Source organism: Hyperoodon ampullatus (genome assembly GCF_949752795.1).
Source record: "Hyperoodon ampullatus genome assembly, chromosome: 14".
NCBI classification, from domain to species: domain Eukaryota; kingdom Metazoa; phylum Chordata; class Mammalia; order Artiodactyla; family Ziphiidae; genus Hyperoodon; species Hyperoodon ampullatus.
In genome coordinates, this window is record NC_136927.1 from 39,445,963 (window position 1) to 39,562,733 (window position 116,771).

The following is a 116,771-nucleotide window of genomic DNA, read 5'->3' on the forward strand; positions in this document are numbered from 1 at the left end:
ACCTTCTGATCCTGAGCAAAACCCCAGAGCAGAGGATACACGCTGCTTCTCAGACAACTCACTCCAACCGAGGAAGTGGCCACAGCTTTATCGACTCAGCAATTTGATCACTCATTTTGTTAAAACAGTCAGATTCCCTAACCAAGAGCTAGAGTTTCTTGTAAGCATACTTAATGTCTTAGAATCGGAGGCTCTGATGTCACTCAGAGTGACAAGAGTTGAGGTTGGACTCTGGGTTGTCGTAAGCCTCATACTAAAACCTCAGAAGAGCTGATCAACTTTTCTGAGCCTCAGTCTCCCTATCTAAAACACAGAAACAACCACCATAATAATAATGCCTGTCTCATGGGGTTATGAAGATTTAAAGAGATGATGAACTAAAGTGTTTACCAGCATAATTTTTTTAAAAAATATTTATTTATTTTGGTTGCGCCGGGTCTTAGTTGCAGCATACAGACTCTCAGTTGCGGCATGAACACAGGATCTAGTTCCCCGACCAGGGGTCAAACCCAGGGCCCCTGCATTGGGAGTGTGGAGGCTTAGCCACTGCACCACCAGGGAAGTCCCCTACAAGCATAATTTGAAACCCAGAAGTGGTTGAGGCTCATGTGAACGCACAATAAATTGCAAGCATTATTATTCTGTGTCCCTTTTGGCACAACACCTGTTGTTTCTGCCATTGCCCCTTCTTCTGGAAAAAGCACCCTACTTCTCCTTGGGAACTTTTCCTCCATTGGATATATTCCTGGCTGAGGAATGGTAACATGACCTCAGTTAGCCCAACCAGACACTCTCTTCTTACAATCTGAATCTTTAGCTGAATCATCCAAAACTGAAGGGGAAATAATACAGAGAAACCACAACAAAAAATAGTTAAGAGTTCATGTGTTCCCACTGAAGAACACAGACAAGACTGGCCATGAGCTCCTGCTGCCTGCATGCTCAGAGCTTCCCTGGCTCCTGTCTTTTCCAAGACCTGGTTCTTTGGCTTTCCCATAGATTCTATGACTTTCTCACAAATTTGAACTCCCATAAACTTAAAGTCTCCAATAAACCTAAGTTAGGCAGAACTGGTTTCCACTGCTTGCCATCAAAGAACTTTATCTGACGTACTTTTCAAGCAAGGATTAGGTCTCTGTGAAACTCAGCAAGTTCTTTAATCCCCTTTCCCTATTCCCCTGGACAAGGACAGTGTATTAGCAATCTCTTGCTGGGTAACAAATTATCCCAGAGCTAAGTGGCTTTAAACAATAAATATTTATTATCTCATAACTGTGTGTCTGAAATTCAGGAGCAACCTTGCTTAGTGGTTCTGGCTCAGGATCTTTCAAGAAGGCTGCAGTCAGCACTATTTACAGTAGCCAGGACATGGAAGCAACCTAAATGTCCATCAACAGAGGAATGGCTAAAGAAGATGTGGTACATATATACAATGGAATATTACTCAGCCATAAAACGGAACGAAATTGTGCCATTTGCAGAGACGTGGATGTTCCTAGAGACTTTCATACAGAGTGAAGTAAGTCAGAAAGAGAAAAACAAATATTGTATATTAACACATATGTGGAATCTAGAAAAATGCTATAGATGAACTTATTTGCAAAGCAGAGACAGAGATATAGAGAACAAACGTATAGATACTAAGGGGGAAGAGGGGGTGAGATGGATTGGGAGATTGGGATTGACACATATACGCTACATATGTATAAAACAGATAACTAACGAGAACCTACTGTATAGTACAGGGAACTCTACTCAATGCTCTGTGGTGACCTAAATGGGAAGGAAATCCAAGGAAGAGGGGAATATATGTATATGTGTGGCTGATTCACTTTGCTGTACAGCAGAAACAAACACAACATTGTAAAGCAACTATACTCCAATTAAAAAAAAAAAAAAAGAATGCTGCAGTCAAATATCAGCCAGCATTGCAGTCATCTGAAGGCTTGACTGGGGCTGGAAGACTGACTTCCAAGATGGCCCATTCATACTGATGTTGTCAAAAGGCCTCCCATCCTTGTCTCTCTGACTGTCTTCACAGTGTGGAAGCTGGCTTCCCACAGAGTAAGGGATCCAAGAGAACAACATGGAAGCCATGACACACCACACAGAAGTCAGCCCTATTCAGTGTGAATGCCAGGAGGTAGCGATGACTGGGGACTACAAAGGGGAAGCCCAGAAGCCATGTAGGCGTCTTCGTAGCCAGCCACCATCCTCCTTTCACTTCAGCTATTCCTATTCACCCCAAGAAGAACATCTCATTTCAGAAACCCACAGACGGTGATTTACAAATGATGGGTGGAAGAAGGAGGCGAATATGAAGAAAAAGATGCAAAACAGGCAGCGTGGAGGTCTCCAGTCCAAGGACCAGGTCTGGAGAACTGGAAAAGAGGAAGTGACAACCGTTAGGGAAGGGAGGTACAGGCTGCCCCAAGTCCAAGGACAAAGAGCAGTATAAAACGTTAAGTGTTCCCCCTGGGTATATGTGTGGGTTCTTTCCTATATATAAGCCCCAAAGAAAGTCTAACAAGCCAGTTCAGCCCAGCTTGTCAGTCATTGCTCCAAACTCAAACTGGGGGCTTCCCTGGTGGCGCAGTCATTGAGAATTCACCTGCCAATGCAGGGGACATGGGTTTGAGCCCTGGTCCAGGAAGATCCCACATGCCATGGAGCAACTAAGCCTGCATGCCACAACTACTGAGCCCACGAGCCACAACTACTGAGCCCACGTGCCACAACTACTGAAGCCCATGTGCCTAGAGCCCGTGCTCCACAACAAGAGAAGCCACTGCGATGAGAAGCCCGTACACCACAACGAAGAGTAGCCCCCGCTCGCCGCAACTAGAGAAAGCCTGTGCGCAGCAACCAAGACCCAACACGGCCCAAAATAAATAAATTTATTAAAAAACACAACAAAACGAAAAACCAAAGTCAAACTGGGCCCGAGAACTGGGACCCAGGAGTCCAGGCTGCTGCCAAGCTGTTAAGCATGGGCTGAGTTGTGTTCCCCTCAAAACTCACATGTGAAGCCCTAACCTCTCCGTACCTCAGAATGTGACCAAATTTGCAGACAGGGCCTTTAAAGAAGTGAGTAAGTTCAAACTGGGCCGTGAGGGTGGGCCTTAACCCAATCTGACTGGTGTCCTCTTAAGAGGGCCTTTGGACAGAGATACCGAGGGCACACACAGAGGGAAGGCCATGTGAGGAGACAGCAAAAAGGCAGCCGTCTGCAAACCAAGGAGCGAGGCCTCAGGAGAAACGAAACCTGCCAACACCTTGATCTTGGACTGCTGGCCTCCACAACTGTGAGAAAATCATTTTCTGTTATTTAAGCCACCATTCTGTGATATTTTTTCATGGCAGCCCGAGCAGACTAAAACATGAGCTGTGACTGTTCAGTGAGCCAGCTCCTAACCTCTGCTGTGTACTGTGGTGTCAGAACCATACGTGAGGCCTTCCTTTCCAGCGTCAGGGAGGTGAGCGGGGCTGGGTGACCCTGGCCAACTGATGAGGATGGGCCTGGCGTGGAGCCATAAATGCACCTGTGCACCCAGAGGCTCTGTGTCCATTCTTGGTTCCTTCCACAAGCTTCCGATGGGCCCCAGGCCTCCTGCTCCTCCCCTCTGAGGGCAGGTCCCACGAGTACAGTTCCTGTGGCCACCTCTGCTGTCCTGCACACCTTCTCTCTAGCTGGAAAGCACCTTCTGTATTCGTTCCCGCACTTCCTTTGGTCCCAAGGACAACATCATCTCAGCTACAGGAGGTCCTTGCTAAGAACAAAAAGAGAAAACATTGCATTAAGATGCCTGAGGAATGAACACCCAGCCTTGGTCTGCAGAAGTTACACCCTAGGCCAACCCCAGCACTGCTGCCTGCATCCCAAGGAGCAGAGTTTGCATTTTATGGGCTTTAATTTCTAAGGATGGGTCCCAGAAGCCTGCTCTTGCTGGGTTGGTATGTCCAACAGCCCCAGTCAACCGCCAGCTCCATGAAGGCAGGGAGCACACGTGTTTCACTCACTACCGTATCCACTGTACCTAGCGTGGTGCTTACACATGGTAGGTACTCAGGAAGTACTGTCTGTTGAATGACTGAATGAGGGGGGTGGTCACGTTTCATTCCTCTTTGCAGCCCCCAGACTGAGCTTAGTGCTGCCGGTGAATGTTAGCTGAGTGGATAAATGAGGGCTCCAGGGCACAGTCCCACCACCCGCCTCACCAGCTGTCCACTGAGGGCCACTCGGAGGAGCTTCATCACGTTACTGTGTTTGGTGCCTTCCAGACCTTCTGACAGCTTCTTCAGTTCTCCGTTCAGCATGTCCTGAGTTAAACTCATACCGGGTCCTTCTAAAAGCCTAGAAGAGGGCCAGTCTGTAAGGAGCCAGCATGGGCCAGTAGCAAGTGGGTGGAAGGGAGGACTTCAGAAGATCATCCATCAGCTACAATATACATTAACAGCACAACCAATGTTCAAGCCTGCCTTGGGGGTGGGGGGATATCTACTACCCCCATCCCCATCCTAGCTGGGGAAGAAACCACAACCAAGAGACTACAAACACAGAGAATCCAAGCAAGTGGGCATAAGATAGGGAAACTAAGAGGACACCATAAGAGGATTTACTGATTACTACCTGTGTCATGTAATCTTCATGCCTCAGTTTTCTCACCTGTAAAGTGGGAATAATAATAGTGTCTGCACCTCACAGGGCTATGGTGGGGCTAAGTTAAAACTTGTAAAGCACTAAGTACATTGCCTGAACAGATGGTAAGTACTTGAAAGTATGAGCTCTTATATTTCACTAAAAAGTTAAATATTAGCTAATATTTATTACATCCAAGAGCTCAGAGACATTGCAAGAGGATCTAAAAAGAAACTTAGGATTGGGTTACACATAGGATGGAAGAATGAAGCCCTCTAGGAAATGATCTGAAACACAGCTTCAAGACTTCTGGGGGATGTAGCAGAGAAGAGCAGAAAGAAGGAAATCAGGAGACCCCAGCTCCAGTAATGTCCCTGCCGCCAACTTGCTACAACCATTCTTTGCCCACAAATGAAACACTTAAGGAACTACAACAGGCCAGCAACCATTCCCCACTTTCCTGGCAGTCCAGCTGAGACCCTCTCCCCAAAGCATGTCTGAGCTCAAGAGAAAGTCCCCAATTAGTCAGAGCAGGACTTGCAAAAACTTCATCCCAGCCCTGATTCTGAGTTAGAGCAAGACACGGGAGCAGGGAAGGGGGAGTCATTCCACACGGAAGAGGGACCGAGGCTGGAGATCTTCACTAGTGCAGACGATCCTCGACGCCACCTCTGACACCACCTGCTCCCGAAAGGGCCCAGACACTCCACTCCCCACATCGGCTCAGTGTGGAAGGCTACCGGCTCAGGGACTGGGTTCATGAGGAATTGGAACAAAGAGCCTTTTAATGCAGATTTCCTTACTCACTCCAGCACTTGAGCAATTCAGTTTCAATTTGAGAAACATAATCATTTGTATTGCATCTTAAAACCGGACCACATGATTGCTGCTATTTATGAAATGGAGAAGAGGAAATACTGAAAATATAAAATGTAATGTGGTTAGCAGCAACATGGATGGACCTAGAGATTATCATACGAAGTGAAGTAAGTCAGAAAGAGACAAATACCATATGATATCACTTACATGTGGAATCTAAAATATGACACAAAGGAACATATCTACGAACCAGAAACAGACTCACAGACATAGAGAACAGACCTGTGCTTGCCAAGGGTGGGTGGGGTGGGGGGAGGGAAGGATTGGGAGTTTAGGACTAGCAGATGCAAACCATTATATATAAAATGGATAAACAACAAGGTCCTACCACAGAGCACAGGAAACTATAGTCAATATCCTGTGATAAACCATAAGGGAAAAGACTATGGAAAAGAATATGTATAACTGAATCCCTTTGCTATATAGCAGAAATTAGCACATTGTAAATCAACTATACTTCAAAAAAAGCCAAAAATGTAATGTGGGGAAAAAACAAACACACTCCTCAATGTCACTGTGGGGAAGCAGGCTGCCAAGGAGCTGGTGAAAGAGTGACAGGCCCCAGGCAGCCAACACTGGCAGTCAGGACATGTAGGAGCTGGTCCAGGCCTTGGCGTGGGCACAGAGGGACTTCCAGAGATCCGGCAGCTTCTAAATATTTGGGCGTCAGCTTTCCTGCCTTCAGTGGGAGCCCCAGAGCGTTTCTAAAATCTAATCCCATGGCAGGGGTGGGGAGGTAAGACATTAGCCCAGTGAACTAGAACTAACAGCCTCATGGGGAATGTCCTAAATTAAGGGAGCATTATTATTAATAATACCTCTTGGGAATTTATCCTGGAGATTTACTTGTAAGGGTGCTTAATGATGTCTATTCAAGGTTACTCACTGTGATTGTTTGTAACCACAAAATTTGGAAGCATTCCAAATGTCCATCAATAGGAGATGAATTATATAAATCATGGTAAAGTGGTATAAAAAGGGAATAGCTGTAGCTGAGAAAAGAATGAGGATGCTCTTCTAAGCCCTGGACAGATCTAAAGATAAACTGTTAAGGGAAAAACAAACAGACAAACAAGCAAAAAAAACACATAAAGACACTTAGGGAAATACAGCCATTATTTTGTAAACTTTAAATGAAGTATAATCTATAAAAATACTGAATCACTATGTTGTACATTTGAAACTAACATAATATTATAAATCAACTATACTTCACTAAAAAAATAAAAATAAAACAAAAATCCCACCCAAAGACAACAGTGTTATTGTATCGTACTTTTTTTTTTTTTTTTTTTTTTGGCCACACTGCTCGGCTTGCAGGATCTTAGTTGCCCATCAGGGACTGAACCCAGGCCCTTGGCAGTGAAAGCACTGAGTCCTAACCACTGGACCACTAGAGAATTCCCTGTATTGTACCTTTTGTGTAAAAAAGCTGAAAAATAAGGATTATTCAGATATAATTATGAATAGTAGTAACATCCAGAGAGGGTTCTGGAATGGGGCAGACAGGGGACAAGGATTAAAAATGGGACTCCTGATATATACCTCTTAAAATAATTTCTAGGTTTTAAACCTAGAGGTTCAAGAGGTTTGAATGTATTAATAACAATTAAGTTTTAAATTGGAAGAATGGAGTTGTATACACATTTCCTTGAATACACAGACATTTCACAAAGGAAACTGCTATTTGGGACTGCCTTTCTGTTGGAGGCTGAGTAGGAGGGAAGACTGGTGATGACTGCTTGTTATCAGGGGCTGTCCAAGTACTTTACACCAAGGATAAGCAATAGAGAATATGATTGGACATATGGTCTCTCGCCCCAGCCAGCTTGAGTCTCAATTCCTGCTCCTTCGATTTACTAGCTGTATTATTTTAGACAAGTTACTTAACCTCTTTGTGCCTTGATTTCCTCACCTGTTAAAATGGGGCTCACAGTAGTTCCTTTATTAGGTCGCTCTGAATTCAAGTGTATACACACACACATAGTATGCACACATATCCGTGTACACATCTAACGTATATGATATATAACACAGCACTTTGTAGGCACATGTGTAAGCAAACCCACACGAGTGTTTGCTATTATTATCTAATTTAATCTTTATAACTCTCTCCACAGGCCCTAACTCTCCCTGTGGAACTACCCGGCTCCATCCTCAGCCCATGTGCTTTGGCTGGGGGGGGGTGCCACTCAGGGTCCCACGTATGACCTAACCTAAGCCGGTCAGCACATCACATTCTCCAGGCCTCAGTGACTAGTTCGGAGACAGAAAAACCAGGCCAATCAGGCCCCATCAGAGTGAATCTCAGGACACAGCTGGAGCCGGAGGCTAAGGTTTTGCTGTCTTACCACCACAGTGGAGACTGTGAGAGAGGCTGCTTTTGACCCCCGGTATCCTTTCTCCCTCTCATGTGTACTGACACAATTTTCAGATGGGCACCTGGCCCCCAAGGTAAAAACTACATTTTCCAGACTCCCTTGTAGCTTGGAGTGGCCGTAAGACAGGCGTTCGGGCAGCGGGATGCGGGTGGAAACAAGTGTGTCACTTTTAAGTCAAGTCCCTAAGCGGGAGGAGTATCCCGTCCTCCTCTCCCTTTCCTCCTTCCTCCTCTGGCTGAACTGTGAGCCACCACGGACCATGGGGACAAGAGCAAAACCCAGGGATGACAGGACCCTGGAGATGTGGAGAAAGCTCTTCAGCCCAAACTGCCTGTTCTGGATTGCAGGTAAGGGAGAAAGGCGCTTGTCTTGTCTGGTAGGGCATCCCATGCTCCATCTACCCGATACAGAACCCCTGCAGAAGGAGTAGCGGGCGTGGAGGAGTGTGGGGGAGAAAGTCAAAGGGACAGAGGGAGAAATTAGGTCTTGGTGCCATATTTTTGGCCCCTGCTTTAAGCTGGACCTCAAGTTGGCCCTTCTCCTAGCCTCTGCAATTACATACACCAATCATTCCCCCCCTTGCTTAAGTCCGTTTTGGTTGCACTTTGTGCCCTCGTAATTTGGAGAGTTCTGCTACTGTTAAAATAAGATCTAGTATCATCTCCACCCTATAGGTGAGGAAATGGAAGCTCAAGGACGTGCAGTCACTTGGACAGATCGAAGTCCCCTGGGCAGGTGAACTAACTGGGCCAGCGAGGGGTGGGGCAGGAACGGAACCCAGGTGGGTCCGATCCCAGTGCCAGACCACCGCCTCTTCCCGGGAGAGCCCGGGCTCCTCAGGGTCAGCCCTTCCGCCAAGAGAGCCGTGAGGATCGTCTCACCGAGAACCTCTCGCTAGCTCAGGGGTTGTACTGCACGCCTGACAGCCGAGCCCTGGAGTGAAGGGGGCCCTGGTGGGGAGAGAGGGAAGGGAGGTGCAGAACCCTGAACTCAGCCTGCGGACACTCACCCCAGCAAACGCTTGGCAATGATGTCCACCTTCTCCGAGACGGCGCCCAGCTGCGCTCGACCCACAGCAGGGCGAGTCCACAGGTAGGAGTACGCTGGGGAGATCAAATCCTGCAGGCGGCAAATGTGACCCTGGGGGAAGAGGCGGTCACTGAATGCACTGGGATGGGGCTCTGACGCAGCGGGAGGGGGAGGAGTGGGGCGCCACCCGCTCCCTGGGCCCCCCCGAGCTCCCGACACCACACCTGTCTCAGCAGGATGATCCTCTCCACGTAGGCTGCGTCCAGCACATGCCTGTCTTGCAGCTGGCTCCCGAATGCCTCCTCCACGAGAGCCTGCAGCTTCCCCACCAGCTGGCGTCTCTGGGTCTCATCGCTCACCAGCCGGCGGAGGTGCAGCCTGCCGGGGAAGCCAAGGGACCGTCCTGCCACGGGCATCTCCAGCCCAGACAACCCTCTTCCCCAGGGGAGTGGGTGGGGTTTGGAGAATGACACCTTCCAGCTGGAGCAGAGAGGAGGGTGCCGAAGGTCTGCCCGTCCCTCTGCTCCCCAGGGCCTCCCACCTGGCCCGCCGCCCTCCTCTGAGCTACCTGCCTGGCCTCGAAAGGCACCTGAGTTTACAAAGCAGAACCCGGGGGTGCCTGCCTCCTAGCAGAGTTCGAAGCATGGGGCTCTGGAGCAAAAGGGCAGACGTCGAGAATACGGATTTCTAGGATTCAAAGCCACGTCCAGACGGCAGAGTTCTCTGAATTCACGGCTCACAGTTAAAAAGCTCAAGTTTTCCTGTCAGGTCAAATTTTCCCCTTTTCAGAATTCTTCTAACTGCCTTGTTCCCTCCTTCAGAAGCAGCAAAGCCTCTAAGACTCCAAGCCTCAAACCAGGCCCTGCCAGTCCTGTCTCTGGGCTGCCCTCACCCTGTCCCCAGCAGGACTAGAGGGACCCAAGAAAGCGAGCAGTGAGGGGCCGAGGGCCATTCCGTAGGCGCTTGGCCCCCTGTCCCTGACATAGAAGAAAGGCAGGCAGCAAGAGACTGGTGATCATCTCATGGGCTCTGAGATTGCACAGGCCTGTGGGTGAAGCCAGCTTTGCCAGAGGTCTGCAGCAACTTACACAACCATTCGGAGCTCAGGGTGCTCGTCTGTTACTGTGGGAACAACGGGGCCTCCCTCACAGGGCGCTGGGCAAACGAGGAGCTGTCTGTAAAGCACTGAGCACAAGGCCTGCGTTACTGCCACACCCGGCAGTTGGAGACGGGCAGGGAGTCTGAACAGAGGGTGGAAGGATGAGACCGTCTAGGAAGCAATCTGGAGCACTCACTGGCCCAAAAACATCACTTTCTAAAACAAATGAAGAGAAATCACATGCAATTGGTACTGAAACTGTTTCTAGGATCTCCTTAGTAGTTAGATGAGACAGTGGGAAGAAAGAAATCAGGCTTGAGATAGTCCCTGGCCTGGGATATAGCGAGTGCTAGATAAATGTTAGTTACTATCACTATCTCCACCACACCACTAGTACGCTATGACAACTACTATCTTTACGACTGTTACTGAAATAATCATAGAAGTGGCTTGATTACAGAAACAACTAAAGAGAACAGCTTCGGCTGCACAAAAACTGAGGGCATCTATCCCAAGCAAAAGCCCACCGCTGTCTCCCTCTGGCTCCCCCTCATGCTTTGAGGACTGAATGGGTCACAAAGTATCTCCCCTGTTCTGACTCCATTTCTCCCAGGGATATCGCTTTCTCCATGATAAGAAAGGTAGAGAACAGGCTGCATTCAATGTGCACGCTGTTTGCTCCTGAATGCCCCACTCAAGAGATGCCCACTCACAGTGGTTAAGAATCCGCCTGCCAACGCAGGGGACAGGAGTTCGATCCCTGTCGATCCCGGGAAGATCCCACATGCCGTGGAGCAACTAAGCCTGTGCGCCACAACTACTGAGCCTGTGCTCTAGAGCCCATGAGCCGCAACTACTGAGCCTGTGTGCCAAAACTACTGAAGCCCATGCACCTAGAGCCCGTGCCCCACAACGAGAAGCCACCGCAACGAGAAGCCCACGCACCGCAACGAAGACCCAACGCAGCCAAAAATAAATAAGTAAAAATAAAATTAAAAAAAAAAAAAAAGATGCCCACCATTACTGTGTGAACTTGAACTTGGGCTGGTTATTCAACTTCCTGACATCTTGCTCTCCTCATATGCACAATAGGGCAAAATCATACAACTGACCTTAGGTCTGATGCGGGAAGTACATGAAGTAACATCCTTGACACACCCGCAGTCGATGTGAATCCCCTGGGCTCATGCCATAAGGCACCGAGAAGAGCCTGCCCCCAAACCAAGGCTCAAGAGAAGGCATCAAAGAGTCCCTGGCCCCTAAGTACGGACCTGTCTTCTGGCTTTCCGTCTAATGCCCTTAGCCTGAGACATGGCAACAGTGATCCGAACTGTAACTGTGGCTGGAGGTTTCGCAGGGAAGAACTACTTGAAATGTAAAACAGACGCCATGAGACAGCACTCAGTTACTGTGTTGGCTGGGTGGGGGAGGGGCTGAACAGGAATAATGGTGACTACAAAAACCGTACCTGCCATTTTACTGAGCACTTTCTACGCGCAAAATAGTTTGAGGCTTAATTTAACTGAACAATCGCCTAAGGTGAGTTCTGTTATTAGCCCCATTTTAGAGAAGAGAAAACAGAGGCTTGACGAGGTTAGGTGACTTACCTGTGGTCACATGGCACTAGACACCTGAGCCCATAGTCAAAATCAAGTGTGTGTGACTCCAGAGCCCACTAGACCTTCCACCGTGGGGACCCAGCATCAGTCGGTGAGCCCTTTTCTCCTGGGGGTGCTCCAGATTCCCCGCTCACCTGTTGAATTTTGGGAGCTTCTCCAGGTCCAGCAGGGCCGAGTGGCAGGTGACCTGGGTCAGGTCAAACTGTGTGATCAGCTCTGGCAAGGTCCTGCCCATCAGGTTCTCTGCAAGTGAGGCAGGCCCAGCTGCTCAGCACCCACCCCCCACCCGGCCATTCCACTTTCAATCACAAGGGAGGCTGCCCAAACAGATTCGACTTCTAGTTATTTTATGTATCAAGGGCCCGAGTGAGCTTTCATTTGCAGAAAGGGTTCTGTCACTAAAGAAAAAAAAGCTTGAAAACAATCCGGCTACATCAACCCTCACTGCCCTCAAAGACACGAGCTGCAAGAAGAGCCTGCTCACTGCCTGGCTGCACCCCAGGGATCCTGACTCGACTGGTTTTGGATGGGGTCTGAGCAGGACTGTATTTTACAAGCTTCCTGGTGGATTCCAAGGTGCAGCCAGAGTGAGAAGAGCTGAGCCACGAGCTGCTTCTCACGAGCAGTGGCCCCATCCCATGCAGTCAGTGGGCATCCTGGTTAGGCTTGAGCCTCTGCCACGGCCCTCACTAGCTATGTGACTTCGGCAAGTTACTCAATCTCTCTGAGCCTTGCAAGCTTCTAACAAACAGTGGGGATAATAAATACCCCTCAAGGATATTTTAAGGCTTAAATGAGATACGGGCAGAAAAAGCAGGAAGCAGACTCTGGCCACATGTTCAGAAATCGTTCCCCCTCGAAAAGGTCATCCTATTTTGTGCACCATCAAGATGTGGGCCCTAAGTCTTTGGTCAGGTTGGAATAAACTAGGGTCACAGTAACACCAGTAATACTGTCAGAGTACCTACTTGTACTGCTATTAATAATGTAATTACAATAATCACAGGATCTGTAATTTCTGTGCTATTCTGTGGCAGATACTGTGCTGGTGCCTCACAGTCAGGAGCTCAGTGAACCCTAACTTAACCCTGTGAGGTAGACACCTAGCCCATTCTACAGATGAGGCAACCGAGGCTCACAGATCATAAGATCCTTGAGGGCAGGGATTACATCTACCTTGTTCACCATTGTAGCCCCAAGCATGTAACACGGTGTCTGGTTCAATAAACACTTGTCAAATAAGAGAAGGAACTTGTGTAAGATCACACGGCCAGTGGGCGGCACAGCTGGGACTGAAGGCCAGGCGGCCTGACCCAAGGCCCCGGCTCTTCACTGCTATGGTCCCACCAGGACCTCTTGGGGAGTGGGTACCTGCAAACCCTGAGCCGCAGTTGGTGATGATATCGAGCAAGGCATCCGGCAGGAAGCCGGCGGCAGCAAAATGCTCCAGGAAGATGTCCCCTTGCCTCTTGGACAGCTTGCTGCCATCCCTGTTGAGGAGCAGGGGCAGGTGGGCAAAGCATGGGGGCTGCCAGCCCAGGGCCTGGTAGAGGAGCAGATGCTTGGAGGTGGAGACCAGCCACTCGGAGCCCCGCAGCACGTGGCTGATGCCCATGTGGTGGTCGTCCACCACGCAGGCCAGGTGGTAGGTGGGGAAGCCGTCGCTCTTCAGGATGACTGGGTCCCCCTCCACACTGGCCACCTCATGCCGATTCCAGCCATACACCAAGTCCTGGAAGGCTGGCGCCTCCCCCTCCAGGTGGAAGCGGATGGCAGGCTTGGGGTCTTTGGCCAGCTTCTGGGCCACCTGCGCCTCGCTCAGGCTCCGGCACCGATTGTCATACCTGTTGGGAAGCAGAGCAGCACAGTAACTAAGAGTTACTAAGAGTACTGGTGGCGGGCGTGAGCCCTACCTTTGCCTCTGATAACTGTATGACCCTGGGCAAGTCATTTACCTCTTACAGCTGTCTCCTCAGTCTTGAATGGGGATAATAAGGTTATTGCGTGGGAGAACTAAGTGAGATAACATAGCACAGCAGTCACAAGCCTGTTTCCCTTCCTCCTTACTAATGAGGAAACGTCAAATGTCACCCAAGGGGGTGAATCATGACTGGTTTTGACAAGCATGCAATCTCATTCCCCTAAAGCATTGACCCATCACTGAGATTCAAAAAAAAGTATGCTTGTGGGGTAGCGGAGGATGAAGGTTCTGGGAAAGATGTCCTCTCTAAGTGAGAGGAGGGCGAGCCACACGGTGGCTGCAGCCACTTGTAACTGACGGGGGAGGGGGGCGGCAAGGGAGGCAGCAACAGGCCAAAGTACAGTCCCGCCTTCTCAAAGCTGCTGGCTTCATCCTGGAGTCACCCACCTGCAGACTTCTGCAGAAGGAGAAGATGAATGTCTAGGTGGTTTATGCTTTGGCTATTCAAAGTGTGGTCTGTGGACCTCCAGCGTCAGCCTCACCTGGGAGCTTGTCAGAAATGCAGCATCTCAGGACCTGCTGGACCCACCCTGGACCTGCTAAATCAGAAGCTGCCCGTTAACTAGACCCTCAGGTGATTCTTCCGCACATTAAAGTTGAGAAGCTCTGGTCTGTCCCTTTTAAACAGAGTATTTGTTACTTGCTCCCAAAAGCGTCCTAAATGATACACAAATGTAACACTTGTAAGTACTATCCTTGACACTGAGCTAAATGTTCAATCGTAAATGGCTGTATGGGACTTCCCTGGTGGCGCAGTGGTTAAGAATCCGCCCGCCAATGCAGGGGACACAGGTTTGAGCCCCGGTCTGGGAAGATCCCACATGCTGTGGAGCAACTAAGCCCGTGCGCCACAACTACTGAGCCTGCGCTCTAAAGCCTGCGAGGCACAACTACTGAGCCCATGTGCTGCAACTACTGGAGCCCACGCGCCTAGAGCCTGTGCTCCTCAACAAGAGAAGCCACTGCAATGAGAAGCCCGTGCACTGAAATGAAGAGTAGCCCCCGCTCGCCACAACTAGAGAAAGCCCGCACGCAGCAAAGAAGACCCAATGAAGCCAAAAATAAATAAATAAATTTATAAAATAAATAAATAAATGGCTGTATGGATCCAGGATAGGGTATGATCGTAATTTTAAAACATTATCTTCTGTCAATGGGCAAGTAGACCGTTTATGATTAAAAAAGCAATGCTGCAGCAGATGGCGCGACCTTGTATGAACGTCCAAGCCCTTGTCCAAATAGTTCACTGAAACTGGAACTTGAATGTTATGATGCTGATGGGAGTACAAGCTAGTAGAGGGCCACTAGACAGTATCTATCAAAGCTATAAATTGACCTGCAAGTCCAACTCTAGGGAGGTGATCCAACAAACACATTGCACATGTGCCAAATGATGTACGTCAACATTATTCATCACCACTCCCTTTTTTTAGTAACAAAAGATTAGGGACAACATAAATGTTCATTAGGAAGGAACTGATCAGGTGAGTGATGACACAGCCCTGTGATGGAATACTATGCAAGCAGAGGAAAATTTACGGACTCATACAGACCAATCCTCAAGACAGTAAGTGGGATCTGTAAACTGCATGACACATATCTCGTGGGCTACCATTAGAGTGGGGAAGAAGAGAACCAATATGCGTTCCTCAGTGTATGCACTGCGTGTCTCTGGAGGAGAGATAAGAAAGTTCTAAAACCAATTGTCTCTGGAGAGGGAATTGGGGAGCGAGAGCTAGGGTTGGGAGAGATCTTTGCACATACATCTTTCTGGACGTGAGACAAATTTTACTGATTCAAAATAAGAAATAATTTAAATGACTTTACATGCCTGAGGCCCAATGTGGCGGGCAGAGCTGACACGGCCCCAGTGATCCCCGCCTCATGGTGTTTTTCCCCTGTGTCCTCCCCGCCCTTGAGCGTGGGCTGGACCTAGTGACTTCCTTCTGATGCACAGAGCACGACACAGCCGTGAGATGTCACTTCCCCGATTAGGTTATGCAGAAGCTGCAGCTTCCACCTTCCTCGCTCTCCCCTGCCTTCTCCCTGGCTCGCCCTGAGGAAAGCCAGCTGCCAAGCTGTGATTTGCCCTGTGGAGAGGCCCATATGGCCAGGAACAGATGCCTCCAGGCAACAGCCTCGGAGAGGGATGGAGGCAGATCCTTTGAGAGTCCAGCCTCGAGGTAACTGCAAGCCTGGCCAAGACCTTGATGCAGCTTTGAGAGCAACCCTGAGACAAAGGAGCCAGCTAAGCTGTGCCCAAACCTGACTCACAGAAACCCTGAGATAAGCCAGTTGGGGATAATCTGTTACACAGCAAGAGCTAACGAACACATCCACCCCTGGGGAGGCACCCGTGACAGGCTGGGGCTCTCACCGGGGTGTCTGGCGGTTCCTTAGGGCCTCCCTCTTCAGGAGTTCCAGCCGCTGGGGTGAGCAGAAACACGGGTACGCAGCGCCGCTCTTCAGCAGAGCTTCGGTGGCCTGGGCGTAGAGCGCAAGTCGCTGAGACTGGAGGTAGGGCCCTGCAGGACCTCCCCGGCGGGGGCTCTCGTCAGGGGGGATGCCTACAACACAGGAAGAGAATAATCACCAAACGGTAGTAACTACGATGCACAAGACACTGGTTCCCAGGCACTGTTGTAAGCGCTTTACACATATAGCAAAGCTTCTAACCCTCCTGACAATCCATGAGGCTGTTACTCTTATGATTTCCCTTTTCCAGATGAAGAGTTAAAGCACAGAGAGGTTAACGCTCAAGGTCATGTGGCTGGTGGATAAGGAGTCGGATGGAGGTGCACTGGTTCCACGGTCCATGCCCTTACAGGCACGTCCTCTCCCTCCATCCTTGCCCCGGGGAGGGAGAAGCCAGCAGGCCTGGAACAGCGGACTTGGGAGAAGAAGCGTGGTTCAGGGACAGCCCATTCAGCCTGGCTGGGCTCCTGGCCCTGCCCCTGACTGGCTGTCACGAGGGATAGTGCCATGCACCTTCCAGGCTGCTTTTATGTTTTGCGATCGCTGTTAAAGCTCAAAACCACCCCACCCAGTAGGGGCCGTTATTACCCCCATTCAGTAAGGAGGACATGGGGGCATAGAGGGGCTGTGTTACGTCACCTGGCCAAGGACCAAAGCCAGGCTAGCTGGCCCCAAGTCCGCACTCTTAACCACTTGGTGGACTGCCTCTTGCATTCCTTAGCCTTTCTAAGCCTCGGTTTCCTTCTCTGAAAAGTGGAGCTGAGAGTCTACTGTGCAGAGTGACCGAGACGTAAACGCACCAGTGCTTACGCAGTGCTTAGTGCAATGGCTTCATGTAGAACAGCTGCAACATATGCTGTTAGATTAAATGTGACCTATTATAAGCCAAACCGCCAACCCCAGGTCTGATTTCCTCAGGTCAGAAAGGATAGATTTAACTTATAAACGCTTCCGGGAGAGGCAGGGTGGACACAGAAGAGCTGGATGATGGCGTTTCTGCCCTGAAATGGCTTTCAAACGAATTAGGAAGATGAGGATAGGGCTAACCCTGCACACCCGACGTCACACAAACTGGAGGCTGAGGGGCCTGGGTTCAAATGCACTGGCCAGCTCTGAGGCCAGGCAAGACACCTGTCAGAGCCTCCATTTCCTCCTTTACGAAAAAAGGAAACAAACATTTACTTTCTCCTGAGGGTCATCGCGAGGCTGGAACAGGACGGCCTACGGGAAGGGTTCGGCGCCTTGCCTGGCACGTCTCAGTACTCAGTAGGTCCTGACTGTGACCACTGTTGGTACTGTTGGTATTGGTATTTCTTCATTTGTCAGAGAAGGGGGGGGTGGGTTAGGTGCATCTGGGGTTCCTTCCTGATCTACCCTTAATGTGTCCAGCATTTGGAATGCTCCAGGGTTTAAGAGAGACTCCACTAGGAAAACTGAAAACAGATTCACATAAAAAATAGTATGTAAACATTCATGGCAGTTTTACTCATCATAAACAAAAAGTAGAAACAATCCAAATGCCCAATCACTGACGAATGGATAAGTAAAAAGTGGTATTTCCATACAATGAATATTGTTTGGTCATAAACGGGAAAGAAGAACTGATTCATGCTACAACATACACGAACCTTATACTAAGTGTAAGCCAGACATAAAAAGAAATGTCCCAAATAGGCAAACCACAGAGACAGGAAGTAGGTTAGTGATTGCCAGGGGCAGGAGGGAAGGAGGAACAGGCAGTGCCTGGTGCAGGGTTTCGTCTTGGGGTGATGGAAATGTTCTGGAATTAGAGAGTGGTGGTGGATATACAACTCAGTGAATATACTAAAGACCACTTTGAAATGGTAAATGTCACCCTATGTAAATTACATACCGATGCCCAAAGCGAGAAGCTCCAGAACTCAGCCACCTGGGGTGTGGATCCCTGCCCTCTGCCTCACCAGAAGGCTCACACCGTTGTGCCGAGCTGGGGGCTCCATGGGGCAGGACGCACCAGGCAGTCTTGCTCATCACGGTACCCTTGTGCCTAGCACAGTGTAGCAGGTGCTCCACACCACGTGGCCAGTCATGGGCTCCTGCCAACCTCCCTGTCCTCACGTCTCCAGGTCCTCTTGCTTACCTCACCGTGCTTGGGCCACACTGGCTTCCTTGCTGCTCCTCAAATACACCCAGCACTAAGCTTCTACAGGGCCTTTGCATCTGCCATTCCCACTGCTTTGAGCATTCTCCCCCTAGGTAACCAGAGGGCCGGCCCCTCACTTTCTGCAGCTCTCTGCTCTACCGTCCCCTCCCTGGGGAAGTCTCCCCCATCTCCTGCTGGTTTCCTCGCCTGCTACCCTTCCCTGCACATCACTTATCATCACTTAATATTGTAGTAAGAATGAATTCGCCTGTTATTTACCTGTCTTCCCCTACTTACTAAGGGCAGGGTCTTGGTTCCATGCTTGAACATTACCACTACCTGGACCACAGTAAGTGACACTGGTGCATGAATTCTTTTATTCAACTCATCTCAACTGAGTTTCTGCTACAACCTTCTACAGTAGAGGACAGAAATGAAATCAGTTTTTGTCCTTCAGGAACCCAGAATTTAGTTAATGATTTACCTGAGACTAGAATACACATGTCAAGACAGACTTGGTGTTTTTGGCATTTTCCCTTGGCGAGCTTAAATAGTCAAACCTGTTCCGACAGGAAGGCAGCTACTGACCTGGGGAACACACATACACTCCTCCTCATCCTCCCTGAGCTGAGCTGGCCTCAGGGCTAAACTTCCCTTAAAGAGACTGACTTAAGAAGCTGCACGTGTTTTGTTTGGCTCATACAATGTGGTTTAAAAAAAAAAAAAAAACCTGAGCTCAGATTTAACAATGGGAAGTAGTTATCAAAAACAAAAAACCCCGCGGGGCTTCCCTGGTGGCGCAGTGGTTGAGATTCTGCCTGCCGATGCAGGGGACACGGGTTCGTGCCCCGGTCCAGGAGGATCCCACATGCCGCGGAGCAGCTGGGCCCATGAGCCATGGCCACTGAGCCTGCGCTCCGCAACGAGAGGCCACAACAGTGAGAGGCCCGCGTACCGCAAAAAAACAAAAAAACAAAAAAACCCGGAGTTCCGGCTCCTCCTGGAAATCAGAAGATTTGACAAGCTGGGCCAGGATTCCCACATCAACAGGGCTGGCACTTTCTCGGGCTTACCACACCCCTGGAGACTCCCGCTCCATCTTCCACTTGGCCTGTGTTTCCTGCCTGCTCCCAGTAGGAAGTGAGATTCTGAGATAAAAACAAGAATCTCAAAACAACCTTGGAGCTTTTTATTCCACCACCCCGCCACCCCCCCACCCCCCACCCCCCCGCCGGGAACTTCAGCATCTTTCCAGGTGGAACCCGCCACCCCAGGCAGCACAAATGTACTCATTCCCCCAGGGACTCCCTCCAGGAACTCCGCTTCTCCACCCTGGGCCATGTGAGAAAGCCTTCAGGCTCCTTTTCCTGCTCCCTGCTCCCTCCTTGAAGAGGGAGCTGCCAGCCTCACCTGCCCACTCCAGCATGTCCTCTATATTCTCCGCCGCCCCAGGCACAAGGCGGGTCTGATCCGTGTCCTCCAGCCTCAGGATGAAGCTCCCTCCGTGCTTCTTGGCAAAGATGTAGTTGTACAAGGCAGTGCGGAGGCCGCCCAGGTGCAAGAAGCCTGGCAGAAGAAGAGAACAGCTCAGACAAGATGGAGAAGACAAGGGGTAAGTAAGTTCTGTTTGTGACACAAGGTCTCAGGGAACATCAAAGTCTAAGAAATGGCGCTACCCTGTCCCATCTCCCCGTCAGGCACCCAGGCAGGCAGGTTGCCACAGAAGAGGACTGGACTGGTTGACTCATTTACCTTCATCCTGGAAGTGGAAGAACACTGAAGTTTTGGAGCATGTCACTGGGTAAAATGGCTCCAAATCTCCCCAACTGCACCCATCATTCTACTCTGACATTTGCCTTAAGGCCAAATTTCACCCAAAGGAGAAGCAGACAGTTATTCAGTGAAGCTACATCACACGCGCATCTAACTTATGCAAGTTCAATGAAGTCCTTGGGCAAAAAAAAAATTAATTACTAATTAAAAGTACTGTAAAATTACATTTTGCCCATACCCTCTATGCACGGTACGTGACTATCCACATCATACATTTTAAATTTTGTCTACCTGACACTTTAAGTGCTGGCTTTAGATACTAACCGAAAGTAATATTCGATGGCACTGTATTTCTCTTCACCCAAGTTTAAACTCTTAATATTTTACTTTTTCATCATTCCTGACTGAAAAGTTAAAGTGAACAGTTTTCCCAGGGCTGTCATTTCCCCCCTCACCCTTCCTTCTTTGGGCCAGGCTACGGCCCTGTCTCCACAATGAGCTTGTCTGCATCTCCAAGTACAGGAGGCAGCACGGGATAGGAAATGCTTCTCTGGAGTCAGGTAGACTCCAGCTCAACACTGATTATGTATGTGACCTTCAGCTAGTTACAAGGCCACCACAAAACCAGAGGTCCCCAAGATAGAGGACAGGGGTCCAATAGTTGAAAGCAAGACCTTTTAGATCAAATAGACCTTGATTCAAATTCTGCTACCCCTTGGGCACTCTACTTGACTTTTGTGTGCATCAACTTCTTAATTTGTTAGAGAGATTAACAACAAAAAATAGAAACCTTCCTTGCAAGGTTGCTGTGAGGCATAAATGCTGACCAGAGTACCCTATTTATTTTAGTTATTATAATGATCTACATTCTTCTATCTGTAGTCAACAGCCTTTCCAACATGGGCTTTTCCCACAGATCAGCAAGGAAAGGAGAATTAAAATCATCATAATGGAGCCTTCTGCTTATTAAGTGCTTTCCATGAGTACCAGTCCTTACCCAGTGCCTCAGCTGCATTAGCTCAAACCATGAGGCAGGTACTATTACCAGCCCTGTTTGACAGATGGTAAAACTCAGAGGTTCAGAGAGGTTAAATAATTTTCTCAAGCCACACAGATAGGAAGTGGCAAAGCCAGAAATTTGGGCCCAGACAATTCCAGGCCTTGGCACCCAAACCAGAGCTTGTCTGCAAACTGTTGGCAGTTCCCAACCAAGTTGACAGCTATTTGACAGAATAACTTTATATCTGTTGAATTCAATAAAAAGAAATAGTCTCATATTTTGTATGCATTTACTAGTTTCCTTTTTCTACCAATTTCTTTATATTGGTTTTATAAAAGTATTGGTCCATAATTGACTGGAAATCAGAAACCAGTCCTTTCACCAGGGGTGGTTTGAGAAGCATGCTCTACACGATACTGCCTGCCGAGAAAGACCCCTGTCACTCTGTGTAGCTGAGATCTTGCCACAAAGGTAGCTTTGTGACCCTGGAGTTCAGAATGAGAGGCATGCTTGGTGTGAAGAGGGCAAGCAGGTTGCCTTGGTAAGAAAAGAATTTGGGGAACTGGTGCGGAGGCCCTGACAAGATCGCCGCTAGGGTATACAATGGGCCCCTGGATCACTCCCTGGTTTGCTAGGCTCCAACACTAATCACAGGGCCTTTGTATCTCCAATTTCCTCTGCCCAGAAGATTCCTTCTATAGGTTTCACATACCTAGCTCCTTCTTGTTATCTGGTTCTCAGCTCTTATGTCACCTCCTCAGCAAGGCATCCTTGAGCATCCCACCCAACCCCCAGTCCCCTACCCTGCTTCATTTTCCGCATGACACACGTGACTGTTTAAAACTAGTTATTTTTATATGTGTTTGTTGCAGCCACTACCGTGTAGGCTTCTTGGGAGCGGGGGCCCTACTTTCTCCATGTCCACTGTACCCCAGCGCCTAAAACATTTTGTACTCAATACACATTTACTATATACACAAAAGAAAAAAGGGGCCCAAAGAAATGGTACAGTACAATAAACACGAAATTCCTGGCAATGCGAAAAATTTCCGCTCGTAAACCTATTTCTGCCTCTCTATAATGAGGCCGCACTGCCCGCCCAGTCTGACTCCACCGGAAGGGATTCGCTCGGAACGTTCGGGGGGCGGGCAAGAGACGGTGGGCCTCGGCCTGCAGCGTCACGTCCGCCAAGGTTACCTGTGGGGCTGGGGGCGAACCGCACTCGCACCGCAGCCCCGGCATGAGTGCCCAGGCTGGCCTCGCGCCGTCCCAGGGGGCGACCCAAGGCCGCCGGGGGCCTCCGGGGATGCACCAACGTCCTCAGGAGCACAGCCATGTGGAGTGGAACCCTACACGTGGGCTTCTCCGTGCATCACTTCCGGGGACTCCTCTCAGCAAATCCGTTTCCGCCACAGCAGACGCAACCCCGCCCCTTAAAGGCGCAGGCCTCCTAGCCTACAAGCCCACGCCCCCTTGCACGACTGCGGTCCCACTCGGCCTCTAGGCGGCAGAGTCCAGCGAGCGGGCGATTTCCCGGGCCCGCCCCCCGGGTTCTTGAAAGCTAAAGCGTGGCAGGGGCCGGGCCGGGGAAGCGGAGGAGGCGGGTCTCCATAGAAACCTCCACCTGTTTCCGGCCAGGCTGTGCGCGATTAGGGGCTGTTACCGGGGCCAATCTCAGTCAGCTCGCCTTTTCCCGGCGGCCTCTGCGGGAGCGGTGGGTGTTGTACACAATCATCATGGCGGCGGCCGGAGCCCCGGATGGTGAGTGTGGAGGGGGTGGCGGGCGCCCGGGTCGGGCCGAGGTGAAGCGGGCGCCCCTGGGGGATGCGGCCTGGCGCGGCGGGGGGAGCAGCCTGGCTCGGGAGCGGCGGTCCGGCGGCGCCCGGGCAGAATCCGGTCCCAGGCCCAGCCCGCGGCGAGCGCCCACCCCCTAACCCCCTTGCAGGCATGGAGGAACCTGGCATGGACACGGAGGCCGAGACCGTGGCGACCGAGGGGCCCGCGCGGCCCCTCAACTGCTTGGAGGCCGAAGCCGCGGCGGGGGCGGCGGCCGAGGACTCCTGCGCCGCGCGAGGCAGTCTGCAGCCTGCCCCGGCCCAGCCCCCTGGAGACCTCGCGGCCCAGGCCTCGGTCAGCAACGGCGAGGACGCGGGCGGCGGCGCGGACAGGGAGCTGGTGGACCTGAAGATCATCTGGAACAAGACTAAGCACGACGTGAAGTTTCCCCTGGATAGCACAGGCTCCGAGCTAAAACAGAAGATTCACTCGATTACAGGTAATCCCCGTGGCTCTGACAGCCTTTCCCACTTCACCTGCCTAGTGTTGACGCTGTGCTAGGCACCGCGCTGGCCACTTTCTTTGCATCAGCGTTTTCAGTGCTCACAACAGTCCTCCCAAGTAAGTCGTAATGTGCCCATTATTCAGGTGGGGAAAATAAGACCCGAAGTCAGAGCTAGTCAGTGGCTGAGCTGGGATTCAAGCCCATTTTTGACTCTTCGGCCCAAGTTTCTAACTCGTGCTTCTAACATCTCTAATAAAATCACCTAAGGCGCTTGTGAAATTTACAGCTCCTAGGCCCTTCCCCCTGGAGATTTTGATTCAGTGGGTCTGGAATGTGGCCAGGAATTATTTTTAGCAAATGTCTCAGGTACTTCTAATAAGGGAAGTTTAGGAAACACTGTTTTTGGCTCTCATGCTGGCCCCTTCACAGATGCTCGTATTACTTAGTTTTTTTTTATTTACAGCAGTTTGCCATCTGAAATGATTTTCTTTTTACATTTTCTGCACGTACCCTGTAAGCGCCATAAAAACAGAAACGGTATTGGTTTCTATCCCTGAGGTTTGTGGACTCTCACTTAATATTTGAGTCACAAGATGGTTGAGGAACAACTTGGAATGAATAATAGCTGATATTTATTGATCAGTTATTAAATACCAGGTGCTGCACTAAATGCTCCGTATTTATTATATCTTAGTACGTAAAACAAGTTCATACAGAAGGAACTATTGTCATTACTCTTATGAAGTTCTGGAGGCTCAGAGAGGTTGTGAATTGCCTGAGTGCACAAAAGTAATTGGTGATAGAGCAGTATTCACTTTCGGGTCTGTTGTGCAAGAATGTTTTTCGTTTCTTCCTTTCACTGTCCTCTACCTTTTCCCAAGGTCTCCCGCCTGCCATGCAGAAAGTCATGTATAAGGGACTTGTCCCTGAGGATAAGACGTTGAGAGAAATAAAAGTCACCAGTGGAGCCAAGATCATGGTGGTTGGCTCCACGATAAATGACGTTTTAGCAGTAAACACACCCAAAGATGCTGCCCAGCAGGACGCAAAGGCCGAAGAGAACAAGAAGGAGCCTCTCTGCAGGCAGAAAGTGAGTCTGTCGTGTGATTGTTGGTCCTGGGAAGTGTGAGGCTTTGTCCTCTCAAGCCTAGGCTGGTTGTATCCTTTCTAGAATAAGCTCCTTTTTGGACAGGGCCCATGATGGAAATTTATGGCAGCAGTTGGGTGCGGCTGGCTGTTGAGTGGAGGTGACAACTACCTGAGATTTGCATCTTTGTCTCATCTGGCGGGTCAGTGTGTCTCAAGTCTATCTACTTTAGGATAAGGCCTTTGTAAAGGCAGGCTTTAGACCAGGTATTGAAATGAAGCAGATGTGGGTTTCTCTCCTATTTAGCGCCAGAGAAAAATGCCACTGTTGGAATTAATCCTCCATTTTATACAAGTGCTTACATTTGTTTTTTGGCTTGTGGCTTCCCTCACGTCAACAAGCCCTTTTCTGGATAGGCATGGAAATCAATAGCTTTCAGAGGTTCCTCTAAAACTGACTGTTTCAGGAAGCCAAATGAAACTGACTAGGAAGATAACTATGCTGATTTTCTTTTTTCCCTCTTCCTGGTCTGTGAAATGGGGGCCTGAATTTTTACATGCTTTGTTGGTCATTTTGGATGGAAGAGATCCAGCCTGTTTTGTGCTCATTGTAGCCATTCAGATTCTTTTTTGTAATTGGGAAAAGTAAGAGTGTTTCACTGTGGAAGGAACTGATTGGAAGAACCATCACTTGTGATCTTATCACCCAGCAAACCCCACTTGTAGTTATGGAGTCTCCTGGCCACTCTTAATGTGTTCCAGGAAAATAGATATTCTCAACTTAACCTGTATCCTGAGGAGAGTAAACCAACCTTGACCAACATCAGTTTCAGTGACCTTAGGCACCAAGGCACATAGCCATCAGTGTGAGAAGGACACGATTTTGTGTTACAGGTCCGTAATGCCTTTATATGTGCTTCCAGAACCCCCAAAGAGTCTGAAAACCCAAGTGCTTCTATAAATTTGGCAGCAAAACCTGATCAGAATTAGTGTGAATAGTCATGTTTTGCTCTAGAAATGTTAACATATTTGGTAACAAGGTGCTATCCTAGACTGCACAAAGAATATTATGTAGTGTATTTTAAAACTGTATTACGAAAAAGAAAACTGTATTACGTTTATAAAATCCTTAAAAGTTTTAGACTTTATGAAGTACAAAACATTTGTCCTTAGGGTTTCAGATAAGGGGTTGTAAACCTATGTTAACATCTAAAATGTGTTTATTTGGGTACTTTTGCTTCTAAATATGGGATGATAATGTCTTGTAACTAAATGAGTGCATTTCCATTTTCATATCTTCCTCTGCCACAATGTATGAAATTGTCAAATAGGAACATGTCAGACATGAATGAGCCTTCCCACTGGTTACACCCTTGGAGCATAACATGCCTCTTAAATACAGGTTTTGAGTTACTAATGGTAGCTTAACAGGCTTTAGAAGTGTTCTCCACAGTGAAGGGAAAATTCTTCAAAAGGTACTTGTGAGCTATGAGTCCAGTTAGGCTTCTAATCCACGCAGCTTTGTTTCATTGATGCCTGTTATGAGGCATAACGTGACCTACTGAGAGGGACCCGTTCTCCTGGCTTTTCATCAGCTTGCTCAAGAATCTAGGGTTGATATGTAGAATGACCTTTTGGTAGTAGTCTGGCAGTGTTAAGTTTATTCCTGCCAGAGGGTTTCCACCATGCTGGTGTGGGTTTAAGCTGGCTCTTGGCCACCTGGTCCTTAAATTCGATTAAATGTTTACCCTCTACCCACTTGTTACCCTACAGTTCTAGCTTGACCAGACAGCGACTGTACCTGTAAAGCCACAGATGGAGAGGAAACAAGACTCAGGCATTTGGGCCAGACAAAAACAGTTTTAGGGGGCCATGAGCCTAATTAGAACCCTTAATGAGCTGCTTCAGACTCCTGAGGTGGGAGTGGGGTTAGAGACTTCTCAATGTCAGGCTATAGAGTAATCAGCATTTCTCTTTGGAAATGTGGCTCCTGAGCTTTCTGTTTAGCTGGGGTTGAGGGTGGGGTTATGGGGAAGATTTCTGCAATGGACTGAGTCTTCATTTGTTAAAGGAGTGCCCCTTCTAGGCAGCTAAGCTGATTATCAGCATCCTTATAGGTTTCTTTGGGAGTTTAAGTTGACAGAAACGGCTGTCCTGTTTTGTACATGCCAGGAGAGCAAGCACCCTTTGTGGCTGTCTTATGTTGATGTTTAATTCTTTCAGTGGTGATTTCGGGGGAGGGGGAGAAGAAAGTAGTTTATTTGAATTAGCAATCTGGAAATCCTGATTGCTCTAGAGCTTTGATGTCTAATGTGGTAGCCACATGTGGCTGATTAAAATTCAGTAATATTAAGAATTCAGTTCCTTACTCATGCTAGCCACATTTCAAGTGCTTAATAGCCACAAGTGACCCATGGCTACTGTTTTGGACAGCATAGATATAGAATATTTCCATCACGGAAATTTCTGCTGGACAGCACTGCTCTGTAGTGTCAAAGGACCCATATCTGTAGTCACAAAAAGCTTTTGAACCAAAACATTAAGGCTTTCTTCATTCTCTGTTTCAAAGAGGTAATAATAGACTAAAATGCAGTCAGCTGTTTCATTTAATTATCTCTTCTGACTTATAGCAACACAGGAAAGTGTTGGATAAAGGAAAACCTGAAGATGTGATGCCATCTGTTAAGGGTGCCCAGGTAAGCCAAACTCCTTTGTGAGCATTCTAAAAGGGAACCAGGCTCACCTTCTGACTTCCTGAGGTTCCTGCAATCAGGTCCTCAACTCTTGTCCCGTCTTCTTTTCCTGTCTCGCCTTGTTTCTGGTTCCTCCCTCTCTTACCATGCTCTTGTGTCTCCAGGAGCGCCTGCCAGCTGTACCCTTATCTGGCATGTACAATAAGTCCGGGGGAAAAGTGAGACTTACCTTTAAGCTAGAACAAGACCAGCTGTGGATCGGCACTAAAGGTACGGACTGCTCTCACCTCTTCCTGGCTCACTGCCTCTCGTACCCTGCAGGGCGTGGCCTTGGGTGCAATTCCGCTCCTCATTCTGAAATCCTTCTCCACTGTGCTTTGTGTGCTCCTGGCTTTCAGTTTTGCTTTTTGATGCTCGCCTTCTATTTGGACCCTCTTCCCTCATTCTTTTTAGTCTGATCTCAGGGCCAATCCATCAAACAGTGACTCTTCAGTTGCAGCCAAAACCAGAGGTTCCAAACATGTGGCCTGAGGGCAAGGTCTAGTCCACAGACAAGGGTTTTATGAGTTTACACACAATCTGTGAAAATCAGGAGGTTTCACTGGATCTGATTTTTTTTTTTTTTTTGTGCTTCTCTTGAAAAGAAGCAAAAGATCTAGCCATTCTGGACCTGCATTTTCACATGGCAACGATCAGCCGGAGTCGAGCAGTGGTTTCAGGTGGTCCATGCTGTAGTCCTCACTGTTTCATTTATCTTTTATCGTAGCCAGCTTTATTAATTTATGTCACCTGCCTGGCTCCTGTAGGTCAGAGTTTGCCCCTGTATTAGGGACCTGCCTGTCCTTCCCTGCCTGGTTGCCCTCTGCTTCCCCCCACCTACCCTGCCTGTGCCTGTGAATCAGGCTTGCTTTTTGCTGGGAAGTGTCTCTGACTGTACTCCCTCTCCCTTCCCCCAGATGGTTCAAAGTCTTGTCAGTTACATTCCAGAATTATCTGTGTCCCTTTCTTTGCCACTCTATTGTGCCAGTTAGCTCCTAGCATCTCAAAACTTGGTCTGTTAAAGCAAATTAACCTATATCCCTGCTCCATCCGGGATCTCTTTTGTCCTGCCCATCTTCTGTACTGGTTTTTCCTCACTGGTTCCTGTGCTCAAAAACCTTGCTCTCTTCAAGGCCAAGTTCAAATGCCTAAACATAGTGTCCCATATTCTCAACGATGGGGCCCAGTTTAAGTTTCTGACCTCACTTCCTGCCCCACTTGCACTGTTGTGCCCTACGTACTTCAACTGCATCACTCCCTGAGCTTCCCACCGTGCTTTGCACAGCTCACGTCTTTGCTTATGCTGTGCCCTTACCCAGAATGCCTATTTCCCATTCCTGTTGTTAACAAAGTCTTCCGAGGTCCTACCTAAATGTGCTCTCCTAATGAAGCCTTCCCTGATATCTCCCTCACCCTCCAAATGAATTGCTGCCCCTTCTGTTCATAGAGAGCCCCGTTACATCCTCAGAGCACTCATTACTCTCTGACTTGTCTGTCCCCCTGTTAGATTCCTGGAGGGAACCGAACATGCCTAATTCACCTGTTTCTGGCCAGCACTGTAGGTATTCAGTGTTCGAGGTAAATGGTAAAGAGAAGTATAGGGGATCTCATCATCTAAGGTTACTTGGTTTCAGGCACAGGCTATTTAGTATGATTCTGCTTAAAATGGGACCAAAGTTTTATGGAAAATAATTGGAGTAGGGGTGATGGGGAGTGAGATTTTAATCGTGAAATATGAAAATGTTTCTTGTTTTCAATCCTATCCTGATTCTTAAAATGAACAAAGACTGAAATGGCCAAAATGCTTGAGTTTTCTAACAAGTTTATGATTCCTTGCTATAGTCTTCATTTCACTTTCGACTCTAACTGCATGGGCAAAGCAAGTTGTGCATAATATTTAAGGGCTTTCCCAGCATTTCCAGGGGCCTTTGAACCCTTTAGCAGGCCATTCTCTTCTGCAGAGCCTGTCACATCATCAGCTTTTTTTTAATTGTGAGCTGCCCTGTCTCTGTCAGGTCGTCACTTATTCATGACCTTGCAGGTGATTTTGCTTAGTTCTCCACCATTGCATTGACTTGCTGAGAGCCTGCCTCTTCCTAGGCTTGCACTTTCACTCGGCAGCCTAATGGGAGGCAGGGGCTAAGGATGCTGGCCCAGAGGGTGGGTGCATACAGGGGAGCTGGATGAGGACTAAGTGTGTAAGTGTTCGTTGGTTCCTCAGGGAATGTTTTCAGGTTATGAAGTTGTATAGGAAACAACATCGTAACTGCAGGAGCTAAAGAGAATCTCCCACACGTGAGTTAGAGGTTTTATTTCAGCTTGTAGGAGCAGCTGCCTTTCTGCTTTGGCACAAAGGCAGAGCTCTAGAAGAATCTTGATGTATCAGGGCTTCAGAGCTATTGAGAGCCACATTACTCACTAGCCTTGTTAAAGAGCCTGGCCGTGAACATTCATGTCTTCAAGGGTTGACCAAGGCCGGGCTTTCCATTCCCACCCAGACAGCTGTGTCAGTGTACCTCAGGCTTTCTTCTCACTTGGGAGCCCAGGAGTCCTGTCACCTGGGTGTCCTCAGCACTGTCCGAGGAGGACAGCTTGTTCTGGGAGTTGGCTGCCAGCCACTGGCTTCATCTTTCTGCTGACGTGACCATCCCAGCTGCTAGTTGGCCTCTTTTTCGATGGGATGCTTTACCGAGTGGCACTCAAGGGCTCCTGCGGTAGCGTGTGTAGAAGGCAGTACTGACAGCCTCAGGCCCAGTGGAGGGAGAAGAATGAGCTCCAGGCAGGAACTGGGACCTCTGACCATGTGGAGCCGCCTCGGGGGAGCATGTGCCCTGCTTGTAGGGAACTCGAGTCTCTAATCTAGCTGATTGCTGTCACTCAGGAATGTGGGCCCAGGATTGTTGAATCTTCTGTGTTTTCAAGAGAAGCCAGAAGTCCATATTTTTGCGTGAAATCTCTGGACAATTCAAAATGGCTGGTGTTTTAAAAAGTTTCCATCTTAAAGATAAGTGCTGGTCAGGTCCTACCTGTGGGTCACTGTTTTAGAGCCACTGAAAGTCAAAATCTGAATGAACATCTTCAGGTCCCATCTCCTCATCCCCATTTTTCAGAGACCAAGGCCCACAGGATGGAAATAACATGTCTCGAGTCACCAACTAGACAACAAGTCAGGGCTCTAAGTTCCTGGTTTGTTTTGTCAACTTCTCCATTTTCCAGATTTTGCTTTCTGCAAAGCCTGTAATGAGTTTTCCAGCTTGGTTTCTCCATGTGCTGAGAACTCCTCCCTGAGGTGTCTGCTGCTTCTGGGCGGTGGCTTTGTTGTGCAGGTGCCCCCGCCTCTCCTGCCACCAGCCCTGTCCTGCTGCCCTCGGCTCCTCACCTCCAGTCTCATCTCACTCCAGGCATCCCTTGCTGCCTCCTCTTTCTTACCTGCCATCCTTAAACTTGCTGCAAAATGTCTTCTGACCCCGTGTGATAAGTGGCATTTAGAGTGTTAATCATAAGAGGTTATGAATGCTCTCAGAGAACTTCTTCAAGTGTGTGTATTTGGAGGGGTGGGGGACCAAGGGAGGGAACGGGGCGGGGGAGGGTGAGTGAGCAGGATCAAGGGATAGAAACTGGTCTTAAAGCCCCAAGCATCCCCCTTCTTGTACAAGTAACAGGGGCATGCATTTGCCTCTTTTGGGTCCCCTTGACTATCCCAGGTGCCGAAGACCTCAGCCAGGGCTGGGCTTGGCAGTAAGGGTGCAGAGGAATTTCTTGGGTGTTTATTAATCATCAGACGTTATGGAGTAACACCAGGCAAGCTCTACCTCTGCTCTCAGAAACCTTTAATATACCTCTGTCAAGTCCAGTTCCCCGTTTGCTCCTGAGAAGTCCCCAACTCCCAAGCAGGGCTGGAGGTGCACTGACCAGAAGATCTCTCCCGTCGTCCCTAGAGGGTGGGGAAAGATTCCCCCGGCCACCAGCCCTGAAGAGGGACTGCTGAGTCACAGGAGTAGAGCGGGGGGCCTTTAATAATCACTGTAATCCCTCTTAACTTAGAGCGGACTGAGAAATTGCCCATGGGTTCCATTAAAAATGTGGTCAGTGAACCTATCGAAGGACACGAAGACTACCACATGATGGTAAGTAGCCAGCGTGGCCCGGCCCTCACTAGACTCCTGCTTCTGCTCCTCCAACAGGGAATGGATTTTTCACTGAGGAGAACACTCAGTGTTGAGAAGACGCGCAGGTTTAAGACCCTCGTGTTGTCTTCCCATTCTTAGAACTTAATCCGTGACCTATTCCTCGCTCTGTTTATTTTGCAAACCGCACCCCGCCCCCAGCAGTTTAAAGGGGATACACTTTATCTCTGTTGCATCTCTCATATCTGTAATGTTTTGTTTTTAGACCAGGAAAATAAATATAAAGAGGAGGTTAATGGCTTGTGGGTCTTCATTTTAAGTTTTGTCTTGCGTATGAAACAAAACCTCCCACTCGCCTTGGCGTCTGTGAGGGCACCAGGCTGCCCCTTTCTGCAGTGATGTTGCTTATCCCAGGGGGCAGCCCTCGAGTGGCCGAGGACCCTGTGGGGAGGGTGGAGTCTGTGACCTGGTCAAGCATGGAGTTGTGCTCTAAAGAGAGCGGCTGCTCTTTCCCAGACAGCATGTCTGGAGGCCTTTCCCAGGTCTGCAGAACAGAGCAGGAGTTCCATGGCGAGACTCCCTGAGCAGCTTAGGCAGACACCTTCTGTCTTCCCAGCACTGTTGAAGGGACTGCTTTAAAAATGAAGTTCAGCCACCTTGCTCCGAAGTTGCTGTGCCAGGGACCTGAGCTGAGCGGTGATAGGGTGCGGGTGGGGCTGCCTCCCTTGCTCGCTGAGGAGGCGACAGTGATGTAGCCACGGCGGCGGCGGCCAGCCCAGGGAGGAGCAGGAGCTAGCGGTCTGAGCTGTGGGTTGGCCTCCAGGGTTCACAGCGCAGGGAGGTGTTGGGAGGTCCGGGAAAAGGGGATCTCGAGGCATGGCAGTTTCTTCTGGACAGATGACAGGTCCCCTGGCTCTAGGAGGTCAGCCAGTCGTGTCCCCTCTGCTGCCCTGTCGGGGTCTGTCAGCTCAGGGGCTGCGTCAGGCCATGGGTGCCATGCAGCCTTGGGTGCACAGCTCATGGGTGTCCTCCGGGCAGTGGCGACGACGGCACGGGCTCCTTTCAGGCCTTCGGGCGGCCCTTCCGCCACTAGTCTCTGTAGTCTTTAAAGGATTGCAGGTGATTTGTTTTGCCTGCTTAGTGATTTTTTCTGTTTTAAAAGTTGGATTTTAATATTTTCAACTGGGCCCCTTCACTCCCTTTCGAAACATCTGTCTCACCAGTTTGACCCGGTAGGGTTTGCAGTCCCAGTTTTCAGACAGCCTGGGAAGAAGGATTTCAAACAAGTAGAGTGGACCATTTTGGACATCTTTTAAGGAGGTAGTGTGGACGGCTAATGCCTTTGTATTTAGTTTAAATGCTGATTTCTCTCTGGTGTCATTGCTGGCAGAGGTGGGTTCTAATCGCCCCCTTTCTTTTCTAAACGCCATTAAGTAGCACATTGGCCTTTGTCTTAATGAAACTGTTTATTTCCCTCTTTGCAGATGCCATTTCACTAGCTAGATTCACAGGTCACCTTAGAAAAGGGGGGAATGTCACCTTAGAGAAATGTTAAAAAGCACAGAAAAGGACCGAGAGTACTATAACAAACCCATATATCCATCACCAAGAAATGACTATTGTAAATATTTTGTAACTTGTTTTCAATCTTGCTTTAAATAAAAGAAAATATATCAACAGTGAATATGTCCCCATTGTCTTCCCCTCCCCCTATTGCCATTATCATGATTTATCATGTGGATCCTTCCCATCTCTCTGTGCGTTTATTTTCACGTATATCCATGACCAAGATACAGTATTGTTTTGTGTTTTTTCAGTTTTCATAAATGGTATCATGGTATGTATCGTTCTGCAACTTGCTTTTTTTGGTTCGACATTACGATCTGTCTGTATTAACTAGATCCAGTTCATACCTTTTAAAAGTAAATCCAGTATTCATACGAGTAGGTCACTTTTAATTTTGCATTCCCTTACTGATGGATATGTAGGTTGTTTCCAGGTTTTTATCATTTCTGACAGTGCTGCTTTGAACACTCATGTCTGTTTCCTCCTGCATGTGTGACAGTTTTCCTAGGGCAGTGGTTCTCAAACTGGTCTCTGGATCAGCAGTATTATATCACCTGGGAACTTGTTAGAAATGCAGATCCTCAGGCCCCGCCCCACCTCTCCAGAACCAGGAACTTTAAGGGCTGGAGCCCACCAGTCTGTTCTAACAAGCCCCCAGCTGGCTCTGCTGCACGCGCGAGTTTGGGAACCACCGCTTTAGGATCGGCTATGCTTAACTCTCCCACCTTTTTATGTTTTATTTATCCATTTATTTTTGACAGGAGAATGCTCCCCATGTGCACAGTTTTTTTTTCCCCTTCCCTTTTTAATTAATTCACTTCTCAGCCCTCCCCATGTTTGTTGTGCTGCCTGCTCAGTCTCCCGACCTCTGAAGTACCGCTTGGTTTTCCTTTTTCCCTTCCAGGCGTTTCAGTTGGGCCCCACGGAAGCCTCTTACTACTGGGTGTACTGGGTTCCAACTCAATATGTGGATGCAATCAAAGACACTGTGCTGGGGAAATGGCAGTATTTTTGAAAGCACTTTCACCTCTGGCCCAGGAGACTGACCCAAAGTGAAGGACATTGCTGGGAGAGGCCTGCAGCATCCCTGGATTTCAGAGTTCTGGAACTTTGTTCAAAAAAAATCTATATCCAATCTAAGGTGATGTGGTGACTGAAGCCAGAGGTGATGTACTTTCACCATTAGCTTAATTTTAACTTAAAATCACCGGTTCCCTTTCTTGCAGTCAGCTTCATACCATTTTTAAAAGTCAATATGGTGGAAATCAATAAATCTGAATTCTGAACATGTTGTGTGGAATACTCTTAAGTGTGTTTGAGAGTAGATCTGCCATTTTGTTTAGAAAGCAATGATCGAAAGCTTTCTGGTTTCTTTTTTTTTAAGTGATTTCACCTGAAATATTTTCATGACTCTTTGGTTGCAAACATTTGGACTGCGTTGTGATGAGTTGGGGTGGGTTTTTCCCTCTCTTACATGAAATTGTATGCAGAATGTGGGGTTAGTAAGCCATATTTCTCTGTCCATTGATTCAGAATGAATTCTTTCCCTTTTTATTTTCCCACTTCCTAGATTGGAATTTATGTTTTAAAAACCCAAAGATGTCAGTTCCTCCTTTTGTACCTCATCAGCACTTCCTTCCCTGGCTTCCCTCCTGCCACGCTGCTGCTCGTGAGCACTAGGCGGGAGAGGAAGAGCTGTGGGTCTGGTCGGGGTCGCTCACACTGGCCATGGTGATTGTTGAGCAGCAGAGTGTGTCTCAGTGACTCCTGTCTGAACGTCTTGCCGTTTGGGCCCCGATCTCTGGGGAGATCCGCTGCTGCTTTGATGGTTGTCTGCAGCCCTCACTGATTCGGCTTTGAGGCCCAGCCTGGCACAGGTGTGCCTGGGTATGCCGACAAAGACCTCTTTGAGAGGAGCCAGGTGGAAGCCAGTTATACAGCCCTACAGCCACAGACCCAGATCCTTCTTTCCTTAGAAGTTTCGAGAAATTCTTCAGCAGTCCAATGATTCTTTCAATTACGCATCTCCATTGGGTCCTTCTGCTCATGTGTTATGTTCAAGTGTCCTTCATCCCAGGTTCAGAGATGCTGCCTTTCTCAAGAAGAAGACATCTGACCTAGTGGGTTGGCCGATGTATTTAAACATCGAAAATGGGATAAATGGCTTTCGTGATTAGCTCTCCCTCTTCTGGTTTTAGCCCTTATGTTCTTTGTCCACGTGAAGTTCTGTTGTCTCCCGATGGCTTGGTTGACTCTGGAACGAGGGACGGTCTCTTGGTGAATGATACCCTTTGTGCTGTTCGCTGTTGCTCTGCTGCTGTCTTTGCAATTCTCGTCTCACTGGTGCAGGCCCTCATAGTAAGGTTTGGCGAGAGATGTTCCAAACTTCACATTTTGGATTCTAGACTGTTACCCCTCATTCTGTGAAATGTATTAGCATGTGTTCGCCTAAGATGACTATTCCTTGTGAGCCAGTTCATGGTGATATTCTGCGCCCTTCCCTTCTAAGCTGTAGTTCAGGAATCCAGCCCATCCAGACAGACTCTTGCTTTTCGTGGTGTAGTCAATGCCAAGTTATGCATCTGGGCAGGAAAACCTACTGTCGCTTTTTTGGGGGGCATAAGTATGTATGGGAAGTGTGTAGTGTTCAGGAAACTGCCTGGTTTTCATCCTTGAGAAAGGAGCAGTGACTGTAGCTTTTCTGTCCTTGTTGGCCCGCAGCTCCTGGAGAAAAGAGTGCTTCTTTGCTAATTGTTGAAGCCTCCCTCTGCAGTTGACAGGCCTACAGAGGAAACGGTCACGTAGCAAGAAAAGCGTCACCTCAGTTTGAATACTGCCCTTTCTGTTGGCTGGCGTCCCTGTCCCGGAGGCTTGTCCTGACAGTGCCACATGCCTGCTTTTGGTCCCTTGAAGCACGCGTCTCCGTCCCCAGACTGGCCGCGTGGGGCTGCTCTCTGAGGCCCTTCCTGCCGGGTCTCCTCACTTGCCCCACTCGTGCGGCTGCCCGTGCCACCTGACGCCCCTCCCTCCCGGCGACAGCGTGTGTCCCGTCCGTCTCCCTGCTCCCCGAGGGCCAAACCGCCTCTCGCTCAGGCTGGTGTCATCTCAAGACAGGACCAAAGCCTGTGTGAGCCTTTTTATTTTAAGTAAAATGGTGCTTTTTTCCTTACTTGGAGATATATAAATAATGTAAATGACATCTTTTCGTATGGACCTGTCTGAGTGTTGCTTTACAGAGCTCACTAATTCTGCTGGAACCATCTTGGGCTCTGGCTCCCGACTCCGTGGAGACCTTGCTGGAAGCCCCGGAGAGCCGAGGGGGTGGCACCAGGAGCCGCTGGGAGGAGTGTTGGGTGTAGAGCCATGCCTGGGTCCCAGCAGTACTCACTAGCTTGTCACTCGGCCCCGTGAGTGGTCGCTTCATCATCATCTTACGGGCCAGAATGTACTGACTAAACCTGTGTTAGCAAACTGAGACTCTTTGCCCTTCAGTAGCCTCACGGTGTTCGTTTTTCCCTCAGGATGCTTTCTGGGCGGAGCCCTGGCTGTGATCCCCTCGCCGCGGCCCGGGGCGTGCGTGCAGGGCAGCGTGGCCGAGGCCGCTGCTTTCTCTCGGGGGGGTCATGCCGGCGGTCCCCCTGCAGGGCTCGCTCGCTCGCTCGCAGGCAGCCTGCCTTTCCTTCCCTCCCTGAGGCGACTTGGCAGGATAGTGACGAGCTGGTCCCTGCGCGGCCTGGCCCCTCAGCTCTGTTCCAGTCAGTCCGGTCAGAAAATGTAGAAAGACAGTCCCGACACGTGCTGGAACTCTTTGGTATTAAGTATTTTAATTGATGACGGGCCTTTAGCAAGTAGCATTAGTTCTTTTTAAATGAAGTCGAACTGAACTAAGGATGCACTTTCTCTGGAGTTGCTGCTTTAGATTACAAGGGCCAAGGAAACTCACTTTGCCACGTCTCTGAAAAGTTGCCGTATTTCAGCCGGAAGGGGCTGCCTTTCTTCTTACTCTCACTCTAACCACGTGCCTGGAGGAGCGGTCCTGGGCTCCGCACTTGGCCCGCCCTCTTTGCCGGGGGCAGGGAAGGGTGTGGGATGGACCCCGGGTGTCAAGGGCCACGCAAGGGCGGCTTGCTTTCCACCACATCCTCTGAGGGACGCCTCTTTCTCTCCTTGCCTCTGCTCATGCCTGTTGTCTTGGGAAAAGATGGTCCCTTTGTCTTACAGCTTTGTGAAAAAGTCATCTCCAGTTAGGACTGGCCCCTGTTTCCTTCTTAGAGGGGCCTGGTGGCCTTTCTGAAGTTACAGGCGGTCAGGAGCCCTCCAAAGCGCGCAACATCTGGCAAATTTACCTGCCAGGCTGGGTGGTTCTACTGCTTTCTGAATTTCTAAGAATCTCTTTCTTAACCAGTTCTGCAGAATTATTTGACAATATATATAAGTACCATGTTTTCCTTGTGGTGTACGCTCTGTTCTGGGTTTTGTTTTTAATCAAATGCCTGTTTGGGAGGAGATGAACATATTTAGTCTTACTAGATTTGCGCTGCTGGATTTTTTTTTTAAGTGTAACCTTGACTAGCTGTCTTATTGTTTATCCTGTAAGATTAGTCTATCAATTAAAGTTTGATAATTAATTGCGTCTCCTTTTCCTTCCAATTCTTCACGCGCCTAATCTGTACTGGGGATTGACCAACATTTGGAACTGAGCCCAGAGCCATTTTTGGCCAGCTGTGGTGTACCATGTAACCGTCTTACTTATTTGGCGTATAAGTATATCCAAGTTTGTTCCTGCTGAAAATAGTTGATAAAGGGGTTTGATTTGCTTTACGCTGTGTTAGTCAAACTACCACCTCGGCAGCCAGCCACGTCCCTGTTAGGGCTGTTCTCCTTGGCCCGGCCCCCAGGTGTTGGAGGGGAAGCTGCCTCCCAGCCCTTACACCTCCCGCCTAGCACCTCGTGTGACTTCACTCTTCGAGGACGTGTTTGGTGAAACACTGAGATGGAGCTGCAGCTCTAGTCTCAAGCTACAAAGACCCAGGAGGAGGGAGGGAGATCTGTTAGCAAAAATGGGACAAAAGCAGAATCCTTGGCACAAAGAGTGACTGTAGTTTGTCAGAACTGGTTTTGACCCAGCACCACTCCCGCTGGAACCCTCTCTTCTCTTCCCCCTGCATTGTAAATGTTCCTGAAGGCTCTGGTCTCACTGCCCCTTCCTGGCTCTTTTCCCCTTTTCCAATACCTCATAATCCTGACACAACACTGTTAGATTCTTAAGCCTCTGACTGTTATATGGGAGGGAGGGACGGGTGGGGCTGTGCTATATTCGGTTCGTTGCCTGCTGCCCACCTAGGGAATCTTCGGTCTGCACAGAGGGTACTTCTGGACTCTATCCCAGTTCTGAACTGTTACTGCAGGCACCTTAAAACGAATAGGATGATTGACCCTCCTAAGACGGAGAATGAGATAAACTCCAGTCTGAATTTCTTACCATATTTGGGGGGGGGCAGATCTCTTGGCATTTTCTCAACTGTGGGTAGCTTACAGAACACTTTCTACAACAGGACCCCACAGAACAGACTGTCACTAGGGCAGGAGGCAAGGACTTCTTCCTGCTTCTGCCCGAGCGGTCTGTCTAGCTCATGCCAGTTGTAGGAAGTTGACGTGCTTTCCACCCTGGAGGCCTGTGCCAACACCACCCGGCTGCTTCCAGCTGGGATTAACCTCTGGCTTTTCCAGTTCATCAAGGCTATTTTTGTTCTGAAGCCTTGTTAGCCTGTCTTATTCTACTGATAGAACCTTTCCTACTCTTCACCGCATTTTATAACTCCTAGCTTTCAAGTTTCTTCTATTTTTACCACTTTCCTCCATATCTAATTTCAATCCCTTGCTGTCTTCCCTTTTTTGTTTTGGAAATTTTCAGACCTACAGAAAGTTGAAAAATGCTAGTGACCACCTCATGCTTTCACCTGGGTTCATCAGTTGTTAAAATATTAACTCCATTTGCTTTCTCTCACATACTTTATTTTGCTGAAGCATTTGACAGGCATGCAGACATCATGACACTTCACCTGTGGATATTTAAGCAGCATCTCTGAAGAATAAGGCCATTGTCATACCTAAGTATGACACGGTTACCTCACCTAAGAAAACTAACATCAATTCAGCAATATCATCTAATATACAGATGATATGATATTAGTAATATCATCTAATATATCTTCTAGAACTGTCCTTTCCAATCAGTAATCCTTATGTTTTTGAGTCCTTCTCCCAAGTCTTGTATTTTTTTTTTAAATACCCTTTTAACTTTTCTGTTGTTGCTAGTCCTGGCTTTTCTCTCTCACTTTAAAGTAATCTCCTCCCATATGTCTTTAATCTTAATTTCACAGTGACCCCTACTCTCTTTCGCTTCCTGTCGTGAGTCTTGTACTGTTTGTTACTGCAGCTTCTGGAGCTGGGGTTCAGGAGGAGGTTGCCAGGGAACTCGCGCCCCCGCTGGGTAGAGTCCCCTCGTCCTCTGATCACTCTAGCTTCCCTCCCATGTAAGGACTCCAGGGGTCCGTGACTGAGGACTCTTGGTTATTGGTGACAAACCCAATTCACATGAATTACGCAAGAGGATTTGGCTCATGTAACCAGAAAATCCGGAGTGTCAGACCTAGGCCTATGCAGGCGCTTCAGTCTCCTCAGGCGCCAGACCCTCCACCTCCTGGCTCTGCTTTGTTCTCTCTTGACTTAGCTTCTACCAGACTTGCAACCCCAGGGGAAGGAGAATTCCAGAGTAGAAATACCACACAGGGCTCTTATTGGCTTGTTACTCTGCCCTCCACAAACACACAAGCATAATAACCTTAGTGTCCGAGACGTGTTAGTTGACTTCCATTCATTGTGAGTCTGGGGCTTTCAGGTGAATACTGCAGACTGTAGAAAGCAGCAGCTGTGGCAGACCACCCAGCAGAGATTGGACCTCTTGCTATGTGCCAGGTAAATCACTTGGAAAGGACCTTCTTTAGGGCTCCAGCCTTGGTGAAGAGTGGGTTCCTCTTCTGTACCCTCTCTCCACAGGGGACTTGCTCTTAAATACCCTGCCTGCAAGTCCCGTAACATCAGCTCCTTCACTGAGTCTGTCCGTTGGCAGGCACTGGGTCAGATTATGCACACGCGTTACATCGTCACCACTCCACCACGTCCCTCTTGTCAGCCCCACTTCACCCATCGGAGGAAACTTAGGCTTAGAGAAGTGACTTAGCCAAGGTCATATGCCTGTCAGTGACCAGGGCTGTGATTCAGAACCCAGATTTACCTGGTGCCGGAGTCTGTGCAGATGCTCGTGGTATTGTTGAGAACTTAGGAAAGATCTTGGCTACTTGTTTTGCTTTCATAGTTTTTCTTCTTTTCTCTCCCCAGTTTAACGTCTTAAGGTCACTAACTTGTGTTTGTGATTTGTTTTTTAAACTTTGACCCTTGACATTTATTGCTTGGCTACCATTTAAAAAACTAAGTAAGTAATACATGCACTTGATAGAGAAATTTCAAGGGGTAGGTCTCACACAGTTCTCCTAGCTTCTCCAGCCCAGCTCTTCTGAAGGAAGTAGAATTCACTTTAGGCTTAAGCACTAAGAGGCCGTCTCATGAGCAGAGGGTCAGTCATTCCCACGTAAATCCCTTATCAGAGGGAGGGGGGATCCGCAGCGGGAACTTCGCAGTAGGAGGGAGCAGGCCCAGGCGAAGCATCTCACAAACACTCTGACTCCAGCCCGGAGTTTTTCTTGAGATCTGGCTCATTGTCTGTCACCTGCTTGGGTATCCCACAAATAAATCCATCGTCCCAAACTGAAATTATATCCCTCTTTTTTTTTTTTTTTTTCAACTTTTTGGCTGTGCCACGTGGCATGCAGGATCTTAGTTCCCCGACCAGGGAATCAAACCCACTCCCCTGCAGTGAAAGCATGGAGTCTTAACCACTGGACCACCAGGGAAGTCCCTGTCTCCCTCTTCAATCTGACCCTCCTCTGTTCCCTGTTTCAGACAGCAACTCACCCAGCACCAGTAGTAGCCCAAGCCACAAGCTTGAGAGATACCCTAGACTTAACTTCCTCCATCATCTGACCAAGTACTGCTATTTTTATCCCCAGAATATTTTTGTAGTCCATCTCTCTTTATCCCATCCTCCAAATCTGCGTCTTTCTCTTCGGTTCTTCTAGTAACCAGTAAACTGATCCCCTTCAGTCCACCCTTTGCCGCCAACCGCTGAGCTCAAGTATAGCTAACTGTGTCTTCCCTGCGGAAAATCCTGCACCCGCTGCCAACAAGTTCCTTACCAGACAGTAGGGCCCTCCCTCGTGACCTGATCCCGGCCACAGCCTGAACCACAGATCACCCCACCCATGAGTTCACGCTCCAGCCATATCCCTGCCTGAACAAATGACATCTGTGCACACGGGGTGCTTCCATGTCTCCTGCCCTTGCTACGGGGCTGACCCTGGCAGAGCCTTAGAAACTCTGCTCGGGCTTCACTGCCCAGGAACGCCTTTCCCAAGCCTCACTCCTCAGCTTCTGCTGAACTACTCTCAGTTTTCACAGATTTTTAATACTTCTGTTTTTTGTTTATTACACAAAACATGGTATTTATAATTTAGAAAATACTGATTAGTGAAAATAAGCCAATGTTATTTCTACCACGTGGTGGTAATCTTTAACATTTTGGTATGTGTTTTATGGAAATGGAATCAGGCTGTTTATAGTCTCTTTTCACTTAAAACACCAATCTTTCATTGTGTAAAATTATTTCTATTTAACCAATCCCGTATCATTGGATATCCAGTTGTATGTCATCAGTATACTTTTTGATACATGTATCATGTTGAATTTTCTCTTTGACAAATTTCAAACAGGATAGTTGACAGTAGTACAGTGAACGCCCATATACATGCATATACCTGTCAGCTAGTCACCATTTGTTAACAGTTTTGCTACTGTTTTTTTTTTTTTCCTGAACCATTTGAAAGTCAGCTGCAGACATCATGATGCTTCAAGATGTATTCAGTATGCATCTCCTGAGAATAAGGTTAGTTTACTACATAATACTGATTATATCTAAGAAATTTAACACTTGTCTTATATCACCTATGTAGAGTCCAATTGTCCTCAAAATGTCTTGTAAGTTTTTTTTCCCCAAACCTTTCAAGCTTCACATTTCCCATGAAGTTGATGTGTCTCTGGTCTCCTTTAATTTAGTTACCCTGTCCTTTTTGTCCCATATCATTGTTTTTTTTTTTTTAAAGTCCCACCTTCTGGATTTGTTTCCTCATGATCAGTTTTATCAGCACCAGAGGTGACATGTCCTCAGTTCATCACGTCAGGTATTGGTGATGCTGAATGTGAAGCATCATGTGGATTTTAACTGTCTCCCTTATTAGATGGTGAGCTACCTGAGAGCAGAGACAGTCTTTATCCTTGTGTACCGAGGCCCTGCCTCGGGGAGTGCGCTGCACACGGTGAGCACATCATTGTTTCACTGGGTACGTGAGTGCACTGGCTGCTTGGGAGACACAGAAGAGCGACAGGGCCACACACAGGTCATGACAGGCCTCCCAGCCACCCTCTCACAAAGGGCCCTGCATACAGCAGACACACTGATCCTCGACAATTAAAAACTGCACACAATCCCATTTATTCTAATTCACGCACTTTGGAATGCTACATTTGGCCAGTTTGCTGCCTATGTATAGTGGCACACAGGTCTCTCAGAGAACTTTGCAGCAAGTTTTCAGACCAGAAAGGCCTCTGCTGTTGTTTGAACACCCAGATCTTTAATAGCATCATCAACGAGTAATGTGTGTGATTCAGTGAGCTTTTTTTCCTCATTCTGGCTCCTTCGGGACTTAGATCAGCTACAGAATGATGTGAATGGGCCGTTTCACTGCACGTGTATGGTTAAGAGGTTAGCAAGCAGTCACTTCAGTGGCAGTACTGCTAGACTTCATGATCTTAGGCAGCAGTAAACACAGATGCAATTTTTGGTAAAATGTGCAGCTGCCATGGAGGTTAAAAAAATAGCAAGAAGGAAATTTACCCCAGATGTTAAATTATGGTACATTCCCAGCAAAAGAGTCTCTTGCAGCCTGTTTGGTTGCCTGTTGGACCTCTAGTGCCTAATAAGCACTCAAACTATTTGCTGAATAAATGCAGTTGTGAAAAAGAATGAGGCAGTGCCTTACGCTTCAATTTGGCAGTTTTCCAAGAATACCTTGTTACGTATCAATATTTTTTTAAAATGCAGTGTAACAATGAATGCTCCCTATTACTGAAAAAGCCTGGAAATATGGCTGCCTGACCTTGTCTATAGTAATTCTAGAGTGACACAGAAAGAGCTGGCAACATTGGGTACCTCCAGGAAGGAGAAGGTGGAAGTGTGGCCTGAACCCCAGACCAGACTGCAGAATCTCGCCATGTCATCCCTCAGCCATGAAGCCTCTCTGCCGGCTGAGGGTCACTCAGCCAGTCCCTCCACCTCTGTAACGCTACTTCCCACTTAACTACAAGACCTCAGTCTCCTCCCTCCTACAAACTAGAAGTTTGGGGAAAAGTAGAGAAGTATTTTATGATAGGTCTCTCAAGTTAAATCTCATCAACAGGGGCCTCCCTGGTGGCACAGTGGTTAAGAATCTGCCTGCTAATGCAGGGGACATGGGTTCGAGCCCTGGTCTGGGAAGATCCCACATGCCGTGGAGCAACTAAGCCCATGAGCCACAGCTGAAGCCCGCGCACCTACAACCCATGCTTCGCCACCAGAGAAGCCACTGCAGTGAGAAGCCTGTGCACCTCAACAAAGAGTAGCCCCCACTCACCGCAACTAGAGAAAGCCCGTGCGCAGCAACAAAGACCCAATGCAGCCAAAAATAAATAAAATTAAAAATTAAAAAAAAAAAATCTCATCAACAGCTAGGCAATTGCCTACAATAAGCCAAAGACCTAACACAGTGCTAGGAATAAAAGGAGCACAAGTTAATAGTTACTGATATATGACAAACAGACACAATGTCAAAGTAATCTTCTAGGAGGAAAGAGAACCTTTTATCCTCCAAAATTACTAAATTCCATTAATTCAGAAATGGATCCTTAGGACAGGGATGAAAAATTAGTCCCACACGCTGGTGTCAGCTGATACATGCAATAATCAGTAAACTAATGGAGGCACAAATATATTTGAGGCATTTCTGAGGCAAAATGTTTTTTATCACTAATTCATTCCTCATGCTGAAGGTGATGGGAGAGCAACTTGTTTCAAGTACCCTGCTGGAAAAGTCATATTTTTGACATGCATGAATACCAATGACAAATCAGACAAATCTCTAAAAATGCTAAGCAATGTCAATATAAAGAAAGCACTTTAGAGACGTAATTAAAAAAATGAAGACAGAAAAATGTTGGTTTTATAGATTTATTTTCAACAGGCAAAAACACTTAAGACAATTTAAGTACAAGTCTAAACAGAATTACTCTGTCAAAGTCAGCAATGATGCAGAGATGCGTTCTCACTTCCAGACACTCACCAGCATCTTCTGAGTCTTCTCTCAGTGAAGAAATGGGGTCTGGCAAAAGACAAGTTCAGTGTTTCTCTCTGGTGCTACTGACTTTAAGTGATAATCTCTGAGGTGCTAATTCCAGGGTAACTAAAGTTATAGACTCTAATAAAATGTTTTATTTTAAAAGTGTGATCACTTGATTATTCTACAGCCTAAAGAACAATAGCCAATATTTATCACGAGGCTTCTTTACATCAAGCATTGTATTAAGTGATTTACACACACTATTCTATTTTACCTTCACAGAAGCCCCAGGTAGGTCCTATCATTATCCCCACTTTACATATGAGGAAACTGAGGGCTTACAGAGGCTACACAGCCTGCCCAAGACCACAGGCTTACAGAATGTTGCAGAGCTGAGAATAAACTCGGGTGTCTGACGCTAGAGTCCATCTTCTTACCCACGGGGCCTCTCCTGCCTAATTAAGAGCCAGGCCATCTCAGCTTCCTGGACAGTTACCCTTGGGTGGGTAACTGAGGGAGGCAGAGGTCTCTGCTTCTGGGTTGCCTTGCTCAGTTTTTTGTACAAGGCTGCTTTTACAAGGAGGGCTGACAATCAGAGAGTCCTGTCCAGGAGTGAACTGCTGTCAACACCTCTGGAGGAGAAACATGATAACTAGGGCTGGCCTCCTTGGAGTGGCAGATAACCAGAAGGTGCCTGCATTTTATAACCAGTGAAAATCTATCAAGCACTTCCATTTTTCCATTTCTTCCCAAGTCTTTCTTTATTGAAGAACCACAGAGAGATTAATTCTATGGGAGAACATAATTCCATAAATCAAATTATTTACCTGATATTTTATTCATATACATCCTTCTTATCTGCAATGTAATCTACAATTTCTTGTGGGCACATTAACTTCTCCGCATCTATATCAGGAATTTCAAACCCTGAAAGTAAAATGTGCAACAGTGCATGAGTGTAGGAAATGCCAGTCCTTTAGAACTGAAAGTATCTAACACTTCAGCAATACCCAGAAGTACATCAAAAATTTCCAGCAACCCTGAATCCCATTTAAGTTGTGAGCCTGTTATGTCTCCAGGCAACATATTTTTTAGATACAATTCACATATTAGAAAATTCCCCCATTTAAAGTGCAAAATTCAATGGTTTTTAGTATATGCACAAGGTTGTGCACCATCACCATCATCTAATCCTAGAACATTTTCATTACCCCCAAAAGAAACCCTGTAGCCCTAATCGATGCCATCCCTCTAGTTAGCATACTCTCTGAGGAACTGTAATTAAGTTCTGCTCTGTAGGAAGGCACAGAAGTCCCTTGGCTTCCACTCAGGCAATTCACCCCCAAAATGAGCCATGGAACCTTGTAAAGGTCTCATTTGCACAACTAACCGTCCCAGACAAGGGTAAGTTGGAGTGTGCGTGGGAGGCACTGCGGGAAACCAAAGCGTGCGTGCATGAGTCTGTGCACGCACACGCCCTATCCTTGGCACACCCAGCACTTCTCTAGACATTTAGGCCTAGCTCATCGGGGAGGTGGGGAGGAGGGAGACGGTGCACCGAGGTGTCAGCAGCTTCTCCGCAGGTGAGGCTATGCCCTCATCTTGGAGGCCCACCTCAAGAATCTCCGTGCCACACTCCCCCAGGCCTCTTCCGGTCGCTCAGCCCTTGGTATTACACCGGGCACTCTGCGGACCTGCAGTAAGTGCTCTCCAAGTAAGTGCACTGTCCCTAATAATCACTTCCCCCGACAGTAAGCAGGAGTGGGGGAGGGGTGGGCACGACTGTTGCAAACCCCAATCAATCAGGCTCCCAGCATTCCTCTGCATTTAATCCACCGAAATCAAGAGCCATGACAGGCAGGTCCAAGACAGCCCGTGTGTGTTACCAAATTCGTCTTCCATGGCCATGATAATCTCCACTTGGTCCAAACTGTCTAAGCCCAGGTCTTTCATAAAATGGGAATTTACTGAGAGCTGCAAGAAAAGAAACACCAAATGCAAAATTCAGTCTGTGAGAGCGTTTGTTTCTCAAGATAACTGAATGGTGAAATATCAGTCATTATACAGAAGATTTTTTAATATAAAGAGGCCATATTTTAAACATAAAGAGCCATAACTAACATTATACATTTAACGTGTGCCAACCCACACTTGGTGTGCTTTATATGTTAACTTACTCTACCTTATTTTGAAATGGTTAGCAATATATATAAAGCTAATGATGAATTCGCTTTATATATTTTATGATGATCTCTGATCACTGTTCTGAATGACATCTGAAGAGTCTGGTTTTTCTTGCCTTACTGACCACTAAGACCCCGCACCTTAGAAGTGACATTCTGCTCCCTCAGGAATAGCACACAGTGTCTATTAGCACCCTGTCTTTAATTTAGACCTCAAGATCACCAGGAAGAATTCTTCAAAAACCACATCAAAAACAAACTACCCTACCCACACCACAGATTCTGTTGTTAAAGAAGGAATGTTTTAAGGTAGCACTGTGAGAAAAACTCCAAGAAGAGTTAAGTTAAAAAAGCAAGGTGCACAACAGTATTTACAGTGTACTACCAGCTGCGTTTTTTTTAAAAGGTTGGGATATATAGATCACACAGTACATATAATATACATACATGTATTTGTGTGTTTGTGTGTGTGTGTGTGTATATATATATATATATATATATATATATATATATATATATATACCCTTCCATATGCACTGAGAATCTCTGGAAAAATACTCAAGAAGTCAGGTCAACTGGCACCTCCCAGGAGAACTGGGTGCCTGGGGTGACTTTTTACTGAATGTCCTTTAAACCCTTTGGATTTTGTACCATGTGACTAAATACTCATTTAAAGAAAAAACATTTAAACCACATCAATTACCTTTTCTGGGTCAATCTTGTCATAGAGTTTCAAGACGTAAAGAACACGGTCCTTGATGCCCTCTAATGTCAAAGGGGGTGCATCACTATACTGGCGGCACAGCGATGTAACTCCACCTGGAACCTAGACCAAGGGAGGAGGGAAGCACTGCTGTTGAGCCTGAAATGCCTCTAAGTAAAGGCACTGGCCTACAGATGTCTTTCACAAAGCTTTCATGGGGTTAGCAAACCCACCTCATCTGATTGTAACTGTGGCCATTAGGACACACGGGGGCCTCATGCTGGGTAGTGTCAGAAGCCCTAGCAGTTCAAGAGCATAAAAATGGATCTCCTTTCCCCTCAGAGCCAGGACTGGCCCCCTTTTTTCCTCTGTTCAGCCGTCAGGCTTTGGACATTGGTTCCGCTCAGTAACACTGCCACTAAAATCATCTAGGGCCTGCAGAAGAGGCTAAGGCTTCCCATGGCATCTCAAGCAGCGCACTGCCTCTGTAAGGCACTACCACCTTTAATACCCAAGTCAAAATAACTCACGCCAAGAGCTGTTAGGGTGAACTGAAAGGCAGCTCACACTGAGAACCATACACTGGAAGGGTCTAATTTGGCCCCAGCAGTAATTACACTGACTTTGGCCAAGACAAATGAAGCCAGTACCAACCCAAAGAAGAGGATGATGGAGCCTGACAGGCATACACTCCAATCTATTTTCCTTCCAAGTGGGCTTGCCTTGTTGCCACCAACTAAATAATGAGCCATTCTGATCTTTGCCATGATGGAGTAGTATCTCACATCTCTCTGATGTTAGCCTACTTGGTATTCAACTAGGTGTTAGGGTCCTGACTGGATCCCTTCACCAAATGTGGAAGGGCTCCAAGTCACAGATCAGTGGACTTAAGGCCGTGGGAGATACAGTGCACAAGAGGAGAAAATGAGACAGCCATCTGGCAGTTCTCACTGCAGAAGTCCCTAATCTGAACTGGTTTGTACTCCTTCTAAAGTTGATTTTAAGTCTGCAGTTTGGAGTTCTTAGGGCATAGAAACCCACAGAAAGTGGGTTTGCCTGTTGGGGTTAAGGTCCTCCAGAGTCACAAAGGTCTATGAAAAATCATAATAAAAAACACTGCCAGGGGCTTCCCTGGTGGCGCAGTGGTTGAGAGTCCGCCTGCCGATGCAGGAGACACGGGTTCGTGCCCCGGTCCGGGAAGATCCCACGTGCTGCGGAGCGGCTGGGCCCATGAGCCATGGCCGCTGAGCCTGCGCGTCCGGAGCCTGTGCTCCGCAACGGGAGAGGCCACAACAGTGAGAGGCCCGCGTACTGAAGAAAAAAAAGAAAAAACCAATGACTAGAAGAGGCTTTCAAGCCACAAATAAAAGAAGCAGAAAGGACTAAAGAGAAAGGGGGAGAAGACATGAGTTAATATTGGTAATGAGAGAAAAGAAATTTGAGGTGGAAAGATCTAACAGAGGCCTCGTCTGTGTGCATAGCAAGAAGTGGTATGAGGTGAAATTATTGCTGGGAGAGGGTGAGAGGCAGGGGAGGCTGATGTGCACAGCACCCAAGGGAAAGGAAGAAGCTGGTGAGGGCGTGCTTGTACGCAGCTACCCAAGCCGCCCACTAGGTGTCAGCAAGGACCCCAGAAGCACTGGCAAGTGCCTACAGGGGCCAGGTGGGTACCTTGTGATTAAATGAGATCAAAGGGGACTCCACCTGGAGACGTGCCAGTCTAAAAGGGTGGCTGCAGTGGGCTCAGCAGGAGGCAGGAAGGTGTAGCGGATGCGAACTCAGACTCCAGAATGACAAAAGTACCCTGGCACTAGCTCTTTGTTACTAGCTGTTTGGCCTTGGGCAAGTTATTTAACGTTTCTATGCCTGTTTCCTTATCTGTAAAATGGGCATAAACAACAGTACCCAAGTTCACAGGACTGTTGTGAGGCATCAATGAGATCATGAAACATAAAGGGCTTAGAACACTGCCTGGCACATACCTAGGAAGTGCTATTTAGGGCTATCTAGTAGGATCAGGATGACAACGACCTGCCAGTTTGAGAGTCTGGCAGTAGTGTAGCCCCGAAGTACTCGATCTGACTCCTTCCCTCTTGATGCCCACTGCCCCACTCTGGGCTCTTTATTGACTTCCTATCATTATGTCAGGCCATAGTACCACCCTAAGCACTTTACATATGTCATCTCCTTTAGAGCTAATAATAACCCCATTTTACAGATGAGGAAACTGAGAAAGAAAGGTTAGGTATCTTGCCCCAGGTTTCCCCGAATGGCCTCCTGGAGGGTCTTATTGCCTCCCTTCTACTGGATCTCAGCCATTAAAACAAAAACAAAAACAAAAAAAAGATACAGAATGGACAAGCACTTCTGAAAAATGTCCCCAACAGCCAACATTGCTTCTGGTGTTAATTATTCTTCCCCAAGATCTACACTTAACAATCACATGCGACAAAATCACCTCCCACAGACATCAGAGAAGGCACTGTCTGCAGGGAAGAATGACTACCCTGTGGACTAGTAGAAGTAAACCCGACGGTTAACGTCCATCTTACCTCCAACGGGGTCCATCTCTAAGGGAAACTCAGAGGAACCTAGATGGCTTTAAAGACCATCTCTGCAAACTACCCCCTGGACAGCTCTACCCAGATAGCACAGACACCTCAATCTCAGTTTGGAAATAAATTCCTTACCTGTTGCCAAAACACCTGCTCGCAGACCTCTATTCCTTCTCTACCACCTGGGGCTCTAGCCAGAAACCTCAGAGCCAACCTCCACTCTTCCCATTCCTTCACCATCATGTTTACTGGGTCACCCAGCCCAGCTGATTGGGAGGAAAGCTCTCAAACATTCCTTCAACAAATTGCATTTAATCTTTACCCCCTGTGACCTAGACAGGGAACATCCACATTCTTCGGTGTGGTATACAGCGCCCTTCAATATACCTGTCTTCCCGCCTCAACTCGGGTCTCTCCCTTCCACAGGCACCTGAGGGTCAACCCTAAGTAAGTGCCAGGCTCTTCCTGGCCTCTGTACATGCCATCACATCCTGCCCCAACTGCTTGAGAAACTGCTGCCTTCAAGACCATGCTGACTGGAGGTTTTAATTAAGCCCCTCTTCTTGCTTCTGCACTGTACACACACCTGTCCTCACATGTGGCAATGTCTTGCCTTTACCTACTACCTGCTTGTCTCAGCAGCCTTTGAGCTTTACCTTATGTGCCAAGCACTTTGTGGTGCGCTGGATCCACAAACATAAATAAGACATAACCTCTATGCTCAGAGAAGCCTATGGTCTAATGGAGAAGACCAATACAAACAGAACATATCAACTGTAATAAAAATGTGGCAAGGGTATTTGTAGGCTGCTTCAGTAACAAAAGTTGTCAGTCAGTCCTTGAGAGGCCAGGAAGGTAGAGACATCAGACTTGCATAGCAAGGAAAAGGATGGGGACAGATTTTTCAAGGAGGGAAGGACAGGCCAAGAAAAGGAAACGAGGCATGAAAGTGTAATGTGTAGGAAGAAATCAGTTCATGTTGCTGGAGATTAAGGGACAAGGTGGGACACCGATATGGGCTGAGGCTGAAGAGGCAGGGCCTGGGGCTGCAGAGCCTTGAGTAAGACAAAATAGGTTTGTCTTACTGGGGAATGCATGATGTGGGGAAAATGAATGCATGATCGCAGCCCCAAGTCCAACACCATCATGCATGTCAGTCTGGTTCCAGTACCAGCAACAGTTGAGCTTTCCCTGCACAAGTGCTTCGTCTTCATCTGGGTGCTGGGCCCCACAGAACTCTCTGGAAATTCTCTGTGCTCTGGCTGCCAGACATTTTAGATTTGGGGTTCTGGGTCAAGTATAAGACTTCAAGGCCCCATTTTAGGCCACTATCCTTTTTTTCGTACCTTCTATTTTATACTGTTATATTTCTAGACCCAGGAAAGCTGCCTTAGCTCCTTTTTGGGGGGAATCAGTTAGTATATAAATGAATAACTAGTTGCTCTGGGGTGAGCATAATGGATGGATTTGAGGAGGGAAAACCTGACAGAACGGAATAGGTAGAACAAGTGAAGGTTCCGATGAGATGAATAAGGGCTGGAGAGGGGGGGTCTGGGGTGACTGGCATACAGGCAGTAACAGAACATGAAGCGTCAGGCCAGGGAGAGTGTGTGGTAAGAGACCTCTGGACCTCACCAACATTTAAGGATTTGGTAGAAAATTCCCAACTAGGTACAAAAAGAGATGAACCAAGAGAAAATAGTATCAGAAAGGCCTAGGGAAGACAGCACAGCAGGGAATAAGCTGGCATGGTTAACATATAGCTGCCAAGTGTCCAATGAAGACATGAACTGATGTCTTTCTTTTGTATCCATCTCTGTATCCCTCAACAATGAACCAAATATTTACTCTCCACGTCAAGCCGCAAAGGATATAAGGTGGCTAAATGGGAGCACTCAGTCAAAACCACTTTGTAAATATAAAGAAAATGGTTTCTCTGCTGTAAATGTAAACCAAGCAGAGGCAGTGGAACATCTCCGCACCCTGCTATTCAAGGCATGGTCCAAGGACCAGCAGCAGCAGGATCTTCTGGTAGCCCTGTGGAAATGAAGACTCTCAGGCCCCTTTCCAGAATTTGTATTTTAACACGGGTGATCAGTATGCACAGTCAAGTTTGAATAGCAGTGCTCTAAGAATAAGGAACATCACTTTGCCTCTCAGCCTAACACCGAAGTCGGTCTCAGGAACAAAACAGCAACTATACACACTGCTCTTTTAACTTCAAGGTGACACTTTTAACCTTTTGATTCATCGATAAGACGATGGCCCCTGAATGAATCCACTACACTGTCAGTAAATCTTGACACTGGCTGCATAAAAGAATCACTGGCGGGCTTCCCTGGTGGCGCAGCGGTTGAGAGTCCGCCTGCTGATGCAGGGGATGCGGGTTCGTGCCCCGGTCTGGGAGGATCCCACATGCCGCGGAGCGGCTGGGCCCGTGAGCCATAGCCGCTGGGCCTGCGTGTCCGGAGCCTGTGCTCTGCAACGGGAGAGACCACAACGGTGAGAGGCCCGCGTACCGCAAAAAAGAAAGAAAGAACGAATCACTGGCAACTTTCAAAAACCGATGACCAAGCCCCACCTCTAGAGATGCTAACTGATTTGGCCAGGGCATCCTTAGTTTTTATTCTCTTATCTTAGTCAAGACTGAAACCACAATTACATGAAGTCTTGGAGTTTGAAAAGGGAATTCTCAACTTAACCATGAGAGTCTATCCTACTTTAATACAACAGTTCTTCATATTGAGGCGCTTCAGAATCACCTGGGGAACTTAAAAAACATGTCAGTGCCTCACCCCAGAGGAGTAAATCAGATGGGGAGGGGGGAAGCCCACGAGGGATTTATTTTTCTTTCTCTTTCAAGCTACCCAGGTGACCTGAATGTGCAGCCAGGGTTGAGAATCACTGACCTAAGGAGAGTTTCAGTCTCAAAAAGGTTTCACCAGATAAAAAAAATAAACTAGATACTACTTGTTTCCTATCCTTCCAAGAGACCCAGAAACAGGCAAAAGGTGCCACAGGGAGAAATCCAGGGAGAGAACTGCTGTGAAGAAGGCTGTAGGCCAGGGTGTCTTCCTCTCTGCACCCTGTCATTATTTTTTTCCTAGAAAGCTATCACGGTATTTATCATTATCACTACGATTAACGGCAACCAGTATTGTGAGAGCTTACCAAGCACCGCCCTCGGTACTTTACCTGTATGATCTCCTCTAAACCTCGCTGAAACACAAGGTAGAAACTAGTATCCCATTTTTACGGTTCAGACTGAGGCTTAGCGAGGTTACAAGGCTTTTCCAAAGTTCCGGGGTCAGCGTTCGAACCCAAGGGTGTTTGACTGGAAGGTCTGTGCTGTTGCCCGTAATCACTAGGTCACCCGGGTCCCGGCAGGGATCAACCAAGCACCGTTAGGCAGTGGGACGGAGAGCGAGCAGGGGTCCCCGGGTCACCCCCGCCAACAGCAGCCACAGTAGCTGCGGCCCCGCTGCCTGGCCCGTCCCCACCACCCCGAGCGGGCCCGATGCCTGACCCCAGCCAAGCCCCCCCAAAGTCACCGCGAATCACCTGCGTGAGCACCGAGGCCAGATGCGGAGCCCCAGGCCTCGCCCTGGCCCCCGCGGGGAACAGAGGAGTGCAGAGTGACCGGGCCGCCGCCAGCGTGGGGAGCCGGGGCAGCGGCGCGAAGGCGGCGGGCAGTCGGCGGACACAGGCGCAAAGGACACGAGCCGCCATGCCTACGCCGACCCAGGAGGCACTGCGCGGCGCCCTTCGGTCCGGTATCCTCTTGAGCTCCGCACAGGCGACGCATAGAGAGGCACTGTTGCGAGCCGCCCGCGGTAGCGGCCCCTGGCGGCTCCTGACTGCACTGCGCCCTCAGGGCGCGCGCTGTCCTGCCCTCCAGGTCCGGAGGCGAATGGCTGCTAGAGCCAGAGCTAAAAGGGCGAAGATGTTGTCTTTCCCTAAACACTAATCACTGACGCAAGAAAGGAACTTATTTTTGTTTATTCTCTGAAAGTTCTGAAATACATTTATTTAAAAGTTTTGATGCCGGGAATTCCCTGGCGGTCCAGTGGTTAGGGCTCCGCGCTCTCACTGCCGAGGGCCCGGGTTCGATCCCTGGTCGGTGAATTAAATCCCATAAGCCGCGGGACACGGCCAAAAGAAAGAAAAGCTTTGATGCCGCGATTCTTCCATAGAAGAATTAAAATTAATTTAAATTAAAATTATTAAAAAATAAATTTATTTAATATGTCAAAACTATTAAAATTATTTTTTAAATTATTTAATAGGTCAAAACTCAGTATAAAATAAGAATGTGAAAATGTGAGTTGATGTAAATATATAACTAAGACTAATAAATGTGGGAATTACAATAAAAGCAATATACATATTTTAAAACTTGACAATATAAATAATATAGCTCATAAAAATGGGTAAGTGGGAGAAAGTTTAAGCATGCTAATTCATTCATATTTCTCGGCAGTGAAATCCAAACATATAGAACAATAGCTCCAAACTCTGAATACTGCCTGGATGAACAATTCAACAATGCCTTCAGTTTCTTTTTACTTTTGTTAAATTCAAGTAAAATAAAAGGTAGTGCCTTTAATTTAAAATAGAATGCATACTATGATCCTACTGTTGTAATTTCTATTTATGTATTCATTAAAATACCCAGAATCTGTTATGTGCTAGTTGTTGAGGCTACAGCAGTGAGCAAGCCAGACTGGCAGTCTATTTTCAGATTTTACATTCTAGTGGGAAAATGTACAATAAACAAACAAACAAAAATACAACCCCTTACCCCCCCACTAAAAAAAACCCTCCAGGAAGTAGTGATAAGTACAATGATGGACAGTAAAACAGGGAAGGGGATAATGAGAGCTATGGGAGGCATGTCATTTCAGCTAGGGTGGCCTCTGAAGGCCTCTCTTTGGAGGTGATACTTGAGCCAAGACTTTCATCAATCAGGGGGATGGAAAAGAAACCCCCTGGAATCGCCGTGCTGTTGGTGATGCCAACCAGAGTCTCTATGGCCGTGCTAGCAGTCCACCCCAGGCTTCTGCTGCAGCCTGATTTAATCACCACCACTTCACTGCTTATTAAGCAATTGGGAGAGCAATTTTATCACCTCTTTGGAATGGTCAGTGAATAAATGGCCAAGCTCCACCTCAAGTAGCAGCCTTCCATTTCTGCAGAAAACTGGTGCCAAAAATCTGACTGGAGTCCAAGGATTAGGGCCGATAAGATCTGCTTAAGTCACCAGTGAGTGACAGAACAGCCTCTGATTACACCTTCTCGGCCATGCTCTGTGGCAGACCCATGGGCCAGATCTATGATGATCTCAGAAGGAGCACTCGGGAAGAGCTTGATAGCCTACCAAGTCCATGTTTGGAACCCTCTCTTCTCATAACGTCTCTGTATTTCTGGATAACATTGAATTCTTTTGGTCAAACATAATAAATCACCTCTTTTAAAATGACACATTTTGGGAGAGCTACTTTTCCCTTCAGCAAACACATAAAGAGAAAATGTCAGCCTAGATGGTCTGTAAGGGAAAAGGTTCATTATTAAGATTGAGATCAAGTCCTTAGCAGCTGGGGAAGATTTAAGAGAGAGCACTGGTGCTTTTCAGTAGCACTCCCATCAAAGGATGTGTAAGCATAAACTATGTCAGCTTCTTGCACACATCACCCCACCAGCCCACCAGTCATCCCTCCCTCCTCCCAGCACATTTGCACTCCTGTCACATCCCTTCCTGTTCCCCCTGGGACCTTGTACCACCAGTTCTCTCTTCTCCCCTACATCTTCAACCTCTTCTTTGTTTCTGGCTCTTTCCCTTGAGCCCATAAACATGCCAAAGTTTCTCCTAGCCTAAAAACAAGGCCAGAGACCTCCTCCAGCAGCTTTTGATGTATCTTTAATATCACCATTCCTCCTTCCTTTCACAGTCAACCTTCTTGAAGGAATAATCTACTCTTTCAGTCTTTAATTCCTCACTTCCTATTCACTTTTTTGAAATTAATTTTTATTGGAGTATAGTTGGTTATACATATACATATATCCACTTTTTTAGATTCTTTTCCCAAATAGGTCATTACAAGGTATTGCGTAGAGTTCCCTGTGCTATACAATAGGTCCCCATTAGTTATCTATTTTGTATATAGCAGTGTGTATAGGTCAATCCTAATCTCCCAATTTATCCCTCCCCACGTCCTTTCCCCCTTGGTAATCGTAAGTTTGTTTTCTACATCTATGACTCTATTTCTGTTTTGTAAGTAAGTTAATTTGTCCTATTCACCCTTTGATCCACTGAAATCTAGATTTATTTGACCTCCCACCCCCAGCACTAAAACTTTTCATAAACCTCACCACTGCATCTTAATTTAAGTCCAATAGACACAACTTCTCTGGCCATTCCTTTCCTGCCTTCTTCATGGCTCTATTTCCTCCATTCATCATTTAAACATTGATTCTGGGGGTCTGTCCTTGACCCATTCTTGACTTTAAACATACAAGTTTTCAGAATTGATTCACTCCAGAGGTTTTTTTTTTTTTGTTTTTGTTTTTGTGGTACCTGGGCCTCTCACTGCTGTGGCCTCTCCCACTGCAGAGCACAGGCTCCGGACGCGCAGGCTCAGCGGCCATGGCTCACGGGCCCAGCCGCTCCACGGCATGTGGGATCCTCCCGAACCGGGGCACGAACCCGTGTCCCCTGCATCGGCAGGCGGACTCTCAACCACTGCGCCACCAGGGAAGCCCACTCCAGAGGTTTTAATTGCCACCTGCATCCAGCCTGGTCTCTTCTCTGAGCTTCACAGTCCTAGATCCAATTGCCTATTGCCAGATGATCTATAAGCACTCAGATCAGTTCTTTCCCCCTTGTGTGTTCCTTATTTCAATTGCTGACACCATCACCCCAGTAAGACAGAAACTGAAGACTCCTTCACCTGCTGCCTAATCATGCATTCACTCAGTCCTCCTGCTTGTTTCTTTTCCCCCCTAAATCTCTCTCTGATTCAGCTATTTCATTCCCACTGCCCTTGCCACAGGTCAGGCCCTTCTGGGCATCTCCCTGCCTCTACTCTTGGCCTCCATAAATCCATTATTCACTGTGGCTACAGTGGGACCTCACTCCTCAAACCCTTCAACAACTCCTTCACTTGCAGCATAAAGTCCAGGTTTGTTAACACGCCTCACAAGCTCCCTGGCTACCTTTCTAGCTTCCTGAGTCCATTCCCCATGGCATAATCATCAGGTAACACTGAGTTGTTCGTAGTTCACACCATACTGTCCTTGCTGCCTGGAATATCCTTCGCTTCTGCTCTGACCTACTCACCTTGCAAGACTCAGCTAAGTTGTCATTCTTCATGAAGCTTTTCTTAAACCCCCTGTGTTGTGTTTGCCCATTTGAGCTTCTATAGCCGAACTCTGAACACACCCTTTCACTTTAAAACACAGTATTTAAATTAAATCACTAACCTGTGCACTTCTGAGGGGTGGGGGCCTCACGGCAATCATTTTCACATCTACTATGTCAAGTACGTACTCAGTGTTTGTTCTACTGTTACTAACTTAGATCTACTCAGTTTTCTTACCTCTTAAAATCAAGATAACATGTTACCCAGGGTTCCTGCGTAAATTAAATCTTTGTGAAAATCCATCTATTATCTATGATGTGCTTGCAAAGTATTAACTCATTTGAGGTTAGAGACAGTGAGAAAAGAATTAGTATAGGAGAGAAAATTAAATCTTTTATTCAAATGTATTAAAGGGTAGTAATGAAGTTAGCAAAACCCACTACAGTAATAGCATAAAAAGGTAGCTTTAAAAGAGAAGTAATGGTATAGTTACCTTATATAGATCATGAATACATACTCTTAATATATTCAAGAAAGTTAGGCAAATAAATACTTGTAGATTGGGATGAAGTTTCCAATGATACCACCAGATTAGGACTTTAAAAATTGCCGTCTCTCAAACCACTTAGGCAAAGGTGAAGATGATGTACTCAGTACAGCTGTGTTGTTGACTCTAAGTGACTCTTGTGAAAATGCAGGCACTGGTATCAAGGGTGCACGTGAGAATGAAAAAGCACAACAGCATTTCTAAATTAGCGTTTAAATAGGTAGATATGTGAAAATAAAGTATTGTACGTAGCATAAAAAGTATGCTAGAAAATATTTGCAAATGAAGCAACTGACAAAGGATTAATCTCCAAAATTTATAAGCAGCTCATGCAGCTCAATAACAAAAAAACAAACAGCCCAATCCAAAAATGGGCAGAAGACCTAAATAGACATTTCTCCACAGAAGATATACAGACTGCCAACAAACACATGAAAGGATGCTCAACATCTTTACTCATTAGAGAAATGCAAATCAAAACTACAATGAGATATCATCTCACACCAGTCAGAATGGCCATCATCAAAAAATCTAGAAACAATAAATGCTGGAGAGGGTGTGGAAAAAAGGGAACACTCTTGCACTGCTGGTGGGAATGTGAATTGGTACAGCCACTGTGGAGAACGGTATGGAGGTTCCTTAAAAAACTACAAATAGAACTACCATATGACCCAGCAATCCCACTACTGGGCATATACCCTGAGAAAACCATAATTCAAAAAGAGACATGTACCAAAATGTTCATAGCAGCCCTATTTACAATAGCCCAGAGATGGAAACAACGTAAGTGTCCATCATCGGATGAATGGGTAAAGAAGATGTGGCACATATATACAATGGAATATTACTCAGCCATAAAAAGAAATGAAATTGAGCTATTTGTAATGAGGTGGATGGACCTAGAGTCTGTCATACAGAGTGAAGTAAGTCAGAAAGAGAAAGACAAATACTGTATGCTGACACATATATATGGAACTTAAGAAAAAAAAAAATGTCATGAAGAACATAGGGGTAAGACAGGAATAAAGACACAGACCTACTAGAGAATGGACTTGAGGATATGGGGAGGGGGAAGGGTAAGCTGTGACAAAGTGAAAGAGTGGCATGGACATATATACACTACCAAACGTAAGGTAGATAGCTAGTGGGAAGCAGCCGCATAGCACAGGGAGATCAGCTCGGTGCTTTGTGACCCCCTGGAGGGGTGGGATAGGGAGGGTGGGAGGGAGACACAAAAGGGAGGGGATATGGGAACATACGTATATGTATAACTGATTAAATTTGTTATAAAGCAATAAATAAATAAATAAAACAAAAAACAAAAAAAGTAATTGCGTATTAGTATACTGAGTTAACTGAAATTTATTTTTACTATGCAAGCATCATTGACTACATATTCTAGTTGTAAAATAATTAGTTCTTGTTTCTGAAAATGACCTTTATAGGATAGGAAAAAATATGCTAAACAGGATGTATCAAAATAAATATTTATTAACATTTGAAGCTTTATGTAGATACACCTTTAAAAGCAAATGTGCAAATGTGAGGAATTACAAAAATCAACCTAAAATCCGTTTCTCCCAAATAAGTATAAATGAACATTCAAGATTAGTAGGGCCCCTACCAACGGAGTAAAAAGTCTGTCTGAATGAATACAGGTAATTATTTTAAATGACTTTCAAATAGTCTCCTTTATAGTAACAATTCCAAAAAGTACTAAGAGGCTAAAAATATCCAGAACACGGTGTTTCAACCTTACTCTAACTTAGTAGTAGCGGTATACAAATATATTTCCATCTTTTTGTCCAGCCAGCAAATGAGAATCTGCACCTGACCATTTAACAAAAGACCAGTTCTGGTCAGAGATAGGTGGAAGGAGAGCAGTGCAATGACCTAGGAGTAAGTCCCAAATGGCAATGGTTCCAGAAGTTAATACTGCTGCTGCAAAATGATCTTTCACGTCACCTTCCAGGAACCTAAAAGCAAGCAGAGAAAAGACAATTCAGATCACATATCAAAAAAACAGACAAACAGAAAAAACCATGAAAAAAAACAGGCCCAAACCATGCTCTCAGGAAGAACAAAATTACCTGGAAATAGGAATGCCTGTGTTTGCAATCCAGGACTGCTGGCTATAATCACTAGAGACCCTGCCTGTCTCTCTGATGCACCTCTGTATCCCCTGCACACCAGCTCACAGGGGCCTGCCGCCCACTCCTCAAACCAGCTGAGCTCCGTCTCACCTAATTGTCTCCGCTCTTGCTCTTCCCTCTCCTTGGCAGCTCTAACCTCAGAGCTTAGCCTGGCTGGGTTTTGGTCATCATTCAGGCCTGTCACCTCCGTAGAAAGGTCATACCTACTCAGAGATCTGAGAGCACACACACACATACACTCTGCTCCCTCTCTATCGCAGCACCTCTGTTTATCTTCACAGCACTCCTCACTATGGGAGATTTGCCTATTTCCGTGTTTGGTCCCACAAAAATGTAAACATCATAAAACAAATCTGGTTGTCTTTTTAAGACAGGGCTCTGCAGTCAGCTACTGGGGTTTGAATTCTAACAAAGTAAGAGATGTGCAACCCTGGCAAGTCATTTAACTTCATCAGTAAGACAGGGATATGATGATATGAGTACCTACTTCATAGGATTGTTGTGAAGTTTAATGAAACAGTTGATATAAAAAGCTTAGCAGAGTACCTAACACATAGGAAGTGCTTAATAAAAATTAATGATTATTCCTTACTGCCATATCACCAGCACCTTGCACAGAGCCTGGTACACAGTCAGCCCTCAGTGAATATTGTGAGTGAACTGAATGATGTATTTTATCTCTGGCTCGCACCCAACTTCGTATAGCTGATTCCTAGCCCTTCTTTTGAAAATCCATCAAGTTTTCCTTGACAGTCTCTCCCCAACCCTCCACTGCCCATTAAGGTGCCTTTCCATCCTTTGTGCTCCCCAAAAGTGCAAGCCTCATGGCATTGTGTGCCCTGAAGAGCAGTCACTAGTTGTTTCTTTTTTGAACGGAAAAAGGTTTATTGCAAAGGCCAAGCAAGGAGAACAGGTGGCTTGTGCTCAAAAACTCGAGCTCACTAGGTTTCTCTTCTAACTTCCATGAGATTAGAAATAGTAGTGCTTCCTACAGGATGGGCACCAAACAGGCTTTCAAGATTTACTAAACAAATGGGTTTGAAAAGTGAAAAGGAAATGCTTGACCAGGTAGTTATCTGTATCCTCAATTTCTAGGCCAATGACTGTGGTTCTCTCTTTATATCCAAGAAAACAAGTGTTACGCAAGCATATATTGCAGATGAGAGTTCTGAGGTTCTTGTTGAGCTAAGAGCATTTGCAGAAATGCCACAGCTGGCTAAGTACACAGGGAGAGAGACTTTTAGAACATGCCATCATCTTGCAAGCTTTGCACAAGATCCAAAGAAACATAGAAATATACATTGTAACTATCAAGGTTCCTTACCCTTGTGAGTTAGGAAAGCTAAACTTTGTGATCCTGATTTACCAGGTCTATTTTCAAACATTAATAAAGGCAGTCTTTATAAATGATACCTTCAGATGTTGCTCGGTTCGCCTAATATAAGCACTACTTCAGAGCTTCACATAGCTCAGAAAACTGTTGGGATGACAATAACTGTGGCATTGGTAAATAGATCTTCTCATCAGTCAACAGATAAATATTTATCAAAAGATAAATATCAACTGCCTCCATGATGGAGGTTCAGTCAAGATTTCAAAGTAAAGATATCTTTGTACATTTAAAACTTCCTTAATTTAGGTTTCATGAAAAGAACATAAATTATAGTAAGTTTTTTGTAGAGAATATTAATTACTTTGTATTTGAAATGTTTTTGGTATGGGAAAAAACAGGGCTTGAAAACACATAAAATACCTATCCAGTGCCGTACTAGAGGGGATCACAGGATGTAGGGAATCTGAGGTTTGACTCAGATCTACTAAACTTCATACTTCATCCCACTTCTTCTTTTTTTTTTTTTTTTTTTTTTTTGCGGTACGCGGGCCTCTCACTGCTGTGGCCTCTCCCATTGCGGAGCACAGGCTCCGGACACGCAGGCTCAGTGGCCATGGCTCACGGGCCCAGCCGCTCCGTGGCATGTGGGATCTTCCAGGACCGGGGCACGAACCCATGTCCCCTGCATCGGCAGGTGGACTCTCAACCACTGCGCCACCAGGGAAGCCCCCCATCCCACTTCTTAACATTCTTTACCATGATCTGTAGTATTTCATGTTTCCATTCATGTCAGTGACACAAAAATATCTGGTTTCTGTATTTGCACAAATGCTTCTTAAAATGTCATACTCATTAAATGGCAATAACACACTTGCCTTCCAGCCTGCCCTTGAGGAAGGCAGTAGAGCATCACACCCACACTCAGGGTCGTCTTTGGGTTAATCACAATCAGCTGAAACACAGGGCTTCCCAACAACTTGCTCTCTTTGGCACAAGGGTGACTCAGAACAACAAACAGGAGCCCCTGATTTAGGAGAAAAATTAATAACCAAGTAAATCATCAGGAGTATGTGGGGAAAAAAGTACTGGCAGAGACAAAACTAAAGAATTACAGGAACGGTCAACAGGCTCTTAAATTTCCAGGATTTAATCCCTGGCTCACTCTTTTCCAGGCAGAACTGTTGAGGGTATCACTGAGGTGGACTTCGGGCTTCTCCAGCAGAGGGCTCCCCATGACTTTACAGCCAGTCTTTGCAGGCATGACTAGCTGACTTATCAGCTTCCTCCACTTTACAGCCTACTAACATCTCATGCCATCTCTTTGGGAAAATGCTGGCATAAGAAAAAAGGGCATATAAACACATGGAGGGAGTCCTCAGACTAGAAATGTTCATCTGTAAGTTGGTTTTTGAAAATTCAGAACACATTTTCTCATAAAAACAATCTTTTAAGTGGCGACTGCATTTTCAGGCCAGTTTGCAATAGCCTATTTATTTATAGAATAAAAATGACCAAAAAAAGACACCATCACCTATAGTTGTTTCTGTGGGAAAATGTGTTACAGACCTCTCCTGGCTTTAAAATTACATGTTCTAATAATAACATTATCGTGTGTGAAAATGTATGTCACACATACATGTATATATACATATATATGTATGTTGTACGTTGAGAGTAGTTATTTTGGGGGGTAAAATAGGGAAAATTAATTATAGGGCCATCTTAAGATTAATAACATTCATTTCTAATTCATCCATTTCTATCAACAGAATGACTGAATTCTTATAATGAGAATGAATTACCTTTATAATTAAAAAACAACAAAGAGTCAAAAAATGTTACATGCTATACACTTAACTAGGGGTTGGCAAACCGTGGCCTACAGGTCAAATCTGGCTCAATGCCTATCTTTGCACGGCTCATGAGCTAAGAATGGTTTCTGCATTTTGAAATGGTTGGAAAAAAGAGGAAGAACATTTTGTGCCACATGAAAATTATATGAAATCCAAGTCTCAAAGTTTTATTGTCCAAAAAGTTTTATTGGAATATAGCCACACAATTTGTTTACGTATTTACCTCTGCTGACTTGGGGCTGCAGTGGCAGAGCACAGTAGCTGCAACAGAGACCATGTGGCCTGCAAAGCTGAAAATATTTACCATCTGGGCACTTTACAGAAAACGTTTGCTGATTCCTGTACTGAACTATTAACTATTATTTCTGGAGGTTGGCTTCATGGAGAAATTTTACTTCCTATCTTATACATTTCTGTGTTAAATGTTTTAATATCAAATAGGTATTAATGTTGTAATAACAAAAATGTAAAATTATTTAAATGCCTAGTAGGTATATTTAATCATTCCAGAAATAAATTCGACCCTCTTATTTTGAGATGAAAAAAGTTAGCCTCTGGGCTTCCCTGGTGGCACGGTGGTTGAGAGTCCACCTGCCGATGCAGGGGACATGGGTTCGTGCCCCGGTCTGGGAAGATCCCACATGCCGCGGAGTGGCTAGGCCCGTGAGCCATGGCCGCTGAGCCTGCGTGTCCAGAGCCTGTGCTCCGCAACGAGAGAGGACACAACAGTGAGAGGCCCATGTATGGCAAAAAAAAAAAAAAGTTAGCCCCAAGATAATGTGATAGATTATCTAAGATCACACAACATTTTCTTTGTGGCATACGGGATCTTAGTTCCCTGACCAGGGATTGAACTCATGCCCCCTGCAGTGGAAGTGTGGGTTGGTTGGTTGTAAGTTGGGGGCCTCTAGGGAAGTCCCTAAGATCACACAACTTTTGAGTTCATTTCCACAGATGCTGCTAGGCTAGGGAAAGATGCATCCTTTGTGTTCAGAGCTTCTGGGTGCTGATGCTCACAGAGCTGCCACTGCGGCTGGGCCGGTCAGTCTCCACACAGCGCTGAGCTGGCTGCTTCTGCCTCTGCTCATGGCTCAACAGTGGATACTCAGGCAGTTATCCCTGACTCCTGGACAAATACCTTCACCCTGTTCAGATGTTAACACTGGACTGTAAGCCAAGTCCACTAACGCACTGGCTAAGAAGCTGTGTTGGGTTCTATATGAGAATCCTAAAGCCTCAGAGAAAAACATGTCTAGGACCATTTAATCATCCTTCCTAAGGACATTCATTCACATCATAAATCATTTATGGCAATGTGGTTGGGAGCCGAGTCTGATAATAGGCATACTATTTCTAGGTACAAATTCACAGCTGGAAATCAAGGTTTGCCCTTAAGTCATACAGCCAGAAATTTTACCCAGTCATAGTGTGCCATCACTTATTTTCACTGATAAATTTTAAGAAAGAACAAACACTGCTATCCAATTTTGAAAAAAAATAGGCACCAGGAAGGGTCAGGTAATTACTACTTACTAAGTTATTGCTCTCACTCAGGGAGGCCAACAGTAACACACAAAGTGGTCCCAGCAGATCATTACTTACCATTTCAGAATAAGCTTTGTGACAGACTGAAGCTTGGTAGGAATCACCAATGTGCATCTTTTTCAGGAGTTGACCAGTTTTTAAATTCCTTGGACACCAAAAATAAATAAGTTGTAATATTCTTCCAGCAAATTGGTTTTCACATAATGTTCTCTTATTTATCACAGAATCCTTTAGGAGGTGACCAAGGGAAAAACTAAGGGACCTTAGTTTTGTTTAGCCACCAATTTAGCTAAAAATAAAACTATAGTTTAACTTTGCCAACAGTGTAATTTAATAGTTTAGCTTTAGATCGAATCTGCTATGCCACGAGGGATAAATCTTTTCACATTCCATGAGAAAAGTTTTCCATTATCTCATTTTACTTGTATTGAAATTAGGCACATGGCATAGCTCTATTATTATGATTTTATCACTCTTCTTGTTATGCCTATATTTTCCATGGAAGACAATGGTCAGGAAACCAAATTTGGTTAGGGGAGAGACTACACCTAAAATAGACTTATAATTATGTCTCTATAATATATGTTTATACTAGAGCTAGACCAACATAATGGAGAGAAAAGATAATGTGGCTAGTCCAAGATAATGGAGAGAAAATGGACTGAGATGGGATAAAAAATGGAAAAAGGAAGACAGGAGAGGGTGAATACAAAGAAGAAAAAAATAAAGTTTGTTGGAACCACTCCTTAGCTTTATTGAGGATTTGTGACACTGATTAACTGTTCTACCATGTGACTCTACTGGTGAGAAACTTCCAATTGGATCCCCATTAGCCACAAGATAAAGTTCGAATTCTTTTTCATGGTACTTATAACCCTCATGAATCCAGCATTGCAACACTATATTACTCAATGCTCCCTTACTTGAAAGCTTCTTATTGTCTGGACAAAATATTGTGCATATTCCTGGCTCTATATCCTTGTTCAAGCTATCCCTTCCAACGCGCTCCCCATTACTGACTAATTCTCATCCCTGTTATTGACAATGCCCATCTATTCCTTAAGGCCTAGATTATGTCCCATCCCCTCCCAGCTGTATGAGCTCAATTTAGACTCCATCACTCCTCCCGGTCTGCCCCAGTCCACAGAAATCTCCTCTCCTCCAATTCCCTATAGTACTATCCATAGGCCTCATTTTTTATTTAATATATACTGTAATAGGGTATAATATATTCATTCAACAAATACTTCTGAAGTTTCTATGCACCAGGTACTGTGTATAAAAACTGAAGAAAGAAAACTAAATTATCATGTACTTATGCAAGGTTTTCCTCATATAAAGAACACCAGAATGGTTTATCCCTTACTGAGGTTAGTACAAGTTCTGTATTTAGTAACTGCGCTTTCCCCAAATCCCAAAGCACTTTGTTTAAATCTCTATCACTTTGACCTTATGTAAATTGTAAAGGAATTATATACTTTGAATTGCAAAGCAATCTTATTTCCCTACTAGATTTTAGGGGCCTTGGGACCAAAATTCATATCTGATTCATATCTGCATCTCTCACAGAGAATGGTACATAAGTAGAGACTCAAATACCTAGTAAATAATTGAAAGATGGGTGCTCTGTTAATATAGCTTGATCAAGATTAAATATTTAGATCTTCAGCAATAGTTTCAAAAAGGACCACTGAGCCTTGATTGTAACATGAATCACTTTAGACATCTAACAAATCAGGAGGTCAATAGGGAAGGTGAACAAGTACTATTTGTAAATGTAAAGTTATACAGAGCCCAAAAGGTAAATGATAGCTTTTGATAGACATCTATGAGTAACTACTCTAAGCAAGAAGCTAAGACAGACACTGAGAATAGATATAAGATACAGTACCTATCTTCAAGGACTTTCATAATACAAGGTAGTACATGCTAAGTTAAAAATAAGGGCAATATGAACTCAGAGAGGAAAACATCAATGAGGGTTGAGGTGCTACAACAGAACTTAAGGCAACTTAAGGCAAACTTAAACTTAGAATTTAAACTGATACTTACAGGTTAAGTATAGAGGTCCCTTCCTAGCCTCAAATTCCATTGTGATCCCTTATCTATGAAATGCCAAAGGCTGTTATTATTAGAAGGGGGGAACTGAAGGATGGAATGAAAAAAGGGAGTGAAGGAATAGGGAACAAGTGGAGAGGAATTTTTGTGAAGCATAAGGGAAATGAAAGCTGCAAAAAGCAAAATGGGCCCCCACTGAAGGTTTTATTTTTGGCGGCGGGAGGTAGGAGGACTGGGAGGATGAGTATTTATAAAGTAATAGTATAAAAGATGATCTGGAGGCTTCCCTGGTGGCGCAGTGGTTGAGAGTCTGCCTGCCGATGCAGGGGACAAGGGTTTGTGCCCCGGTCCGGGAAGATCCCACATGCCGCGGAGCGGCTGGGCCCGTGAGCCATGGCCGCTGAGCCTGTGTGTCCGGAGCCTGTGCTCCGCAACCGGAGAGGCCACAGCAGTGAGAGGCCCACGTACCGCAAAAAAAAAAAAAAAGATGATCCGGAGGTTGAATGTTGATTGATGGCAAGGAGACCAATTACTAGATTATATTAATAGTATAGGAGCCCAACAATGAAAGTCCAGACTACAGAAATAGCAAAAAGAATAGAAAAGACAAGTTTTATTAAGAACATTGTTCTCAAACAAGACCTATGTGTGGAAACCCTGAGGAAAGTGCCTAAAGTGGAAACCTGCTCCTCGAAGCAGGACATCTGAAAACAAAGTCTTCTGGCAGATTAGGTCATGGTCAATTCCAGAGGCTCCCTGGTGGGGAGGGGACAAAGTTTCTCTCAGGGGTCACGCTTTCCTAGTTTATTCCTAGAGGGTTAGGACTGGAAAATGCAGAACAGGCAGGTAGCAGTGACACTAACATCTTAACTTTCTTTCACCAAGACCCATTCTGGCCCTAAGGGAATAGTTAATGGAGAAGCCTTCTGAGAAAAAAAAAAAATCAACCTATTCTCCTACTACAAATTAACCTTACAAGTGCCTGTGGCGGGGTGTGGTTCTCTCCCATGGTCAGGAAAGAGAGGTGGCTGGGGACTCTTCGACTTCAGTTTCCCTACCACAAATGTGTTAATTTGAATCCTGAAATCATGTTTTATACATCTAGTAATTTTGGATAGTATTCTAGACATTATGAATGACACATCACATAAACTGCATTCTGTTAGGTTCCTCTGAAGAATATCGACTTTTTTCCCCCTAGTAAACAGTGAAATTGGCTAAACTCAAATTCCAAATGCCGAAAACCCAGGTCAGTTCTTTTTGCTTTACCTGGGCTGCTTCAAGTCTGTCCTGCATACATGAAGTTTAAAGGTCAGCCAGATATTTAGGTAGAGAATATAGCCAGAGTTTAGGGCTCCTTCTCTGGCTCTCTACTTTTTGGGATTTTTCTTCCTTGCTTTCTAGCTGCTGTAGTTACCTTGATCTCTATCCTTCGGTCCTTTAAGCCAGCAGGACAGAACATTTTCTATCAGGCTCTTAATAACTGAGTGTGCAGACTGGGGTCTGCCCGCTGAACAGGAAACTCGCCCAGTGACATTTCCTTCTTCTAAGTATTGAACTTCCTCCAGCATATTTCTTATTTTCTTGCTCTCTAGTGCTTTCAGATAGTTGATTTTTATATTTTGTGCAGAGTTCATAGGTATTTTAAGTAGGAGAATTAGTCTGAGAAAGCTACTCAGCCATTAACTGGAAGCAATACTTTTTTTTTTTTTTTTTTTTTTTTTCCGGCCGTGCGGCGAGGCATGTGGGATAGCTCCCCGACCAGGGATCAAACCCGGGTCTCTGCAGTGAAAGCGCCAAATCCTAATCACTAGGCCGCCAGGGAACTCCCAGCAGTAGATTTTTGTCAACAACAAAAAATTTCATTTATTTTAAAATTGTCTGCTTGGACTGTCTGAATTAATCTTGTTAAGACAAGTATATAGCATTTGATAGTAAACAAACAAAAACACAATCATATTTACAGAGTCTCTTATTTAATCTTAATAACTCTGTGAAATTAGAGGTAAATCCTTATATTACAGATGAGGAAACTGAGGCCCTCGAGGGAAAGCTTACCAAATAACAATGTTGTTCATTATAGTGGTACCAAGCAGAGCTTCCTGCATCCCTTGAACCTCAGCAAAAGTTAGTATAGTCTCTTCAGGGTGCATCAAAAACTGTTTTTCTTTGCTTCTGCATTAAAAACAGTATTAAAAATCAGCACTTTCTACCAAAGCAGTTTCTAAGCAGCCCTTCTACATATTATCGAACTACGCATAATAAACACTAACCTAATGCCAGAAAAAAATTTCAGCCAGAAAACACATGTATTCTAAACTTTCTACAATGAACATTTATTACTTTCATATTACCTACCTGGATATATTGCAAGCACCTCAAATTCATCATATCCAAAATTAAACTCACCAGCTCTCTCTTTAAACCTTGTGTTTCCTTCTGCATTGCTATCTCAACTAACCATTCCACCACCCACCCAAGTGAGCAACCCAGAAACATGAACTTTATCTTTGTGTCCTTCCTCTCTATTTACTCAATCACCAAGTCCTAATGACTTTATCATCTCATCTCTCTCAAATCCATCTGTTTCTCCCCATCTCCACTAATGCTTTCCTAATTTAAGCAAACATTTATCTCTTGCTTATTTTACTGCAACAGGTCATGGATTAAATAAGACAAACAAGGTCCATGCCCTCCGTTATTAGGAAAGACAGATGAATAATCACAATAGGGCTTCCCTGGTGGCGCAGTGGTTAAGAATCCGCCTGCCAATGAAGGGGACACGGGTTCGAGCTCTGGTCCGGGAAGATTCCACATGCCTCGGAGCAACTAAACCCGTGTGCCACAACTACTGAGCCTGCGCTCTAGAGATTGAGAGCCACAACTACTGAGCCTGTGAGCCAATTACTGAAGCCCGTGCGCCTAGAGCCCATGCTCTGCAACAAGAGAAGCCACAGCAATGAGAAGCCCGCGCAACCGCAACGAAGGGTAGTCCCCGCTCACCGCCACTAGAGAAAGCCCACACACAGCAATGAAGACCCAACACAGCTAAAAATAAATAAATAAAATAAATAAATTTTTTAAAAATCATAATAAAGTGTAACGAGTGTATAACAGACATAGAGGATGATGCTATGAGTTCCATTTTTAGCATGTTGAATTTGAGGTATCCATGAGATGTCTAATAAATAGGCATGCAGGTCTAGAGGCTGAGAAAGAGCTCAGAGTTAGAAATATATGTTTGCAAGTAGCCAGCATCCAGATGGTACCTGAAGCAATGGAAACCGAGTTTGTGAAACCAGAAAAGGGTATAGGATCTTGAGGTATTTGTAATACTTAAAGGACACACAGGGATGTCAAGGGAGACTGAAGAACAAACTACACTTGCTGAGCCTCTCTGCTCCACTGCCTTCTTCCCTGCCATGTCTGGCTCCACCCCCCTGAACTGCTTCTATGTTATAGCCCAGTATTGAGGCAGAACCTGCTATACTACACATACAGCAGAGAAAACAAGATGCTACTGATTCAACTCTCTCTGAAACCCTGTGATAAAATCATTCTTGATCTAATAGTTAAAATCAACCAATGCTTTTCTTACCCTCCATCTTCTGCAAACGTCATGATTTCTACTTGTTGATCACAAAGGGTCCCACTGCTACTGACTAGCCTCCTCTTTGTCAGTCCAAGCACAGCTTTTATATTTCCAGAACTCAGGAGCACTTGCTTTTCACTTTTACCATCAGGAGAACAGAGTAGTGCCCTAAACCAAATATAAGGAAAAATGCGGAGATGTCAGGAGTAAGTCTTTAATATTAAAGAACTAGGTTCAAACTTTAAAAGGAAACTTCAGTTAGGCATGTCATTGATGGTTTTATTTGTTTGTTTTTTAACAAATCTCTCTTTAGACTAAATTTAGATTCTTTCAAGACTCAAGACTAGGTTATAACTTGTGCTCAAAACAGGCTGAGAAAGATCAAGGGAAAGAAAAAAATACTCTTTGAGAATTACATACCTGATTTCTCTGATTTCCAAATTTCCCAAAGCCACACACACAAGATTACAAACATCAGGCACTAGAACTATCTGTAATACTGGGACCTAAATAAAACAAAGCAGCCAAAAATTATATTTGGTTGTTTCATCTTTAATTAATCTAAATTTTCCAAAATTTGTCACATTCCTTTCTAGTGTCATTATATCAGGATAGTTTCCAACATTTGAACAAATGTGAAAACGTTCAGCAAACACCCTTTTTATAAGCTTAGATCCAAATAAGCTATGTGCATAATAGTGTTTACTGTGGCATTTATTTAACACAATCTATGCTCTAGCAATGGTAGAATAATTAAATAAATTCTGGCATGTGGATGAATGGAACAATATGTAGCCATTTAAGTAAGTTTATTCACTGAACAAATATTTATTGAGCAACACTCTGCAGAGTACAGTGCTAGAAGCTGGGGGTACACTGGAGAACAAGAATGAAATTTGCCAAGACAGTAGTAAATCTTAAGCATTCTCACCAAGAAAAAAAAAGGAAACTGTGAGGTGACAGGGTGTGTCGATTAACTTGATTATGGGAATGCTTTCACAGTGTGTATGTGTATCAAATCATCACATGTGTACATCACAAATCTACACTTTAAATATATTACAATTTTATTTGTCAACTATACCTCAATAAAGCTGGAGAAATAAAATTCAAAATAAACAAATAAGTAAGTATGAAGAATATGTAGAAACCAGGAAACATGTTTATACGGTAAGAAAAGGCAGGCTTAAAAATTTTAGGCACACTAAGATTGCAACCATGTAAGATATGTACAAAGGTAGACAAGGACAGAAGAAAGTATATACAGAAAAAAAGCAGAAATAACATTTTGGTGAGAGGTAAGGAACAGACGTATTAGCAAGTTTAGAAGTCAGAACAGATATGAAATTCCAAGCTCCTCCAGCAGGTCTAGTGTAAAAATCCATCTCTGGATAAACATATGATAAAGCAAATAAAGCACAGTGTTAATTGTAGAGACTAGATGCTGGGTATATGGGTGCCCCCTGCACCACTTTTCTGTATGCTTGAATATTTTCATAATAAAATGTTGGGTAACAACCACATCTCTCTGCTCTGTCTTGCATAGTCATAGATCCCATATTTTTGGTAAGCTGCACATCTATATTACCATGCAAATGATTGGAAAGATCTCTTTCAGCTATAATATTCTGACTTACCTCTGCGAAGTGCCAGGAATAAATTTTTTCCCACTGCCAAGTATCCAGAGGTTTCCAAAGAGAAACTACGTATTCACAAGCAGTTATGATACACCGCTCTTTGAAACCAGCTATTTCCCACCACATGGCACTCACGTCCACAGAACAGGAACCTGAAGGATTCTGACACAGAATGGCAACAACAGTTATGTTAAAGGGGTCCTTGGGGGCTGTTTAATAAAAAGAATAAATATGAAAAGTAATGGATTACAAGCATTAGATGAAATACCAACTAAATGTAATTAAAATTTTATGCAGGTCAAAAGAAAGAGCTTTGTGGGTCTTAAGTAACTACAACAGTTGTCCATACACACTTACAATGATAGATTTAAAAACATGTAGCTCCAGACTGGAAAAGATTCAGATTTAACCACAAAAAAATAGACCATAAGAACTAACTGGAACATTAGTTCCATAAGAACCTTTGGAAATTAAACATTCTGATGAAGCACCCATGGGTTGAAGAGGGAATAAAACTGAAAGAACATATTATTTCTAAATGAACATGCAGAATGCGGTGGCCAAAGCAGTATGCCCCAACCCCCTGAAACAAAAAAAACCCCCAAAACCTATAATTATAAAGGTATTTATATATATATATATTTTTTTAATAAAGTAAGCAAGCAACTCAAGAATTAGTAGAAGAACAGTGAAATAAGCACAATGATAAACAGAAGGAAGGAATTACTAAGGATAAAAACAGAAAAAAAATGAAATAGGAGATCAAAAAACTCAATTAACAATCAACACAACCAAAAACCAGCTTTTTTGGAAGACCTATAGAATGGACAAACCTCTTAAGTCTGATATAGGAAAAAAAATACTTTTATATAGAAATGGGGAGTGAGAAGAGAGAGGCTTAACTGCATATACACAGACCAAAAAGCTATATGAATAATAAATAACTTCTTACCTACAAATTTGAAAATATGAAATGGTTGATTCCTTTAAGAAACTAAGTTATTAAAACTGATTCATGAATAGCTTTGAAACAACATAGGTATCATTATGTGTCTTTTATAGAAAAGGAATCTGGGGCTCAGAGGCTAAATGATTTGTCCGTCACACAGCCAGTGATCCGCAGAAATAGTTTATGTGGATTTAAAGCTCTTTCTTCTACACCAGTTGTTCTCCACTAGAGGCAATTTTGCAACCCTCCCCTGGGGGACAGTTAGTAATATCTGGAGACACTGTTGGTCATCAGTACTGGGAAGGGGGTGTTACTGGTAGAGACCAGGGTTGTTGCTAAATACCATACAATGCACAGGCCAGTCCCCTACAAGAAAGAATTATCCAGCCCCAAATGTCAACAGTACTGAGATTGAAAAACCCTGCTCTACACCATCCTACTTCAAGTATAAAAAGTTAACCAGGACAGGGGTCTAATCCACTTCTCAGGATTTACCAAAATATCATTAACAGAATATTATAATTTATATTTCTCAGAACCATATATAACACATAGCATATGAAAATTAACCATTCACTATGTCATAACCTAGAACTGCTATCCATTTTCTTACAAATCACCATAAGTGATTCTTCTAGAAATACTACATCATTTGGGTAGGAGAGTCATAAATGACCCCCCTCTCTCTCTGTCAAAATACCTGATTTAAAATTTAGATACGGAGAGTTAAGTTGTTCTTGGCAATAGCTTGACATATAAACTTCTTCAGATCTCAAAATATATTCACAGGTAAATATTGCGGAAAACAAAGAATTTAAATGTTTTTCTGAATCTATTCTATCAAGTTTTTCTAATGATCAAATTCTTCTGCATTTTCCTATCAATTCATCACATTTTTCACATGTAAGACACAAGACATATTATAAGTTAACAGTCTTCCAACCTTTAACTTTGAAACCAATTGCAGGGTGCCTGGGTTTAAGCTATCACAAGAAGGAACGTCTGCTATTTCAGTCTGTGGAAACAAAAGTCACATAATTAATTTATACTTTATGTATGATATCTGCCTGCATCACTCACTCATCAAACTATTTCCTATGTTTTATTTTCTATGGTAACAGCGGCAAAGTTCCAAATGCAACAGCTTCATTGATAACAAAGAGAATAGGATCCCTTATATTTAAAAATATATATTTTTACTTTTTAATGAATCCTAATTTCCCCAGAACGAACTTAATGTTGATAGTGAAGCCATATCACAGAAACATGTTAAAACATTCTTAAACACTGAGGAACTGATGTGTAAGGTGGTCACGCTGTCCATATTCACTAAGATACTTCATTTCTTCGGAGAAAATTTCACAAAGGAAGCAGTCTGTACCTGTTCAGTGGAATGTTTCCGTGAATCCTGGCACGTGTTTCCACGGAGCTGATTTTCTTTGTAGGTTGATGACTCGATGGGGAGAGGTGTTGCTTGGGGACCAGAGTCACAGTCACGGGAAGGCTGTCCTTCCCTTCCTGCCACATGCAGGCTGCTATCTAATTTTGGTGGGCTGCTCCGAAATTGTTTATGGTCACTAGCAAGGCTGACTGTGGCTTTTAAGTGAGAGAGCTGGGGTGTAGAGCAAGCTTGTCCAACAACCTCTGCAGACACCTTTTCTCCATGGGCTTGGGAGCCAAAAGCTGGAGTAGGGCCTAAGACGGGGAAAGCGGGTGAGCACAGGTCTGCTGTCGGTCTGTCACTATCATGAGATGCAACAGTATTTACAGGAGTGAAAAGTAAAGTGGATGAAGAAAGGCCCTTCTCCTGAGGCTGGCTTTTTTGGCTTGGCATTTTAGGATGTGCCTTTCCTGGCAGGATGATCAGCTCCTCTTTCCCATCCTCCTTTTCTATAGTGATTTGTTTAGGGGTCGGTTCCTCCACAGCAACACAATTTCCCCCTTTAAGATGTCCCTCTCCATATATTTTTGATCCAAAAGGCTCCATCAGCTTTTCTGAGCAAGACTTCAGTTTTTCAAGCTTAAGAGGCCCAAAGTCTTCATCAGGTAACTGAAAGTCTGTGATTTTGAGAAAAGGCGACAGATGCTTTAAATTTAGCATTTCACTCTTACGAACTGGAGAACTGAAAGCATCATCATCCAAAGGTAAATACACGTAATTACTGTAAGAAAGGGAGTCGTCTTTGTGACAATGACCTTCCTTCTCTAAAACAGAAAGCAACAGAACAAATACCCAACAAGAGATATTAATTCCCAATGAAGAGTGAGATTCTAAACTCCAATATAGGGCAGAGTTCATTACTTTTCCCACCCATGACTCTGAAATCTCAGTGACCAGTTCAAAAATCAGCCATAGGTTAGTGGTTACCTAGCAGCTCCTCCTGCAGGAGCAAAATCAATGTGGTGCTGACAGCACTAGCTAGAAGGGAGATGGGGGTGGAGTCCCAGCTCTGCCACTGACTTGCTGTGTTACCTTGGGCAAGTCAATTCACTACATTTTCTTTGTCCCTCCTACGGGAACTGGACTAAGAATCTCTAAGGTCCTTTCTGATCCAGAACTATGATTCCAACAGGCTACCAGAGTACAGTCTACAAAATGCTGGCCCTTCTCACTGAAGAAAACTTAGTCCCCTTTTCAAGCAAAGAGTAATTGACTAGACTTAGAGCGACCGGAATTCTGTATCACTCAAAGTGTAGCTGCATCCAACACCTAATAAACAGATAAGAAAGCTGTGGTTCATGTATACAATTGAATATTATCCAGCCATAAACTGATACAAGCTACAATGTGGGTATATCTCAAAAACTAGCTAAGTAAAAGCAGCCAGACACAAAACGTCACATATTGTATAATTTCATTAATATGAGATACCCCAAATAAGTAAGTCCACAGAGATAGAATACAGATTGGTGGTTGCCAGGGACTGACAAGAGGAAATGGGAAGACACTTAATGGGTATGGGGTTTCCCTTTAGGGTGATGAAAGTGTTTTGGAACTAGATAGGGGTCATGGTGACACAACACTGAGAATGTACTAAACGTCACTGAATTGTTCACTTTATTTAAAAAGGTTATTAACTTTATGTTATGTGACGGTCACCACAAGAAAAAAAAATTTTTAATGTACCTGCAGGTTACTGAAATCACAGCAGATTATTTCAAAGTATACAAAAGAACATTTCAAGTTTATTATCAGATTGCCCTACATTCCCATTCCTTTGTTTTCTTCTTGGCCTAAAAAATGATGATAAAAAAGTCATGATTATTATTTTTAAATTAATGAATTGTAGCTCATACACCAAAGCCTGCATCCACTGGTATAGAGCAGCTGGCTGCCTGTTGTGTAAATAAAATTTTATTGAGACGATCACATTTACATATTGTCTATTGTTACTTTCACACTATACTCATGTAGCTGTGATGGAGCACAAAGACTATACTTCATATCTGGCCCTTTACAGAAAGTTGCTGAGCTCTCACATAGAACTGGAGTGAATGATCTAGATTTTGTGCTCAGCTTATCAGATATAACTCCTGAGTAAATGAAAAAAGAAGTTTAAATTATAACATGTCACTTGATATCCTTCAAAATCTGTGTCCTACAAAACTCAGAGAGACTGTATTAGATATTTTACCCCCAAAAGTGGCTCAGAACAATTGCATTTTGCTAGACAATCATCCCTAAGAGTTCGTCAGTGGACTCTTACTCTGACACAGATTTAATTTTATTTCAAAAACATTTCCTATATTAGTTACTTCTCCCCATGGATAAAAGATTGTATGGTACCTGAATAAACACTAATTTTAGGTAAATATCCAATATATTTTCTTTCTAAGTGTCAACTTTTTCAACCATATTTGTGAACTCTGGCACCATCCAGCTAGGGTTTAATTCTGACTCTGTCATTTGAAAGATAGATACTTTCATCTCCTTGCCTTAGTTTCCTCATCTGTAAAGTGAGGATAAAAATAGATTCTACCTCATGTACAGTTGGTGTGATGATTCAGTGAGTATAACATTTAGAAAGTGCCAGGCACATAGTGTTGGCTACCACCACCATCAACCACAACTCAATTTACCTTTACTTCTCTTCTTACCATGAATAATTGCTTTTTCATTCTGATCTTTGTGCAAGGCAACTTCTTCCTTGGACCTATTAACACCTGATGTGCCAGAAGTTGGCAAAAGTAGTTCATGGTGATCTAACAGAGGGGTGCAGACTGACTTTCTTCTTCCTTTGCGTTTTCTATCAGATGGCTGGGTAACTGCCTTCCTAGGAAAGTCATCTTTAGTGGGGCCAGCAGGAGAGTTGACTTCAGTTAACGAGAGAAGTTTCTGAGGACTTTTTGAACTTGGTTGTTCTGCGTACGTGTCCGACATCTTCATTTCATTTTGGTTAGTTTCTTCATTGGAAACGTTTAACTTTTTAGCAGATTCCTTATTTTTATTTTTAAACCCCTTTTTTCCAACACCCAAATGACTTTGTATTACAGCCTCCAGTGCTACTTTCCTCTGGCAATTTGACATGCGTCGTGTTGTTCTAACATAATATTCTGCAGGAAATAGAAGGCCTTCAAGCACTGTGCAAGAATGTGTTTGATTTTCTGTAGAAACAGGAGAAATTACTTCTAGGCTAAGACTCTTAGACTGACTTAGAACTTCTTTTTCCAGAAGACTTTCATTTCTACCACCAAGAGCATTATTGGGAGATTTAAAAGACATCTCTGTGTGATTTTGTTCTTTTAAGTTTTGGTTTTCATTTGCCACTAAGTTATCGTAGGTGAGTTCATTTATAGAACATGAATTATTTACCTCCAAGTTAGGACTTCTAGGCAGCTGGCCACGTGCACTTATACTTTTGTTTACCCCTGGGTTATCTGTAAAGACAGTCATTTTTTCGTCTTGTGTCTCTAAGTTTACAGGCGAAGCAGGGCTAATGTTTTTTAAACTGTGAGTAGTAAGTTCACAGTTACTTTTAGGAGGCTCATGTCTGAGGTGCTGACCACTACTGCTGACTGATGGAGCATGTAAAGGAAGAGTAGTCACCCTGGGGAAATTATTTCCTCTTAAGAGTGCATCAACATCTCTCTGGGGTTTGGCATTTGACAGAATTAATACACTCCCTACGTTAGTTCCTGTAACTGGGGCTGGAGAATCGGGAATGCCAGACTCAGGACTTGACAGGTAAGTTCTTATCTCAGTTACAGGTGTCTTAGGATTTTCTCTATTGATTTCTTCCTGTTCCTTTAGTCTTTTTCCAGAGAGTATGAGCGAATCAATGTCAAAGAAAGACTCTCTCTCCTGTGAAATAAATGTTCTCTCCTGTTTCTTTCTTCTCCCTAGCAGCTTACTCTGCCTTTTCTTACCATCAGGGCCACTGACACTGTAGGGAAAATGTTCTTGGATGTCATTTGATCTTTGTATGCGTGATCCTTCTGCTGGGACTTGTCCAGGGCTAAAGGACTCAGGCTCAAGGTCAAGTGTGATAGGTGTCTTTTCTCCAGTTTCTTTATCGATGTGAGTGTTGATTTGTAATGTGTCACAAGGAGATACTTTATTTTTAGGTCCTGAGGAGAAAAAATTATATAGTTAATATTTTCCTTTTAAAATGACATAAAAACTACCCCATATTTATTTTTAAATATTACATATAAATACTACCAAACATTTATTTAAAAGAGAGTCAATGGTATTTCGTTCAGACAGATCAAAGTTCAAGTTTTTCATGATCTGATGAACTATAATAATATTAAGTAAATGTAGCAAAAACGGAATTGTGCTGGAAAAATGATTTTTAAACTAAAAGACTATCTATTCTTTTTTTTTTTTTTTTTTTTTTTGCGGTACGCGGGCCTCTCACTGTTGTGGCCTCTCCCATCACGGAGCACAGGCTCCAGACGTGCAGGCTCAGCGGCCATGGCTCATGGGCCCAGCCGCTCCATGACATGTGGGATCTTCCCGGACCGGGGCACAAACACGTGTCCCCTGCATCGGCAGGCAGACTCTCAACCACTGCGCCACCAGGGAAGCCCAAAAAGATGATCTATTCTTTATTGCAATCATCTTTTCTCTTAGTTTTGTCTTCCAGCTTCATTGAAGTACAACTGACAAATAAATATTGTACATACTTAATGTGATGTTTTGGTATATGTATATATTGTGAAATGTTGCTACAATCAAGCTAACATATCCATCATTTCACATAGCTACAATTTTTTGTGTGTCATGAGAACACTTAAGGTCAGCTCTCTCAGCAAATTTCAAGTATACAATACAGTATTATTCCTTTTTTCTTTTTTTTGGGCCGCACAGCACGCAGGATCCTAGTTCCCCGACCAGTGATCAAACCTGTACCCGCTGCAGTGGAAGCGTGGAGTCTTAACCACTGGACTGCCAGGGGAGTCCCTACAATACAGTATTATTAACTATTGTCACCATGCTGTATGTTAGATCTCCAGAACTTATTTATTCTGTATAACTGCAACTCTGTACCCTTTGACTTACATCTCCCCATTTCCCCCATATCTCACCTAATTTTTTACTTTGTGTCTTTTTTTTGGCTCAAGTAATGTTCATACCACTTTTCTTATTTTTTTTTTGGCCGCACCACGCGGCATCTGGGATCTCAGTTCCCTGACCAGGGATTGAACCTGTGCCCCCTGCAGTGGAAGCGTGGAGTCTTAACCACTGGACTGCCATGGAAGTCCCTACAATACAGTATTATTAACTATTGTCACCATGCTGTACATCGGATCTCCAGAATTTATTTATTCTGTATAACTGCAACTCTGTACCCTTTGACTTACATCTCCCCATTTCCCCCATATCTCACCTAATTTTTTACTTCATGTCTTTTTTTGGCTCAAGTAATTTTCATATCACTTTTCTTTTTTTTTTTTTTTGCTGCACTGCACGGCATCTGGTATCTCAGTTCCCTGACCGGGAATTGAACCTGTGCCCCCTGCATTGGAAGCGAGAAGTCTTAACCACTAGACCACCAGAGAAGTCCCTCATACCACTTTTCTACTTCATTAGCCTCCAATTTTATGACTATAAATTACCTGACTTCTAACATAAGAAATGATTATTGTTTTTTATTAAAATATTCCCAGCCAGACTTTTTTCTTTGTGCATATATAATTTTAAAAAATCATCTTTCCGGGCTTCCCTGGTGGCGCAGTGGTTGAGAGTCCGCCTGCCAATGCAGGGGACATGGGTTCGTGCCCCGATCTGGGAAGATCCACATGCCACGGAGCAGCTGGGCCCGTGGGCCATGGCCTCTGAGCCTGCACGTCTGGAGACTGTGCTCCGCAACGGGAGAGGCCATGGCAGTGAGAGGCCCGCGTACCACAAAAAATAAAAAAAAAAAATCACCTTTCCAATATTTAAGCAATAAATATAATTGCTAAAAGTTAAGAGAGGAAAAGAGCAACTAAATATGCAATCTAACTGAAATACAGTTTATTGCTCACAGAATGGGAGAAAATATTTACAAATAATGTATCTGATAAGGGTCTAATAGCTAGAATATATGAAGAACGCTTACAGCTCACCAATAAAAAGACAAATACCTAATTAAAATATTGGCAAGGACTTGAATAGATATTTCTCTGAAGATATACAAATGGTCAACAAGCACACAAAAAGATGTTCAACATCATTAGTCACTAGGAAATGCAAATCAAAACCACAATTAGATACCACTTCATATCTACCAGAATGGTTATAATTTTAAAAATAGAAAATTACAAGTATTAGCAAGGATGTGGAGAGACTGGAGCCCTTGTGCATCACGGTGGGAATGTAAAATGGTACAGCCACTGTAGAAAACAGTTTGGCAATTCCTCAAAAAAGTTAAACATAGAATTATTGTATGACCTAGAAATTCCACGCCTAGGTACATACCTGAAAGAACTGAAAATATATGTCCACATAAACACTTGTACATGAATGTTCATAGCAGCATAATGGCCAAAATTCATAATAGCCAAAAAGTAGCAATAACCCACATGTCCATTAACTGACAAATGGATATACAAATTATGGTACATCTATACTATGGAATATTATTCAGCTGCAAAAAGGAATGAAGTACTGATGCATGCTTAGATGAATGTATAGATGGATGGATGACAGTTGAAAACTTTATGCTAAGTGAAAGATAGTCACAAAACGCCACATATTGTATGGTTCCATTTATATGCAGTGTCCAGGACAGGAAAATCCACAGGGACAAAAAGCAGGTTAATAGTTGCCCAGGGGTTAAGGGTAGGATGGGCACAGGGTTTCTTCTAGGGGTGGTGAAAATGTTCTGTAATTAGATAGTGACTAGATTATACAATTTTTTGAATATACAAAGAACCACTGAATTGAACACTTTAAAGAGTCTACTGCCACTCCTTATCTTCTGGCTGTGAGAAAAAGAACCACAGCCAAATTTACCTGGGAAATGAAAAATAAAGCAAGTATAAGTGAATGGGCTAGCTTTACCTGTGTGGGTTAGCTGTGTTGAAACTTCCTGCTGGAGCAAGGAATCTTGTCCTTCTACTGTTCTCTTAATGGAATTCTTAAACTTCTCAGCTCTCTGGGCACGCTAGAGAAAACAAAAGCAGCTCACGAAGCAATTTTACAAAAAAGAAATAGGGAGCTTCCCTGGTGGCGCAGTGGTTGAGTCCGCCTGCCGATGCAGGGGACACGGGTTCGTGCCCCGGGCCGGGAAGATCCCACATGCCGCGGAGCGGCTGGGCCCGTGAGCCATGGCCGCTGAGCCTGCGCGTCTGGAGCCTGTGCTCCACAACAGGAGAGGCCACAACAGTGAGAGGCCCGCGTACCGCAAAAAAAAAAAAAAAAAAAAAAAAAAAAAAAAAAAAAAAAGAAATTTTGGTTAAAAGCTTTATTAAACGAAGAGCTGTTTTTATATTCTTTGTACCACAACACCAATTTGAGAGAATAAGATTCACTTACCTGAAGGCGGGCCAGCGTCTTGCTGTATTCTCTTTTCAAGAATGCTAATTTTTCCTTCAACTGGAAGAAAAACATCAAACAAAACTGAGCAGGTGGAAAGGAGGCATCAGAGAGAAGGGATGCGGTGCCTATCAAACACAAGCATGCAGCGCCCAGCAGGCCCCTCATCTAGAGGCAGTGGAGGAAACAGCACTGACTCATTCTACTTTCAGTTCTCACACGACATCAAGCTCTATAATATCTCAGCATCTCTGCATAAGTTGTTCCTATCACCTGGAGCATTTCCTCCCCAACTCACTTTGCTAATTCCTACTGATTCCTCAAGCCTCAGCTTAGATTTTTATTTCCCTGGGGTAAGCTTCTAGGTCCTTCTCCAAATCCAAGTTAGGCATTCCACCTCTCCTCTGTGCTTGCTTTATCACAGTACTTATTACACATATTGTCTGTTTATTTCTGTTTCCTCCCATCTCACTGTGAGATCCTTGAAGGTAGCAGGGGCTGTCATCCTCAGACAGTCATTCGACTAATGAATCAGTCATTGGTCCAGGTAGCTCCAGCACCTAGAACAATAACTGATAACCACCGTGTGTCAGTTATAGTTCCAGGGGCTAGGTATACAGAGTGGTCAAGACCCCTGCTCCCAGGCAGCTTACACATAGTGAGGGGTACAGATAATAAACAAGGAAACAAATAATCAAGTAAGATGATTTCACATGGTAATCAATACCTAAACAGGGTGATGTGGGAGTGTCTGGGCTACAGGAGAATGGACTACTTTAGAGACAGTGGTGAGGAAGGCATTTCTGAGGACTACCATTTGAGCCCAGACCTGAAGGAGGAAAGAGCTAGCTTTGGGAAGATCACAGGGAAAGCAATTTGTCCAAGGTCACACAATTCATAAACGGCATGATTCACACCCATGCAGTCTGTGCTCTTAACCTCCATGCTAGACTGCTTCTCACAGCTTCCTACTTATCACCATTCTTATCAACGTGTGGGAATTAGCTTGTTGACTTGTAAATGACCTCTGTCACCCCCACTGCAAGGCAGAATGGGATAAGAGGACTGATGAGTTATTGTGAATGAAGAGTTTCAGCACGATGCTTGGAAGAGCCAGCCCAAGATGCATTCAAGTTAACATTCGCTGGCCCACGTAGAAGGTGTCATGTATAAGGATATTCAGAGCAGCACTGTTGTAGAAAGAAAAGCTGCAAACAACCTAAAAGGCTCTCAACAGAGTAATATGTAAAGAAAAGGCGGCACTTCCACGCTGCAGGATACTATAAAAAACTTTTAAAAATAAGGTAGGTAAACATGGACTAATGTGGATGTTAAACACGGAGAAGGAAAACGGAAGTTGCAGAACCATCCGGATCATACCATTTACGAACATTCACCTTTCCAAAAAAACGTATTGCTTTTTGGTGGTTAAAGAACACAACCGCACCCCTCCACACCCCCACCGCCCGTTCAACACGCGCACGCGCGCGCACACACACACAGGTGCACAAAAAGGTGTGAAATCCAGATTGTTAAGAGATTTACTTAAGGGGTGGGGTGGGAGAAGCCAAGATTGAGAGTGTGCAAGGTGGGCTGGGGAGGGTGTCAAAGCGGACTTTAGCTTTATCTACAGTTTTACATTTTGTACTTTTGCATTTCTGCTGTAAAGAAACTTCGTTCTTCAAACGCCACCACAGGAGCACAGGGCTCTCCCACACTTTCACTTCCTGTGCCCCCTCAGTCCAGGGAAGTGGGTGAGAGGTCACTGCCGCCCTCTGATAGTGGAGTAAATAAAGACAGGCCTCAAATCCTGGGAAAGGGGATCAAAGTTCTGAGTCAACCCTTCCCGCATCCCCGGCACCTTTTCCTTCTCCTCACAGCTGAGGGGCTTCCCAGGAGGCTCTTCCATCTGGCCGGCGGCCAACAAAAAGAGCATCCGTCGCTGGCCCCAGGCCTGCGGATACAAGAAGCCCGGCTGGCCCTAGTCCCCGAGGCTCCCGGGGAAGGTACGGGGTGCCCGGGATCCAGTCGGCCCACGGTCAGCCGGCCCACGCGGGCTGGGCGCGCCAATCACCCCTACCAATTACATCCGCCACTCGGCCTGCGCACGCGCAGCCAGAGACCGCAGAACAATGGAGCGAGGCTACCTAGCGGAGAGCCGAGCTATGGATGAGACCGCAGACCGCCCAGAGCGGAAGTGGAGGAGCAGCCGGAAGTAGTCGGAGTCTCAGGCGGAGAGGCAGGCGGACAGGCTTTGACAGGAGTCGGAGTTGTGCAGAGGCGTTGGTGGTCATGGAGTTGGGCGAGCTTCTCTACAACAAGTCCGAGTACATCGAGACGGTGCGCGTGTCCAGACATCTGCCCTCCCCTCTCCAAGCCTGCATCCCCTGAGGCCGCCGTCTCCATCCTATCCCTGCCCCACCCCAGGTCCCTTTGGCGTTTAGTCCGAGATTACACAGTGAGAGTTCATGTATGGTCTGGCTTTCTTATGTATTCCTTGCATGGCCAGTTTAGGCTTTTAAAAATTTACTCCTGATTTCCTCGTAGAGATAAAACGCCTTCCAGAAAGCAGGACAAGTCTCATCCATCCTGATAATTACACCTCTGGGCTTCAGGCCTTAAAAAAAAAATTTTTTTTAACTAACGTGTCATAATTTATTACTACGTGCTAAAGACTGTTAGGTTCTTTTTGTTGTTGTTGTTAGGTTCTTTATAGTCAATACAAACTGTATGTAGATGTATGTAAATTGTTCGAAACCGGGTTAGTGCTCAGTCAGCATTACTCTTTATTTTTTCATTGAATTCTCACAACTCTATGCTATTGGTAAAGTCATTATCCTGTTTTTAGGGCTGTAAAACCGAAGTATAGAAATGAGAGACGAATTTGTGTCTCTGCTGCCGCTAGGCTATAGACGTACCACATCCAATTTCTGGGTCTGTTCCTTGAGTCCCTAAGTTCCTAATTCATCCTTGCTTTTTTGATATCCTGACTCATTCCATTGCAGACGACACCCCATTGCAAGTCCTTTTCTCTCCAGTATGAGCTTTCTTGGTGGAAACCTGTAGCCCAGAACCCACTCAGTTTGCTCACCTCTGTTTTCTGCTGTTTCCTTTCAGGCATCTGGGAACAAAGTTAGTCGCCAGTCTGTACTGTGTGGAAGTCAGAACATCGTTCTCAACGGCAAGGTAAGGGACACAGCCAGCTCCGGGATGCATATTTTTGCTTTCTTTCCACTGATTATCACATTAGCAGGGCAGATGAAATGTCTCCCATTTATTGCTATATATGCTAAAATTCTCTCTCTCTTTTTTAATTTTCCAAATTGGATTTATTGAATACAAAAAAGATGCCATAAAAAGAGGCAACAGAAAGCCTTTTTCCTGTTATTCCAGGCACAAAATACAATGACACCTAGCACTGAAATTATTAGACAGTATTGTAGTGTGTCCTGTATTACTGGACACAAAACATAAATAGACAACACAGTATTTTAGTGTAGAAACTAAAGTGATACTGATATAATTATCTGTTTACTAATTAATGATTCATTATTAACTGAAACTTAAAATTAATTTGAGAATTGGGAAAGTAACTAAAGTCTGAAATGCATTTGAAAAATGGAATGTGAAAGGCTCAGAATCTTGTAGTCTGAATAAACTGAAATAGCACAGAGATGAGCATAAACCTGGGATAATATTAGAACACTTCAGAACCAGAGAAAATATCAAGATATATTTGAGCTTGACAAACACTGAAGTCCATAGTTTCTTCCTGCCATTAGGAACACTCAATTTTCCTTGAAATATTAAATCTGCAACTTCTAGAGGTAAAATAATCTCACCGTAATCCAAAGATCACAGATATTTTCAGTAGAGACACAATTACTGTGTCTGTTAACCCATCATACCATGAGATTTAATGGAAAAGAAATATAGTTTGATAGTTAGATGTAATTAGTAATTATAGATACACTGTTTCAGTACAAAATTAGAAAATTCAGTTAACTCCATCTGACTCATTAGCAAATATGTGGAGTTTTTTTTGAAATCCTTCAGCTAATTCCAAAACATTTTCTGTGATTTTGTAGGGAAGATTTGTGTGTGTGTGTGTGTGTGTGTGTGTGTATTTATGACAAAATTCGCCATTTTAAGCACTTCTAAGTATACAGTTCATTGACATTAATTATATTCACAGTGTTGTTCAATCATCACCACTATATCTATTTCGAAAACATTTTCATCACTCAAACGGAAACTCTGAACCCATTAAGGAATAACTCTCATCCCCTTTCCTCCCAGACCCTGGTAACCTCAATCTACTTTCTGTCTCTATGAATGTGCCTATTCTAGATACGTCAGTTAAGCACAATCATTCAAGATTTGTCCTTTGGGCTGGCTTATTGCACTTAGCATAATGTTTTCAAGGCTCATCCACACGTATCAGAATTTTATTCCTTTTCATGACTGAATAATATTCCATTGTATATATGTACATTTTGTTTATTTATTCATCTGTTGATGGACACTTGGATTGCTTCTACCTTTCCACTATTGTGAGTATTGCTGCAATGAACATTGGCATACAAGGATATATTTGAGCTCTGTTTTCAGTTATTTATTACGTACCTAGGGGTGGGGGTGTCTGGGTCATATGGCAGTTCTATTTTTTAGCTTTGCGGAGAACTGCCAAATTGCACCATTTTACGTTCCCACCACAATGCAAGAGAGTACCAATTTCTCATGAACACTTGTTATTTTCTGTTTTTTTTTGTTTTTTGGATGTGTATATGAAAGGTATTCAGTATTTCATTGTGTGTTTTTTTCTTAATTAGTTACTTTATTTATTTTATTTTTGGCTCTGTTGGGTCTTTGTTGCTGCGCGCGGGCTTTCTCTAGTTGTGGCGAGAGGGGGCTACTCTTCATTGCGGTGCACGGGCTTCTCATTGTGGTGGCCTCTCGTTGTGGAGCATGGGCTGTAGGTGTGTGGGCTTCAGTAGTTGTGGCATGTGGGCTCAGTAGTTGTGGCTCATGGGCTCTAGAGCTCAGGTTCAGTAGTTGTGGTGCACTGGCTTAGTTCCTCCGCAGCATGTGAGATCTTCCCGGACCAGGGCTCAGACCTGTGTCCCCTGCATTGGCAGGCGGATTCTTAACCACTGTGCCACCAGGGAAGCCCCTCATTTTTTTTTTTTTTAATTAATGTTTTATTGGAGTATCGTTGATCTACAACGTTGTGTTAGTTTCTGCTGTACAGCAAAGTGAATCAGCCATCCATATACATATATCCACTCTCTGCTAGACTCCATTCCCATATAGGTCATCACAGAGCACTGAATAGAGTTCCCTGTGCTATACAGTAGGTTCTTATTACTTATCTTTTATATATAGTAGTGTTATTTGCATTTCCCTAATGTCTAATGATGATGAACATCTTTTATCTTATTGGCCATTTGCATACCTTTGGAGAAATATCTATTCAGTCCTTTGACCATTTTAAAATCTTGTTGTCTCTTTGTTGTTGAATTGTAGGAGTTCTTTATATTCTGGGTATTAAATCCTTATCAGATTTATGATTGCAAATATTTTCTACCATTCTGTAGATTGTCTTTTTACTTTCTTGATAATGTTCTTTGATACACAAGAGTTTTTATTTTATTTTATTTTTTTTTGCGGTACGGGGGCCTCTCACTGTCGTGGACTCTCCCATTGCAGAGCACAGGCTCTGGACGTGCAGGCTCAGCGGCCATGGCTCACGGGCCCAGCCGCTCCGTGGCATGTGGGATCTTCCCGGACCGGGGCACGAACCCGTGTCCCCTGCACCGGCAGGCAGACTCTCAACCACTGTGCCACCAGGGAAGCCATCTGTTTCTTTTTTGAAAGGCGTTTTATTTGGCAATATTTGGTGCACACAAAAGACTGATATGAGATATATATGTTATGAAGCATAAAAATTAAATCAACACCATGAACCCACCACCCAACTGAAGAACTGGAACATAATCAATGCATAATAATACAGTACAGCCTGAAGTTCCTCTCCCATTTCTTTTTTCTACCTCCTTCTAAGAGGATACCACTATTCTGAACTTTTTGTCATAAATTCTTTATTTTTCAAAACAAAATTTTTACCACATACGTGTGTATTTCTAAATAATATATATTGTTCAGCTTTACTTGGTTTTCTGTAACTTACTATTTTTACCCTCAGTTATTATAATAATGACAATAGAAAACATATATTACATTTAGTAAGTAACATTGTTCTCAGCTTAGTTTTTAAGATTCATTGTGGTTTATGCATTTTCACTGCTGTGTACAATTCGGTTTATTCCCTCTCTTATGGGTGGATAGTTATTTTGTTTCCAGCTTCTTGTTATTATGAACAATTCATTTTTGTTTCCAGTCCCTGTCCCTTTCAGAACTTTGACATTTCTGTTTTCCTGAGCTCTTCCATCGTGTGTCACAGTGCCTGCAGGAAGAGACAGGGATCAGATGAGCAAAGAGGACTGGGTGTAAACCAGAATGGTGGGGCCTAGTGAATTGGGGAATACAGGACCTAGCTAAGCTCGGGCTGATTGTTGCCATGTGGGAGTGCAGACCTGTACTTGCAGAGCTTCTGATTTTCTCAAAAGAAACTGGAAATCTGGATTTTTTTTAAATGTAAAGTGTCCTAGTATTCACATAATAGCATCTAATTTAAATGATAAAAATGGCTGCAGAGGCCAGAGAAAACCATTTCTAGGTACAGCCCTCAGACCCCCAACTTGCCACCTCTGCCTTGTCCTTGTTGAGTTCGGTGAAGTCTGCTTTAATACTGTTTTTCTCCCTGAAAGGTCTTTTTAGGCACCTCCTTTCATTTTAACACCCTGTTGTCTCTATTTTTCATCTGACTTCTCTTCTTTAGCTCCATTCTTTATGAGATAGGAAACCAGGGTTTGAATACCGCTTGCTAAATTTCTTTGACCATCTGTGATATCGTTTCCTTCTTATGTTTTTTGTGTGTTTGCTTCCTCAGTGGGAATGTAATTTAGGCTGACTGAGGGACTTGTATGGATTTTCTTTATTTCTAGATTAAGATTGTTATCTTTACTTAGAATACAATAAAACAATAACAGCCATTACCAAATACTCAGCACTCTTGGTATTCTGTTTCCTTCCAAAAGAAAAATAAGTCATTTTCTCTGATTGTAGATGGAAACACAAGCTGAAAAACAATGATTGAAGTAAATTAAGGATCTCAGATGAAAGAATTATGTACTAGAAATAGACATCTCTCTAAGCTTGAAGAAGATAGCTTTTAAAAACCAAGAGAGGAATTCCCTGGCATTCCAGTAGTTAGGACTCGGCACTTTCACTGCCGGGGCCTGGGTTCAATCCCTGGTCAGGGATCTAAGATCCCGCAAGCTGCATGGCACAGCCAAAAAAACAAAAACAAACCAAGAGGACCTGTAATACTTTACAATCAGCAGATGTGAAAATTTCTTTTTACCGATAGAGGTTTTATAGACTGAACATATGTGGGTCAGATTGGTAAACTCTTCCAGGTGTGAGCCCATTTCTTTTTTAGTATCTTCTCAGAGCCTCATGTTCTGGCTAGTGATTTATCTAAATTCACCTATATTTGAGGTGTTCCCATCTACTTCTCTAGACTGACATTCTGTCTTGGGCCCCAGACCTTTATTTACAACTGCCTGTTGGTCATCCCACAGATTCCACAAACTCAGAATTTCAAAACTGAATTTATCATCTAATCCCAAGAATTGCTCACCCTGTCCTAGATTCTTTTTCTCTCACCCAACATCTAAACAATGACCGAGTCATATAAAATCTCTTCTTTTTTTTTTTCTTTTTAAATATTTTATAATGGAACATTAAAAAAAATCATTTTTAGGACTTCCCTGGTGGCGCAGTGGTTAAGAATCCACCTACCAGTGCAGGGGACACGGGTTCGAGCCCTGGTCCGAGAAGATCCCACAGGCTGTGGAGCAACTAAGCCCGTGTGCCACAACTACTGAGCCTGCACTTCTAGAGCCCGCGAGCCACAACTACTGGAGCCCATGTGCCTAGAGCCGAGCCCGTGCTCCGCAACAGGAGAAGCCACCGCAATGAGAAGCCCGTGCACTGCAACGAAGAGTAGCCCCCGCTCACCGCAACTAGAGAAAAGCCCACACACAGCAACAAAGACCCAACGCAGCCAAAAACAAAATAAATAAATTTATTTTTTTAAATCATTTTTATTTAGGTATATTACATACAATAAAGTGTACCCATTTTAAATATGCAGTTTGAAAAGGTTTGGCTGATGTGGACATCTATGCAACTAGTACCACAGTCAAGATATAAAATATTTCCATCACCCTAGTTTCCTTGTGTCCCTCTGCAGTCAAGCCTTCTTCTAGCTTTGCCCAGGTAACCTATATAAAACTAATAGAGGTTAGTTTTGCATTTTCTCAAGTTTCCTGTAATTGGAATCATGTACTTTTTGGGGGGGGCGGTCAGCTTTCCCTCAGCATAATGTTTTTGAGATTTATCCATGTTGTTGGATATATTCATGGATTAGTAGTTCATTACTTTTTATAGATGAGCAGTATTGTTATGGAACTCTTAGGACACATTTAAGAGTAGAGAGAACAGGGCTTCTCTGGTGGCGCAGTGGTTGAGAGTCCGCCTGCCAATGCAGGGGACACGGGTTCGTGCCCCGGTCCGCGAAGATCCCACATGCCGCGGAGCGGCTAGGCCCGTGAGCCATGGCTGCTGAGCCTGTGCGTCCGGAGCCTGTGCTCTGCAACGGGAGAAGCCACGACAGTGAGAGGCCCACGTACCGCAAAAAAAAAAAAAAAAAAAAAAAGTAGAGAGAACATATAATGAATCCCTATATACTCATTCACCAGCTTCTACAATTAGCAATATTCTGGCATTCTTGCTTCATCTCTATACTCACCTGCCAAGTTCAAACCAATTTTGGAGTGGAATATTTTAAAGCAAATTGCAAGCATAATATTATTTCACCCATAAATATTTCAGTGTATATCACTAATATTTAAAGGCTTTAAAAAATGTATAGCGGACCATTATTATAATATATTTTTTAAAAAACCAGTTATTCCCTAATATCATCTAATCTAATCCTCAGTCCATGTTCAGTCTTTCCATTATCTTTTTTTTTTTGGCTGCATTGGGTCTTCATTGCTGTGCCTGGGCTTTTTCTAGTTGCGGCGAGTGGGGGCTACTCTTCATTGTGGTGTGTGGGCTTCTCTTTGCGGTGGCTTCTCTTGTTGCGGAGCACAGACTCTAAGCGTGTGGGCTTCAGTGGTTGCAGCACGCAGGCTCAGTAGTTGCAGCACACGAGCCCTAGAGTGCGCGGGCTTCAGTAGTTGCAGCATGCAGGCTCTAGGGCGTGCGGGCTTCAGTAGTTGTGGCACATGGGCTCAGTAGTTGTGGCACACAGGCTCTAGAGCGCAGGCTCAGTAGTTGTAATGCACGGGCTTAGTTGCTCCACAGCATGTGGAATGTTCCTGGACCAGGGATTGAACCATGTCCTCTGCATTGGCAGACGGATTCTTACCACTGCATCACAAGGGAAGTCCCTCCATTATCTTAAGATGTCTTTTTACAGTTGGCTTGTTCAAATCAGGATCCAAACAAGGTCAGGTACACATTACTGTTTGGTTGATGTGTCTCTTAAGTCTCTTTGAATCTGTAACAATTCTTATTCCCTGCCTCGTTTTTCTCCGCATGTCATTTATATGTTGAGGAAACTGGCTCACTGTCCTGCAGTATTTTCAAATTTCTGAATTTGGCTGATTCTGTTTACACAGTGTTGCTTAATGTGATCTCTGTCCCCCTCTCCTTCCTCTAACTTGGTAGCTGGATCTAAAGGATTGCTCAGATTCCTCTGCCTCTGATTTATTTCTCTTTTCCTGATGTACCGCTTTTGCCTTAGGTAAGGCCCACCATCTCATTTCACCTTGACCCATCTGAAGGGTCACTTCCCCTCCAGTCTTGCCTGCCTCCATTCAGGCTCCAGACTGCTTCCAGAGTAATATTTCTAAAATGAAGCTTCGCTTGTGTTAATCCTCTGCTTAGAATCTTTCATTGATTCCTTATACCTGCTAGGGAAAAACATCTGAACTTCTGTACTCAGCACAGGTAATTCTTCATGATCTGGTCCCTTGCTTACTTTCCCAGCCACAACCCCAGCCACGTGCACTTTTTTTTTTAAACCTCACTTATTCAGCAGACATTTCAAGAATGCCTACTCTTTTTTTTTTTTTTTTTTTTTTTTTTTTTTTTGCGGTACGCGGGCCTCTCACTGTTGTGGCCTCTCCCGTTGCTGAGCACAGGCTCTGGACGCGCAGGCTCAGCGGCCATGGCTCACGGGCCCAGCCGCTCTGAGGCATGTGGGATCTTCCCGGACCGGGGCACGAACCCGTGTCGCCTGCATCGGCAGGCAGACTCTCAACCACTGCGCCACCAGGGAAGCCCAAGAATGCCTACTCTTTACCAAGTATGGGGCATTAGTTCCCCCCAGTTTCTGGGTTGTGTTATTCAGCCCCTCCTGGCAACCTCTGGGGAAGCCAGATATCACACCTTGCAGTGTAGCACATAATCTGGGTCCAGAAATTGGGAGAGGAAGCAGAACCTCTGTGGGTCCACCTCTGGAGCATGAAGTTGGAGATAGTAGTGTTAGGAGATTAGACAAAGGTGAGAACAGCCAGGACTCTCACTGAGCAAGCAGCCAAGGCTTGGGGGCAGGTGGAACCGAGTGCATCTGAGGAGATGCACAGACCAGGCCTACCACAGGTATTCTCAATAAATGTTTGTCCATCCATTGAGTCCTATTCATGGGATAATAAGGGCAAAGCTTGTGAGGTACTGGGAACATCTTGAACTGCAATCAGTATTATGAGGGCAATTCTCTTTACCTTAAAAGTTATCCCTTTTGACAGAACAGGTGATTCAGTAGAGTATAGCATAACTCTCAAACTGTCTGGTTTCCTACTCTTTTTCATTATGTTTTAGGCTATGTTAGTAGCTTTTTAAAATATGCTTTGTTTTATAGACCATTGTGATGAATGACTGTATTATTCGAGGGGATCTGGCAAATGTAAGAGTTGGACGTCATTGTGTTGTGAAAAGTCGGAGTGTCATAAGGCCACCATTCAAGAAATTCAGCAAAGGGTATGTAATTTAATGACCTGATTCAGCCTTGGGCAAGATGCTGCTACTGGTGGTACTGTCCATGCATTGAGTTGTGGGGGAAGGAGCAGGTCTACGGTATCGTTTGGGACACTAAGTAAGAATTCACCATAATGAACACAACTCTGGTGTTGGTTGTCTTCGTCTAGTTGGTGGTAAGTTGCCAGAAACAATCCACTTAAGCCGGCAAAAGCAAAGGGGGTTCTGATTAAACAGCCATAGGCATATTTGATGGAATTTAAGGGTAGAAAAATGGGTCAGGCTTCACAAGGGACTAGAACCTGGAACTGGACAGCTAGCCAGAATCAAGACTACTATTCTGTCTGGCTACTGCTCTGTTACCAAGGTTATATGTTTCTTAACTGTTCTTCTCTCTACACTTCTGCTTCCCTCTTTTTTCTTACAGCTATATCTTCCGGCTTTTCTCATGGAGCCAACGTTGCTGCCTCAGCCCGTTTTTTTACATCACTTCTCCATTTAGGCTTCCAGTGGATACCAACCAGAGATTTTAGGTCCTGTTAACAAAATGTTGGGAGAGAGAATCTAATTAGCTCAGTTTGAGTTAAGTGCCCACCCTCAGTCTAAAAACAGCTTTGACCCAGAGAGCAGGGTCAAGTCAGGCCCACTGATCTCTCAGTGGGCATAAGGATTGTCTAAGAAAGGGAATGGACAGGGCAGGAAAACCGACCGCTATGCTTGATATGATGGTATTCTCTTTGCCTCTCTCTCCCTTTGCCCTCCTGGTTCCTACCTATGGCACCGTCTGCTTTTCATCCAAGAATTCAACAAGCATTGATTGAGTGCTTTTCTTATGCCAGTCACTAGGTTATAAGCTGGGCATATAAAGATGGATCAAACAGGGTCTCAAAACCTAGTGTTAGAAGTAAAACAAACTAGTGAATGTAACAAAAAAGAAACAGACTCACAGATATACCGAACTAGTGGTTACCAGTGGGAAGGAGGAGGGGCAAGACAGGGGTAGGGGATTAAGAGGTACAAACTACTACATATAAAATAAATAAGCTACAAGGATGTATCTTACAGCACAGGGAATAATAGCTAATATTTTATAATAACTATAAGTGGAGCATAACATTTAAAAATTGTGAATCACTATGTTGTACACCTGAAACGTATATATTGGAAATCAACTATACCTCAATTAAAAAAACAACAACAGGGCTTTCCTGGTGGCGCAGTGGTTGAGAGTCCGCCTGCCGATGCAGGGAACACGGGTTCATGCCCCAGTCTGGGAAGATCCCACATGCTGCGGAGCGGCTGGGCCCGTGAGCCATGGCCGCTGAGCCTGCGTGTCCGGAGCCTGTGCTCCGCAATGGGAGAGGCCACAACAGTGAGAGGCCTGCGCACTGCAAAAAAATAAAAAACAAAAAAACCCCAACAACCTAGTGATAGAAATAATTACATAAACAGAAAGCTACTATAGCATGTGATGCTGTAACATGATAGCCACTATAGAATGGGATACTCCTGTCACTGGGGCATGAACATGGTTAGGGAGGAACAGAGAAGAGGGCAGCTAACTCAGACTACCATACCTGGGTGTATATCATGCAGGAATCGTCCTGCATTTCCCATAGTGATGTTGGGCTCCAGGCTTTCATTATGTACAGGAATTGGAGCAGGGAGTCATTGTAAATCATATGAAATTTAAATGAAAGCATTTGCTCATTAGCTCAGAAGGCTATTTTTTTCTTTTTTTTTTTTTTTTGGCCGTGCTGTGCGGCATGTGGGATCTTTTTTTTTTTTTTTTTTGCGGTACGTGGGCCTCTCACTGTTGTGGCCTCTCCCGTTGCGGAGCACAGACTCCGGATGCGCAGGCTTAGCGGCCATGGCCCACGGGCCCAGCTGCTCCACGGCATGTAGGATCTTCCCAGACTGGGGCACAAACTTGCATCCCCTGCATCGGCAGGCGGACTCTCAACCACTGCGCCACCAGGGAAGCCTGGCATGTGGGATCTTAATTCCCTGACCAGGGATCGAACCTGGGCCCCCTTCAGTGGAAGCGCAGAGTCTTAACCACTGGACCACCAGGGAAGTCCCTCAGAAGACTGTTGAGGGGAGGGGACTTCCCTGGTGGTCCAGGGGGTTAAGATTCTGTGCTCCCAGTGCAGGGGGCCCGGGTTTGATCCCTGGTCAGGGAACTAGATCCTGCATGCATGCTGCAACTGAGGAGTCCGCATGCTGCAACTAAGAAGTCCACATGCCGCAACTAATGATCTCATGTGCCGCAACTAAGACCCGGCGCAGCCAAAAAATTAATAAATATTTTTTAAAATTATAAAAAAGGATTATTGAGTGGAAATCAGAAAACCCTGTGACGCCCTTTCATGGTTTCATACAGTGACTGATGCTCTGCTAGAGTTGTTGACTCCACCTCCTGATAAAGGCATTATTGGGCTGGATATGGTCCAGGAAGAGGACTGAGAATGAATAAGAAGTTTATTGGTGAATGGAGGGAAGTGTAAATTAGAATAGTCCACATGAGAAATATAGAAATACGAAAGTGTAAATAGCAACACATGAATAGAAGATGAATGTCAGTTTCCTCCCCTGTATATCTCAATACCAGGATCAGATAATAGTATAAAGTTTGGAGTTTTTAATTTAAAATGAAGGAGTTGATAGTACTGTTGTAGACTATGATAAGATCAAGGAATCCATTGCCACACAAGGAGTCCAGACCAAAAATGCAAATGAATTAAGGAAGATTTAAATAAAATATAGGTCTGTGGAGGACAGGTATCATCTCTGACAAAATATTCCTGACAAAATAGAACAGAGGACTGGAAAGAGCCAGTGAGCATCCAGCTGCTTTATATTAGTTCTAGTCCAAATATTTTACATCCCAAGGTACCGAAATTTCTTGTAAATATGAGCACAGACCACTGTCAATGACATTTGAGGAGTCCTGGAGAATGGGAATGATGTCACAAGTCTGGAGATAGCCGACTGACTCCTTAAGCCCTGGCTTAAATGTCACTTTCAGTTAAGCTTTTACTTAACCTCCAGTCTGAGTAAAGTCTTTTAGTTATATGCTCTCATAATGTGTTATTTTTCCTCTGTAGCACTTATCACAGTTGTAACTAATTATTTATTTAATCTCTCTTTTCTTCTCTTGTTTGTAAGCTCCGTGGGCATGATTGCATCCGTTTTGCTCACCATTGTATTCCCCAGTTCCTAGCATAGAGTCTGGCATATAGTAGACTCTCAATAAAACCAGTCAATATATAAAATTTTAGCATGTTGGGAATTATATCCCATGAACCTCACATCAGTCCCGTGAAGGATTATAGAGCAGATTAATGAAAATGTGATCTGTGGGCATTTTCAAAGGAGGCAGGAATGAGCAAAACATTCATTTGTTTTTATTTGGTGCCAGATTTTTCAGCTTTGAAGGTTTTGCTCTTACTGTTTTGCTATTTCCTTTCACATTTCCTTGGTCTGATATTTCTGATTTCAATTTAGTAGTCACATGCATTTTCTTCAACATTATAGAATTCCTTAGCCTGAGGATTCTTTCCTTGCTAGGAACAGTCTTATTAAGAAAAGACGATGGAGTTGGGATTACGATCTTTAGTTCTATAAACCTTGACCAAAAGTACATCACCTTGACCTTTCTTTGTTCATCTTCTTTTTCTTCTATAGCGTTGCATTTTTTCCTCTACATATTGGGGACCATGTCTTTATTGAGGAAGATTGTGTGGTCAACGCAGCTCAGATTGGCTCTTATGTTCACGTTGGCAAGAACTGTGTGATTGTGAGTATGGTGACTTGGCTGGCTGAGCAGCCTCACTCTCTCTCTAGCTCGCATCCCTCACATCAGTGGGCTTCTGCTCCTGTCATCAAGCAGGGTAGAAGTCCTTTCTGGTCTACTGGTCTATCAGAACTATTACTGAATTTGGCGTTTTTCCTAGGCATTAATAATCATGGCTAACCTTTATGGAACCTCTTCCATATGATGTTAAATTCTTACCTTTGATTATTTCATTTAATCCTCACAACCATCCAAGGGTACTAGGTACTGTTATTATCCCTGTTTTCAGGTGAGGAGACTGAAGACCTTCGATATTAGGGGATTTGACAAGGCTAGTAAATTGTAGTGCCGGGATTTGAACCCTAGTGGTATGAATAGCCATGCCGCTATGTGGCCTACCTGTTGCTTCACCTCAAGAATCTTACAGCCTGGTGGGGGTGAGGGGATCGAAGGGTACATCAAAATTGGCTCCTAGACCAGAGGAGAATGAGTGTTTCAGGGAAGAGATTGGCATGTGTAAGGGTCAGAGTCACCAACGGGCATGACGTTAAGGGAGCTGCACGTAGTTCAGGGTGCTGGGTGTGCCAGGTGCGAGGGGGCCCCTCCCTCAGCAGAACCTGTAGGACCCTGGTCCACAGGTGCCTCGATATCAGTTTGTTTAACCCAACCTGGGCTTTCCAAGGCTGAATTTCTTGGTATTTCATAGATGAAGAGGTTGATTTCAGTTAGGATTTCTGAGACCATCCTGAGTAAGAATGTTAATGATCAGAGCCAAACTGCCTAAATTTTCAGGGAAAATGTTTCCTACATTTTATGTTTGTCCTTCAGATTCTGGGAAAAGCCAAGACCCCTTTCATGCATTTAAATGGCCACTCCCCTTAATTTAGAGTCAGTTCTCTGCTCTGGATAAGACCAGGACCCTAAAGTATCAGAAAACCTGCAGAAGCCATGCAGTCACATTCCAGGAGCCATGAGGGCACAGCAAAGGTGGACAGTGCAATGGAGAACCCCACTGCTGAGAAAAACATTCCAGTTTGACTTGTTACTCAGAATTAAGGGAAGTCGTTGTTTTGCCAAATATTCTTCTCCAGGGGAGTTCCTTAGTATGTATTAGAGACAGAACATCTGTGGTTCAGGCTGACGTTGAGAAAAGGGAGAAGAAATCCCTCTCCCCTCACTCTGACTGTTTGACCAAAGCTGGCTTTCCAAGCCACAGCTGGGTTTTTCTGATATTCTCCTCAGCAATGTGAAGACATCATCATAGTAGCCTTGTCCTTTAGCCCCAGAGCCAAATGTCTGAACAGTTAAAATCCAAATGCTATTCCCACAGCTTAGGGAATTCTAGTCCTCTTGTTAGGTGCTCTGGTTTTTGTATCACTTTTCAAAACATCAATTCATGGTATTGTCATTGTTCAGTATTGACAGTACTTATTTGCTGAGACTTTAAAAATTCCCAAGTAATCTCAGGAGAATGATCCTTTGAGAATCTCAGAGCTAGCAGGAACTCATTTAGAGTCCAACTGTCCTCATGACACACGGATCCTTCCTGTAGCATCTCATGTGGTAGTCTAACTTATGCTTGGATATGTGAAGGTGTGGGTGTTAATCAGAATTGCCCAAATGTCTTCAGGAAAAGCCTAACAGGCAATATTAATAGGCACTGTTACCATGCCATGAGTTTTACTTTTGTCTCTAGTCTTGACAGCATCCCTACGGGCTTGGTTTCATATCCTATTTCACAGGATTTAAGTAACTTGCTAAATAACTTGCATAAGGAGATATGGGTAGCTATAATACTAGCAACATGTAGTTCTTAACTCCTTCTTGGAAAGTTCTCCAGGAAAGAATAAAGAAGTAGTTTCAGCTTTTTATCTCCTCAGCTATTGCCAAGCCATTCATGCCTAAGAAGTACCTGCATTTTTTATTCTGCCATGTAATTGATCAGTTTACCCAGAATTCTCTGAAACCCAATTGAGCACAGTTCTCTGAGTGGGCAGAATGGCCAACTCTAGAAAGCAGGTGCCCTCAGGCTGTGTGGTGGCTGGTAGTATACGGTGAGAAGGTTCATTTCCACTGTCCCTCTCTTCCAGGGCCCTGTGTCTGCAGGTCCCTGTCTGTGAATGTGTCCTGCCATACGCAGCACATTGTCTCCTTTTACTCAGTGCCCCATGTGCTTAGTCTGAGTTATTAGGAGCTTAGGCGTCATAGGACATCTTTGAGTTAATTTGGGAGTCACCAGGGGAGCTGGCCATCTGCCGGATTTTTGATGTTGCCAATAATAGGTAATTCATGGAAGAAAACTTTCCAAGGAGAAATGAGCTGCAGTCATAACTTGCTTCTGACGTAAAGATGTTGCCCAACTTGGCTGTTATCCACCCAACTGGAGACAACTTAGTTAGCCACTGAAGAAATTCAGACCTTAGAGGTATAAGCTTTTTAAAAAATTCATTTGGCAATCTACCCAGGAGTTCCTGGACATACATAAGAGTTAGGTATTTAATACTGGGGGGAAATTTGAACACAACCAAATCAAAGTATCTTTCATATTCTTTGGTAAAATCTAAGGTCTAGATGGGTTAGCACTATCCTGGTATTTGTTGGGTGTTCCGCATCCTCAGCCACCTGGGGATGTTTTATCAGATCATCTGACCAGAACACAAGTAAACTTATAGACCCGGATGATGTAAATGCAATCTTTCATTTACTCAGCAAGTTGTCTGAGACATAACTTTAACCGTATACAGAAGCCTCTCCTTTCCCTTAAGCCATGAAAGAGATGCAGCTCCCAGACCTTATTTCTTGCCCCCAAAATGCTATGGGTGATGGCAGAATTGAAAATTGATGACAGTGGATAAAGTCAAACATTATGTCCAGCCTAAACCTTCTAATAAGTACCACTTACCCATGGGAGAACAAATGAACTAATAACTTCCATATCCAGAAGAATCTGCCAAGACTTTTCCAGTTGGAATTGGCAAAAGAACAAACAGACCTTACATTAGTAGGTTCAAAACGAATGTACTGGCTAATATGAACCAAGGGTACAGAAGTAGATCCTAATTTCATACATAAGTGACTCTGGGGGTTCAGTTGATGTCATGAGAATTAATCCCCTTCCCTTTTTTGTTTTCCTCTGGGAGGCTCTCAGTCAGGTCCTTTCCTCATGGAAACCAGTGGCTGGTCCAGGATTCTGTCCTGTCCTCTAGAATCCCCATTGTAAAGAGCTTCTTTTCCCAGTAGTCCCAGCAGAAGCCCTGACGTTGAGATTCATCATCGGCTCATATGCCGATTCCCTAAACCAGTGGCTGTGGCCAGGCTTGGGGTTCATAGTTTGGGATGGGAGGTGAAGCACATGGACTGAAATGGGGATGGGGCAGTATCCAAGGAAAATATAGCTTCTGTTACCAGCAGAAGGGGAAGTGGATGTTGGACAAGCAAAACAACAGATATCCATTAAATTATAAAAAAAAGGAAGAAAGAAAAGTAAACGGAATTCTTGAAGATTGAATTTCATGTAGTATGAAATGCCTAAGGTAACTTGAACTGTCCCTAGTGTATGACCCCCACCTCAAATTTGTACACACTCACATTTTTACCTCCTGCTTGTCACGTACCACCTGCAGTAGGGAATAGTAGCCAAGCCTCTTGTCACTGTCCATGACTATTGTATGATATCATGAATGGAGAAAATACAAATATATTCCACACAGCAGACAAGACAACTTTTACTCCCATTTCCTGGTCTATTTCCTATTAACAAGATTTTAATTTCAGGGGCGCCGGTGTGTGTTGAAAGACTGTTGCAAAATTCTCGACAACACAGTATTACCCCCAGAAACTGTGGTCCCACCATTCACCGTCTTCTCAGGCTGCCCAGGTAACCTTGGGTGTTGATTATTAAAACTCAAGTTTATTTTCTTTCACAAAAGTAATGCATGTGATTTCTATCTCTAACAGTATGTTGATCTAGCTAACTTAAACGTTCTCCTGGGGCTTCCCTGGTGGCGCAGTGGTTGAGAGTCCGCCTGCCGATGCAGGGGACACGGGTTCGTGCCCCGGTCTGGGAAGATCCCACATGCCGCGGAGCGGCTGGGCCCGTGAGCCATGGCCACTGAGCCTGTGCTCCGGAGCCTGTGCTCCGCAAGGGGAGAGGCCACAGCAGTGAGAGGCCCGCCTACCGCAAAAAAAAAAAAAAAAAAAAAAAAAAACGTTCTCCTGGTACAGAGTACTCAGAAATACTACCTAAAATATAACTAGATAAATCTGTCACCAGCACAGGAAAAGTATGAGGAAGCATGTCTCTCTTGGCCTGGGCTCTGGGTGGAAAAATAAAAAGTATGTCCAAAGAATTCTATGGCCTTACCTTCACATTGGTTGGGGTTTGAACTTGTACTTCCCGCCCTGCCCAGGAATGCCCTAACTGAAAAGTTACCATAAAACATGCTCTAAGACCAGTGAGAGCTCTAGGACACCTGAGAGAAGCAAATACATTATCTCTTGACCTTTGCCCGTATGCAAAGCTCTCATGAGCTCAGAGTTCCAAATTATAAACATGTGACGAGACAAAAGCAATCCATGCTCATCCTAGAGAGCTTGGAAAACACCGAAAAGCAAGAAGAAGAAAACCTCACATTCCCCAACCCCCACCTCAAGACAGTCTCTTTTCTTCTACATGTTGTTTTACGCAATGGAAATCACGTAACGCATGCAAAGGCACATCACAGATTCACAGATGGAAGATGATATGAAGAGAGAGATTTGACAATATATGATCTCTAACCACTGGGTGGTTTATTTGTTATTCCAATTTTTAAAAATCTCATTACTTAGATCACTCAATACAAATTTCAAAGATGTACAGAATCATCCACTAGGATTCTTTGGGGAGGAAATGGGCCATTCTGCTCTTTCATGCACCTCTGTTTGCAAAGGAGGAAGAGACTTTTATTTAGTAATTCCCCCGTAATGAGTTCCCACTGGGAGAAAGTTTAATAGTTCTTAGCAAGTGCTAGATCAGCACAGTCTTGGCGATTGTTTTAGGAGTTGTGAGACAAGCATCTGAGCTGAGATGAGAAGTGTATTGCTGACGAAATATCTTAATCTCTTTTAACTTATTCAAGGCCCTTAGAACCAATTTATGGTCTTTGAGCACTGATGGCATATGGCAGGGAAGCACTGCTAGATATTTGAAATCCAGATAAACACTGTGTGTGGAGGTTCTGCCTGGGACCTTAGAGATCATTGTATAGGTGAGGAAACTGAGGCCTAGAGAGGTTGAGTTGTACGACGTATCGGAGCTAGTTGGGGGAAAGCTTTGACAAGCACTAAAGACTCCTTATTTATTTATTTATTTTAAAAAATTTCTCTTTTTTTGGCCCCTCGGCTTTTGGGATCTCGGTTCCCCATCCAGGGATTGAACCTGGGCCACGGCAGTGAAAGCACTGAATCCTAACCACTAGGCCACCAGGGAACTCCCAGAACTCCTTATTTAGAGTCCAGTACTTTTTGCACTGATAGGGTACTTCCCAGGTTTATTTTATGTGATTTCACAAACAAATGCTAACCATCTAGATACTGCTGTTGGCAATCTCCCCCTTTAATGAAGAGGTATAGGGTTGCAGGAAAACTAGCATATTTTTGGAAGGCTCCACAGCATGAAACTGAGTCAAAATGAAAGGCAAACCGTACAGAAAGGATCTGGGTTAGGGACCAAAAACTCAGATGTCCACAGGAGCCCGGCAGATCATGTAAATGATTGAAGCAATAGCCTATCATAGCTGTTTAAGAATACAGGCATGATATCATGAGAACTTCTGGTGTTTCATGAGGAGCTCAAAATCTGAATTTTTATGGTATTTCTGAATTTTTAATTGTTGAGTACTAATTTTTTTAGGAGATTAAATACTGTACAGACTAAACATATATTTGGAAATCTAACATGGGCTGCTAGTTTGTAAAAGGTGCCTGTGAGAATTGTGTATCTTTTAAGACCATTTTTTCTATCCTATTTTCTCTTTGTATATATACAAGAGCATATGTGTGTGTTTTTATATGCATATGAGTGTATAGGTATGTGTGTTTATATATATATTTGTGTGTATAATGTGAAACTGTTTTTACATATATAAACAGAATCATACTCTGTGCTGTTAGGAAACTTGCTTCCTTAACAGTATATCTTGGGCATCTTTTCTTGTCAGTATGGTGAGATTCACCTCATGCCTTTTAATGGTTTCATGGTTTTCATTGCATAAATGTCCCACAGTATAACTAATCATCCTCTGGCATAATGGATCAAAAGAAGTTGCACCTGGTTTTTCATGATTAGAAACTGCTGCATTGGTGCTTTTGTACATATATTGTGCAATTGGGCAAGATTATCTGTAGAATAAATTCTTAAAAGTTGGATTATCAGGTCACAGAGCATGAACTTTTAAAAGTTTTGCTAGATATTCCTAAATTGCTCTTCAAACGGTTGTATGAGTTTACACGTCCACCCAGAGTGTGTGAGAGTGCCTCTTTCCTAGAAATTCTTGAATAGGATTCCCACATCTTTTGTCTTTCTATAGGGTGTTTTTGTTCTACTTCCATCTGTGATTTGAATATAACTAGCATGTTCGGGCCTTGGATTCAGTTTCATTGTATGAATAGCAGGGCAGTTTCTTCCCTCAAGAGCTCTCACCTTGGCTTGCCCAGCAGGCGTCACCCCAGAATCCAGGGGATGGACAAATCCTTGCCTGGAACAACGTCTGATGTAGTCAGATTTGCCTTAACTCTTCAGGTTATGCCATGATGTACTAACCTCTTTTACCTGGAATATATTTCTCTCTTTTTTTAATTTTTTTATTTTTTTTTACTTTTTTATTTTTGACTGCATTGGGTCTTCATGGCTGTGCGCGGGCTTTCTCTAGCTGCGGCGAGTGGTGGCCACTCTTCGTTGCGGTGCGCAGGCTTCTCATTGCGGTGGCTTCTCTTGTGGAGCACAGGCTCTAGGCATGTGGGCTTCAGCAGTTGTGGCTCGTGGGTTCAGTAGTTGTGGCTCGCGGGTTCAGTAGTTGTGGCTCGCGGGCTCTAGAGCACAGGCTCAGCAGTTGTGGTGCACGGGCTTAGTTGCTCCGTGGCATGTGGGATCTTCCCAGACCAGGGCTTGAACCCATGTCCCTGCATTGGCAGGCGGATTCTTAACCACTATGCCACCAGGGAAGTCCCTGGGATATATTTCTGCACTTTGGGAAAGTATTAGTTGTTTCTCTCACACACACACATATTCACAGCATCTTGGAGATATGGTCAGTGGAAATATTCTGTTAGCACCAAAGATGGAAAACCTAGTATTTAGACATTCATGACTAAAGAAAGGAGACTTCTAGAGGTTTCAGCAGAAGTCAGGGCTGCATGTGGGCCTCCTCCGGCTCCTCGTGGTTGACCAGGTCTTTTTTTCCTCAGGACTCTTCTCAGGGGAGCTCCCAGAATGTACCCAGGAGCTGATGATTGACGTCACGAAGAGCTACTACCAGAAGTTTTTGCCCTTGACACAGGTCTAATGTCTCTGCCTTGTCTTGAATTCGCTTGAGCTCTAAGATGAACTTGGGGACAAAGTGAGCCAGTCAGCATCTACAAAGAGCTCTTGTGTCTTTGACACCTCCTACCCTCTTTCTTTCTTTCTTTCTTTTTTTTTTTTTGGTTTAATTCTTTAGAGTTTCTCAATCCTCCCAGGCTCTAAGCTCTTAAGACTTAATAACAGAACGTCTAGAGGAGTCTCCAAATGCTGTGCTTAAACCGTATCTATTAACAGTCACTCCGTACCATTATGTGTGGAACATGGACTCATCTGTTTCCAGCACTGCCACCCCTTGGTCCTGTGGGTGGCTGGATGGAGCAGGGCATTCTGTCCCAGTGGGGAGGTTGTGACACTCTTGTGCTGCCCATGGCCATGAGCTACCACAGTGAGCTCTGCTCACAGGGATCACTCAGCTTCCCTGCTGCTCACACATTTAACCAGTTGCCACAGCTGCTCATAATCTGGAAAAAAAAAGTGTTTTGCGACTTTTCAGAGCCCAGATTCCTATTGGCTACTAAAACTTGAAGGGAGGGTAGTTAGTATTTTTCTTCTTTCCAGAGTGACCTGAACTGTCATTTTAATTCAGGGTGGCTAATAAAAGACTTTCTAGCATCTATTCTAGGGCCTTGGCTTTCACTAAAAGGGGGGCCCTTAGTGTCCAGATTTTATTTTTGCACGGTCCCAGGTTTGAGTCTCCCACGTGGGTGGACTAGTCTGGCAGCCACTCCTTGCCTCATCGTGTTTGGGGACAGCAGTATATGCCTTATTTCACTGGAGATGTAGCATTTGTGACACTTGCTCCCTGGCCTAAAACCATTCAACCCACCCTTTCTTTGCCTCACAGTTCAGACCAAAATATCTGTACTTGGGCCCAATCTCATATGTACATGGGGGTCTCTTAAAATCGTTCTGGGGACACAGAGCCCCAAGGAGTAAATGAAGTTGCCAGGGCCGTTCTTATCTTCTGGGTAATAGCACAACCCTTCCTGTTCTGCTCTGGCCTCTTGGTTTAGTAGGAAGATATAGGAGTGAAGACCTGAGAAGCCTGGCCTTGCTTGAAGCTCTGATGCTGCTGTGAATGGGGTAGGACAGTTTAGCCTTGAAGGTTAGGATCTAGCAGCAGCTGTCTTGACTTAATATCTGGTTATGGGGTTTGCAAAAAGAGCTGTATGTAGTCATCTCTGCTAGTTCAATGTAAAACTGCTTTCTGGTTTGTCATTTTTTATGTGTGTACATTAAAAGATTGACACATGAAACAAGTCATTTGAAGGTGATCACTATCCACCTCCAGCGATGGCACCCTCTCTTGGGCACTTCACTGTGTGCCTGGTGCCCTTCTGCGGGCTTTATATTCACTTGCCTACCTAGGGCTCACACCAACCCTGTAAGCTGGACGTTATCCCCACTTTACTGATGAGGAAAAAATTCAAAGATATTAGATAACTTGTTCCAATCTTCGTGGTGAAGAAGTGGCTGACCCAGAAGTCACATACATGTGTGCATGTCTGCCTGGCTCTGCAGCCCACACTCTTCAGGTCTGCCCTGGTACGATGGGACAGTCTGCTGTGTCCTGATACCAGCAGTCTGTGATGGTTGCAGCTTTTTGGGGAGCCATATCCCCCAGCTCCCTTCCCCTTTTGTGCCACCAAAAAGGTGTATCTTGTAGTTGGCAGAGTTTAGATGTGCCCTAGGCTAACCTCTTGCTTCCTAGAGAAATCTTCCAGGGCGTGTCTGACAGATTCCCTTCCAGCCTGTGTTTGAATACTTGCAAAAGGAAGCTTGCCACTTTATACGACTAACTGTTCGTTTTCTTTTTTAATTTATTTATTTATTGAGATATAACTGACATATAAGCTTTTGACTGTCCATTTTGTTGGTGAACAACCAAAATTAAGAGAAAGTGGGGTGTTTTTTTCCTGAGTCTTTTAAAAATCTTTAAGTAATTTGAGTACATGATTCAAAAAATCCAGTCCAGTTAGTAAAGAAGGGTCCTACAATGAAGTAGATTTTCCCAACCCAGAATCCAGTTCCATGTTCTACTTCCCAGGGGCAACTATTCAGAACAGTTTTCGATCTGTCCTACCAGTGGTTAGTCTGTGCTTGGCACGAGCAGATATACACATACACACCGACCTCTGTATTCATACAGATGCGAGCACATGCTAGATGTGCTGTCCTGCACCTTGCTGCTTTTACTTAACAGTACCTTAGAGATTGTTCCATTTTGACACAGACAGGTGATAAAAATAACAACTGTTAACATTTATGGTGTTTACCATGTACCAGGTACTCTTCTGAGTTCTTTACCTTTGTTAGTTCCTTTAATCCTCACAATAACCGTGAGGTAGGTCCAGTTTTCCTCCCCAAGGAACAGAGGTAAAGTAAATTGCCCACACTTCTACAGCTAAGGTGATGGTGAATCCAGGCATTCTGGCCCTAGAGCCCATACTTTTAATCATTATGCAGGAATCCCTCCATGTTCTAATACCTTTCATTGCCCAAATTGGATCATTTGGCCAGCCCAAAGCATTTTCAGGCAGGCAAGGAAAAGAGGGTTGGGAATGGGTACTGTTGACCCATCCGGCAATGCCTGCCACAGGCAGGAAACCTAATGCTCCCTCTGAGAAGACTGTCTCCTTGCTATGGTCCCTGTTGTCTTGCAGCTACAATTGTGATCTGACTAGTTAAATGGGAGACAGTTTCTTGGGAGAATTATCCTTGGCTTGCAGCCATTAAATTGCATCGTACAGTTCTGTACCACGTGGTTGGCACTCTATAAAGGAACACAGAAACTAGATTAGACAAAAATCCAATTAGAATGCTTGTTGCAAGTGGCAGAAATCCAGCTTGAACCAATTTAAGCAAAAAAAGGGGCTTTATTGGCTTACACAACAAATCACAGAAAAGACTAGCTTGAGAAGCAATGTAATGTGAACCCTGGGCAAGTTACTTAATCTGTCTGTGCCCTCCCATTGTAAGCTGTACAGTAGGAATGACAGTAGCACCCCATAGAGTTGGAATGGATTAAATGAGGTACTACATGTAAACATTGTGGGCAGTTCCTGGCACTTAGAAGCACCCCATAAGTGATAACTTATCATTGCAGGGACAACTATATCCAAGGATTTAGACCCCATCAGGGCTCTTTGCTTTTATGTCTTTTTCACCTTCACATTAGTAGAGGTATAGATTGGGCTGCGAACCATCAAAATACAGAAGATTATTTGAATATGAAAGAGAAGGTTATTTGTCACTCACCTAACAGTGCAACAATAGGCAGGTGGTCCAGGGAAGGTAGGAGGCTGGGCTCCACAATGTCATCAGGCACCCAGATTTCTACTGTCTTGTCATGTGGCCACATTTAGCTGCAAGAGAGGCTGTAAATTTAGTGTCTAGCTGAGCAGCCAAAACTCTGAGGAAAGAGGTTCTGGTAGTAGAAGGAGAAGGAGAGAGTGGACATGGGGAGACAGCAAGCCGACTCCCCCAGGCCTGTGTGTAGGCTTCCTTTTCTGCTGCTGCAAGTGGGCTTTCTCCATGCATCAGGGCACGTGGCAGCTGACAGCTCCAGATTTGCATCCTCCCAGCTTGGTGACCCTGAAAGAAAGGTTTCTTCCCTCCAGTTCTAATTTGGAAAATTCCAGAGAAAGGTTCTTACTGGTTTGTCGTGAGCCCACTGTGGCCAAGAGTATGTGGCCCTATGATTAACCTGATCTGGGTCATGACCTTTCTTCCATCCCTGCATTGTAGAAAAACAGTAGAGCCCATTTCCAAAACAAGGTGCTGGGAAGACAAAAACAATGGCTACTACGAATAGCCAAGGAGTCTATAATTATGGACTGATACTGTTTGAAAGTGTGTTGACAGTCGTGTGTATCCTAGGAAAAGCCAGCTGGACTCTGTCTCCATGGTGGCTCTCACCCCAGGGACAATCTGTCACCAGGCAATTACTTTATAACCCCAGAGAAGAGAGTCACTTTGTCCTCAGAATACTCCCAGAAGAGTGGGGATGGAAGAGACCTTGGTTGGGACTCTTTGCAGTTGGCTTAGGGCAGAGGGGATTATTGGCTCATGTAGCTGATAAGGCCAAGTCTAGAGCTGCCTTTGTGCTGGATCCCAGCGCTCACAATAGCATCATCAGGGACCTGTCTCTCTTCAGCTCTTGACTCTGCTTTCCTCTGAGTTGGCTTCATTCTCAAGCCTTCACAATGTGATGCTGCAGCTCCAGTTATTGGTAGAAAGAGCTCCCCTTCTCTGACAGAACCCCTGGACCTGGCTCTCACTGGTCCAGATTGGAGGTATCCAGCCTCAAGTAACCACTGTGGCCAGGAAGATGGAATACACTGATCGGCTGGGCCTGGGGCACATACCCACATGGACTGAGAGTTGGTGCCTGGTGGCTGTGGTGGGGGTGATTTTACCAGAAGAGGAGATGAATGGGTGCCAGGCAGTAAAAATCATCAGGTGTCTAGTTCAGACCTTTTCCCCTTCTCCAGATGTCGTCTTTGCTCAGCCTTATCCCCTGCCCAATCTCACTACTCTTGGTCTTAGGGAGTACCTCCTGAGGGGTACCTGGGCCTAGATTGGGGACACAGAGAGGGTGTTGCTTAGCCAAAGTGGAGTGTTCAATAAAGAGCCATTTGGAGGATGCTCCTCTGCCTGGAACTGCTTCCTCATGGGCCCCAAAGCACCTTATGGAAGGGCCCTTGTCAAGGTCTCGGTAGAATTCTAGTTACGTGCCTGTGTTCTTGTCTGAGCGCGTGCTATCTGTGAGCTCCTGAGGAGGCAGGCGTGAGCCTGTGTGTATCCGGCACATACTTCATGGTTGATTACCTGGATGTGAGTCCCCCTACCCCGGTACCCACCCTGCCCCAGATAAGTCTCACATTGCAGGATCCTGGATGCAGGGAACAGGTTGAACAATTGACTTGTGAGCCTCCTGTTGACCGATTCTGTTTCACGAGGCTGCACGGGGCCCTTGTGGTTGGTTGGGATCTGTGGTGGCTTCTGAATTAGTCACTTCTGCATGAGCCAGTTCACTTAGAGCCGAGGCCACAGCGCCTTTCTTAGTCACTCTGGCCCGTCTAGGTGATGACAGACTTGAAATGAATCAGACAAACATTGCTCCTATTAACACATCCTTAGAAGTTTCTCAGCTATAAAGCAGCGATCTTGGTGGCTAGGGAAGCCTCCCTTGGTGTCTTGGTCTGGCTGGTGTGAGCCCACAGTGTGTCCAGAACATGGAGCTCCAGCCACGTTCTGACTCACCCTCAGCCATTTGCCAGGACAGATTGCATCTAACAAAACTGGGTGGTCACATCTAGCTGGCTGATATCCTAGAGGTAGCTGCTGTGGAGCTGCAAGACCCTTGAAATGGCATTGGCAATATTGGAGCAATGTGTTCAGAGGCCTGGTTATTTCAGAACAGGTGTCAGCAAAATGTCCTGCCAGCTTGGACCAGTTCCCATAAGTCCATGATCACTGAAACACTTCTAGAGCCCCAGTGATGGGGCTGTGTTTTTGTAGAATGTGTACTTGCTGCCCCTTGGGGCTAGGAGGGGGGCGCCCTGACCACAGGCTACATCACTCATTTATTCATTTAACAAATACTTACTGAGCCACTACTGAGTGTCAGGCACTGCCCTAGTGGAGAATGAGACGGAGCCAGTCCCTGCCCATAGGGATCTTACAGCTTAGCCCAGGAAACAAAACAGAATTCTCCGGTGGAGGCCTGAGGGGCCCTTCTTGAGGGTCACCATAGTGGTGAAGAGTGTGGGTGCTGGGGGCAGCAGATCAAATCCCACCCTGCTTTGGGCAAGTTATCTCACCTCAGATTTCTTATCCTTCAAATGGGGAAGATGTGTAGGGGTCATTATGATGCTTAAATGCATTCGTACATGTGACGCATGAGTACAGGCTCAGGGTAAGCACTCAATAAATGGTAGTTACAACTACTATTATTAGGAATGATACACCTTATAGTATACTGGGTGTACTATACTATTAGGTATACCTTATACTATTGATATTATTAGAAAGTGAAACTTTATTGTATAAGGTGCAGCATTCCTATATATATATATTTTTAATTAAAAGTGAAATTAAGACCATCTTTCCCTTTATAATCAGTTCACCAGAAAGAGGAGTTGGGGAACAGAATTGACCCTTCCTTGCTTTGCATCTATGGGGTGCCAGGCACTTATTAGAAAACATTTACTCCTCCCAACTGTCAAAAAAGTAGGGATTTTTACAACCCATTATACAGACAAGGGAGCTGATCTTCAGAGAGGTTAAGTAAATTTGCCCAATGTCACACAGCTAATAAATGGCTGAGCTGGAATCAAAGCCAAGTCTTTTTTTTTTTTTTTTTTTTTTTTTTTGCGGTACACGGGCCTCTCACTGTTGTGGCCTCTCCCATTGCGGAGCACAGGCTCCAGACGCACAGGCTCAGCGGCCATGGCTCACGGACCTAGGCGCTCCGTGGCATGTGGGATCTTCCCGGACCAGGGCACGAACCCGTGTCCCCTGCATCGGTAGGCAGACTCTCAACCACTGCGCCACCAGGGAAGCCCCAAAGCCAAGTCTTATCTGACTGCAAAGTCCATGCTTTATGCAGCAAAGCACTTGGCCCTGAGAACTGCACTTTCTGCTCTGTCGTGTTAGTTCTTTGCTTTCCTGAAGTTTTTGCTGGCGGGTTGGCCACACCTGCTTTCATTATGCACTCTGACTTGGACCCTGAAGTGAGAAGAGCTAGCACAGGACATCCTGCGTCCCTGAGGACACTAAATAGCTTGTTCTGTATCTCCAAGGCCATTGGGCATCAGGCACATGGTTCATGCATATGAAAATCATTCAAGAAAGAGACACAGGAATGGAGTCCACGCCTCTGGCTTTCAAACCTTAGGTCTGAAGCCCGTGGGTCTTCTTGGCCCTGCCAACTTGTCTCTTCAGCTTCATTCATCTCAGCCTTTGGTGTCTGCTGGGTGCACTGATTTTTGATGGAAGTAGCAAGAGCCTGAGGTAGCAGTATGGCCAGAGGAGAGGGGAGAACAAGGAAATATGAGAGACCCAGGAACTGGAAAGTCCTGTTGAAGACTCTTTTTTTTTTTTATGTTGAAGACTCTTGAGCTCCCTGGGAATAGGTACAAGTTCTTTTTATTTCAGTAGTAATAATAATAATAATAGTAACAACAACAACAACAGCCATGTGCTTGGTACTGTTTGAAGTACTGTCCTCATAGAGTCTCTTCACAAAAATCCTAAGAGATAAGCATGTCATCTCCTAGTTGGAATCCTAGGAGATGAGCACAGTAATTATCCCCATTTTATAGACCTGGAAATTGAGGCACAGAGAGGTTAAGTCACTTGCCTGAAGTCACACAGCCTTTGAACCCAGGGTTTCTTAAGTTCATGAGTTTAACCAACACATCGTATTTGCTTTTTGGTAGGAGTGAGTGAGCAAGTGAGCGAGTGAACCAAATGAGTCTGGGATTTGGTTCTTGCCAGAACAAGCCCCTGTGAGGCAGTGTGCAGACAGGTGTGCTTTGGAGTCAGCAGAGTTGGGTTGTAATTCAAGCTCTGCTATCTCCTGGCTACATGACCTTGGGCAAGTAACCTAATGTAGAAGTGCTCATTTCCTCATCTTCAAATGGGAGTAGTAATCCTTTTCTTCCAGAGTCTTTGTATGGCTTAAATGAGATCATCTCTGTAAAGCTCTTAGCCCCAACCCCCCACCCCCCCCAACCCCCCCCCCCACCCCGTGCCTGGCATATAGTAAGTCCATAGGGCTCACTGTTAGTATTATTATTACTGGTGCCATGCAAATAGATTGTATTAACATGGCACACTTGCAGCTATATAAAATTGAAAGTCCATGTTGACAAAGACTAGAAGGGAATATGAAAACAGCTGTTAAAGGATGAAAGGGAATTAAAGTTTCTTCAATGCTTCATCATTTTTTTAGTAAATGTTCCTAAATGGAATAAATAAAACATACATGCAGTGGGTACTCAACAGGCCTTTGAATATATGAATGAAAAACACTCTAAATTTTTTTTTAATTTTGTTTGGCTGTGCTGCACGGCTTGCGGGACCCTAGTTCCCTGACCAGGGAGCGAACCCGCATCCTCAGCAGTGAAAGTGCAGTCCCAACCACTGGACCACCAGGGAATTCCCTAACTTTTTTTTAATTGGTTGAATCCATTCCTTAAAAATCATACCTTATGATAGTGGATACCCTTGAGGGGTTGTAATTGAAAGGGGGCCTGTGCAGAAAAGAGTTAACACTGCAGGCCTGTAATGATAGCCCTATAAATGCTGAATTTCCTACTAGGAAACGTGTGTAAATTTGCAATGAGAGAAAAAGGGAAGTTTTTTAAAAATGGCTTTGTATTTTGTGGTTCTTGTATCTGGATATATGAATTGATTTAAAATGTTTCATGCTTATAGTTTCATAAGTGCTAGAGGAACCATCTCAAACATGCAAAAATGAAGAAGGTATCGGTGGGGTACAGCTTCCTTGCTTTTACCATCAAGGGGTGGGTTGGAATTTAAATTCTTTGGGTATTAGAACTAGAACAAGTCTCTGTACCTGATGATTTTTGCTATGATTTGTGTCTGTTGGAGCCTCTGGAAAGAGGGTGACAACATGAAAAGAGAGGCAGTCTATGGATGGAAATACACATTTGGATTTTGAAAAAGCAGTTAAATTGCTAATAAGCCGTGTTGAAATCAAATATTTGACCCTTAGAGCCTGTTGGCTGTCCAGTTTGATGTGCATGTTTTTGAGTGGGTCAGTTTGGACTCTGAGACTGACAAGATAAAAAGGAAGCCTTGCTTGTCACTTGGACTTGGACCGTGGCTGTTCGGCACTGCAGCATGCCTTTGCTGCTCCTGAAGAAAAGCACCTGGCTTGATTGGAATCCCAAATTCACTGATCCTAATTGCTAGGACCTGACTCTAAGCTGAAACCTGACCCTGGCTGTCATGTACTGTTTCAGCCGCAGCAGGAGGTGTGCTGAACTGAAAGCACACCCAGGCTCTGTGAACAGGACTCAGACCCTGGGACCACTGGAGATTTAGGACCCCTTCTGTGGAGCTCTAAACGATGAAAATATACATTGTGGATGCTGGCTGCACCAACTGGGTCACATACAAATGCCCACAGGAAAGGGCCTGTTCTCTGATGGGACCATCTAAAATCAAGCTGCTGATCAGCTCTTTACGTCTAATGCAGAGGCTAATTGCATCCTAACTTGTGATCCCTACCAAAACCTGCAAGTTGGAGGAGGGCACGTCAAAAGGACTTCGACCCCTCTGCCTGCTTTTGACAGATCAGACTCTGGGCCTTCTCTGGGGGGCAGCTCACTGCTGTTGATTTGTGTGTTTGGCGTTCTGGATTAGCTGCAACTTACTACAATGGGCTGATAGCCTTACTCTACCTCCTCACGTTTCCCTCTGTACACACACCTTAGTAAGGTAGATTGATTATTCAGATGTATCTGTCTCTGGAAAGGGATTGATCTTTTCTAGGCTGTCTCTGGATAAAAGGGGTGGGAGGTTATATAAACCCACTTTGAAATTTTTTAAATTCAGGATTTCACCCTCTATTAGTTTGCTAGGGCTGCCATAACAAAGTAGCACACACTGGATGGCTTAAACAATAGAAATGTATTTTCTCTTGAGTTCTAGAGGCTAGACGTCCAAGGGCAGGAGTTGGCACGTTTCTCCTAAGGCCTCTCTCCTTGGCTTGCAGCTAGCAGCCTTTTCACTGTCTTCACACGGTTGCCCCTCTGTGAGTGTCTGTGTCTTAATCTCTTCTTATAAGAACACCAGTCATATTGGATTAAGGCCCACCCAGATGACCTCATTTTACTTTAATCACCTCTTTAAAGGCCATATCTCCAAATACAGTCACATTCTATACTGGACGTTAGGGTTTCAACATATAAATTTGGGGAAAACACAATTCAGCCCATAACATATCCTGATCAATTCCTGAATATCTTTCTGGTTAAACTGTATTAAAATATTTATCTGCAAAAATATTCTGTACCTCTTGCATACAGCCCTCTGGATGAAAGGCCTGGATGAGAATAAGAGATGATTGAAAAAATGTAAAGTTAGGATTGCTGATCTGCGGGGCATGCTGATTTTGTAACAATGAGAAAAAACAGAAACCTGGCAGCTAGGGAGCTTTGGGGAAGTGGAGGGGGCGGGCATTTATGATCTTTGTTTCTCAGAAACAAAGGAAAATGAAAGCTCCCAGTGCTGCCTTTCCATGAACAAAAGGCATAACTGAGATCCATATTGCAGGTTGGTCTCACCCTTTTGTATGGGGTCCTACTGATAATAATTTTGCTCTAAAGTGGACTTGGCCCTTAAGGGCCAAGGAGGTGGACTGTGCAGAAGAGAGCTAATCAAGCAGGCCTGAGACGGCTCTCCTTACAAAGGCCTGCTCGCAAGGTCGGCCCTGGCTGGCATCTGGGTTCTTGGATTTCAGGAGGGTTCTCACCATTCCCTAAATGATAAGAGTTGCTCACAGGGCCTAAACTGTGCAAACAATGTGGTTGATGCTGCATACCTGCTTTCCTTCCAGGAATGTGGAATTTTGGTGTGTGCTAGGCAGAGGGTGCCTACGTGACCTAGAAAAGCCCTGGGCGTTGAGTCTCTAATGAGCTTCCCTGGTAGATAACCTTTCACACATGTTGTCACAGTCATTGCTGGAGGAATTAAGTGTGTCCTGTGTGACTCCATTGGAAAAAGACTTTGGGAAACTTGTGCCTGTTTTCCCGTGGATCTTGCCCTATACACATTTTCCCTTTGCTGATTTTGCTTCATAGCCTTTTGCTGTAATAAATCATAGCCATCTGTGAGTAGGACTATATGCTGAGTCCTGTGGATCTTCTAGTGAATCATCGAACTGGGGTGGGTAGTCTTGGGGTACCCCAACACAGGGCACAAGGGGGACTTCCGGCGTGTTGGTCGTGTTCTCTTTCTCAGTCTGGGTGCTGTTTACATGGGGTGTGTTCAGTTTGTGAAAATTCACTGAGCTGTCCCATTAAGATATGTATAGGGACTTCCCTGGTGGTCCAGTGGTTAAGACTCCACACTTCCAATGCAGGGGGCCTGGGTTTGATCCCTGGCCAGGGAACTAGATCCCGCATGCCACAACTGAGAGCCGACATGCCGCAACTAAAGTTCCTGCATGCCACGACTAAAGATCCCTCTTGCCGCAACTAAAGAGATCCTGCATGCCGCAGTGAAGATCCCTCGTGCTGCAACTAAGACCTGGTGCAGCCAAATAAATAAATAAATAAATATTTTTAAAAAAACATTAAAGAAAAGATAGTATACTTTTTTGGTACATAGATTCAACTTTATAAAAAGATAAAAGAGAATATTACACACCACAGGGTTAAAAAAATAATAATTTTATTTATTTATTTTTTTGGCAGCACTGCAGAGCATGCGCAACTTCCCCAACCAGGGATCAAACCCATATGCTCCCTGTAGTGGGAGCGCAGAGTCTTAACCACTGGACCACAGGGAAGTCCAATAACTTAGTTTTAAAAAACAACTTGCTTTTATTTAGAAAACATTTTAATCACTCCTTTTTACCAGGCATTGTGCTGAGAGCTTAGGACATGGGGTAGGAAAGAGGTCTTCATTGCCTCTCAGTTTATTGGGAGTCAGATAAAGACATACTTGTAATATGGTTGACTTTTGCTGAGTCCTAGCAAAGATATCATTGGACGCTACAGGGCTGCTAACCTGGTTAATTCTCAGGGTTACCATTCCAGTATCTATGGAGCCAGACAGACAAATGGGCAAAGGGGGGTAACAGGGAACTGTGACAAACTGGGAAGGTAAGTAGGCATAGAGTTGCCACAGCTAATGGTTTTTCTTAAGGAAAAGCCACAAATCTGAATTTTTATGTGAGCTCTCTTGATTGTTAAGTCCTGTAAATGAATCCAAATTTTAAAAAGTGGGAGGCCAAACAAAACACCTCTGCAGGCCAAATTTGGCCTTGGCCTACCAGTTTGCCAGGGATTCTGCCAACCAACCATCCTTCCCCTCTTACCAAACAATTGAGGGTCCACTGTTGTAGGCACTGGGAAATAGAGCAGTGAACCAGCCAGACAACTTTCTTGCAGAATGGCCTGGGGGCAGGGGTGGGGTAGGGTGGTGTCTGGTACTGTGCTCTTCAAACTTCAGTATGTGTGGGAATCGGTAGATTCTGAATTGGGAGGTCTGCGTTGAGGCCTGAATCTTGGCCTTTCTAACAAGCCCCCAGGTGATGGTGATGCTAGTGGTCCCTGCTGTTATTTGAAGGAGGGGAGTAGGGAATTTGTCTTGAAGGTGCATTTGCCTGGCAAGCATCCTCTTTTTACTTAGATTTTAGTTTATTGGGGTGACTTGGAAGAGAGTTGATGACCTCGGAGGTGGGTACTCGGGCTCTGCCAGCTATCTCTTGG

The 116,771-nt window shown here is 44.8% G+C and overlaps 5 protein-coding genes across 9 annotated transcripts; 2 read left to right on the forward strand and 3 right to left on the reverse strand.

Moving 5' to 3' along the window:
* Positions 1–3,686: 3,686 nt before the first annotated feature.
* EARS2 (glutamyl-tRNA synthetase 2, mitochondrial) lies at positions 3,687–22,333 on the reverse strand (the record flags this gene model as incomplete). The annotated part of the gene is made up of 9 exons (XM_079719530.1): positions 3,687–3,770; positions 4,219–4,354; positions 8,909–9,039; positions 9,153–9,306; positions 11,781–11,889; positions 13,018–13,490; positions 16,005–16,194; positions 19,635–19,790; positions 22,195–22,333. 9 exons carry the CDS (start codon positions 22,331–22,333, stop codon positions 3,687–3,689), a joined length of 1,572 nt encoding a protein of 523 aa, XP_079575656.1.
* Positions 22,334–22,718: 385 nt separating this feature from the next.
* UBFD1 (ubiquitin family domain containing 1) lies at positions 22,719–33,946 on the forward strand. Its single transcript, XM_079719797.1, has 7 exons — positions 22,719–22,758; positions 22,943–23,272; positions 24,160–24,368; positions 26,995–27,060; positions 27,222–27,327; positions 31,141–31,223; positions 33,694–33,946. The coding sequence occupies exons 1-7, from the start codon at positions 22,734–22,736 to the stop codon at positions 33,802–33,804; spliced, it is 930 nt and encodes a 309-aa protein (XP_079575923.1). The 5' UTR covers positions 22,719–22,733; the 3' UTR covers positions 33,805–33,946.
* A 10,266-nt stretch (positions 33,947–44,212) lies between these two features.
* Positions 44,213–53,518, reverse strand: NDUFAB1 (NADH:ubiquinone oxidoreductase subunit AB1). The gene is made up of 5 exons (XM_079720129.1): positions 53,338–53,518; positions 47,222–47,344; positions 46,222–46,309; positions 45,163–45,262; positions 44,213–44,377 (listed from the first exon to the last, which is right to left on the reverse strand). Exons 1-4 carry the CDS (start codon positions 53,503–53,505, stop codon positions 45,171–45,173), a joined length of 471 nt encoding a protein of 156 aa, XP_079576255.1. The 5' UTR covers positions 53,506–53,518; the 3' UTR covers positions 44,213–44,377; positions 45,163–45,170.
* Positions 53,519–59,269: 5,751 nt separating this feature from the next.
* Positions 59,270–83,702, reverse strand: PALB2 (partner and localizer of BRCA2; the record flags this gene model as incomplete). Of its 5 annotated transcripts, none has more annotated exons than XM_079718366.1 (13): positions 59,270–59,657; positions 62,037–62,191; positions 64,623–64,710; positions 68,682–68,798; positions 70,222–70,383; positions 70,636–70,721; positions 71,853–72,014; positions 73,745–73,816; positions 74,183–75,006; positions 76,882–78,369; positions 81,293–81,395; positions 81,767–81,826; positions 83,628–83,702. In XM_079718366.1, 13 exons carry the CDS (start codon positions 83,700–83,702, stop codon positions 59,447–59,449), a joined length of 3,603 nt encoding a protein of 1,200 aa, XP_079574492.1. In that variant the 3' UTR covers positions 59,270–59,446. The 5 variants fall into 5 exon arrangements, with proteins under 5 accessions (XP_079574492.1, XP_079574493.1, XP_079574491.1 ...); XM_079718367.1 differs by having other exon boundaries at positions 76,900–78,369; positions 83,628–83,675; XM_079718365.1 differs by lacking the exon at positions 83,628–83,702 and having other exon boundaries at positions 76,900–78,369; positions 81,767–81,934.
* Positions 83,703–84,058: 356 nt separating this feature from the next.
* On the forward strand, positions 84,059–104,281 carry DCTN5 (dynactin subunit 5; the record flags this gene model as incomplete). Its single annotated transcript, XM_079718762.1, has 6 exons — positions 84,059–84,106; positions 84,884–84,952; positions 92,826–92,944; positions 96,629–96,740; positions 100,512–100,614; positions 104,184–104,281. The coding sequence occupies 6 exons, from the start codon at positions 84,059–84,061 to the stop codon at positions 104,279–104,281; spliced, it is 549 nt and encodes a 182-aa protein (XP_079574888.1).
* Between the last annotated feature and the right edge of the window lie 12,490 nt (positions 104,282–116,771).

Coding starts and splice junctions, on each gene's coding strand:
- UBFD1 (XM_079719797.1), top strand. CDS start 22,734: ATGGCGGCGGCCGGAGCCCCGGATG. Junction 22,759..22,942: donor GGCGGCCGGAGCCCCGGATG/GTGAGTGTGGAG, acceptor ACCCCCTTGCAG/GCATGGAGGAACCTGGCATG. Junction 23,273..24,159: donor GAAGATTCACTCGATTACAG/GTAATCCCCGTG, acceptor CCTTTTCCCAAG/GTCTCCCGCCTGCCATGCAG.
- NDUFAB1 (XM_079720129.1), bottom strand. CDS start 53,505: ATGGCGGCTCGTGTCCTTTGCGCCTGTGTCCGCCGACTGCCCGCCGCC. Junction 46,310..47,221: donor ACAAGATTGACCCAGAAAAG/GTAATTGATGTG, acceptor CTTTTCTTGCAG/CTCTCAGTAAATTCCCATTT. Junction 45,263..46,221: donor GGCCATGGAAGACGAATTTG/GTAACACACACG, acceptor TTTTACTTTCAG/GGTTTGAAATTCCTGATATA.